A 144,179-nucleotide genomic window follows, 5' to 3' on the forward strand; every position below is an offset into this window, starting at 1 on the left:
ACGTAGGCCACGACAAAATTGCTCCATCAATGCTTGATAATCCCAGGGAATATCGGTTGCGAGAAGACGGAAATCTGCATCATAAGCTGAGGTCGGCCGATCACCTTGACACATTCTTCGGATTTTGTTGATTGCCGTCTTGACGTTATCGGTGTCTCCAAAACATGCCTTAAACTCGCTAATAAACTCCTCAAAATTATTCAACAAAGGAGAGAATTTTTCTAACAAAGGGGCGAACCATGCCAAAGGTGTGTCACTACGTAGCGTGCCTACTAGTCCCATTCATGATGCATCGGTGGGATATCGAGAAGGATGCACTTGAATTAGCAAACATACCTGATTAAGAAATCCTCTTAACTGTGATCGCGTTTCATCAAACATCATAGGCTGTTAACTCTTAGGGCCAGACAATGGCCTAACATAGGGTGTCTACGGAAGACACTTCACCAAAGAGGTGTTACGACAAGCGGATTAGGCTCAACGATTAATCCGACTTAATTAGGTTACTTAGCAAGATCGTCCTTAATAATCACACGCGTAAGATATAACAATGAATGCAGAACGGCAATTAACACAAAGAGATAAAAACACTAAGCTTCATTAATTATCCACTCCTCATTACATTGTATCCGGGCCTTTAAATAGGTTTCCGGTTTGTAGTACAAAACGGTGCCATCCGCACCTGTTCGGGATCGGTCCGGATTCGGAACGGCATACCGATTCCGGTCCGTCCGTCCACACTAATAGCTTACTTACAACCATTCCTTAATAATTAAATAACTCCTTCGTTTCCCACTCTGGACTCCTATGCCGGCCGGTAACACATGGCACGCCCGTGGGACAGTACCTTGTACGTCGAATCCACCATCCGACCCTTGCTATTCTTCGTCCAAAATATCCAGAATGCTTTGTTCGAGAGTGTCCAATGATTCATCTGGAATTGGTTGTTGTTGTTGTTGTTGTGGTTGCTGCTCAGTTGATGGCTGCTGCGACTGGTCCGTTGGTGGCTGTTGCGGCTGCTCCTTCGTTTGTTGCTCTGACACCGGCATTACCGTCGTTGCTCCCTCCGTCGTAGTGGTCTCCGGTTGACTGGTTCCGGCCTGGCCCTCGTCCGGCGACGGTTCCTCATCACTAAGGTTAGCCGTTGCCGCTTCCCGTGCTTTTTCTTCCCGAACTCGGGACCACTCGTAGCTCTCAAACTGGATTTGAGCGTCCATCCTATCATCGTCTAGCTGAGCTACAAGTTGTCGGACCTACACCAGCTGTTCATCCGCCAGGACTTGGAAGTCTTCAGCCAGCTCGTCCCGTCTGGCGGTGAAGTCCTCGAAAGTCAATGTGTAACAATCATCTCCTTCCTTCCGCCGGTTTTCCACGTCTGCCCGTAGCAATTGGAGTTCCGCCGTATTTGTGCCCACTTTGTCCACCATCTTACGGAGCTTTCGTCAATCAAGCGTTTAGTCTGATTCAACCATGCCCGGAGGATGCACTGAATCCGGCCCGTTCGCATCTGTGATTTGATCTCCACAGCTTGTCGTTCCTCCTTCAATTGCTTGATGATTTTGACGTTGTCTTCCGCCTGCTCCTTGTAATGCGTCAATTTCCCTTGATATGTGCTTTGTAATTTTTGCAATACCGTTGTCGCTCTCTCCCTTTCTTCCTGCTGCTGCCTCTGGAGCTCCATCCGGACCTTCTCCGCCTCATCCAACCGTCTTGTATTTTCCACTCGTTCGTCGGCAAGCGCCGTCGCGGCCTGATCAACTTCCTACCGGAGCTCAACCATCCGTTCCTTATGCTCCGTTTCCAGCCGTTTGTAGTCCCGGTGCAGGTGCTCAAAATCATCTGTCTTTTGCTTGAGCCGTACGTTGATCTGTCGACGGGCCCGGTCCTCGCGGTCCTTCTGCTGGCGGAGCTCCTCCTTTAGCCGTTCAATTTCCGTTTCCGCCGTCTTCCGCAGCTTGTCCTTTTCCTGCAACACTTTGTCTTTTTCCTCCCTTAGTCGGTCGTAAGCTTGATGGCCTTTCCGGAGGCTCTCCTCTACCCGGCGGAGGTTCTCAGCAATCTTCTTTAATTCTGCTTCGGCCGTTGTCTTCAATTCCCGTTCACGGCTCCTTAGCGCTTCTTGTGCGGCAAGTTCATCTCTCAATTCCGCAAGCTCCTGGGCTTGCGCCGCATCTCTCTCTGGAACGGTTTCCGTTGTCGGGGTCTTATTAGTATGTACAGGTTGGTCTGTTTCTTTATTCTGTACACTTACCGGCGTCTCCGGTGCTTGGATCTCTGTTGTCATTAAGGCCATTTTGGCCATTTCTACCGTGACCTGATCCAAGTCTTTTTCAAGGCACCGGATTCCGGACCGGGTCGTCTCTAGTTGTTTGGTTGTGACGAGCACCCGTTCGCTTTGCGCTCTTTCTTCCGCCTCAATATACCCCACTGCTCCGGCAATCTGTTCACCTATCCACCGGAGCCACAGGAGGTTTGACGGATGGCTCGCTTGTGGGTGGGTGGTCCCGCCTGATTGCGCCGAGTTGCAATTCCGTTTCTGCCCGTGGACCACCCTGCTCTCCTGGTTCCCCTTGCGCTTCTTCTTGGTTGGCCGAGGGAGGCTGCATTGACCTTTCCGGCTCTGGCGGAACGGGACTTGCCGATGTTGCCGGTGGTGCAGGGGCTTCTGATTCCGGTGCCATCCGCACCGGTTCCGGTTCCTCCCTTGGCGTGGGAGTCTCAGTATGGGGAGCCGGTGTTCCCTCCATCTGAGGGTCCGAACGTTTCCCGGCTGCCTCAACGGTCCTTGACGACGACCGTCGCTGGAGGTGCTCCGTAGGCTCCTCCTCTATTTCCTCTTCCTGAGTCCCGGCATTGAGTTTCGCCGCCAAGGGGTCCACTTCTCTATTCACCGGTCGGCGGAGTGTAATCTTTACGGGCCGTACCGGTGGTTCCTCCTACGCATCCGTTGTCCGCTTCCGGATGGCGCTCTCCTTTCCCGCCTGTTCTGCGTCCGCCGCCTTCCCCTTAGTGGCCTTAGAGGCCAACAACTGTTGTCTTTTGGAAGCGGTCCTTGGGGTGCCGTCCGCCACTCGTCCCCGCTTCTTGGGCTCGACGGGCTCGACGGTTGGCACAAGCAAGGTGAGCCACTGCGTTACTGCGTGCCATATCTTCCATCCGTCTCGGCCTTCTTTGCCGTCTTTTCCTCTGACGATCTCGATCGCCGCACACAAACCGTCTACGATCAATACCGGCCAATCCACCTTGATCCCTTCATAGGTGGCGATGATCATCCCTGCCCGGTTCTGCGGCATGACAGGGGGTCTAGGGTACACATGGCCGTATTCGTGGAGCACACGGGCAATCTTGCGGAACAGCATATCTCCGCCACCCTGTGTCCGCCCTGTGTCCGGTAGCCCTTGCTGGCTAGGGAGTACTCACCAAAATACTTGATGAGTTGCTCCGAGGTCAGATTGTCGATCGTGAATATGCCTCCCTCCGGAAGGCCTATTAACGCACGGATCGCCTCCTCTGTTATGAACTCTATGTCGATTTCTTTGGTCACCTTGTCGGCTTCTTTGTGTGGCGGTGCCTCCATAATCATCAAGAAGCCCTCGAGCCCATGTTGCTTTAGCCATTTCTTGGCGGCTTCCGACAGCGTTTGCGGGTCCATGTCTGTGTCGAGGTCGGATTGTGGTGGCGAGGTTGGATGGTGATGAGAGTGAGAGTGAGAGAGAGAGAGTTCAGAAAGCGGGGGTTCTCTATGCGTAGGTTCTCGTCTGGTGATCTGCCAACGCCTTGGTGCTTCTGTGCTCCTGGGTTCGCGAAATGAGAAGGTCTCCATGCGCTGTGGTTTTTCTCTGTGCATTCTGGCGCCTTTTTTGAGCGTGTGCACGTCGTGTCCTAAAATAGCATTATGTCCTGTGGCGGCGCTTAAATGCCCACTACGTACCTTTTCGCTCCTCGCTCTCTCATCCGTTCATACCTAGCTTTTGCATGATTACTTCGCTTTTTTTTCTTCTTTTTTTTTTTAATGTAGTGTGAGGTTACTTGTCCGTTGGTTCTATCGGACCCTTACCGGCCTCATTACAGTTTGTCGTTGCCTCATTCTCCCCAGTTACCGGCTTGCCGTCTACTCCATCTTGGTGGTTGCCGTTTCCCTCACCGGTTGTCGTTTCCGCACCGGTTCCCGATCCGGTGTCGGTCCTTTGCTCAAATGGGTTCTTGGGCATCGGTCCTCTATATGGCTTCAATCTGAAATCGTTAACCCATTTACCTAGCACTTCCCCGGCAAGTGTCCCTAACTGGTAGGACCCATTATACTCACGTGTCAGCCAACACATGCCGGGCCATCTAAACCGTAGTTTACTCGGCATCTTGCCCATCCGGGTCTGAAATACTAACACCGGCTTGCCGATTTCGAACATTTTTTCATTTCCTTTCTTGTGCCGGTCGACCAATGCTTTCCATCGTCGTTGTTCCAATTCTAAGTGCAGGATGCTTGCCAGTCGTTGTTCCTCGAGTTCACACAGCGTTGTTAACCGTATTGCCTCCGACTCCTTCTCGTTCAGTCGTTCCCGTAGCTGGATCCGTAAGCTTGGTACTTGGAATTCCACTGGCATGACCGCCTCTAGTCCGAACGCTAACCGGAACGGTGTTGTTCGGATGCTCGTTTTGAATGTTGTCCGGTATGCCCAAAGTGCGCTATGTAGCTTGGTATCCCAATCCTTTCGGTTTTCGTTGACGATCTTCCGGAGGATATTCTGGAGCGTTTTGTTCGTCATCTCAGTTAACCCGTTTGCTTGCGGATAGTACGATGTGCTCCGTTTATGGACGACGTCAGGCTTTCAACTACTTGGCCGAGAAAGTGCTCCCCTTGGTCGCTTATTAATTCGATTGGGCATCCGTAACGGCACCAGATGTATTCGTATAGAAATTTTGCCATTGACGCAGCGGTGTTGTCTCTTAAGGCTTTGGCCTCCACCCATTTCGTGCAGTAATCCGTCGCGACAATGACGTACCGATTACCTGTTCTCATTGCCGGTGGTTTGAATGGTCCAACAAAGTCCAGCCCCCACTTCTGGAATGGTTCAAGTGGTAGTACAGGCTGGTGTGGCATCCGAGCTTGCTCCATTCGCTGGCCCATTCGCTGGCATAGGTCACATTCTTTTGCGGACCGTACAACATCTCTTAATGTAGTTGGCCACCATAGGCCACTTTGCCATATTTTCCTGGCCGTCGCATCTCCGGCATAGTGACCTCCGGCAACTCCGCAGTGGGCTTCCCTCAGTATGAGGTCCTTTTCATCGTTGCGCACAGCCCGTCTCCATATGCCGTCCGCGCCCTTGTGGTAAAGTGTGTCTCGCACTAAGCAAAAATGTCGGGTTTGCACCGCCAGGCGTTTCCTTTCATCCCGGTTCATCTCCTCCGGAGGCAGTCCTGTGCTCAGAAACTGGTGCATATTTGTGTGCCACTTGTCTTCCTGTGCCACCGTTTCATCTGCTGCCATTTCCGTAGTGACTTGAAACAACTCCGCATCCGGAAACTCGTCCGCTACTCCGTCGCCCGTCTCTCCGGACTCTAATCGGCTTAAATAATCTGCTACAGCATGCTGTATACCGGGTCGGTGGAATATTTCGAACTCGAAGGTCCACCGGGCCAACTTACCGGTGAGTGACGCCTTGGACACTAGGTAGAGGAGTGCCGAATGATCTACATGGAAGAAAAACTTCCTTCCCAATAAATAATGTCGAAACTTTGTCACACTGTAGATCATCCCTAGAGCTTCCCGTTCCGTAGTAGAGTAGTTCCGTTCCGCTTGGGATAGCTTCCGGCTGGCATAGTACACTGGCCGGTACCACTTTGGCTCCGTAAGCTGCATCAGTGCGCTTCCGATTGTGATGTCGGAGGCATCCACGAACACATGAAATTCTTTACTCCAATCTGGAGGCTGCACTACCGGTGCTTGCGACAATAGTACCTTGAGGGCCCTATACGCCCTATCCTCGGTGTCGGTCCACTGGAATGGTGTTCGATGTACCGCGGCATGCAACGGTGTAGCCAGGTCGGCCAAGTAACGGAGCATCCGGTTGTGCCACCAGATCTGGCCTAAGAACCGGCTCAATGCCTTTGCCGTTGCCGGCGCCGATGCTTCTAATATGGTTTTCACTTTGTCCGGGTCGACTGCAATGCCTTCCTTGCTCACAATATGTCCTAGTAGGGTTCCACTAGACACGCCAAATACACACTTCGCCGGATTCAAGCTTAGCCGGTACGCTCTACACTTTTCTAGACAAAGACGGAGGTGCTGCAAATGATCCTCTTCCCAGATATAGACGGCGAAATCGTCAAGGAAAACCTGCATAAAAGCCGGTATATATTCACCAAAGATTTCCATGATGATTCGTTGGAATGTTGCCGGTGACGTTTTGAGTCCGAACATCATCACCACGGCCACAAACACCCCCCATTCGGTGACGAAAGCCGTTTTCTCTTGGTCGTCGGGGTGCATCCGGATCTGATTATACCTGCTGAATCCATCTAGAAAGCTATAGACCTCATGGCCGGCGACGGCATCCAACACTCCATCTGTGAACGGAAGTGGAAACGCATCCGTTACCGTAGCCGCATTGAGTTTCCGGTAGTCCACAAAAACTCGAATTTTTTCGTTCTTCTTCGGTACGACTACGATCGGGCTCAGCCATGTCGCTTTCTTTACCGGACGGATAAAGCAAACTCTTAGCAGTTTGTCGATTTCCTCCTTCACTTTGGCGGCATAATTGGGATTCATCTGGTACCGTCTCTGTGCCACTGGTTTTGCGTCCTTGCTCAAGTGAATCTAATGCTGGTATAACTAAGGGTCGAGCCCTCGTATGTCTTCGTATGACCAGGCAAACACGTCGCAAAATTCAGTGAGAAGTGTGATCATCGTCGTTTTGTCTTCGGACTTCATCTACTTGGCGATGTGCACCGGTTTTGCTTCGTCCGTGGTCCCTAGGTTCACCTCTTCAAGTTGCGACGCTTTTACGCGTTGTGAAACGGCCATTTCCCGTTCCAACGCTTCCTGCACTTGTCGTAACTCTCGGATTGCGTCCTTATCCGGTTTTGCTTCAGTCTCTTCCGGCTGCAGTAAGTATGGTGCTACTGCTTCGGCAATGTCAATTTCGAAGAGGGGTACGATCTTCGGGTTTTCCTGCAAGTACTGAGCTTCTTCTTCGTCAGCTAACCCTTCTAGCATGTTGACGCACTCTGGATACAACGGTGTACATTCCTTGCCAGTGCTTGTCCTTGGCTGTGTTGGTACACGTACCTTGGCTTTTCCTCGCCGAGAGGGTAATTATATTTTTCCTCCAATTCTGTTTGATATGTGCCGTTTTCAACCATGGTCGCCCCAACAATAGCGGGTACGCGCCTTGTGCCTGTAATTGTAGCACTACTGCCGAGATGTGAAATGTATGACCGCCAACGGTGACTTCTAATTTTTGTATTAATCCTGTCGGCCGCACTGAGCCTGTATCGGCCATCCGTAACCAGAACGGACACGGCTCCCACTCGTGGATTCCCAGGGCATCACACGTCCGGAGGCTTATTACATTCACACCGGAGCCTCCGTCTATTACTGTGCCGGGGAGTTCTTTCCCTTTTACAATGGCAGTAATTACCGGACTGTTGGTGTCCACCACCGTTGGTCCCTTCTCCGGATTCGAGAAGAGTACCGGTGCCGGTGATGATTCTCCTGCCGTCATGGCTGTCTTCAGTCCTTTCGTGAATCTTGGCACGAGCTATAGGAGTCTTCCTAGTGGCAGCGTAATCTAGCATTCTTGCAACGCCTGCCATGTCTCGTTCTCGGAGTGACTGCTGCCGGCAAGCCCTACGGTGTTCTCTTTTTGCCGCTTTAAGTCTGTTACGTTTTGCTAGTTTGCTTTCTTCACCCATTCCGTCGCTTGCTTCCGGATGGTCTCTTGCGTCTCCCATTCCTTGGCCATGCCCTTCGACCTTGTGGTCACCTGCTGCAGATCTACCACTTCAGGGACTACCATATTTACTGCCGGTCGTTTGTCATAGCTCTTCGCCGGGCATTGATTACTATAATGGCCTTCCTGTTGGCAGTAGTAGCAGTAGGCTTTCCGAGTATTGCTGGATTCGGCATTGTTTGTTGTACCCGGGGCAGGTCCTATGGTAAGCGCGGGGTTTTGGGCCGGTTGGCTGCTTGAAGCTCCTTGTTCCGGATCCCGTGGGTGGCCCGCCTTTTTTGAAATGCCGTTTTTTGTTATAGTTCTTATTGCGGTACTCTTGACGAGGTTGGTCGTTATATCTACCGTATTCCTCCCGTTGCTGACGATACTCGGGGGAGTGCTTCCGGTCGTAATGTTCGTATCGTCTATTGTAATCCCAGTACCGATCATATCTATCGTACCGGTCATAGTTATCCCGCCCATCACCGTACCAGACATCATTCTCCCGTCGATCGCCATACCGGACATCCTGTGCCGGTCGGTCGTGGTCCATTCGCCGCCAGCGTTCCTCTTCTTCATCCCGACTGCTACGTGGCTCTATTTGTCGGACGGGCGGTGCTTTCCGGTTCAATAGATTATACTCGCACCTATCCGTTGTATGGCCCTTCGATTGACAGATTACACATTGCGTCCTCATAGTGCATTCTAGTGCCGAGTGTCCGGAATTCAAGCAGGTTGTGCACTGTATTGCTTGCCGAAACCGGAGGTCTTCATCGGACGGTAACGCCCGTTGGAGTGCTCCCAGTGTGAGCCAGGAGCTTGTCTTTTGCATCTCTCTCACCCGATCAATGACCTGGTCGATGGTACTTGTGAGGAAGTCAGTTACTGTGCAAACCGTGCGTAGGGGTTCCCGGAGCGCATTTAGGAATATAGTCCGTAATTCCTCCTCGGGGGGTGCACGGGCAAGCTGACTATGCATCCGTTGAAACCGGATGACAAACTGGGGAATGCTCTCCCCTGCCTCCTGTCGGATGGTATAAAACAAGCCCACCATTACTGTCTGGTCCACCTCCTTGTGGAAAAAATGCAAGAATTTAGCTTTAAAATCTGCGAAGGTGGTGATGGTAGACGGTTCCTGCGTCCGGTGCCATCTTGTTGCCGGTCCCTCCAATGTGACGCCAAATTCCGCTATCTTAGAGTGTTCCTCTTCCTTTGGGGTCAATCGCTGGGACACATGGTTTGCTTCCCATGTCTATTCAAAGGCGTGAACATGAGCTTCCGCGTCCGGATCATCTCTATACTTGGAGTACTGGAACGGCATGTCGTCGTTCAGTATCGGTGCGCGGGCTGGTGGTGTTGGTGGTCGTTCCAGGTTTTTCTCCGGCGTCGGTGGTCGTTCCTCTTCTTTTGGTGACGGAGGCCTCTCCTCCTCGACTTCCGGTGTCGGAGGTCGCTCTTCCTCTGCTTCTGGTTCCGGAGGTTCCAGCCTTAGCACTTCCGGTTCCGGTGTCGGTAAGGTGTCTGATCCTTTGTCCTCCGGTCCGCCCGGGGTTTCGTTGCTGCTACGGTAGTTCGTGTGCACGCTGTATCCCCCTTCGGAATCTGATTCATACGCTGAAAAGGCTTCTGCTTCGCCTTCTCCGCTTGCCAACGCCTAGAGAAGGGATTCGGTTTCCCAGAGGCTGCTTAGGCTGCTTAGGCTATTGTCGTCGTCCGGGTGTGATGTTTGCTGTAACTAGAGGGACTCCTCCGCTACTCTCCGGATTACATTGGAAAACGAGCGATCCACTCTAATTTCCTATGCTGCTTGCTGGAAAGCCTCACATCTCCTTTGCCTTTCGGCAAGGCGTCGAGTTCGATCTATAACCAGGTCGTGCGTTGATCTAGTCATCCATTCATGCTGTCGTTCGCTGCAAAAACAAGAATCGTGGTCGCCAAAAACTGTGTTAACTCTTAGGGCCGGACAATGGCCTAACACAGGGTGTCTACGGAAGACACTTCACCAAAGGAGTGTTACGACAAGAGGATTAGGCTCAACGATTAATCCGACTTAATTAGGTTACTTAGCAAGATCGTCCTTAATAATCACACGCGTAAGATATAACAATGAATGCAGAACGGCAATTAACACATAGAGATAAAAACACTAAGCTTCATTAATTATCCGCTCCTCATTACATTGTATCTGGGCCTTTAAATAGGTTTCCGGTTTGTAGTACAAAATGGTGCCATCCGCACCTGTTCGGGATCGGTCAGGATCCGGAACGGCATACCGATTCCGGTCCGTCCGTCCACACTAATAGCTTACTTACAACCATTCCTTAATAATTAAATAACTCCTTCGTTTCCCACTCTGGACTCCTATGCCGGCCGGTAACAAGTCCGACCTTGGGCTCTTTAGGAGTTCCTTGAGTGCTTGGTGCCTGTTGTTGCAATGACACAATAGTTGCTTCATGTTGTTGCACGCTTAACGTCAGCTCCCCGTGTTGTTTTTCTAGAGCTATTTGTTGAAGATCCCCCAACAAACGTTGATTTTCTTGTTCTAGTGCCTACAAATGTTTCTTTTAAGCGCTGGAGCTCCGAGAAAACGGAATGGTATTGTTGAGCACTAGCAATTGCCATTTAGTATTGAAGGAAGGAAGGATAAGAGGATTGATATGAAGGGAAGGAGGCATAAGAAGATGAGCAATTCGGTTCAAACTGTTAGGGATAGTACTAGAGGCAAGGAGAATTAGTACTAAAGATAGAAGGGAAGAATGAGGATTAGTACTAAGAAGGGAAAGAATGTGTGAGAGTCACGAGAGGAGAAGAGAGAGAGAGAGATAACAACAAGAAGTATATTATATGAAGAAGGATACTAGAACAACCAGGAGGCTTAAGACTAGCGTTGAACCGAATTGGTTCTGAATAATGTCATGTGCCTCTATTTATAGTACTGTCAAGAGTACTCCTGAAGTTTCTAAAATGTTTAAGAGTAATTTGGAATATACATAAATTTCCTATAGTGAAATAATAAATGAAAATAATATTATTTGTATTACAGTGTATAATTTAACGATAAAGGTTCAACCCCTGTAATACAAGGTCATTGGTTCAAATCCTTTTGGAGCCATACGATGCCATATCATGACAATTGGCATAGTAATACTAAGATAGTAGTAGTGGCTACATTTATAAATGGCCCTTATTATGTATAGTATATATAAGTATAAATACAAAGAGTGCGTGTAAGACAGAGAAAGTGCGAGAGGGAATGACGCCATAGCTAGGTGAGCTTAGACATCAAGAGCCTTGTGTGGCTGTTACACTCAGTGTTGAGAGAGTGTTGTAATCTCGTCGTCTAGTATATCCACTATATAGTGAAGATCTGTTTTCCCGTAGTTTTCCCCATTTAGGGTTTCCACGTAAAACTGTGTACCTTGTTCATTTTGTTGCTTTTTGTTTTCCACGGTAGTGTATATTTTTTATTCGGTCTTCGTCTTCATGAATAGGGATCAAAACCTATCACTTTTAGCGGATGGAGCAACAATTCCCAGAGGAGAGTGAGCTTCGGGTAGAAACATCTTGGTAGCTTACATGCCATGGGAGGGGTATACAACGAACATTCGATATACGAAGATATACATCCTTCCACATTGAGAGACACGAGATTGAGGTTCGTGCGACAAACCAAGGTCCTGAAAGGGTTACTAAGGAAATATCTTAGTTGGATAGTTACGCACATCGACATCTAGATAATAATGGGGTGGTAAAATTAGGATCCTGGGTAGAGATGGGGGATATTTTGGTAGGTAAATTGACACCTCATGGGGGATCAAATTTGCCACGCACACTAGAAGGAAGGTTATTACAAGCCATTTCTTTGTGGTTTCCCTGCAAGCAAGTAGTGTCTTATGGGCATGACCATATAATATCCCGTGGTGAGAATGTACCGTAGTATTCGATACACATGGATAAAGTATGAGGGTTAAACTAGAGTGTAAAAAAAGGAAGGATTACTTTTAATACTCGGTATTGAAACAACCCATTAGGCCATGTGTGAACTTGCTTGGGGTCTTGGGTCTGGCTTTAAATATGATGCCTAGCGACCCTCATTTCATCATCTCTTGAATACGTCAAGACTCTTTTCTTGTGGTGGGTCAACGCTTGTAGCGAGCATGCCAATACCAGGTACGACTCGACGCCACAACGGTGGCATGGGACACTGATCAAGGCTCGAGTCCGTCTCGATCCCTTCGTTCGAGGGTGGTTGGGTGGATCGGCACCCTTCTTTTTCTCTCTCCTTTCTTATTAATCTATCTTTGTTATCCTTATCATATGCTTACTTTAGAACATAACTCTAACAGTTGGGAGCAGAGCCATGTTTCTAATATTTCGTTTGTTGATTGTTTTCTTTTGATAGATGGTGATTGATCGGTGTGCAATCGACCTTGATTCAGAAAGGCATTAAAAAGCGAACTTCAGTAACTCTTTCTGATTTTTTTTTTCTATTCTTTCTTCTCCCAATCTAATCATGTATATTCAATATGTAATTTTCTTTATTGATTCAATTATGTTGTAGCGGTAATGGATTGGTTGTATAAAACGTATACATATGTGTATGAGATCAATACCTCATTTGACATATATTTGATATGTGATTCGTGTTGTATGCGTATGAGGTTAATATCTCAATTGCGTATTACGGTCCTATACATATGTTACGTATGCGTATGAGGTGAATACCTCGATTTCTATGTAAATGATATGTGATTGGTGTCATATGCATAAGAGGTCAAAACCTCAATTGCGTATTACTTTCACCCTTATTTTTGGATGTTTTGTGTGCGTAAAGGTTATATGCCTCGATTACGTGTCTTGATTTCATCATTTGTTGGCTATTTTATGTTACGATTTTTTTTAGTATATACATGTGTGGTCACATGTATATACGTATTTGATCGTATATATGTGATAAACATACATATGTGTATATTAGTTATTACGTGATTTTGTATATCGAACGTTGTGCTTTTCGGGGGAAGGATCTTGGTGGCGTCGTCACATTTTTGTGATAATGGCGTCATCACCATCCTTTTTTCAACATTTTTTTGTTGTCATCCCCGTTGGTCACTTCGATTTAGCTACGTGTTAAAACGAAACGATCATAGCCACAATGATATTGAGAGGGTAGGGCTTGACCCACTTCATGTGAGGTCGCTCCTATGACACACGTATCCAACACCCCTCCCTCATTACATGGATACAATGCCACCATGAGATCATCATTATGGAAGGCATTCGTAATGACGTAACAATGTGATGGGTCATGTGTGCCTACTACGAAAAGAGGGCTCATTTGGCTTGACCATTAGGTTGCACTTTGATGTATGCCATCGTAATTATGAGACTTGAGGTTAGGTCACGTACCAACATTGTTTTGTAGTAAACGAGGGGGAAATAAGGACTCTCGACATATATGTTTTCTTTCAAAAAATGTATATGGGAAAATGCCTTTGCATATCTCTTATATGCATAGAATATTAAGCATTGACCACGAGCAACCTATTTGGCTAGCTCAAGTGTTTAATGCATTTGTTCTCGAGGTCTCGTGTTCGAAAATGACCAAGACCATACAACATTGTTGATACATATGACTATACCACATGTTTAGACTTTAGGTCTAACTGCACTTCGAGGTTATCGTAATAGGACTTAAAGAGCCGAAACCACAAGGATGGGCACAGAGACATAGCTTATTGTTAACGTTTTTTTGTGTTTAAACTATTCATGGCACAAACATACATGGTTGAGCTTCAGGGAGCCGCCATGAAAAAATGGATATAGAGATCATGGAAAGACATTCATTTGTCATCCCCATGGTTTTTAAAACACCTTTGTGTTACCATAGTAACCTGATCTGGAACTTCATCTCATACGTCTCCAGGGGTATTGACGTGAGCTCATGATGTTTAATGTTTGCCCATGATATGTTTACATCACGACATGATGTTATGACTATTTTTCTGACCTTATCCTATTTCTTTGCCAGAAATTATCATTTAATGGCTCATAATAATGACCCAATGGCATCCACACAAGCGGAAGGAATTAGAGGAAATCCTCCTAGGCCAATCCCCATTGAGTCGTATTTTTTACAAATACAAAATTTCCGCAATTCTACCTTGCATGAGATGTCCGAACTATGACAATATCATAGTTCTCTTGAGGCATGTGTCATTAGTATGCAACGCGATACTAATAGACCCGATGAGCGTCAAGGTGAAGCATCATTTGTCATAAAGTCATTTACGGGAGAAAAAAAGGAAAGAACTGAAGAAGCAATCTGCATGTGGTTGAGCTGATGGGAATCTCCAGCCGACGCGCCCATTTTCTTCGTCAAGAAAAAAGATGGATCGCTTCGTCTCGTCGTAGATTACCATGGCTTGAATAAGGTTACAATCAAGAATAGGTATGCTCTTCCCCTTATCTCAAATCTTTTAGAACGGATCGATGGTGCCAGGTTCTTCACGAAGATCGACTTACGGGGAGCATATAACCTCGTACGGATCCGACCAGGAGACGAATGGAAGACCGCGTTTCGCACCAGATATGGGCACTTCGAGTATACGGTCATGTCGTTCGGCCTCACTAATGCGCCGACAGTTTTCCAACACATGGCTAATGATATATTCTGAGATCTATTGGATGATTGTTTGATCATCTATTTGGATGATCTACTGGTTTATTCAAAGACCCAAGAAGAACATGATTCTCATGTACTATTAGTACTAAAACGACTTCAAGAACATGGTCTGTATGCAAAGCTAGAAAAATGTAGTTTCAGGTGCAACCAAGTGGAATTTCTCGGCTACATCATTTCATCAGAAGCCATCTCCATGGACCCAGCTAAGGTCAAAACGGTGGTAGAATGGCAGACTCCGCGTTCGGTGCGGGATGTGCAATGCTTCCTAGGCTTTGCCAATTTTTACCGGAAGTTCATACAAGGTTACTCAAAGATTGTTCTACCTCTCACACAACTTACCAGGAAGGGACAACCGTTCATCTGGTCTGAAGAAACGGACATGGCTTTCGAGAGTCTTAAAAAGGCATTTACATCGGCTCCAATTCTAGCTCACGTTGATCTGGAAAAAGCATTCATTATCGAAGCTGACGCATCGGATTTTGCATTGGGGAGCATTATGTCAGAACAGGGGAATGATGAGAAGCTACATCCTGTGGCTTTTCACTCACGCAAGTTTGACGCCGCCGAAATTAACTACGAAATTCATGATAAGGAGCTATTGGCAATAGTGGATTCTTTTATGCAATGGAGGCATTTTCTGGAGGGATCCTCTCATCCAGTCACCATATATAGTGATCACAAGAATCTTGCCTACTTTCAGGATGCTCGTGTGTTGAATCGACGTCAAGCTCGGTGGGCCCACTTCCTCACGCGTTTCGACTTCAAAATTACATATCGTCCGGGGAAGCACCAAGGGAAGGGAGATGCATTATCACGACGTTCGCATCTAGCACCCCGTCCCGGCGAGCCAGCTTTCGATAACCAAAAACAAGTCATCTTGGGACCGGCACGACTACTAGCAACACAGATCTTTGACATGCCCATGGATTCCCGCGTTATCGATACCATACGTGAAGACTTGAAGACTGATGCATTCGCCCAAGCTATACTAGCACAAATTGATCCCTCTCGAGCGTCGTGTTCACAGTCGCAACCACCAAGTACGGACTATCGGCAATTCAAATACCATGATGGATTACTCTTCTTTAAAGAACTTTTGTATGTTCCTAATGGTTCTTTCCGCCTTCGAGTAGTTCAAAACTACCATGACACATATACATCTGAGCATTTTGGTAGTACTAAAACATTAGATTTAGTACAACGATCATTCTGGTGGCCCTGTATGCGACAATTTGTCGAGGATTTTGTTCGGACTTGTGATACATGTTGCAGAGCGAAAATGCCAAGGCATCATCCATATGGTTTATTAGAACCATTACCAATTCCAAGCAAGCCGTGGCAATCCATTGCTCTAGACTTCATCACAGATCTTCCAGTCTCTAAGGGGTTCAATGCGATTCTAACGGTGGTCGATCGATACACGAAGATGGCTCATTTCTTGCCATGTACTAAGGAGATCTCCAGTGAAGACACTGCCGAAATTGTCATGCGTGAAGTATGTCGGCATCATGGACTTCTCGATAGTATCATCACCGATCGTGGACCCCAGTTCAAACCAACGGCTACCACCCACAAACCGACGGCCAAGCTGAACGAACAAATCAAACGTTGGAGCAGTATCTGCGGTGCTTTCTCAGTTATCATCAGGACGACTGGGCAGATATTCTCCACTTCGCCGAATTTGCCTATAACAACTCTATCCACGCATCCACTAAAGTTACGCCATTTTATGCTTATACGGGATGTCACCCCCGGTGGAGTGTACTTGAAACCCCAGAGGTGTCCACAAATCCGTGCGCGGAGGATCGTTTGGAGCGGTTACGCAAGATACAAGCGGATTTATCTACTCATCTCCAGCAAGCTCAACAAACACACAAGGTCTACGCGGATCGTCATCGACTTCCATCGAGTTTTAATATTGGAGATCGGGTGTGGCTGCTACGACGACACATTAAGACTACTCGCCCATGTGAGAAGTTGGATTATCGACGATTAGGTCCTTTCCGTATTATTGGACAGATTAATGATGTCGCTTTTCGTCTTGATCTACCTCCTCAACTTCGGATACATCCGGTGTTTCATAGTTCTCTCCTCGAACCCTACCACGAGAGCACCATCCCAGGACGTCTTATCCAACCTCCACCCCCGATCGAGCTTGAAGATGGGCCGGAGTACGAGGTTGCCGCCATCCTTGATTCCAAGATTATTCGCAACAAGCTCTACTATCTAGTCGATTGGCTAGGCTATAGTCCCAGCGAACGTACTTGGGAACCGATCGAGAATGTGACCAATGCTCGTGCTCTTCTTGAAGACTTCCATCGTCAATATCCACACAAACCGGGTCCTCAATCCAAGACGACTCGTGACACTCGTCGTTTTAAAGGGGGGATAGTGTCATGATATGGCAAGACTCGAACCCATGACCTTAGGTTATATGGGTCGAGCTCTTGACCATTAGACCATCTATTGTAATATGTAGGATATTATTTTCATTTACATTTTATTATAGGAAATTAGTGTATATTCCAGATTTCTCTAGAACATTCTAGAAGCTTCAGGATTACTCCTGAAAACACTATAAAAGAGGGCACTAGGCATTATGTTGAACCAAATTGGTTCAATGCCAGTCTTGAGCCTTTTAGCCACCATTGTATATTCTCTTCATATAATACATATCTTTCTTATCATCTCCCTCTCTCTCTCTCTCTCTCTCTCTCTCTCTCTCTCTCTCTCTCTCTCTCTCTCTCTCTCTCTCTCTCCGTCTCGCTCACTCCTTCCTTCTCTTGAAGAAGTTCTACACCTCTCATAGTACTAATCCTTCGTTTAGTACTAATTCCTTCTCTATCTCAGTACTGTTCCTGACACCGGGTCTTCCGTTGCCAGTTACTCCTCATCCAGTTCTCACCGGGTCTTCCGTTGTCGGGTACTCCTCATCCGGTTCTCACCGGGTCTTCCCATCCGGAGGGACCTGTTTCCTAACAAACTCCCCCTTCACTTCGGCATGGGATGACTTACTAGTCCGACCCGCTTCCGACATGCATCCATCTTGTGAGGTGTCAGTACTTTGGTCAACATATCTGACCCGTTCTCGGCCGTGTGGATCTTCATCAGCGCGAACTCCTAGTCATCTACTCTTTCCCGGATCCAGTGATACCTACGCTGGATATGCTTTGTCCGGGAATGGTAGGCCGCATTCTTAGCAACGTGGATGGCACTTTGATTGTCGCAATAGACCCGGTATTCATCTTGCCGGATACCGAGCTCACCGATAAAGTCCTTCATCCATAATATTTCCTTGGCGACTTCCACAGCCGCCATGTACTCCACCTCCGTGGTTGACAACGCAACCGTCTTCTACAGCCTCGACTGCCACAAAACAGCTCCCCTTGCATATGTCATTACATACCCAGATGTAGACCGGCTAGTATCCACATCAGCCAACATGTCTGAATCGGTAAAACCGTCAAGTTGAGGTTTACTAGAGCCGAATCGGAGACACATATTTGAAGTGCCCTTCAAGTACCAAAGTATCCATTTGACCGTGTTCCAATGCTCCTTGTCGGGATTGCTCATAAACCGGCTCACCACTCTGACTGCGTATCCTATATCCGGTCGGGTATACACCATTGCGTACATTAAGTTCCCGATGGCAGAGGTATATGGAACCTTCATCATATCAGCTTTCTCTGCTTTCATCTTCGGGCTTTGCTTACCGGATAATCTGCAGTTTGCCGGAAGCGTCGATCCAACCGGTTTCGCATCTGACATGTTGAACCGTTGAAGCACCTTTGTCACGTACTTCTCCTGTGACAGCCACAATTGCTTCGTTGGCCGGTTCCGGATGATATGCATCCCCAGCATCTGTCTTGTTGGACCCAAGTCTTTCATTGGGCTTTGATAACCGGCTCCTCCATTTTCTCTTCATCCAATTCCGATTCGGGGTCTTGGCCAGTTCTGGTTTCAGCTTCCTCTACTTCTTCTTCTGCCGGTTCGGTATCCTCACAGTAACCGGTTGGTTCCTCAAGTGCTAACCGGTCTCTTGCCGGTTGGGTCTGCTCATCGTAGAATCGATCCTTACCAGTCGACTCGGAGTTCATTATCTTCTTCTCCGACTCCCAGTCTTGTCCTCCATGAAGATAATATCTCGACTCCGGAATACCTTCATGTCAGCCAGGTCCCACACTCGGTAGCCGAACTCATCGTCGCCGTAACCGAGGAATATGCATGGCCGGGTCTTCGGATCTAGTTTTCCTCTCCGGTCCTTAGCTACATGCACATACGCAAGACACCCGAATACCTTCAGATGCCGGTAGGACACTTCCTTGCCGGTCCAGACTCTCTGTGGCCAGTTCTGGTTTTAGCTTCCTCTACTTCTTCTGCCGGTTCGATATCCTCACCGTAACCGGTTGGTTCCTCGAGTGCTAACCGGTCTCTTGCCGATTGGGTCTGCTCATCGTAGAATCGATCCTTACCGGTCGACTCGGAGTTCATTATCTTCTTCTCCGACTCCCAGTCTTGTCCTCCATGAAGATAATATCTCGACTCCGGAATACCTTCTTGTTAGCTAGGTCCCACACTCGGTAGCCGAACTCATCGTCGCCGTAACCAAGGAATATGCATGGCCGGGTCTTCGGATCTAGTTTTCCTCTCCGGTCCTTAGCTACATGCACATATGCAAGACACCCGACTACCTTCAAATGCCAGTAGGACACTTCCTTACCGGTCCAGACTCTCTGTGGCGTGTCTCCGTCCAAGGGTACTGAGGGTGATCTGTTTATCAGGCTCCCTTTGCTGAACTTCATAACATCGTTCCGGATGCTACCCGTGTAGCCTTCATCCTCTAGTCGACCGACTGATATCAGGTTCAGACAAACCTCCGGAACGTGTCGGACATGCTTCAGCAACAGCTTGCATCCGGTTGGTGTTGTCAACCACACGTCTCCTATGCCGACAATTCGGCATGTACCTTCTTTCCCCATCCGGACACAACCGTGATCACCAGTTGAGTAGGATGAGAAGCATTTCCGGTCCAGGGTAAGGTGGAACGACGCTCCGGAGTCGATCACCCAGGTCATCTCGTCGCCGACAAGGTCTAGCTCACTCTCCTCGGTGATGAGCAGCAACTCTTCTTCACTTGCCGCGATTGTTGTCGTTCCCTTCCGGTCCGGCCCCCTCCGGTATTTACCGTTCCAGTCCGGTCTCCACTTCGAATCGGTACCGTCAGTTTCCTTGTCTTTTCGGAAATGCCGACAATTCTTCTGGAAGTGTCCCGGCTTGCCGCAATCGAAGCAAGTAGGCCTCCCCCTTGACTTTGACTATGTCCCTGACTTCTCCCGGTTCTGGGTACAACGGTTCCTTTGTCTTCCGTATTCCGATTCGGTAAGGAGCACTTTGGAGTCGGAGCTCGTATCCTTATCTTTCCGACACGCCTCCTCATCTAGCAAGCTCGACTTCACTCTTGCTAGGGATAACTGTTTCCCTTCCGGCCCGGCGTTGCCCAAAGTGACAACCAACGTCTCCCAGCTATCCGGGAGGGAACCGAGCAGGAGTAGCGCTAGTACCTCATCAGCGAGAGGTACTTCCAAAGATGTTGCCTGGTGTATCAGCCCCTGGAAGGCATTCAAACACAGAAGACGGGAATGAATGCACAACACAATGGAGAGAAGAGTACAAACAAAAAGAAAAGAGAATACATGATGTTAACGTGGAAAACCCAAACTAGGGAAAAACCACGGCAGCCCACAGACTGCAAACTATCACTATATCACAATGTTTACAACAGTGAGCTCATGGAGGCAACGACCTCGTGCTCACGATCTTCGCCACAGGCGGCGGTTACGACAGAGGCAACGACCTCTTCGTTTATTTCTCTCTCTCTCTCTCTGTACACTGTTGCGCTCTAATCTTGCGCCAACAAGAATGACAACATTATTATACTAAGTTTTCCCTAAGTCATATTTATACTAATATGACTTTTTGGCTATTTACAAATATAGCCCTGATGGACTCTCAGAAAACATATTTACGAATATGTCCCTTCATCCGGTAGCACTCCTCACCGGGCCTGCATCATCCGGTGCTTGCCGGGTACTCCTCATCCGGTTCTCACCAGGTCTTCCGTTTTCGGGTACTCCTCATCCGGTTCTCACCGGGTCTTTCGTTGCCGGGTACTCCTCATCTGGTTCTCACCGGGTCTTCCATTGCCGGGTACTCCTCATCCGGTTCTTACCGGGTCTTCCGTTGTCGGGTACTCCTCATCCGGTTCTCACAAGGTCTTCCCATCCGGAGGGACCTGTTTCCTAACATTTATTTCGGCAGCATCAAACTTGCGTGAGTGAAAAGCCACAGGATGTAGCTTCTCATCATTACCCCGTGTTGACAGAATGCTCCCCAATGCGAAATCTGATACGTCTGCTTCGATAATGAATGGTTTCTCCGGATCGACATGAGCTAGAATTGGAGCCGATGTAAATGCCTTTTTAAGACTCTCGAAAGCCATGTCCGCTTCTTTAGACCAAACGAACGATTGTCCCTTCCTAGTAAGCTGTGTGAGAGACAGAACGAGCTTTGAGTAATCTTGTATGAACTTCTGGTAAAAATTGGCAAAGCCTAAAAAGCATTGCACATCTCGCACTGAACACAAAGTCTGCCACTCTACCACAGTTTTGACCTTAGCTGGGTCCATGGAGATGCCTTCCGAGGAAATGACATAGCCCAGAAATTCCACCTGGTTGCACCCAAAACTACATTTTTCCAGCTTTGTATAAAGACCATGTTCTCAAAGTCGTTTTAGTATTAACAGTACATGAGAATCATGCTCTTCTTGGGTCTTCGAATAAACCAGTAGATCATCCAAATAGAGGAGATCTCAGAATATATCATTTGCCATGTGCTGGAAGACTGTTGGCGTATTAGTGAGGCCGAACGGCATGACCGTATACTCAAAGGGCCCATATCTGGTGCGAAACGCGGTCTTCCATTCATCTCCTGGTCGGATCCATACGAGGTTATAGGCTCCCCGTAAGTTGATCTTCGTGAAGAACCTGACACCATTGATCCGTTCTAAAAGACTTGAGATAAGGGGAAGTGCATACCTATTTCTGATTGTAACCTTATTCAAGCCACAGTAATTTACAACGAGACGAAGTGATCCATCCTTTTTCTTGACGAAGAAAATGGGTGCGCCAGCTGGAGATTTCGAATGCCGAATGAAACCATTTTCCAAATTCTCCTCTATATAGCCTTGCAGGACTTCTAGCTCGGTTGGTGACAAATTGTAGATTGGTCCCCATGGTGGCTCTTTCCCTGGTTGTAAATCGATGGGGCAATCATACGGTCGATGGTGAGGAAGATGTATTGGCTTGTACTTTATCGAACACATCAGCATAATGATGATACTTCTTTGGAAGTTGAACGGTGGACTCCTCTTTAATGGTGTCTGAGGGCTTTACTGATATTGCGAAGAGAAACATTTCTTCCTTGCATCCTTCCCGCAACTGATGTAGCGAAATGGTTGCAATCTCATGAGTAGACCCTCGGGCTTTTCGATACCGAATTTCTCTTGTTCTCCAATCTATGTCTGGGTTATGTAATTCGAACCATGGTAATCCTAAAACAATGGGGTGTTCTGGGATGGATGCTAATTATATTAAATGATACTACACATGCTAGATTATCTAGGACAATATTAATGGGGTCTAACTCTTCTATGATATTTCTGGAAGCAATGGGACGACCATCAATGCCTACTACAGAGGCTGGACACGGAAGTTTTCTGAGTGATATCTAATGAGCTTGGGCAAAGTTCCTATCCATGAAGCAAGAATTAGCTCCAGAATCTAGAAGTGCTAAGACATGTACTAGAGAGGTACTTTTAGTACTAACTGTTACTTGGGCTACGAACACATTTCTAACTTGCTTAGAGGGAATGGAATCTCTAATGGGTTGCACAGATCTAGGGTTGTCCAACCAAACGGCTCCTATTTTGGCTGGACTTAGTCGTTTAACTCTTCTTCTAACTAACTAAGGACATCAAATTTGTTCGCCAGATTTGGGCTATTATTACTATTAGGACTATTAGATATCCCTACTTAAATAGACTCGAGTTTAGTATAATCAGAACTAGCAATTATTTGGTTTACCTGCCTTCTTGGCCTATGGGGACAGTTTACCGCGATATGCCCTGGTCCACCGCAATAAAGACATAGTCGGTTTGCTCGGCTTCGTTGCTTTTCTTCTTCCGATAGCGGTCCACGATGACGTGTGGTGTCAATTTCCATCAGAGTTGGAGTACTTACTAGAGGCACATTATATGACTCCCTTAGAAAAGGTTTTGCTACCACTGAGGCGTAGGTAGGCTCAGATCTTGCCCTTGGCATCTGGAACTGACGTTCCGAACGCCATTCGAAGAGGCGATTGTCGCATCTCACTACGCGATTGATTGCTTCTGTTAATGACTTTGGTTCTTTGGGAAAGGTCAAGAGTAAATCTTTGACATCGTTAAGTAGACCATAACGAAATTGTTCCATTAACGCTTGATCATCCCAGGGGATATCGGAGGCGAGTAGACGAAAATCTGCAACGTATGCAGAGGCTGGACGATCGCCTTGACTTAGTCGTCAAATCTTGTTGATTGTTGTCCTTATGTTGTCAGTATTTCCAAAACAGGCTTTAAACTCACTTATAAATTCTTCAAAAAAATTTAGTAATGGAGATTCTTTTTCTAATAGCAGAGCGAACCATGCCAACGTTGAGCCACTTAACAACGTGCCTACTAAACCCACTCGTGATGCATCGGTGGGATATCGGGAAGGATGCATTTGAATAACTAGTTGTACCTAATTCAGGAACCCTCTAAATTGTGATTGCGTTCCATCGAATTTCATAGGAAGGCCGATCTTGGGTTCTTTATGAATACCTTGTGTTACGGGTCCTTGTTGTTGCATGGCTACGATGGTTGCTTTGAGTTGTTGCATACGTAACATCAGCTCCCCGTGTTGTTGTTGTTTTTCCAACGCTATTTGTTGAAGATCCCCCAACAAACGGTGATTTTCTTGTTCTAGTGCTACAAATTTCTCCTTTAAGCACTAGAGCTCCGAGAAAACAGATTGGTATTCCTGAGCGCTAACAGTTTCCATTTTACTAGGGAGGTTAGTATGAAAGGAAGAAATTGGTAAGAAGATGAGGGAAACCGAAAAGAAGACCGAAAAAAGGGGATATGTAAGAAGATAAAAGGAAGAGGAGGAAAGGAGGAGACGGAAGGAGGACGGAAAATCGGTTCAAACTATCAGGATCAGTACTAAGACAGAGAAGGAATTAGTACTAAAAGATGAGGATTAGTACTAAGAGAGGTGTAGAACTCTCGAGAGAAGGAAAGAGTGAGCGAGAGAGAGAGATAGAGAGAGAGAAAGGGTGAGAGAATGATGATAAAAGATATATATTATGTGAAGAGAGTATACAATAGTAGCTAGGAGGCTTAAGACTAGCATTGAACCGATTTGGTTCGAAATAATGCCTTGTGTCTCCTTTTATAGTGTTCTCGAGAGTACTCTTGAAGTTTCTAGAATGTTCCAGAGAAATCTGGAATATACATCAATTTTCTATAATAAAACATAAATGAAAATAATATTTTACGTATTAGAATGTATGGTCTAATGGTCATGAGCTCGACCCATGTAGCATAAGGTTATGGGTTCGAGTCTTGCCATATCATGACAGACACCGGATGTTTTACGTGGAAACCCCGAAAGGAAAAAAACCACTGGGGTTCACAAACCCCAAGAAAACAAATCACTATGTGTACGATGAGGAGTATAGGGAGACTCGGAGGCAACAATCTCAAGCTCGTCTTCGTCTAACAGACGGCGATAGAGTTACTACTCTCACACTCTCTCTCTGTCACAGTTACAGAGGCAATGACCTCGTCAGTAACTTTTCAACTATCTCAATTGTACTAATGATAGACCACCACATAAAATTTTCCCTAGTTGTATTTATACTTATATGACTTTCTGGCTATTTACAGATATAGCCCACATGGGGCACATTTAGACTATTCACAAATATAGTCTCCTGAATCGGATATATTTTCGATTTTCGATTTTGTCCTTGGCCTATCGGCCTCGGCTAAATTGCCGATTGGTTCCATCTGATTCGGCCCGTACTCTTTCCATCTGGAGGGACCTGTTTCCCCAACAAACTCCCCCTTCACTCTAGCATGGGGTGTTTCTCCAATCTGACTCTTTGTCGGCATGCATTTAGCCTCTCTGCCGATAGCACCTTCGTCAACATGTCTGACCCATTATCATTTGTGTGGATCTTTACTAGAGCAAACTCATATTCTTCTACTTGCTCTCGGAGCCAATGGTATCTTCTTTGGATGTGCTTGGTTATCGCAGTGGAGTTGGAATTCCTCTTGCCAAATCCCCAACACTCCAATGAACTTCTTCATCCAAATTATCTCCTTGTTGGCTTCCATTGCGGCCATGTACTCATCTTCCGTGATCGATAGTGCCACGGCCTTCTGCAACCTCGACTGCCACAAAACAACTCCCCCTACATACATCATTACGTACCAGAACATGGATCGGTTATTATCCACATCAATCGACATGTTCAAATCAGTATAACCTTCCAAGACCGGTTTACCTGAGCCAAATCGAAGACACATTCAAAGTGCCTTTCAGGTACCGAAGTATCCACTTGCCAGCAACCCAATGCTCTCTTTCGAGATTGCACATGAATCGGTTAACCACTCTGATTGCGTATCCAATTTTTGGCCTAGTACATACCATCGCGTACATCAGTCTTCCGATTGTTGAGGCATAAGGTGATGGGAAATTGTGCGGAATATTGCTCAGCTACAACCGAGTCTTCAAGCAATCTATGGAGAATCAAACACAGAAAATAGAAGACGGAGAAGAATGCACGTACACAAACAACAGTAAAGAGTACACAATGTGTTTTACGTGGAAACCCCTAATAGGGAAAAAACCACGGGAGCACACAAACTCCTAACTATCACTATATGAAGATCTTAGAGAGGTTACAAGAATGAAGGTCTCAAAGGCAACGACCTTGAGATCTCCCTTTGCCAACAGGCGGATACAATAGAGTATCTCTCTCTCTCTCTCTCTCTCTCTCTCTCTCTCTCTCTCTCTCTCTCTCTCTCGGTTACACACCCATACAAGAATGATAACAACCTTTCCTCACTCTATGTGGTTGCCCTAAGTCATATTTATACTCATATGACTTTAGGGTTATTTACAAATATAGCCTCAATGGGCTTACTCTAACATATTTACAAATATGTCCTTGGATCCGGTTTGCTCCGGATCCATCCGAATTCCCTCAATCCGGTTTTCGGGTCTCGTCCAGCTCGTCCAGTTCTCATTCGGATCCCATCCGGAGGGACCTAAATTCCCAAGATAAGGGACCTTATTCATCTCAGCCTTCTCCGTTTTTTATTTCAGACATTGTGTTGCGGATAGCTTGTTATTTGTCGGCAGTGTCGAGTCGACCGGTTTGCGCTTTCCATGGAGAATCTCAGGAGCACCTTTGTCACGTACTTCTCCTATGACAACTTCTTTGTTCAGTCCTGGACAATGTTCATCTCCAGGATTTGCTTTGTCGGACCCATATCCTTCATCGAGAATGACATTCTCAAGGCCGTCTTCAAGCTTCCAATTTTCTTTGGGTCTCGTCTAACAATCAACATGTCATCCACGTATAGTAGGAGAATCAGGAAATCTCCTCTATTTAACTTCTTCAAAAGCACGCAATAATCGGCTTGTTTTTGGTGGTACCCTTGATCTGTCATGAAGGATTCGAATTTTCGGTACCATTGCCGAGGAGCTTGCTTCAGTTCATATAAGCTCTTCCTCAATCGGCATACCAGGTTTCTTTACCTTTCTCCACGAATCCTTCTGGCTGCTGCATGTGAAACTCTTCCTCCAAATCTCCATGAAGGCAATCAGTCTTGACGTCTAATTGCTCGACTTCGAGATCCATGTTGGCCGCTATGCTCAGCACTGTTCAAATTCACATTATCTTTACAACCAGGGAAAATATCTCGTCGAAATCTACACCCAATTTCTACTGAAAGCCTTTCACGATGATTTGGGCTTTGTATCTAGGTGGATTCCCTCCATCTCCCGATTTCCACTTGTATACCCACTTATTCTGGAGTGCCCTTTTCCCGTTCGTCAACTCGGTTAATTCGTATGTGTGTTTCTCATGCAAGGAATCCATCTCCTCTTGCATTGCACACAACCACTTTCGGCTGTGAGTATCTTTCTTAGCTTCATCAAAGCTTTCTGGCTCCCCCTCATCCATTAACAGTACACGTTCTTTATTCAGAAATCTCTAAGGGCCCTTCTCTCTCTCAAGGGATATCTTCTGCCTCCATTCAGCATAGTCAGTTCTTCTTTGTCTTCTTCAGTCGACTCGAATTTCGTTCCTTGTTCGTTTGGTTCCCCTTCTTCCTCAGTCGATTCTCAATTTTGTTGATTATCGATTTGGCCAACCAGTTCGTATCTAATTTCGGTTTGTTCAACCGACATTCGATTCGGTCGATCATCAACTCGACTCGAATCGGTGTACCTGAAGATCTATTTTCGATCTCCCAATCAGCGTTCGGTAGTACTCTTCGAATTGCCCTCAGTATTCACTGCCATTGTTCGTTCATACCACTTTTAGTTTTCAGCCGGTTTCTCTCTCAACTCTCGCTGGGAACTCCTTGAAAAGACTTAGTACTTGGTCCTTCGTCTTTAGCATGTAAGCCCACAACTTACAATTGTGGTCATCAATGAAGGTAACAAAGTATTGTCAACCGGAATGAGACTTTGCATCTACATAGCATACATCAGTGTGTACGAGTTCCATGGCGGTATTCCTTCGAATCGGAGGCCTCAGTCGGATTGCGGCTTTGTTCTGTTTGTTGGCCAGGCAATCAACACATTTATCTCTACTTTCTTCACTTCTAGCAAGAGTTCCTTTTTGGCATTCCCTTCTAGCTCATGTGGCATAGCCTCTTGTGCCACAACTCACCCGTTGTGTCCGCTACCTCATTTCGGCATAATTGAGCATGCATCAAATATAGTGTGTTGGTTTTCCCTTGAGCCACGATTAGGCTCCTCTTGCAGAACTTCATGACGCCATTCCAAATGCTACCCATGTGGCCTTCATCATCCAGCCGACCGGTTGATATCAGATTTAATCTAACTTCTAGAACGTGTCGAACATCTTTCAGCACTAGTCGACATTACCAGACACACATCTCCAATGTTGACGATTCAACATGCTCCTTCATTTCCCATCTTTACAGATCTGAGACCTCCAACTCTATAAGACGAGAAGCACTTCTAGTCGAGGGTTAGGTGAAATGACGCACCCGAGTCGACCACCCATGTCGATTCATCACCGATCAGGTTCACTTCGTTTTTCTCACTTATGAGCAAAAACACCTCACTTGTCGCGATTGTCAACGTGTTCCTACTGTCCAAAATCTTCTTCGGCTACACATTGTCGGTTCCCACCTTTTCCTTTTGGAAGTGACCCAACTTCCCACAATAGAAGCATGTGGGCCTTCCGCTCGACTTTGACCTTGTCCCCAACTTCCCTCGATTCTAGGGACTTTGATTGAATCAGCCTCTTCCTCGATTCCTGTCACTTTCCGTGACTAATGCCTCCGGTTCGGCACTGGACTCTCTATCCTTCAGGCGAGCTTCCTCATTTAGTAAGCTCGACTTCACCTGTTGTAGGGATAGGTTCTTCCTTTCCGGTTCGACTTTGCCCAATGTGACAATGAGAGTTTTGTTGGGAGACAGGTCCCTCCGGATGGGAAGGGAGAAGAACAGTGCCGAGGTATGAGGAGTACCTGGCTACGGAGAGCCGGATGATAAAGGCCCGGTGTGAACCAGATGAGTAGTACTCGGCTACGGAGAGCCGGATGATACAGGCCTGGTGTGAACCGGATGAGTAGTACCCGGCTACGGAGAGCCAGATGATACAGGCCCGGTGTGAACCGGATGAGGAGTACCCAGCTACGGAGAGCCGGATGGTGCAGAACCGGTATGAACCGGAGGAAGAGACATATTCGTAAATATGTTTCTGAGAGCCCATTGTGGCTACATTTGTAGATAGCCGAAAATTCATATTAGTATAAATATGACTTAGGGCAAACTTTTAGAAAGGGTTGTTGTAGTTGTTACTTTTCTTGTTGGTGCAAGAAGAAGAGAGAGCACGTAATAGTGTACAGAGAGAGAGAGAGAGAAAGAGGTCGTTGCCTCTGTTGTAACCGCCGCCTGTGGCGAAGAGCGTGAGTCCCAGGTCGTTGCCTCCGAGAACTCACTGTTTTATACATTCATATATAGTGACAGTTTGCAGCCTGTGGGCTGCCGTGGTTTTTCCCCTAGTTTGGGGTTTTCCACGTAAACCTCCTATGTAGTGTGTGCGTATCTTCCTCTCCTTTGTATCGTGTTTTATTTCCCGTTTTTCTGTGTATGAAAAGAATCTCGGTTGTGGCCGAGTGTTAGACATAAGGAACGTCCAGTTCCCGTCAAGTGGTATCAAAGCGAATTCGACATAGAAAAATGGACGAATCATTTGGAGGCATGTTCAAGCTCACCGGCTCCAACTATTCAGTATGGAAGTCGAAGATGAGGGACATGCTCATTGTTAAAGACCTCTGGCTACCGGTTCAGTTTGGGGACAAGAGACCGGACAAAATTGACGCCGCGATATGGGAGGTGATGCACATGAAGACAACGGCGTACATACGGTGCTTCATCGACATGAGCCTGTACAACAACTTCAATGAGGAGAGCAAGGCTCATGAGCTCTGGGAGAAGATCGGCATAATGTTTCAAAACAAAAATGTTGTCAATCAGGTGTCGGTATTCCGGAAGCTAGTAAGACTCCGGTACCAAGATGGCTCCAGCATGGCGGAGCACATGAATGCCTTCTAGGGGCTGATACACCAGGCAACGTCATTGGAAGTACCTCTCGCCGATGAGGTACTAGCGCTACTCCTACTCGGTTCCCTCCTGAATAGCTGGGAGACGTTGGTTGTCACTTTGGGCAACGCCGGGCCGGAAGGAAAACGGTTATCCCTAGCAAGAGTAAAGTCGAGCTTGCTAGATGAGGAGGAGCGTCGGAAAGACAAAGATACCAGCTCCAACTCCAAAGCGCTTCTTACCGAATCGGAACGCGGAAGACATAGAAACCGTAGTCCCCAGAACCGGGAGAAGTCGGGGACACGGTCAAAATCAAGGGGGAGGCCTACTTGCTTCTATTGCGGCAAGCCGGGACACTTCCAAAAGAACTGTCGGCATTTCCGTAAAGACAAGGAAACCGACGGTACCGATTTGAAGCAAATCCCGGACCGGAACGGTAAAGACCGAAACGTTAAAGACCTGAGGGGGCCGGACCGGAAGGGAACGATGGCAATCGCGGCAAGTGAAGAAGAGTTGATGCTCATCACCGAGGAGAGTGAAATAAACCTTGCCGGCGACGAGATGACCTGGGTGATAGACTCTGGAGCGTCGTTCCACCTTACCCCGGACCGGAAATGCTTCTCATCCTACTCAGCCGGTGATCACGGTTGTGTCCGGATGGGGAATGAAGGTACATGCTGAATTGTCGGCATAGGAAACGTGTGGCTGTCAACACCAACCGGATGCAAGTTGCTGCTGAAGGATGTCCGACATGTTCCGGAGGTTCGTCTGAACCTGATATCAGCCGGTCGGCTAGATGATGAAGGCTACACGGGTAGCATCCGGAATGGTGTCATGAAGTTCAGCAAAGGGAGCCTGATTGTGGCTCGGGCTCGGAAGGTAAACACACTGTACCTGATGAATGCTCGGTTATGTCCGGTAAAAGTGAACGTGGCATCCGACACTGCCGGTGAGCTGTGGCACAAGAGGCTATGTCATATGAGCGAGAAGGGGATGAAGAGGCTTGCAGACGACAACCTCATTCCAGTGAAGAACGTGCAATTAGAGAAGTGCACTGACTGTCTGGCCGGTAAACAGAACCGGACCTCCTTCCGACCAAGGCCACCGATGAGACGTAATGCACCACTGGAGTTGGTGCATACGGATGTGTGTCAAGTAGACACGAAGTCACATGCCAGAGCGCAGTACTTCGTGACGTTCATAGATGACCACAGCCAGAAGCTGTGGGCCACACCGTTGAAGACAAAGGATCAGGTGTTATCCGTCTTCAAAGAGCTCCACGCGAGAGTGGAAAGAGAAACCGGCCGGAAGCTGAAGGCGGTTCGAGCAGATAACGGAGGAGAGTACCGGGGGCAGTTCGAGGTGTACTGCCGCTCGAAGGGAATCCGGCTCGAATTTACCGTGCCGAAGACGCCGGAACTAAACGGACTGGCCGAGAGGATGAACCGGACCATAATGGAGAGGGTCCGGAGTATGCTAGCGCATGCAAAACTACCCAAGAAGTTTTGGGCTGAGGCACTGTCGACGGCGACATATGTGATAAACAGATCACCCTCAATACCCTTGGACGGAGACACGCCACAGAGAGTATGGACCGGTAAGGAAGTGTCCTACCGGCATCTGAGGGTGTTCGGGTGTCTTGCGTACGTGCATGTAGCAAAGGACCGGAGAGGAAAGTTAGATCCAAAGACCCGGCCATGCATATTCCTCGGTTACGGTGACGATGAGTTCGGCTACCGAGTGTGGGACCCGGTCGACAAGAAGGTATTCCGGAGTCTAGATATTATCTTCATGGAGGACAAGACGCTCGCCGACTGGGAGTCGGAGAAGAAGATAATGAACTCCGAGTCGACCGGTAAGGATAGACTCTACAATGAGCAGACCCAACCGGAAGAGACCGGTTAGCACTCGAGGAACCAGTCGGTTATGGTGAGGATACCGAACCGGCAGAAGAAGAAGTAGAGGAAGCTGAGACCGGAACCGGCCAAGACCCCGAATCGGATTCGGATGAAGAGCAAATGGAGGAGCCGGTTACCGAAGCCCGAAGACATAGATATCCTCTCAGAGAGAGAAGGGCGCCCCGGAGATTTCCGGATGCAGAGCATGTTCTGCTAACCGATGAGGGGGAGCCGGAAAGCTTCGAAGAAGCGAAGGAAGACACCCACAGCCGAAAATGGTTAAGTGCCATGCAGGATGAGATGGATTCCCTGCATGAGAACCATACGTACGAATTGGTGGAGTTGCCGAAAGGAAAGCGGGCACTCCGAAACAAGTGGGTGTACATGTTGAAACCGGGAGATGCCGGCAACCCCCCGAGATACAAAGCCAGGATCGTGGTGAAGGGGTTCCAGCAGAAGAAGGGCGTGGACTTCGACGAGATATTTTCCCCGGTAGTAAAGATGACCTCCATCCGGACTGTGCTGAGTATAGCAGCAAGCATGGACCTTGAGGTAGAGCAGCTGGACGTGAAGATGGCATTCCTTCACGGCGACCTCGAAGAGGAGATCTACATGCAGCAACCGGAAGGATTTGTGGAGAAAGGGAAGGAGCACCTGGTATGCCGGTTGAAGAAGAGCCTGTACGGACTGAAGTAGGCTCCCCGGCAATGGTACCGGAAGTTCGACTCCTTCATGACCGATCAAGGGTACCACAAGACGCAGGCCGATCACTGTGTGTTTGTGAAGAAGTTCAAAGGATGGGACTTCCTGATACTCCTCCTGTACGTGGATGACATGTTGATCGTCGGACGAGACCAAGGCAAAATACGGATGCTAAAGAAGGCTCTGAACCAGACCTTCTCAATGAAAGACTTGGGTCCGGCAAGACAGATGTTGGGGATGCACATCATTCGGGACCAGTCAGTGAAGCAATTATGGTTGTCACAAGAGAAGTATGTGACAAAGGTGCTTCACCGGTTCAACATGTCAGAAGCAAAACCGGTCGGATCGACACTTCCGGCAAACTGCAAGTTGTCCGGCAAGCAAAGCCCGAAGACGAGAGGAGAGAAGGCAGATATGATGAAGATTCCATATGCCTCTGCCGTCGGGAGCTTGATGTACGCAATGGTTTGTACCCGACCGGACATTGGATACGCAGTCGGAGTGGTGAGCCGGTTCATGAGTAATCCCGGCAAGGAGCACTGGAACGCGGTCAAGTGGATACTCCGGTATTTCAAGGGCACTTCAAATATGTTACTTTTCTTGTTGGTGTAAGAAGAAGAGAGAGCACGTAATAGTGTACAGAGAGAGAGAGAGAGAGAGAAAGAGGTCGTTGCCTCTGTTGTAACCGCCGCCTGTGGCGAAGAGCGTGAGTCCCAGGTCGTTGCCTCCGAGAACTCACTGTTTTGTACATTCATATATAGTGACAGTTTGCAGCTTGTGGGTTGCCATGGTTTTTCCCCTAGTTTGGGGTTTTCCACGTAAACCTCCTAAGTAGTGTGTGTGTATCTTCCTCTCCTTTGTATCGTGTTTTATTTCCTGTTTTTCTGTGTATGAAAAGAATCTCGGTTGTGGCCGAGTGTTGGACATAAGGAACGTCCAGTTCCCGTCAAGTTTCCTAGTTGTCCAAAAGGGATCCTAGCAACAATAATGCCAATACCTCGCCGGTGTTGGTTAATGTTCGATGGTTATGCAGAACTGTGTGCTCGGATCTTATGGCTATGAACAGCAAACAACGTAAACAGAAAGTAGAAAGGGCAGATTGAGACTTACACAGTTACGAGCTTTAATGGAAAGCTTCTTATTTCTGCACAACCCGTTTTTCTTTCTCAGAGATAACAATCGTCTCTCTTCATCATCCATTACAATGTTAGGTATTCGCTTATATACTAAGCCCTAACTTATTGTCGAGTTCACACTCGGATGGATACAAGGTGGAAGGACTTGGCCTTTTATGCAAAAAAACTCCCCCGTAAAAGGACTACTCTTTCTTGCATGTACAAGTGTTTGGGGTTAGAGTTCAAATTTAACTAGATCTTGTAAAAGGTTATGTGCGGAAGCGTCAGACAAACCGGCCTTGCCGGATAACAACAGAGAGAGTGAGAGAGATTAACATGCAGAGTGTACGCGGGAGAGATAGAGAAAATGCAGAATGTTCCGAAAATTCTATTACAAAACAATAATAGTTCATTGTACATGAAACGTGCTCAATAGCACTATTTATACAAGTCCTAAGAGGACTGACAGAAGTACCGCATACTTCAATGCTCACTCAAGCGTTTGACACTAACTACGAAACTATTAACTACCTAATAGTCTAGGCTACTGCTAGGCTTCCGATCACTGTTTGATCTAGCTAAGCGGCTCCCCAGCTCACCGGCTCAATTGCTCGCCGGCTCACTGATCCGTCTCACCGATCCAGCTTCATCCTTCCGGATGTTGATCCGGCTCAAGCTTATTTAGCCGATCCGGATCCGGTTGAGCTTGCTGCGAAACACTCCCCCTCAAGCTCAACTTGAGGTCGGATCGTAGTGTCAGTCTCCATGGCCGTCGGTCCTTCCACCCGGCTCTTTCGGGCGTCACTCCGCCTCGATCGCGCTCCTCATCCGGTCCGGTCCCGTTTGCCGCAAGCCTTCTAATTCTGCGCACCTCGACCTCCTCGGTCGGCTTTTTTGCTCAAAAGGCCCAATTCAGCTCCCTCGCTGCTGTGACTTCAGCTCTTCCTGATTCGCCGATTCCTTCGTGTTGGCGTCGACTGTCGCTACCTTCTCGTCCTCTTGGCCTTGAATTGGTCCAGTTCTTCCAAATATGTCTATTGAACCAAATCGGCTGTCTCCGATTCATTCCAACTCTTGTCCGACTCGGTTGCTCCTTATTCGTTTTCTTGTTCCAGGCCCTTCACCTCATTGGACCATGTCCAGGTCTTGGCCTTCTTCTTCTTGTCTCTCCCTTTGTCGGTTCATCCCTTACCGGCCCAATCGAAAGTCTCTTTGCCTTTGCCCATTCCGATGTCTTTGCCCGTTCTCCCCCTCAAGTGTGGCACGTTGAGATGCTGAACACTAAGCATTTCGGTGAAGTGTTGCAACTTGTCCGACCCGAGCGGTTTGGTGAAGATCTCGGCAACTTGTCGATCCGTATGAACATACCAAAGCTCTACTTCACCGCTCAGGACACTCTCACGCAAGAAGTGGTAGTGCACTTCTATGTGCTTTGTACAAGCATGGAATACAGGGTGCTTTACGAGCTGCATGCTGCTTATCTTGTCACAGTAGAGTAGGATCGGGGTTGGTACCTCGATCCGTAGGTCTTGCAGTAGACGCCGGAGCCAAATGGCTTCACAGGTGGAAACGGTAGTGCCCCGATATTCATCCTCAGTGCTCAAAAGGGCCACTGTTGGCTGCTTTTTGCTACTCCACGCAACAGCCTCGTTACCAAGGGAAAACATGTAGTCGGAGGTGGATCAGCGATCCGATGCATCACCAGCCCAATTGGCATCGGTGTAGCCGACTAGCTCTTCGGTTATACCATGTCGGTATAACAGTCCCTGTTCCTTCGTGACGCTCACATATCGCAAAATTCGATGCACGCACAGAAGGTGCTCCACGGTCGGCTTTTGCATACATTCGTTGATCACGTTGACCGGATAACTGATGTTGGGTCAGATGATTGTCAAATATATAAGGCTTCCGATGATTTGTCGAAACCGTTTCTCATCACAGGCTGGTCCAGAGTCGGGACAGAGCTTCTGGTTCCGGTCCAAGGGTGTAGAGATAGGTTGGCATTCCTTCATGCCGAATTTGTATAGCATATTCAACACATAGTGTCTCTGTGAGAGCAATATGCCGTCAGGGGTTCGGATCACCTCGATCCCAAGGAAGTAGTGAAGGTCCCCTAGGTCCTTCATTTCAAATGCGTCCGACAGCTCGGACTTGCCTTGGCCGATTTCATCGAGTCTAGGTCCGGTGATGACTAGATCATCAACATACAGAAAGATGCAAACTGGACCGTCTGGACCTTGCCAGATGAACAACGAAGAGTCGGACTTGGAGGCCGCAAACCCCATCTTACGCAACCGGTGCATGATCACCTCGATCCCAAGGAAGTAGTGAAGGTCCCCTAGGTCCTTCATTTCAAATGCGTCCAACAGCTGGGACTTGCCTTGGCCGATTTCATCGAGTCCAAGTCCGGTGATGACTAGATCATCAACATACAGCAAGATGCAAACTAGACCGTCTGGACCTTGCCGGATGAACAACGAAGAGTCGGACTTGGAGGCCGCAAACCCCATCTTACGCAACCGGTGCATGATCTTCGCATTCCAAGCTCGGAGGTCTTGCTTCAGGCCATAACGTGACTTCTTCAGTCGGCATACCACCGACTTGTTCATCTCCGACTGGAATCCGGGGGGTTGGGTCATAAAGACCGCCTTGAAGAAATGCATTCTTCACGTCCATCTGGTGAAGATGCCACCCCCTTGCCGCAGCAACCACCAGTACCACACGAACCGTCGTCATCTTCGCTACCGGAGCGAAGGTCTCGTCGTAGTCGATTCCGTGGGTCTGCGCGTATCCCTTCGCCACTAACCGGGCCTTGTACCAGTTAACCAAACCGTCGGCATTGTACTTTACCTTGTACACCCACTTACGTCCGATCGGTTTATAGTGTCGGGGAGGGTCAACTAGGTCCCATGTGTCGTTGGCATCGAGTGCCCGCATTTCATCCTTCATAGCAGCATACCAATTTGCGTTCTTTGCCGCTTCTGCGTAGCTCTTCTGCCACCTTGGTCATGTACGCATAGTGATGCGCCATGTACTCATTGTACCCGTACTGCTTCACGGGGTTATTCTGGCGGGAAGACCGGCGTAACTTATCGTTACTCGGTTAGGGGCCCTTCTTGGCTGGTTCGAACTTCGTTCCCGAAGATCCACCTTCATCCTTTCCGGAGTCGGCTTCACTCCGATCTGACTCAACGTTGCCAGTTTCGTATTCCGGCATCTTCTTCATCCCTTTCTCCTTGCGCGGGGAGACCATGGCAGAGTCTCCTGTACTCGCCAGTTCCTCATCCGATTGGTCATCCCGATTCAGCCGCTCATTCGGTCCATTCAACCAAAACGATTCCGGACTCTCATCTAGAGTCTCGAACCCTTCGTCTTCTAACTGTATTGGTTCAGGCTCACTAGCCTCATCCTCCGGTATCGGGTTGGGGTCGGAAGTCGGAGCCGGTAAGGCATACCATGATGTCGTCTCATCAAACTCAGCATCCCGGCTAACTCAAACCTGCTTCGTCTGGGGGTTATAACACTTATACCCCTTTTGCTCATGCGATTAACCGACCAGGATGCATTTCTCTGACTTTGCATCCAACTTCCTACTCTTCACATCCGGCACATGCACATATGCCACGCCACCGAATATCCGAAGGTGTCACAAATTCGGCTTGCGCCCGAAATATAGCTCATGCGCGGACACCTTGTCACCGATCCGGTTTTGGATATAGACGACAGTCTGGACCGCCTCAGCCCAGTAGAACTTGGACATGCTCTTCTCCTCCAGCATCGCCCTTGCCGCGTCAATAAGCGACCGATTCTTCCTCTCGGCCACACCGTTCTGTTCCGGTGTGTATCTGTAGCTAAACTCTCATTGAATTCCCTTTTGCTGTAGATAACTGTTGAATTGGCCGGAAAAATATTATTTTCCGCCATCCGACCACAGGCACTTGATCTTCCTCTCCGTTTCCCGTTCAACCAAGTTTTGGAGGTTCCGGAAACACTCAAAGACTTCGCTCTTTCGCTCAATGAGGTAGATCCATGTGTATCGGCTATAGTCGTCAATGAAGGAGACGAAATATCGACTCCCGCCAAGATTCACGTTCTGTGCCGGTCCCCATACATCCGAATGAATAAGGTTGAGCTTGTTACGGCTATGGTTTTGTTCGGTGGGGAATGGAAGCCGGTGTTGCTTCCCGAGTTAGCAAGCTTCACATACTTGGGCCTTCCTGCCACTAAACTTCGGCAAACCGAAAACAATGTGTTTCGTTTGCAAGTCTTGAAGCCTCCAGTAATTGACGTGGCCAATCTGCTTGTGCTAGAGATCGATATCTGATTCAATCTTTTGTCCTTTGGCGAACAAAGCGGTGCCGACGTCATTGGTGTCGAGGATAAACATCCTCCCGTCTCTGCGCCCTTGCGCAATAATTTGGCCCTCTTCCTCGATGAAGCACCCGAGGTGAGTAAACCACACCTGCATCCCCTGGTCGACAATCTATCCAACTGACACCAGGTTCTTCGTGATGGTCCGAACGTGTAATACGTTCGTCAGCTTCCCCCTTTGTCCAACGTGGCTCAAAAGGACTTCTTCGACATGCACGATTGGATGTGGAGTGTCGTCTTTGGTTTTGACGACTCCTAGTTGTTCCGGTTTCTCCAAGAAGGAGAACCACTCTCTATGGCTCGTGATGTGATTCGACGCACCGGAATCAACGTACCACACTTCCTCCAATTTGGAAGTGGTCTTCTTCATCGAGTTAGCCTAGTGTTTCATCACCAAGGTCGGCCCTTTACCGGCTTTTCTGGTTTTGGATCCTCCCAATCCTTCTGCGTAGTGCGAGTATTGTCGGTTCTCTCTGTCGGCCTTGCCAGATCTGGATTTGTCCGAATCGGCATGCTTCTTCCAGCACTCGCTTTCTCTCTGGCCTTTTTTACCACAGTACCAGCATTTTGTGTCGGCCTTTGCTTGCCAACCTCCGCCGCCGCCTTGACTCCCCCTCCTTGTGGAGGGTTTGGAACTGTTGTCGGCACTTTCTCTGTGCCTTCGTTCATGCTCTTGCCGGCCGCTACCATTGTGAGCCGACCCGCCTCGTCCACCACGCCCACGGGGCCGATCCGCCTCTGTGTATAACATCCGGTTGTCGGTGGGTGCACTTGTTGACGCACCGGCGTGGTTCTCCTCTACAAGGAGCATCGACTGTAAGTCGAAAAATGATGGCGTATTCTCCCTTGTACATACCGCCATTCGGAACGCTCTAAACTTAGACTCTAGGCACCCGAGACATATCTGCACCATCTCATCTTCCTCTACAGTGACATTGATAGAGGCAAGTGAGTCATAAATTTCTTTGATTCAGGCCGTGTAATCGGCTACTGACATGTCCTTCTGTTGGACATTGCTCAACTCCTATCGGAGTTGCAGCTTCCAGGCCGTAGTGCTTGCCGCGAAAACCTTCTTCAGGTTTCCCCAAGCTTCTTTTGGCGTCTTGATACTTGACGCAAAGCAGTACATCACTTTGATTGCCGCTTGTTCCCACGCTGGGAAGTCCTTCTGTGCCGCATCAGGTGTTGTGTCGTTAGCTCCATCGATATAGTTCCAGTAACCATGCCCAAGCAGGTACTGGTGCATCTTGTATGACCAAGATACGTAGTTGCATTTGTCGAGCTTCTCCACCGGGAGTGAGCTAGCCATTCCTCTGTCCATTACTTCTCTTCCTGTTCTTACCGGGTCTTAGGGTTTCTCTTCAGATGCTAATGTCGGCTATAGAGGTTCTCAACCCTCGCGCTTTGATACCATGTAAAAGATTATGTGCGGAACCGTCAGAAAAACCGGCCTTGCCGGATAACAACAAAGAGAGTGAGAGAGATTAACACACAGAGTGTACGTGGGAGAGACAAAGAAAATGTTGAACATTCCGAAAATTCTATTACAAAACAATAATAGTTCATTGTACATGAAACGTGCTCAACAACACTATTTATACAAGTCCTAAGAGGAATGACAGAAGTACCACGTACTTCAATGCTCACTCGAACATCTAACACTAACTACGAGACTATTAACTACCTAGTAGTCTAGGCTACTACTAGGCTTCCGGTTACTGTTTGATCTAGCTAACCGACTCCCCAACTCACCGGCTCGATTGCTCGCTGCCTCGCCGATCCGTCTCACCAATCCGGCTTCATCCTTTCGGATGTCAATCCGGCTCAAGCTTATTTAGCCGATCCGGATCCAGTTGAGCTTGTCGCGCAACAGATCTTATGTTACAAGTCTGTCGGCAAGTAGCCGACTCGGCAGAGGTATAGTATGAGTGTCGGTTAGCTCTTACCTTTTGCTCCTCGTTTAGCTTTCTTCTGCTTGGTCGCTTGTCGTAGCCCCATCTTCCTCCTTAGCATTCGGAAGCATTGATCTGGGAGTGGCTTCGTCAGGCAATCGGTGATGTTCATCTCGGTGTCGATCTTCTGAACTTCGAGCTTCTTCTTGGTTACGAGCTCCCGAATATGATGATACGGCACCTCAATATGCTTCCTCTTCGCATGCTAGATGGGATTGTTGATGATGTGTATTATGCTCTGTGAGTCGCAATAGATGGTCGGCGTTGGTCGGTCTATTCGGTTTGCACTACCGAAATTGGCAGACAGTCAGTGCAGCTAGATCGCTTCCTTCGCTGCTTCCGACGCTGCTATGTACTCGGCTTCTGTGGTAAACGGTGTCGTGCACTCCTAAAGTTTTGACCTCCATGATATTGCACCGCCACCATAGGTGAAGATGTAGCCTGATGTCGATTTCCGATTATCTGTGTTTCCAACGTAGTCGGAATCGGTGTAGCCTTCGACTTTGGTTAATGTTGTCGAACCGAATATCAGCTGTGCATCCGGGGTTCCTTTCAGATACCTAAGGATGTGCTTGATGGCCTCCCAATGATTCTTTCTTGGGTTTGACATGTACCAGCTGACCACCCCTACAGCATAGGCTAGGTCGGGTCGGGTCGCCACCATTGCGTACATGATACTTCCTACTGCCGATGCGTAGGGTATCTTTCCATTAAGCTCTCTCTCCTTGTCGTTTGCAGGAGAGTCTCTGTCCGATAGTCTTATTGACATCGGAAGCGATGTTGGTGTTGGCTTCGCATTCTCCATGTTGAAGCGCTTCAACACTTTGTAGATGTAGTTGGACTAGGAGAGTCGGAGAGTCCTGGTCGTCCGATTTTGCTCTATCCTCATGCCCAATATGTGTCGGCCTTGTCCTAGTTCCTTCATCGTGAATTTTGTGTGAAGGCTCCACTTGAGCTTTCCGATCTCTGCTTGATTGCTCCCTGCAATCAACATGTCGTCAACATAAAGGATCAGATAGATCCTAAACTCATCGGCCAGTTGCCGAACATACATGCATGGGTCCGAGTCTGATCTATTGTATCCAAGCTGCCTTATGTGGGAGTCAAACTTTTGGTACCACATCCTCGGTGCTTGTTTTAAGCCATAGAGACTTTTCTTCAATCGACATACGAGTTGACTGTTCTCCCCCGTCACTGTGAAGCCTGCCGGTTGAGACATGTATATGTCTTCTTCCAGATCTCCGTGTAGGATACTAGGAACGTTGTCTTTACATCCATCTGCTCTAGCTCTAGCTCCTTTGTCGCCACAACTCCTAGTAGGAGTCGGAGGGTGATCATCTTGACTACTAATGAAAATATCTCGTCGTAGTCGACCCCATGTTCTTGTTTGAACCCTTTCGCGACAAGTCGAGCTTTATACTTGGGTTTCTCTGAATTAGATACATATTTGTATCGGAATACCCACTTGCAAGGTAGCGGCTTTCGTCTTGTTGGTAGGTCGACCAGCTCCCATGTCTGATTCTGATGAATCGAGTCCATTTCGGATTTCATGGCTTGCAGCCATGTTTCGGTGTCCGGTGCGGTCATACCTTCGTCATACGTGCTTGGTTCGCCTGCATCCGTGTAATTGACGTAGTCGAGACCCGGTTGATAAAACTCTGTCTGTCGTAATATCCTGGGTGTTGTAATATTCGGTTAATGTTCGATGGTTATGCGGAAGTGTGTGTTTGGATCTTATGGCTATGAACAACAAACAACGTAAACAGAAAGTAGAAAGGGCAAATTGAGACTAACACAGTTACAAGTTTTAATGGAAAGCTTCTTATTTCTGCACAACGTGTTTTTCTCTCTCAGAGATTACAATCGTCTTTTTTCGTCATCCATTACAATGTTAGGTATTCTCTTATATACTAAGCCCTAACTTATTGTCGAGTTCACACTCGGATGTATATAAGGTGGAAGGAGTCGGCCTTTTATGCCAACAACCGGCAAGAGGTACTTCTAGAGAGGTGGTTTGATTCATCAGTCCTTGGAAGGCATTAATATGCTCCGCCATGCTGGAGCCGTCTTGATATTGGCGTCTCACAATTTTTCTGAAAACTGAGACTCTATTCATGACGTTCTTGTTCTCAAGCATTATGACAATCTTCTTCCAGAGGACGTTGACACTCCTCTCTTAATCAAAGTTGTTTTATAGACTCATTTCTATAAAACACATTATATATGCAGCCGACTTCAGATGCATGACTTCCCAAGTCGATGCATCGATTTTGTTTGGCTTCGTCTTGTCGTATTGCAACAACAACCACAAGTCTTTGCACACGAGCATATACTGCATCTTCGACTTCCACACTAAATAGTTGGAGTTGATTAACTTGAACATTCCACCGAGATGTCCATCCATTGCTCTGATACCAATTTGTTAGGATCGGAACTGGCCACAACCGATTACTCGTACGTATATTCAGGTGCATCGAATCGACAATGACAATACACGAAGAAACACAAAATCTTGAAAGTACACGAAACAAGTGAACACAGAGACACCAGATGTTTTACGTGGAAAACCCAAAAGGGGAAAAACCACAGGGGTCCACAAACCCCAAGAAAATAAATCACTATGTGTACAAAGAGGAGTACAGGGAGACTCGGAGGCAACAACCTTGAGCTCGTCTTCGTCTAACATACGGCGGTAGAGTTACTACTCTCACACTCTCTCTCTATCACATTTTTAGAGGCAACAACCTCGTCGGTAATTTTTCAACTATCTCAACTATACTAACGATACACCACCACATAAAGTTTTCCCTAGTTGTATTTAGACTTATACAACTTTCTGGCTATTTACATATATAGCCTAGATGGGGCACATTTAGACTATTTACAAATAGTCTCCCGAATCAGATATATAATCAATTTTCGATTTTGCCCTCGGCCGAATTGCCCATTGGTTCCATCTGATTCAGCTCGTACTCTTCCCATCTAGAGGGACCTGTTTTCCCAACATAGAATCGTGGCGAAAGAGGTAAGCCTAGAATAAATGGTCACAGAGTTCAACAAGTAAGCCTAGTACTTTTGTTTTGAATGCATGTTTTGTCTTCTTTGAGTTCATATTAAGTGCTAATGGTTGTTTATTCTTTTCTAGTCACACGGTGTATATGAAAATTCAGGAGGTGATGATGAAGCAACTTGGTTACTTAATATGGGCACAAGTGACAAAAGAGTATCCGATTACGCCTTAATACAAGATGCTATCGAAATATTTTATTCATACAAGGCACTATCCAATGATGGAACATTCAAGAATTTTAGCCACAAAAAGGATATCACCCAAGAATTGTATTATAATGTGTATTGCGGTGATGTCGTGGAGATGATCCAAAAGTTGTCGAAGAAGGAGTACACATTACTCATTGCAGATATTACATATGGCTTCTGTATGGTTGGATCTTCTTACAATGATAGACCATTTAGGTTCAAACAATTGGAGAAAATGGTGAAGGATTCCGTGGAGTTGACCACATCGAGTTTGTGGAGAATAATGGTCTTTCATAGTATGCACCAAGAATATTTTGTTGCTCAAGCTTTGAGATCTCGTTGTCATGGTGTAGAGAACCTTGCTTGGTAAGGCTTATACAAAGACTAATTCAATTTTGGTTGCATTTCAATTATTGTTAGTTTATGTAACTACTATTGGAATCTGTGTCTTTTGGTTTCTTTTTGTAATTTATAGGATCAAAACCAACATTAATAGAGGACTGACCTTTCGGTTTGTCAATTCTATTGAATATATAATTGTTGGTTATTATGATGAAATAAAGAAGCAAAGGATTAAGGAACATTCAAATCAGGTTAGAGGTTCAAATTTGTTAGTGTACACAACATTTACGCGAAAATCGCAACGACTGAATGTGGCCTAATCAATCCTTACCAAAAGCTCCAATGACTTATGATGCACCTTACCGAAATGTTCTTTAATGAAGGAGATTGGATTTTAGATTTGTTTTCTAGCACCGGTATTTTCTTAGACTAATTGAAGCTATGATCTTATTATTTTTGTGATAGGTACAACATATGCATGCACCTTGAAACTATTTTAGAATACACTTGCATTAGAGAAGGACGAGGCACAAGTGTGGTTCATTAATATGCAGAGATGGGAGTGCCCAAATCAAGATGAGGAGTTAGGGTCAAAGCATATCGCGAATACGGAATGGTTTCACGTTGCCTCTCGCAATGTAATGAATTTTGTATTTTATAAAAAACATTGTAAAGTTTGATTCCATGTTTACATTGTTTCTTTAAATATGTCTACCGATGTTTATATTGTTACATTTGTGTTGTTGCTATCGACGTTATAACATTACTAAGCTCTACCAAGCTATATGTTTTAATCGATGTATTTGTTATAATCATTTTAATCTAAGATTCACTTTTGATCATCGAATATGTTCTACAATTTGGACCCACCTTACTTTTGGGTGTGTGACCATACTGAGTGTCCAAATGTATCCTATATGTGATACGTGTGTATGGATGTCCTCTCTCATAGGTGTGTATTGGGGAAACTCTCTCATGGGTGTGTATTGGGGAAACTCTCTCATGGGTGTGTATGTCGGGCAACATTCAGTAAGTATTAGAGTGCATAACACATAATCACTAACTATAGCTATCAATTCCATTTCTTCTCCCTACACCTCTGCACGATGGTTAAACCTGGAGATCAATTGTTGTATAGACCATGTTCATAGTTTGTAATTTAACTACGTTATATGTCCAAAGATCATGATTTTCTCAACATTTTAACCAACTTTGCAAATTGCATCATACAATCTGAAAGTTTAACTATTGTCAATTGAATAAAGAATTGTCATATGATATAATTTTAAATCAGTTTCGTATTTGGAGATCATCAACTTTAACAATGTTAAAAGAAATACATGTTTTTTACTTTGGAACTTGTTAAATATTAATAATTTAGCAAATTCTATATGGGTTGACGCACATGTGACACTGGTGTAACAAGTTTCTATATATTCCATAAATTTGCACACTTGTGAAAGGAATCTAAAAGTGGAATGCGTGATCCTTCCACTTCGGAACGAGAACAGGTTTTTGGCACAACTGAATGTTTCGGCTCTAGACCATCCGACCCAGACACCCGATCAGGTTGGCCTAGTCATACGAAGAAGAATATTCTTCATGCACGATGGTGAACCGACATCATACAAAGAAACATCAACATCAACCGATTGAGCAAGATGGCATCTGGGCATGAAGTCAAAGATGAACTCCATTGGGCACAATAAGACTTGGGACCTGGTTAACCTTCCGAAAAATCAATGTGCTCTTCCGTGCAAGTGGTCTATAGACTAAAAGAGACATCTGATTTGGCCACCCCAAAATTCAAGGCTATATAGCGATTGATTTCGACGAAATCTTTTCACAAGTGGTGAAAATGACCGACCCTTCACTTCTTGCTCAACGCCGTGGCAATCGAAGATTTGGAGCTGATGCGGCTAGATGTCAAAATGACATTCCTCCATGGTGACCTAGAGGAGGAGATTTATATCCATATTACACTAACCCCCCCTCCCCCCCTTTCTTCCTAACACAAAAACCCCCAAATTTTATTCTAACACTCCCTCACATAAAAACTATAAACACTATAAAAATACATCAAAACCTTGTCCTCCCCCAAAACCATTAGGAGACCCACAACCTAGTAGACCAAAAAACGGTTAGCCAAGTGTGCTAAACGCGTTAACAAACGATTTAGACATGTCATACACCCTAGCCAACGTTTACTCTACCTACTTAATAGCTCCCCCTCCACCCAAGACACATATATGTGGTTTGGTGGAAAACAGAAACTATTTCCCTTCCTTCCACACCCCAAATCCTGAAATAGAAAACCTAGAACCAACTTCTGGAAACCTCTTACTAGTACACAAGTAATTGATAGTAAAATCCATAACCTCACTAAAAATGAAACACGATTGCTGAACCTAGGCCTTAAGTATATCCAACCATCCCCAACTCCCTCCCCCAACAATATCCTAAAAGAATTCACCCATCTCTCTAGATCCCTCAAGCTAAAACATTTTTTTAGAAATACACCTTCACTTCCTCTCAACCCCTTCAAACTACCTAACCGTAGTTGGATGCCACCCATAGAATATCCACCCCTAGTCTCCATAATAGAAAAACACCAACACATCCTTAACCAAATAGCACACAACACTAAGCCCATAAACACTAGAATCCCATACCACCTCTCTAGAGCCTTTAAAAGCCTCCAACACAACAAACACATTATCATCCTCCCAACCGATAAAAATATGGGAGTATGTGTTCTAGATAAAGACACATATTACACCAAAGCCATAGAACACCTCTCAAATTCTACCAAAGCCATAGAACACCTATGGGTTTTTGACCCATTTGTTCATATAATAACTCCTTATTTGAACAAACATTGAAGTGGTTACACCACCAACTTCTACCAATCCTCCTTCTCCAACCACAGTATCTAAAAGACTCTCACACACTAATCTAATCACTAGAAAACCTACACCCACCATCTAATAGTTTCTTATTCACGTTTGACATTGAATCTCTCTATCCTAGTATCCCCCCTAAGCTAGGACTCCAAGCCCTATGTAGTCTAATCACCCCCGGGCCCCCACTTTTCCCCTTCGAAAACTAATCTCATCTATACCCTTAGTGCCCTTGTTTTTTAATATCACTCTCACTTTCGATGGCGTAGTTTACCAACAAATAAAAGGTACGGCCGTGCATGGGTAGCAACTTTTCAGTAGTATATGCATGCCTCTTTTTAGTATATCTCAAAAACTTACAACCATCGCCCCTCCATCTCTTCTACTTCACCCGTTATATTGATGATGCATTTGAGGTCTGGACAGGCACCAAATCTCAACTTTTAGAATATCTTAACTTTTACCCTTTACACACAAATAACTCCATCAAGCTTACTATTCAAACTTCCCCCTTTAGGCTACCTTTTTTAGACATATGGATCAACCTCGAAAACTCATCTTTTTCATTCAATTGTTTTCAAAAACCTTTCAATTCATACCAATACTTGCCTTTTTCATCGGATCATCCTTCCCATACAAAACAACACTTTATCACTAATGAAGTGAGGAGATATCTCATTAGGGAAAGCACCCCATTAGGTTTCTACCAAATGAAAAAACTTTTTTTCAATAGACTAGTTAACCGTGGTTACCCTCCGTCCTTTATACTAAAATGCTATAAGCAAATACCTTTTAATCTTAGAAAAACACTCCTATATCAACCCAAAACTACTACTTCCCTTAACCCCACAATCTTTAAACTTAGATACACCAAACATACCCCAAAACTAGGCATTCATAGTTTTCTAAAAAATCTCTATAATGGCTTAATGTTAGATCCCGAGCTTACTGTTAGGAAACAGGTCCCTCCGAATGGGAAGTGAGAAGAACAGTGTTGATGAGCAACTCAGTCGAGGCCGAAACCGGATGACGAGTACCCGGCAACGGAAGACCTGATGAGAACCGGATGACGAGTACTCGGCAACGAAAGACCCGGTGAGAACCGGATGACGAGTACCCGGCAAGGTAGACCCGGTGAGAACCGGATGTTGTAGGCCCGGTGAGAACCTCTCATCGGATGGAAGGGACATATATGTAAATATGTTCCAGAGAGCCCACTAGGGCTATATTTGTAAATAGCCCGAAAGTCATATTAGTATAAATATGACCTAGGGCAAACTTAATAATGATGATGATAGAGTTATTGGTGTAACTCCTGTATAGTGCGTAAAGAGAGAGAGAGAGAGAGAGAGAGAGAGAGAGAGCGACATACAGTGATCGTGTCTCTGTTGTAACCGTCGCGAGGCGAAGATTGTGAGCAAGAGGTCGTTTCCTCAGTGCTCCCTGTTGTATTACTTTACATAGTGATAGTTTGGAGTCTGTGGACTCCTGTGGTTTTTCCCTCTCAGGGTTTTCCACGTTAATATCCTGTGTATTCTCTTTTTCTTGTTCGTGCACTTACCTCCATTCCCATTTCTTCTGTGTTCGATTGTTATCAAGTGATTTACCCTTCGGTTGTCACCGGAGATTATTCCGCGTTTTCCACGTCAAATTGGTATCAGACCAAAACCAACACAGAAAAATGGACGATTCGTTGGGAGGCATGTTCAAACTCACCGGCTCCAACTATTCCGTGTGGAAGTCGAAGATGAGGGACATGCTCGTGGTTAAAGATCTTTGGTTGCCGATTCAGTTCGAGAACAAGAGACCGGACAAAATTGATGCCACGATATGGGAGGTGATGCACATGAAGACAACGGCGTACATATGGTGCTTCATTGACATGAGTCTATACAACAACTTCAATGAAGAGAGCAAGGTTCATGAGCTCTGGGAGAAGATCAGCATTATGTTTCAGAACAAAAATGTTGTTCATCAAGTTTCGGTATTTCGGAAGCTAGTAAGACTCCGGTACCAAGATGGCTCCAGCATGGCGGAGCACATGAATGCCTTCCAGGGGCTGATCCACCAGGCAACATCATTGGAAGTACCTCTCACCGATGAGGTACTAGCACTACTCCTACTTGGTTCCCTCCCAGATAGCTGGGAGACGTTGGTTGTCACTTTGGGCAACGCCGGGCCGGAAGGGAAACGGTTATCCCTAGCAAGAGTGAAGTCGAGCTTGCTAGATGAGGAGGTGCGTCGGAAAGATAAGGATACGAGCTCTGACTCCAAAGCGCTCCTTACCGAATCGGAACGCGGAAGACAAAGGAACCGTAGTCCCCAGAACAGGGAGAAGTTGGGGACACGATCAAAGTCAATGGGGAGGGCTACCTGCTTCTATTGCGGCAAGCCGAGACACTTCCAAAAGAACTCTCGGCACTTCCGAAAAGACAAGGAAACCGACGATACTGATTCGAAGTGGACACCGGACCGGAATGGTAAAGACCGGAGGGGAACGGACCAGAAGGGAACGACGGCAATCGTGGCAAGTGAGGAAGAGTTTATGCTCATCACCGAGGAGAGTGAGTTGAACCTTGCCGGCGACGAGACAACGTGGGTTGTTGATTCCGGAGCGTCGTTCCACCTTACCCCGGACCGTAAATACTTCTCATCCTACACAGTCGGTGATCACGGTTGTGTCCGGATGGGGAATGAAGGTACATGCCGAATTGTTGGCATAGGAGACGTGTGGTTGACAACACCAACCGGATGCAAGCTGCTGCTGAAGGATGGCCGACACGTTCCAGAGGTTCGACTAAACCTGATATCAGCCGGTTGGCTAGATGATGAAGGCTACACGGGTAGCATCTGGAATGGAGTCATGAAATTCAGCAAAGGGAGCCTGATAGTGGCTCAGGCCCGAAAGGTCAACACGTTGTACCTGATGAATGCTCGGTTATGCCCAGAAGAAGTGAATGTGGCTTCCGACACTACCGGTGAGTTGTGGCACAAGAGGTTGTGTCACATGAGTGAGAAGGGGATGAAGAGCAGACGACAACCTCATTCCAATAAAGAATGTGCACTTGGAGAAGTGCACTTATTGTCTAGCCAGTAAGCAAAACCGGACCTCCTTCCGACCAAGGCCACCGATGAGACGTAATGCACCACCGGAGTTGGTGCATACTGATGTGTGTCAAGTGGACATGAAGTCACATGCCGAATCGCAGTACTTCGTGACGTTCATAGATGACCACAGCCGGAAGCTGTGGGCCACACCGTTGAAGACGAAGGATCAGGTGTTATCCATCTTCAACGAACTCCACGCGAGAGTGGAAAGAGAAACCGGTCGGAAGCTGAAGGCGGTTCGAGTAGATAACGGAGGAGAATACCGGGGGCAGTTCGAGGTGTACTGCCGCTTGAAGGGAATCCGGCTCGAATTTACCATGCCGAAGACGCCGGAACTAAATGGTCTGGCCGAGAGGATGAACCAGACCATAATGGAGAGGGTCCGGAGTATGTTGGCACATGCAAATCTACCCAAGAAGTTTTGGGTTGAGGCACTGTCGAAGGCGACATATGTGATAAACAGATCACCCTCAGTACCCTTGGATAGAGACACGCCACAGAGAGTCTGGACCAGTAAGGAAGTGTCCTACCGGCATCTGAAGGTATTCGGGTGTCTTGTGTATGTGCATGTAGCTAAGGACCGGAGATGAGAATTAGATCCGAAGACCCGGCCATGCATATTCCTCAGTTACGGTTACGATGAGTTCGGCTACCGAGTGTGGGACCTGGCTGACAAGAAGGTATTCCGGAGTCGAGATATTATCTTCATGGAGGACAAGACGCGCGCCGACTGGGAGTCGGAGAAGAAGATAATGAACTCTGAGTCGACCAGTAAGGATCGATTCTACGATGAGCAGACCCAACCGGCAAGAGACCAGTTAGCACTCGATGAACCAGCCGGTGACGGTAAGGAGACAAGACAGGTCGAAGAAGAAGGAATAGGTGAAACCGGAACCGGCCAAGACCTTGAATCGGATTCGGATGAAGAACAAATAGAGGAGCCGGTTGTCGAAAGTCAAAGACGGAGATATCCTCTCAGAGAGAGAAGGGCCCCCCAGAGATTTCCAAATGCAGAGCATGTGCTGCTAACCGATGAGGGGGAGCTAGAAAGCTTCGAGGAAGCTAAAAGTGACGCCCATAGCCGCAAATGGTTAAGTGCCATGTAGGATGAGATGGATTCCCTGCATGAGAACCATACGTACGTATTGGTGGAGTTGCCGAAAGGAAAGCGGGCACTCCGAAACAAGTGGGTGTACAAGTTGAAACCAAGAGATGCTGACAACCCCCCGAGATACAAAGCCAGGATCGTGATGAAGGGGTTCTAGCAGAAGAAGGGCGTGGACTTCGACGAGATATTTGCCCCAGTAGTAAAGATGACCTCCATCCGGACGGTGCTGAGTATAGCGGCAAGCATGGACCTCGAGGTAGAGCAACTAGACGTGAAGACGACATTCCTTCACGGTGACCTCGAAGAGGAGTTCTACATGCAGCAACCGGAAGGATTCGTGGAGAAAGGGAAGGAGCACCTGGTTTGCCGGTTGAAGAAGAGCCTGTACGGAGTGAAGCAGGCTCCCCGACAATGGTACCGGAAGTTCGACTCCTTCATGACCGATTAAGGGTACCACAAGACGCAGGCCGATCACTGTGTGTTTGTGAAGAAGTTCGAAGGAGGCGACTTCCTGATACTCCTTCTATACGTGGACGACATGTTGATCATTGGACGGGACCAAGCCAAAATACGGATGCTGAAGAAAGCTCTCAACCGAACTTTCGCAATGAAAGACTTGGGTCCGGCAAGACAGATGTTGGGGATGCATATCATCCGGGACCGGCCAACGAAGCAATTGTGGCTGTCACAAGAGAAATACGTGACAAAGGTGCTTCAGTGGTTCAACATGTTAGAAGCAAAACCGATCAGATCGACACTCCCAGCAAACTGCAGACTATCCGATAAGCAAAGTCCGAAGACGAAAGCAGAGAAGACGGATATGATAAAGGTGCCATATGCCTCTACCGTTGGGAGCTTAATGTACGCAATGGTGTGTACTCGACCGGATATTGGATACGCAGTCGGAGTGGTGAGCCGGTTTATGAGCAATCCCGGCAACGAGCGCTAGAACGCGGTCAAATGGATACTCTGGCACTTGAAGGGCACTTCGAATTTGTGTCTCCGATTCGGCTCCGATAAACCTCAACTTGACAGTTTTACCGATTCGGACATGTCAGCTGATGTGGATACCAGCCGGTCTACATCCGGGTATATAATGACATATGCAGGGGGAGCTGTTTCGTGGCAGTCGAAGCTGCAGAAGACGGTTGCGTTGTCAACCACGGAGGCGGAGTACATGGCGGTTGTGGAAGCCGGCAAGGAAATATTATGGATGAAGGACTTCATCGGTGAGCTCGGTATCCAGCAAGATGAATACCGGCTCTATTGCGATAGTCAAAGTGCCATCCACCTTGCTAAGAACTTAGTGTACCATTCCAAGACGAAGCACATCCAGCGTAGGTATCACTGGATCCGGGAGCGAGTAGAAGATCGAGAGTTCGCGCTAACGAAGATCCACACGACCGAGAACGGGTCAAATATGTTGACCAAAGTACTGATACCCGACAAGTTGGATGCATGCCGGAAGCGGATCGGACTAGTAAGACATCCCATGCCGGAGTGAAGGGGGAGTTTGTTAGGAAACAAGTCCCTCCGAATGGGAAGTGAGAAGAACAATGTTGATGAGCAACACGGCCGAATACCCGGCAACGGAAGACCCGATGAGAACCGGATGACGAGTACTCGACAACGGAAGACCCGATGAGAACCGAATGTTGCAGGCCCGGTGAGAACCTCTAATCGGATGGAAGGGACATATATGTAAATATGTTCCAGAGAACCCACCAGGGCTATATTTGTAAATAACCCGAAAGTTATATTAGTATAAATATGACCTAGGGCAAACTTAATAATGATGATGATAGAGTTATTGGTGTAACTCCTGTACAGTGCGTAAAGAGAGAGAGAGAGAGAGAGAGAGAGAGAGAGAGAGAGAGCGACATACAGTGATCGTGTCTCTGTTGTAACCGTCGCGAGGCGAAGATTGTGAGCAAGAGGTCGTTTCCTCAGTGCTCCCTGTTGTATTACTTTACATAGTGATAGTTTGGAGTCTGTGGACTCCTGTGGTTTTTCCCTCTCAGGGTTTTCCACGTTAATATCCTGTGTATTCTCTTTTTCTTGTTCGTGCACTTACCTCCATTCCCATTTCTTCTGTGTTCGATTGTTATCAAGTGATTTACCCTTCGGTTGTCACCGGAGATTATTCCGCGTTTTCCACGTCACTTACTAGCATCTCACACCCCTTCATATGTTGGACAAAATCGAAGTCCATACATGCCCTCCTAGTTAAGACTAAGTTTTCAAAAAATTCATTGAAATCCCCCACTTAAAACTAAGTTTTCAAACAATCCACCCAAATCCCCCACTTACGCCTAAATTTTCAAACAATCCACCCAAATCCCCCACTTAAGACTAATTTTCAAACAATCCACCCAAATCCCCCATTTAACACTAAGTTTTCAAATAATTCACCCACATCCCCCACTTAATATTATACCGCCATCCTAAATCCCCCTTTTTCATCACATTAAGAACTCCCCCCTCACCATCATTATACTCATTCCTCTCTCACTGCCTATCACTTTCATACACACATTTCTCTCTCTCTCTCTCTCTCATCACCACATCCTATTATATCTCATCTACTACACAAATCAAATCCTCCCCACTCCTTTTCTCTCACTCCCTCTTCCTTCCCACCCCTTTATTAATCACATTCTCTTGTTGTAATGGTCTTTGCACTGAAGTGCTCCACTATGGAGTGAAACTAGTTTGCCTAAGACCACCACCCTCTTTGAATCAAAACATCTCTCTCTCTCTCTCTCATTAGTGTTTGTTGCCTACTTTCTATTGTTTAGCTTAAGCACCCTCTAATTGTTGTATGCCTACCCCTACGCACTCCTTGTTCCGACCATTTGGTCCTAGTAAGCTCCCCTTTCTCCTCTACTCCCTAGTCCAAGACCCCCGCGGTCCCGCCTAAGATCCTACACGTACCCGCGGAATACCGCGACAGCATGGATTTGGTTCTCGATCCAATTTGGGCCTAGTCGATCGGTCTTCACCCGATCCGGCTCATGTTGAGCTTGCTTCTCAACACTCCCCCTCAAGCTCAACTTGAGGTTCCATGTCTTCTGTCGGTTCCTTGCCTCGGCTTCTCCTGGCATCTTCACGCCTTGCTCCCACTCCTCGACCTCTACAATCAACGTGTCTGCTCGTAAGGCCCTTCACTTCATTTGGATCGTCCGAGTCGAACCACTCAACCGAATCAGTTGTCTCTGATTCATCATCCGTCTTCAGACCCTTGACCACATCCAACCATGTCTTGGTCCTGGCCTCTTTCTTTTGGTCGGCTCTGTCCTTCTTGACTTTGCCTCCTTTGACACTTGTTTTTTCTCTATCGGATGTATTGACTTCTTCCGTCAATTCGGCATCTTGTTCGGTTTCGGTTTTCTCCTATTTCTCTACCAGTTCTCCTCTTCAAGTGTGGCACATCGAGATGTTGTAAGCCAAGCATCTCCAAAAAGTGTTGCAACTTGTCCAATCTAAGCACTTTGGTGAAGATGTCCGCCACCTGCCGATCAGTTCGAATATATCGAAGTTCGACTTCTCCGCTCAGGGCCCCCTCGCGCACAAAGTGATAATGCACTTCTATGTGCTTTGTGCGAGCATGGAACACAGGGTTCTTGACTAGTTGCATGCTACTGATATTGTCACTATAAATTGGGATCGGAGTCGAAACTTCGATCCGTAAGTCTTGCAACAACCGCCGAAGCCATATAGTTTCACATGTAGCGACGGCGGCGCCTTGATACTTAGCTTCGGTGCTCGACAAAGCCACAGTCTATCAGTTGCTTCTTGCTGCTCCATGCAATAGCCGCGCTTTTGAGAGAAAACATGAACCCTGATGTTGATCGACGATCGGACGCATCATCGGCCCAGTTGGCATCAGTATAGCTGACTAACTATTCAGCTATACCATTGTTGTGAAAATTCGCCAACTAGTGCGGATCGTGAGGTGGAACCGCCGGGGTTCTGGACCAGAAGGATTTAGGGCTAAATGATTTATGCATTTTAAGTTTTAAGATGAGATATTTCCCTCAAATAAGAGTAAGATAGTATGAGAAATTGAATAATACTTAATTATATTAATGCATAAACAAATCTTCGAGTAAGAGAGTATGCAAGATCGAATAATGATTAATTATGCTTATGAGTAAGAGAGTATGAATAGCACTAAATTATATCTATCCATAAGCAAAACTTAAATTAAGAGAGTATGAGAGAGGAAACATAAAGAGTTTTTATTACTAAATCATCCATATAATGGACTTATTTTGATACATGATTTTTTTATATCCCCCTTTAGGATTAAGAGTATGAGAGAGGAAACATAAATCTTTTCTTCTTCAAATCCCTATCCATCTCCCCCTCTTCTTCTTAAGAATAGCTCTTATTTATAGGGTTTCTATGGCTTGATTTATTTTTCTCCTAAACAAAAGTTTGTCTATATGAGTCGCATTTTATTTCTATCATTATTTTATTTTTGTATGTCCAATTAGACATACAAGTTATTTTTGGAAAGCCCTTTGAGTTAGCTTTCTTATGGATCTTTTCTTGTCTAATTTGGACATCGAATGAGGAAATTATGAGCTTTTTTCTCTACCTTGCTCCTCAATTCCACGTCTTGCGTTTTTGTTTTTTTCTCTTACTTTTTCTATTTTTATCTACTTTTGAAAAACCGCTTCTACTTTACTATCTTTTCATCATTTATTACAAAAGTTGACTTTGCAATATTAGTTTATTTGGACCACTACTTTATTCCCTTTTGAGGGTGGTTTCGCACTATGTGTCGAAAACATCATGACCCCGTGTCAGTACAAGAGTCCCCAATCCTTAGTGTCGCTCATATATCGCAATAGTCAATGCGTGCATTGAAGATGTTCAACAGTTGGTCGTTGCATGAATTGACTAATCACCTCGACCGGATAGTTGAGGTCGGGTCGGGTGATAGTTCAATATATAAGGCTTCCGACAATTTGTCGGAACCGGGTCACATTGCAGACCGCTCCCGAGTCGAGACATAGCTTCAAGTTCCTGTCAAGGGGTGTCGAGACAGGTCGGCAACCCTTCATGCCTAATATGAACAACATATTCAAAACATAGTGTCGTTGAGACAACAATATGCCGACGGGGTTGTGGATCACTTCGATCCCGAGGAAGTAGTGAAGGTCCCCTAGGTCCTTCATCTCAAATGCATTTGACAACTAGGACTTGACTCGGCTGATTTCAGCGAGGTCGGGTCCGGTGATGACCAAGTCGTCGACATATAGTAGGATGTAAACCGGACCCTCCAGACCTTTCCAGATGAACAAGGACGAGTCTGGATTGGAGGTCGCAAATCCCATCTTATGCAACCGGTGTGTGATCTTCGAGATCCCGGGTGGTTGGACCATGTATACTTGTTCTTCAAGATCTCCTTGAAGAATCGTGTTCTTCACGTCCATAAAGATGCCACCCTCTTGTTGCTACTACCGCCAACACCACATGAACTGTCGTCATCTTCTCCACTAGTGCGAAGGTCTCATCGTAGTTGATTCTGTGTGTCTTCGGGTATTCCTTGGCTACCAGTCGGGCCTTGTATTGGTTGACCAAACCGTCGACATTGTACTTCACCTTATATTCCCATTTACAACTAATTGTTTTGCAATCTGGGGGTGTTCAACCAAGTCCCATGTGTCGTTGGTGATGAAGAGAGAGAGAAAAAAGATAGAGAAGAGAAGAGGAAGAAAAAAGAATACTTCAAAATACTATTAAGAAAAGAATACAATCCTCTTAGACACCAAGAGGAACAACCCCAAATAACTACTTCAATATACTATTACTAAAATAGTCTTTTTGCCTTCTCTCTTTCTTCTACTAATCGTCTTCCCACTTCTTCTAATCTTCTTCTTCTTCCTCACTTCTTCTTCTTCACTTCTTCTTGTAGATATTTTATCCTTCCTTGTAGATATTCTATTCTTCCTCCATCCCCCATATTGCTAAGAATACCGCATATTTATAGGTTTTTAGTTGCGTTATTCTTGCTTTTTTCTTTTCTTTTCTTTTACATATCCTCGAGTTTGTGTGGTGCGTTTTTCATATAATTATTTATGGGTTTTCATCCAATTTTTTCATACAAGAAATCTCTCTTTGTCAGCTTTCTTACGAATCTTTTCTTTTGAAATTTGGATAAGAGATGAAGAAGTTATGAGCTTTTTTCTCTACCTTGCTTTTTCTGCTTAATTTCCTGCGTTTTTCTTCTTTTTCTTTTTTTCTGCTTTTTCTACTTTTGAAAAACGCCTCTAACTTTATTTCTCTTCAATTTCATTTATCTTTTAACTCTTGGACCTTTCATATTGTGCTTTATCCTTCCATACCTTTGCATCCAATGTGTTTGTCACGGTCTTTTCCTATGAGCAAAAATCGACTTCACAGTTGGCATCAAGTGCCAACATTTCTTCCTCCATGACCGAAAACCATTTGGGATCCTGTGATGCCTCCGCATAGCTCTCTGACTCGCAGACTTCGGCCATCTTCATCATGTACTCATAATGGTGCGCCATGTACTCATTATATCCATACCGGATCACCAACTTCTTGTGGCGTGTCGATCGGCAAAGCTTCTTGTTTGCTGATTTTAGGACCCTCTTGGCCACATCTGACCTCAACTCTTGAGGTCCGTCTTCACTCCGAATGGTGTCGGATTCTCCTAGATCCAACTCTGCTTTATTGGTGTTGTACTCTGGCATCTTCATCTTTCCCTTTTCTTTGAGCATGAACCGTCTCCTCGGTTCCTTGTGCAGGGAATGCACGACTGAGTCTTCCACTGCTTGTCGGCTCTTCATTGTTCTGGTCTTCCCGACTCAGCTCGTCATTTAGGCCACTCAGCCGGAATGAAATCGAACTCTCTTCTAGAATGGCGATATCTTCTTTTTCTTCTTCTCGGATCATCTTGGCCTCACTGGCCTCCTCCTCAGTGATTGGGAGGTCGGAGTTATCGGGGGTTAGAATCGAAAGAGCATACCATGATGTCGACTCGTCGAACACAACGTCTCGGCTTACTCGTACTTGTTTGGTCCGGGGGTTGTAGCACTTATACCCCTTCTACTCATGCGAGTAGTTGACCAATATGCAGTTTTACGACTTCATGTCTAGATTCTTCCGCTTCTCATCCGGCACATGCACATAGGCAATGCTATTGAATACCCTCAGGTGTCTCAAGTTTGGCTTTCGCTCGAAATACAACTCGTGTGCCGACACCTTATCTCCGATCTGATTTTGGATGTAGACCGCAGTCTGAACCGCTTCGGCCCAATAAAACTTGGGCATGCTCTTCTCCTCCAGCATTGCCCTTGCCACTTCCACAACCGACCGATTTTTTCTTTCAGCAACGCCGTTCTGTTCTGGCATATTTCTACAACTGAACTCCTGCCGAATTCCCATCTGTTGTAGATAACAGTTGAACTGGCTGGAAAAGTATTCTTTTCTACCATCCGACCATAGGCACTTGATCTTCTGGTCTAATTCCCTTTCGACAAGGCATTTTAGGTTCCAGAAACAATCGAAGACTTCATTCTTCTTTTCAATCAGATAGATCCATGTGTGTTGACTATAGTCATTGATGAAGGAGACAAAATATTGACTCTCACCTAAGCTCACATTTTGTGTCGGTCCCCATACATCTGAATGTATTAAGTCAAGCTTGTTCTTGCTCCGGTTTCGCTCATTGGGGAATGGAAGTCGGTGTTGCTTCCTTAGCTAGCAGGCTTCGCAGATTTGGGCCTTCCATCCACTGAACTTCGGCAAGACGAATACTACTTGTTTCGATTGCAACTCTTGAAGCCTCTGATAGTTGATGTGGCTAATCTGCTTGTGCCATAAGTCGATGTTTGACTCGACTTTTTGTCCTTTTGCGAACAGAGCAAGGCCGACGTCATTAGTGTCGAGGATGAACATCCTCCCTTCTCTACGCCCTTGCGCGATAATCTGACCCTCATCTTCGATGAAGCAGCCAAGGTAGGTGAACCGGACCTGCATCCCTTAGTCCACGATCCGACCGACCGACACCAAGTTCTTTGTGATCATCGGGACATGCAATACATTCATGAGTCTCCCCTTTTGTCTGATATGACTCAGGCGGACATCACCAACATGTTCGATTGGATGCGAGGTGTCGTCTCCGGTTTCGACGACCCCCGATTGCTTCGGTTTCTTTAAATATGAGAACCACTCTTCATGGCTCGTCATGTGGTTTGATGCTCCGGAGTCGACGTACCACACCTCGTTCGGTTCTGTGGTGCTCTTCTTCATCGAATTAGCCTTGTGCTTCATCACAAAAGGTTGGGAACTTTTTGGTTTTGGATCCTTCTGACCCTTCGGCATAGTGCGATCGTTGTTGACTCCCTTGTTAGGCCTTGCCGGATCCGGATTTGTCCGAATCGGCATTTTTCTTCCCGCACGATGACCCTTCCGGCCACAATACCAGCACTCCATGTCGGCTTTCCCTTGCCGGTTTCCGGCACCGCCTTGTCTCCCCCTACTTGTGGAGGGTTTAGAGTTGTTGTTGACACCACCTTTGTGCCTTCTTTCCTGTTCTTATCGGCCGCCACTATTGTGTGCCGATCCACCTTGTCCTCCACGACCACGGGGCCGATCCGCCTCTGTGTACAGCATTCGGTTATCGGATTGCGTGCTCCTTAACGCACCCGCGTGGTTTTCTTCAACTAGAATTATCAATTGTAGGTCGAAGAATGATGGTGGTTTCTCCCGTGTGCAAATAGCCATCTGGATTGGTCCATACCTTTGCGCTAGACCACCGAGACAGATATGTACCATCTTGTCCTCATCCACAGTCACGTTGATGGTGTTAGGATCGTGACCGGCAACAACCGGTTTCTCATATGTATATTCGAGTGCAAAGAATCGAGAAAGATAGTGCACAAACAAAAATAGAAAACAAAAACTCAAAGTACAGAGACACAGGTAATTTTAACGTGGAAAACCCGAATGGGAAAAACCACGTGGAGTCCACAAACTCCAAAACGAATCACTATAAGGGGAGGAATACAACACGAGGATTCAAGGCAAAGACCTTGAACTCTTCTTCATCGATTGACGGCTGCTGAGTTACACACACACTCTCTCTCTCTCTCTCTCTCGCTCTCTCTCTCTCTCTCTCTCTCTTGTCTAGTTATAGAGGCAACTACCTTCTCAAAACTATACAACAATAATGATCAACTACAACTCCCATACTTAATGGTTGCACTAGATGTATATATACACATACAAACATTTATGGCTATTTACAAATATAACCTCCGAATTGGCTTCAACCGATTCGGCTATTAGCCGAATCGATTATCATTCAATTTTCGGCCAGTTGATTTTCGGCCTCGGCTTGTCAGCCGCGGTCAAGTTTCCCTATTGATTCCATCCCATTCGGTTCATTCTCTTCTTCCCATCCGTAGGGACATGTTTTCCCAACAGATGGATCCCAGGGCATCACATATCTCATTTATTTTGGTGGTGTAGTAGGTCACTGTCATATCCTTCTGTCAGATATTGTTAGGCTCTTTCCGGAGCTGCAACTTCCGGGCCATGGTACTCGTAGCGAAAATCTTTTTTAGATTTTCCCAAGCCTCCTTCAGCGTCTTTGCATCTTGGATGTAGCCCAATATTTGATCGTGCACACAGGACGCAAGACAGTATAGGACTCTGCTTGTTGTTTGCTCCCACACCGGGAAGTCCTTGTGTGTCGGTTCTTGCGCTACCTCATTCATTCCTTCCACATAACTCTAGTAACCATGCCCCAACAGGTACTGGTGCATCTTGTAAGACCAAGATGCATAGTTGTTCCAATCAAGTTTCTCGGTTGGAAGTGAGCTTGCCATGCTTTTGTCCATTTCTTCTTCTTTTTCTGTTCTTAATCGGATGTTAGGTTTTGGTTTGTCTGAACGCTTGTCAGCAGCAAAGGATTCTCAACCCTCACACTCTGATACCATGTAAAGAATAGTGTATGGAAGTTGTGACAGACACAACCGGCTGAACCAGATAGCAATAGAGAACAATAAACACTGAGAACAATGGAGAGAGAGAGAGAGAGAGAGTACGCATGCGAGAGACAGAGGGAGCAAAAGACAAAAAAACTCAAATTCAAAATACCACTCTGTACATACAATGTGCTCTGTGAGCACTTTTATACAAGTCCTTAAAAGGACGATGAGAAGTATTAACAAGTACTTCAATGTTCATAATTGAGCTACTGACACAAACTCCCATAAATATGCCTAACTAGTAGACTTGGATTGTAGGCCTCTAACGGCCTACTGGCTCATACGTGGATCCGGCTCTTGATCCAATCCGAACCTAGCCGATCGGTCTTCACCCGATCTTGCTCATGTTGAGCTTGCTTCGAAAAAATAGCATTTCGTACGCGCTATGGCCATGATGAGTTTTTAGTCATGCCTTTTGGTTTGACCAATGCTCCAGCCACATTTCAACAAGAAATGAATGACATCTTCTAAGAACAACTTGGAAAATTTGTCATTATTTTCTTGGATGATATTCTAGTTTATAATTGTACATTAACATGGTAAACATGCCTGCTTTGTTTTACAAACATTGTATTACAAATAGTTCTATGCAAAGATCTCGAAATGCGAGTTCTTCAAGAAATCAATTACTTATCTCGGACATCTCATAACCGAATGAGGAGTTGAAATTGATCCTTCTCACATTGAGAAAGTCAAACTTTGGCCCAGTCTTCGGAATATTCGAGAAGTTTGATCATTCCTTGGTTTTTGTCGGCTTTTTGCGAAAATCTCTTCGTAATTACTCCCAATTGACGACACTATTTACTGATCTTCTAAAAGGTCAAACACGTAAGTCTACAAAACTTATAGTATGGAATGCTACACTGGAGCTCGCCTTTAAGGAACTCAAGGACCAAGTGTGCAAGGTGTGAAAGTGTTTTTAGAACTCAAGCTATTAAACACTAAAAGAATGTAAGGCATGGAGCATTCACATTTGGAGGGCAAGAACATGAATGAAGATCTTAAGGAGAAGTCAAACTAAAAGCAAAAGACATGGAGAAAAAGTGGGCAACCTAAAAATAGTATGAAAAGAATGGTCATAACTCTTTAATTTGAAACCCAAATATCATATTCAAATATGGGTTGGAAAGCCCGTGAAGAGAGTTATCTTTAAAATTTTATATCTCTAAATTTGAACTCTGGTGAGGAAGATAACATGATGAGAAGGTTGTTGTGTCATAGCTAAAATAGGAGATGAAAAACTTCCAAAAAAAGCGTGAAAATGAGAGGAAAGAGGAAGAACAAGAAGATTATAAGAAGTGAGATGGAAGAGGCTAAGAGGGGAGGCTAAAGGCTATAAGTGTTTTATTGTATTAGATCTCATTCTAATCAAGGTTAGTGATTTATATACTTATGTTGCATTTGTTTGTAGACTCTATTGACATTAAAATCGTTGTTGAAGGTGAAGGATTTGAAGAGAATTGAGTTGTTTTGTAGAAGTTTATCAATCACATTAATTACTTAATTACTCTTTATATGTTTTTCGTCTCTCTAATTATTTTAGTATAGTATATCCTTATTAAAAGGCACTTCCAATAAGTCCTTACACGCTTAACTTGGAGATCGAAAGTGGAAGAACGTGTGGAATAGAGCAGAAACTTCAAACAACTCTACGGAGGTCATACAAACTCCAATTTGGATGTATAACACGTCAAAATCTTCCCCTTTATGAGAAGCATCAATGGTCTAAATTTCGAGGCAAACAAAGCCACTATCTTGGAGTAATTATTGTTTGAAGGAAGGTTGTTGTGTCACAACGTTTGTGGAGAAAATCACTCCAAATTATACTTAAGGAAAGACTTCTATATTTCTAAATTATCCTTTTCTTTCTCTACTTGTTTGTAACCATCTTCTTTAAAGTTTCTTCTTGATTTATAAGTCATAAGCTACACTACATATACGTTTGTATGATCCTTAATCTCTTGATCCCTTTTAATTTCTTGAGTTTCTCTCCCTAACTCGTAGCCACCTTGGTCTCTATAATTGATTATAATTCAGAACTCTCTCTAATCAGTTTGGTCAAGCCCTCATATTGTGTACGAATATCATTTGTCTTATACACTCTATCACAAGGCTCTGTCGCTTCTTTTACCAGATCCGTCAAAACCTTTTCAGGTTGAAACCGATGCCAATGATTATGCTATAGTTGTTGTCCTTTATGAAGATGGTAAACCAATCATATTTGAGAGTAAGAAACTTGATTCTATTCAATGTCAGTATACCATTCAAGAAAATGACATATTTGCAATTATCCATGCACTACAACATAATTGAATGAATAAGATTATTACATATCGACTTAAACAAAAGGAAGTACCAAAGTCCATTTGTTGATGCATTTCTAGATCAAGCTCGATTGCACATCAATCGATCACCATCCAACCAAGAAAAAAAACCAATCAACAAAAAGAACATTAGAAAAAATGCTCTGATGGCAATTGTTAGAGCTTAATCCTAATGTAAGCATATGATAAAGAAATAATAGATAGATAGATGAGAGAGGAGAGAAAAAGAAGGGTGTTGATCCACCCGACCACCCCTGAGCGAAGGGATCGAGACAGATTCGAGCCTCAATCGACTTCCCATAACACCGTCGTGGCATCAAGTCATACTTGGTGTTGGCTCTCGCTACAAGAGTTAATCACCACAAGATCAGAGTCTCGTTGTAGTCAATAATGTATCAAATGAGTGTAGTTAAGCCTTATATTTATAGCCAAACCTAAGGCCCCCAAGCAAGTTCACACTTGGCCTTAATGGGTTGTCTCAATCCCTAGGATTAAAGTAATCCTCCCTTCTTTACACTCTCGGTTAACCCTCACACTTTATCCATGTGTATAGAATACTACAGTACAATCTTACCACATGATATTATATGGTTATGCCGTAATAGGCAAACTACAGAGGGGTGCTCGTCAGAGGGGTGCTCATCGTGCTAAGAGGTGGTTGCCAATATGTGAGGCTAAGAAGGTTTGGTGCTTGCATTGTGATGGTTTGAAATTGACTTCAAGAGACTATAATGCAAATTGCTGCAAAAATTGTGGGTGTATCTTTGTCATCCTCAGAAGAAGAGCCTTGATCTTCTCCTCATGGAACAATCGGTTTCGTGACCTATGGCTAAAGTTGATTTAGCTAAAGGCACACATACGTAGATACATTACATATATCCATCCATCCATATGTTACTAGATGTATGTATGTATGTATGTATAGATCAAACAAAATTGGCCTCCTATTCTATTTCTATTCCTTCCCCTCCTCATGGAACATCAAACACACACCATTGAATAATAAACATGTTTTAATACATATGTATATGTATGTATGTACATATATACTAACATTGCTATAGACATACATAGATATTCTCTTCTCTTCTGCTCTGCTCTTTCTCTTTCTCTGTTCTACTTACTAACTACATACACAGTGCACACACTACACACACACACACACTCTCTCTCTCTCTCTGTCTCTGCGGCGTCATCCGTCATCCGTCAGAGCAGCATGAGGCCTTTCTCAGATCCACCGCCACCGCCTCCGCCGCTTCTTCTGTGGTTTTCCCTTCTTCACAGCCTCCTCCTTCTGGGTGGCTATCACACTGGTTGGTACTTTTGTTGTTTCGATTTCTCTGTGTCACCCAACGTTTCCTGTTTTTGTTTCTGCTTCTTCTGTATTTCATGATCAGAGTTTCGGCTCATGCCCTCTCCAGATCCCCTCTTCCATTCACTATTTAAATGTCTGCATTGGAAGAAAGTATGAGGAAATAAATAAGACATATGCAAAGCTTCTGGAATTCTTCCCTACTTAGCACCTTTCTTAACTATTAAAGTAGAGTAACCAATCTCATAAGTTCTAAATGGATCAATTTTCTCTAACGCATTTCGTGACCTCTTACAATTTCAGTTTTCTTTTGATTCTTCTGAAAAATATGTATCCTGATAATTGCGTGGTATGGAATCTTCACTTTTAATACATTCATCAAGATATGTATTTCAGAAATTAAAAAAACTGAAAATTCTCTGGTGTCTTTTTCCGGCTAGTATAGTATGTGACGTCCACCACCCCTAGGTGGTGTACTATTAAACTGCGCTATATCCTGTGACCTTCATACGATTCCAATGAGGGTTTAGATTCTGTATTGTGCAGATGGATAATTTCCTTATCAAGTTTCTCATAGGAGACAAATCATCTATTTGTATCATTCCTAAGAACAAAGACTTCTGTAAAAACTTTATTATACCTTATATTTGAAGAAATCAATTTTCTCATCCACAAATAAGTAAATGGCTGAATTTAGTATTATGCCAAAGCTAACTTACCAAGTTATTTGGATGTGCCATGAAAGCAAAATTAAATCCATGGGCCAAAAAGAACACTTAGAGGGCTTACAAACAAGCTACTATTTCAAAACACCATAACCCCAACAATGATCTTGTCACTGTTCAAGTGCTAATAGAAAAAGGTTAGCTGAAAGGTGAAGGATCATATCTTTGCTTAATAGACTTCAACAAAGCTTTTGACACGATGCCCCACAAGTATCATCGGAGCCTTATGGAAAAACTTAAAAGCACCAAATAAATAAATGCTTTCAATTTCTCCAATATACGAAAAGATGACATGTTGTGTTGTAGGCCTAAAGAAGATAGAATTTCGGATTGCTGGGTGTCGACAGTGATATGTTGTATTGTGTGCATATACGAGATAGAATTTCAGATTTCAGATAGAATTTCAGATATGTTGAAGGGTGACAGCCCCAAAACTAATCTCTACTTTCAACCCTAAACCCTCACTACACGTTTTTCTCTCTCTAGATATACTTAATCCAACATTTATTTCATATGACTTTCTAAACCTGCTACTGCTTCATTACAACATTTATTACATTATTTTTTCTCCCCTCTACTCTACTACTTCAATTTATTATGCTCCTGGGCATAATTTATATCCTTTCATAAATGCATTTGTTAAAAAAATCCAAATAATTTATATTTGATGATTGAAAAACAAGATGTTTGTGAACGGTCTTGGCACAAGAAGGTGTCGAAGAAGTTCCATTGGGAATGCCATTATCATGCTTTTGCTATATGCAAATGTTTTATTCTTTTTGCAAATCCCTTAGAAGATGCCCAAAAGTTATGAAAGTTGGGTTATAAATGTGCAAGAACTCCCTATTTGTACATTTATAAAGGTCTTTTCACCCGGCAGCTCTCTTAAGAACTTTGAAGACATATTTGGGTCACTTGGCCAGTGTAACCTAGTTGTGTCTTAGAATACAATATAATAAGACAAGATACTTTTGCCCCTAAGATATATTATTTGGGGCTTCAAACAGCAAAGTGTATCTCAACCATTTTCTCTCCATCACTCCAACGCCAAGGGCACCATTACACATAACGGGTACCGAAACAAACCTCATGCTCTCTTCCTTCCAATTATGATCAGATCCAGGTTCTCTCTTATGACAGAAGCGTTGCATGTAGAAGAGTTTTGCAAATTCAATTTTGGAGATTCATTGAGAATTTCCATGATGAGAACAAGTCCAAGAAAGGAGGAATACCATAAATACCTGTTGTCTGCAGGTATTCTAGCGAAAAAAAGAAATACTTTGTTTCTGTAGCATATTCAGATACATTCAGAAACTCTTATATGATTATTTTTACATAGTAACATTATTTTAATTGCTGTTATTAAATTTCAGTAATTTAACTTCAGAAATTAATTGATTTAATTTGGTGTTTTGTTTTGGGTGAATGGATTTGACGATATAAGCATTTAATTGGGGAAGGTTAGGATATGAGACAACCTATTTCTTATTGAGTGTTACCATGATTTGGAAAATAAGGAGCCAACCACTTCAACAGACCTTGCATGGTCTAAGTTAAATAAGAAAGACATTACAATATTCAAATGGTTGTATCAGATTAGTCAAGAACTGTAACACTACTTACAAAGTTTTGGAAAAGCTAAGAACAACATATGAAAACACTACCCATGTAAACCAAGTGTATTTGATGAGAAAGCAAGTGAGTGTCTATGCAATTGGATGAGTTGAAGAAAGAAAGAAGAAAGATATATTAACGTCTTTTAAGAGGCCAAAATGGCCTATAAGACCAAACACGAGATTACATCTTACGTGTTGTCTCGTCTTTGAAAACAACAAATCAAAATAGAATAAGTAGTACTTAGTAAATATAAAAGTAAATAAGATAAAAACAGATGAGGGAATCTAGTTTTCGGCAAATGTGAGATTCTCAAGTTAGACATATTGTAACTTTTGTCTTCGAAAGATCTCTACCATAGGTCAATCCAGAATGGAGAGGTCTCTGAAGCGAGGGAAGCACCTGCGATGGCCGGAGATAATGGCCTTTATTTGTCGATGGCAAGGGTGCGACGGTCGTGGTCCATGGGGCCGGGGCCTACGTGCACGACAAATTGCTATTGCCCAATCTATTGTAGTAACCCCTTTGTTTTGTCTTGGGCGGGAGAGTAAAAAATCATCACAATATCATCAACATATAGTATTATTTGTATAGCTATACCTGCTAGGCATGCTCCCGAACCCCCAAATCTCTCTATGTAATGTGATACCTCATCTATATAGAGACTGACGAGAGTGGGTGATAGTGGGCACCCTTGCTCCACTCCGATTGTGCTGGCCACCACCTTTGACATACCCTTGGGAGACCGCACTTTTCCTGACATAGATTCATAGAGTGCATAAATTCCCCATTGCATATCTGTAGGAACACCAAGGGCTTCTAACTGCTGCATAAGCCGAGCACGTGGCACAATGTCAAATGCTTTTCGGAAATCCACAAAGCAGTAATAGATCCTCTTATTATGGGCTCTTCCCTCCTTGATAAGGGCTCGGAGGGTCAATATGTGATCCAAAGTTGTCAAACCCTTTTGAAACCGTGCCTTGATGATCCAATGTGCGTGCGGAAATGTATGTGAGGACCTTTCGTATGTGCTTAGCAAACAACACAGAAGGACGACAATAGAATAGACAGAAGATATACGCGGTTTAAGCTTTAATGGAAGCTTGGTTATTACGTTCTCTCTCTCTCTCTCTCTCTCTCTCTCAGAGACTCTGTACAAGAATGATCAAGGGTCTTCTTTTACAACGTTAGGTTATCGCCTATATACTAAGCCCTAACTATATGGACGAGTTCACACTAGGATACAAAGTAGAAGGAGTCGGCCTTTTATGCCAACAAACTCCCCCGTAAAAGAACTACTCTTTCCTACATGTACATGTGTTTGGGGTTGTCTCCCCCATAAACCTAGATTACAACACTAATCTAAATTTATGTTACAAGTCGGTCGGCATATAGTCGAGTCGGCAAAGGTGAGGTTCGTGTCGAGCCTAGCATGGCTCATTATCATGATTGGTTTGGTCGACTCTTACCTTCTGCTCCTCGTTTGGCTTTCTTCTGCTCGGTCGCTTGTTGTAATCCCATCTTTGTCCTTAGTGCTCTGAAGCGTTGATCGGGGAGTGGGTTCGTTAGGCAATTGGCGATGTTCACCTTGGTGTTGATCTTCTGGACGTCGAGCTTCTTCTCGGTTATGAGCTCTCGGATGTGATGATACCGCACCTCAATGTGCTTCGTCGTTGCGTGATAGACGAGATTGTTAATGAGGTGAATTGAGTTCTGTGAGTCGCAATAGATGGTTGGTGCTGGTCGGTCGATTCGTCTTGTAGATGAGAAGTCGGCAGACAGTCGGTGCAGCCAGATCGCTTCCTTCACTACCTCCAATGCTGCTATGTACTCGGCCTTTGTGGTTGACAAGGCTGTACACTCTTGAAGCTTTGACCTCCATGATATCGCACCGCCACCATAGGTGAAAATATAGCTTGATGTTGACTTTCGATTGTCCGTATTTCCGGCATAGTCGGAGTCAGTGTAGCCTTCGACTTTGGTTGAGGTTGTCAAACCGAAAGCCAACTGTGTATCTTTGGTCCCTCTCAGGTACCTGAAGATGTGCTTGACGGCCTCCCAATGCTTCCATCCTGGATTTGACATGTACCGGCTGACCACCCCTACGACATAGGCTAGGTCGGGTCGGGTCGCCACCATTGCGCACATGATACTTCCTACAGCCAATGCGTAGGGCATCTCTCTATTAAGCTCTCTCTCCTTGTCCGTTGAAGGAGAGTCTTTGTCCGATAGTCGAATCGACGTTGGAAGCGGTGTTGGTGCTGGCTTCGCATTCTCCATGTTGAAGCGCTTCAGCACCTTTCAGAGATAGTGAGACTGGGGAGTCAGAGAGTCTTGGTCATCTGATTTCGTTCAATCCTCATGCCTAGTATGTGACGGGCTTGTTCGAGTTCCTTAATCGCAAACTTGTCATGAAGGCTCCGCTTGAGCTTTCCGATCTCTGCTTGATTGCTTCCTGCAATCAGCATGTCATCAACGTATAGGATCAGGTAAATCCTGGACTCGTCGGCCAGTTGCCGAATGTACATACATGGGTCGGATCCGGTCTGATCGGCGGTATCCAAGCTGCCTGATGTAGGAGTCGAACTTTTGGTACCACATCCTCGACGCTTGTTTCAAGCCATAGAGGCGTTTCTTCAGTCGACATACGAGGTGACTTTCCACCCCTGTCGTCGTGAAGCCTGCCGGTTGAGACATGTAAATGTCTTCTTCCGGATCTCCCTGTAGGAATGCCGTCTTTACGTCCATTTGGTCGAGCTCCAGGTCTTCTGTCGCTACAACTCCTGGTAGGAGTCGGGTGGTGGTCATCTTGACTACTGGTGAGAATATCTCGTCGTAGTCGACCCCATATTCTTGTTTGAATCCTTTTGCGACGAGCCGAGCTTTGTACTTGGGTTTGTTTGAGTTAGATACATACTTGTATCGAAAAGCCCATTTGCAAGGTAGCAGCTTTCTTCCAGTTGGTAGTTCAACCAGCTCCCATGTTTGATTCTTGTAGCCATGTATCGGCGTCCGTTGCGGCCATAGCTTCTTCATAAGTGCTTGGTTCGCCTGCATCGGTGTAGTTGACATAGTCGAGGCCCGGTTGATAAAACTCTGTTGGCCGTCGAGCTCGTCCGGATCTCCTGGGTGCCAAAATAAGTGGTTCGGATCCTTCGATCGTCTCTGTTGGTTGATCGGCATTGGTTGAGCCACTTGTGTCAGGAGTCTTGTTGGTTGATCCGCCCCCATGCTGGGATTTCGGCAGTGTCATGGCCTTCTCCCCTGTGAACTTTGTCAACTCAATTCTGTTTCCAACTTGCATCTTGTTGACTTTGCCTTGTTCGACTCTTGTCGAATCAGCTTTATCTTTGATGGCTTTGTCTTCGAGTTCGACGAGTGGACCTCCTACCGATTCGGAGTCGGTAGGTATGTTGTCGGCTTGGTCTAGTTTGACTGTTTGTTGAATCTCTGATTTAGCTTGGTGGGACAGTCCATCTACGATATCTTTGTCGGCTTCGAAGGATACCTTTTTACCAACTTTTTTCTGCTGGTTCCGCTGAGAGAAGATAGAATCTTCATTGAAGACTACATCACTGCTCCGGATCAGTTTCCGGTTCTCAGGGTCCCATAGCCTGTAGCCGAAGTCCCCATCGGTTCCATAACCGAGAAATATGCACTTCGTTGCATGGGGTGCTAACTTGGTCCTTTTCTCCCTGGGGATAAACGCGTAGGCTTCGCATCCGAATATACGGAGCCTATCATAGGTCAGTTTTTTGCCTGACCATAGTGCCTATGGCACATTGAGCCTTATTGCTCTCGATGGTGATAGATTTACCAAGTATACTGCTGTCTGCAATGCCTCATCCCAGAATTCCAGCTTTAGTCCAGCTTGCTGGAGCATTGCCATCACCCTCTCCTGGATCGTTCGGTTGATCCATTCTGCCACTCCATTCTGCATGGGTGTGTAAGGAATGGTCCTTTTATGCCGAATCCCTTTGTCAGATGTCCATCGAGTGAAGACCTCGAGTGCTTTGTCTTTGGATATCATTGAGTAGGCCCAAACCTTCTGTGTGCTCCGTCTTTGGACCTAATTAATTGACCAGCAGTCGAAAATATTGTGGCCAACTTTTTTGCAATGTGTGCAGAATTCACTTGATTGGCCCATTCTCGACTTCGACCGCTGTTGGTCTCCCCTCGTTTTCGATCGACTATGGTGTCGACTGACTCTGTTGGCTTGTTCTGTAGATCAACTCAATTGGTCGACCGATTTGGTCGAGTGGTGGGCTTCTGCCGACTTGCGAGGGTGAGTCCCATCGATTTTCGCCGAATGTCCTCGGTGAGGACTTGGTCGATCGTCTCATCCAAGTTTAGGATCGGTCTGCTATTGGCGTATGTCATGCAGAATACCTCCCAGCTCACCGGCAAGCTCGATAGGAGGGCAAGGGTTTTCACTTCTTCTTCGAAGTTGATCCCTTGTGAGGAGAGTTTTGATAACACCCAACTGAAGGTGTTGATGTGGGAGGTAGCCGGATCGGTCTCTCATCTTCATGTTGAACAGTTGTTTCATCAAAATCAGTTTTGAAGATGAGGACTTTTTTTCGTACATGGCTTGTAGCTTCTCCCACAATGAGAACACTGTTGTCTCTTTTGCCATGCTGAAGTAGACATTTTCGGCCAGATTTATTTGGATGGTGGAGCGTGCGATTTCGTCTGTAGATCTCCACCCTTCGGCTGTCATCGAGGAAGGTTTTTCACTGTGTCGAATGGCTTCGACTTGTCTTCTGATGATCAACACGTGTTGCATCATCTCCTTCCATAGGGCAAAGTTTTTGCCATCGAATTTTCTGATTTCAACTCCTGTTCCGGATGTTGAAGCCATGTTCTTCTTTGAAAGTGAGATTTTACTGACCTAGTCTTTTTCCTTTCAGCTTTTTCTACTTTTTGTTGCCGCCGAGCTGTGGATCACTCTTATACCAGTTGATGGTTCAACGTGCGTGCGGAAACGTATGTAAGAACCTTTCGTATGTGCTTATCAAACAACATAGAAGGAAGACAAGAGAATAGACAAAAGATATACGCAGTTTAAGCTTTAATGGAAGCTTTGTTATTACAATATACCTAACTTGAGAATCTCACATGTGCCAAAAACCAGATTCCCTCGTTTCTTCTCTTTTTATCTTATTTACTTTTATATTTACTGTGTAATATTTATTTTATTTTGATTTGTTCTCAAAGACGAGAAAACACTCAAAATGTAATCTCTTATTTGGTCTTATAGGCCATTTTGGCCTCTTAAAAGACGTTAATATATCTTAATAGATCTCTAGCATAGGTCGATCCAGAATGGAAATGTCTCCGAAGCGAGGGAAGCACCTACGATGGCGGGAGATAATGGCTTTTATATGTCGATGACAAGGGTGTCGAGGTCGTGGTCCATGGGGCCGAGCCCTACGTGCACGGCAAATTGCCATTGCCCGATCAATTGTAACCCCTTTGTTATGTCTTGGTTTGAAGCCCATTTGTGTATCCCGGGGTTGACTTCTAGCATTAGGAGTGATGGGGCTAAAGAAAGTTGTGATTGTTCTTTGTGGATGAGCTTGTGTGGTTGTATTCTTCAGCAACATTTCTTGATGTCTCTTGAGCTCTAGCAAGAAAAGTTCTAGGCATCGTTGGTTCTCATATTCCATTACCTTGCGTAGTGAGCCAAAGCCTTGTTTAAAGAGGCAATGATATCTCCCTCTAATTTCATAAAAGACAGTACAATGACAAACATAGTGTTCTTCAGATTCCACTCCTTGATGACACAATTGGCAAATTCTCTCTTCAAGAGGTAGTCGTGTATATTTGCCTACCTCAATTTGTAGTTGATATGATGAAGTTCGCAGCTGACCTATCACACTATGCAATGCATAGGATAGATGGATTGGTGGGTGAGCACTTTATCTATGCCCGTGACACCTTGTTCCCATTGCTAGCACACATCTTTAATAGAGCCATGTGTGAAGGTTTTCCTACTAGATGGACTCAACATACCATTGTGCCAATCCTCAAGAGTGGAGACCCCATGATGCCAAGCAACTATAGGACAATCATGATTGGCCATTACTTGGCTAAACTATATGGCTCAATTCTAGAATCAGAATTGAGTATATGGGCAGAGCAAAATGGCTGCCGTTCAATTGGACAAGCAGGCTTTCGAAAGGGGTTCACAACTTTGGATCACATATTCACCCTCCGGGCCCTTATTGAGGAGGGCAGAGCCCACAATAAGAGGATTTTCTGCTGCTTTGTGGATTTCCGAAAAGCCTTTGACACTGTGCCACGTGCTCAGCTTATGCAGCGGCTAAAAGCACTTGGTGTTCCTATAGATATGCAATGGGGAAGCTATGCACTCTATGAATCTGTGTCAGGAAAAGTGCGGTTTTCTAAGGGCTTGTCAGAGGCGGTGGCTAGCACAATTGGTGTGAAGCAAGGATGCCCACTATCCCCCACACTCTTCGGTCTCTATATAGATGAGGTATCACAGTACATAGAGAGATTTGGGGGTTCCGGAGCAGATGTAGCAGGTATAGCTATACAAATATTACTATATGCTGATGATATTGCGCTGATTTCTAACTCTCCGGAGGGACTACAAAGACATCTAAATGCCTTAAAACTATTTTGTACGGACAAAGGTTTGTCAATCAACATGAATAAAATTAAAGTGATGGTGTTTAACACCCCAAGCATGGGTAACAAGATCAAAACCAGAATTCTTCTTGGGAGAGGAAAAGGTGGAATACACATGCTCCTACACATACCTAGGAGTAACCTTTACAGGACCTAGGTTCTCCTTACAGGAGACTGCTTGTGCCCGATTTTCTCGTGCATATGTAGCCCTTGGTGCTCTCGAGAGACAAGGTGCAGATTTGCAGTTCCAAGAGCCACGGACTAAGCTATGGTTATTTGATACACTTGTCACACCAACTCTTCTCTATGGAGTAGAGACATGGGGACCGAGTCTTAACAAGGCAAATCATTGGAAAGATTTAGAGAGACCTTGTGTCAATGATTGCTCGCATGATAAGGAGCAAAGCATCGGTGCCCCACGATATAATCCGGGCAGAGATGGGAGCAACACCTATAATAACCAAGGCGTTGTTCCGATTAGTGACATTTATCCAACGTATTTGGGAGCTCCCTAAACGAAGGTACCGAAGGTTGGCACTTATGTCATCAAAACAACTGGCTGAAAATGGAGACACTCATTGTTGGTATGCTGAAATGCAGCAATGGTTCGAGTCACATGGCATGAGTATAAATGCACTACCCCCGTTCTAATATAGCTTGGACTGTCCCCATCTAAATATGACCAAAGTGGAAAAGAATAGAATGATCCGAACTGATATTATTGACTTGGAAAACAAGATAACATGGATCAGCCCCAAAATACCACTTGGTACAAAGATGGCCCACTATAAGACACTTCTTACATACATCGAAGGATGGATTCGTTATCAGGCCACCATACATCTATCCTATGCATTGCGTAGTGTGATAGGTCAGCTGCGAACTTCATCATATCAACTACAAATTGAGGTAGGCAAATATACACGACTACCTCTTGAAGAGAGAATTTGCCAATTGTGTCATCAAGGAATGGAATCTGAAGAACACTATGTTTGTCATTGTACTGTCTTTTATGAAATTAGAGGGAGATATCATTGCCTCTTTAAACAAGGCTTTGGCCCACTACGCAAGGTAATGGAATATGAGAACCAACGATGCCTAGAACTTTTCTTGCTAGAGCTCAAGAGACATCAGGAAATGTTGCTGAAGAATACAGCCACACAAGCTCATCCACAAAGAACAATTACAACTTTCTTTAGCCCCATCACCCCTAATGCTAGAAGTTAACCCCTGGATACAGAAATGGGCTTCAGACTAGGACATAATAAAGGGGTTACAATTGATCAGGCAATGACAATTTGGCGTGCATGTAGGCCTCGGCCCCATGGTCCACGACCTCGACACCCTTGTCATCGACATATAAAAGCCATTATCTCCCGCCATCGTAGGTGCTTCCCTCGCTTCGGAGACATTTCCATTCTGGATCAACCTATGCTAGAGATCTTTCGAAGACAAAAGCTACAATATACCTAACTTGAGAATCTCACATGTACCAAAAACCAGATTCCCTCATTTCTTTTCTTTTCATGTTATTTACTTTTATATTTACTATGTAATATTTATTTTATTTTGATTTGTTCTCAAAGATGAGACAACACTTAAGATGTAATCTCTTATTTGGTCTTATAGGCCATTTTGGCCTCTTAAAAGACGTTAATATATCTTTCTTTCTTTCTTTCTTCCACTTTTTCCAAGATATTCCCTTTTTATTCCTAGTTTATTGTACCTGTTTGGTTGTACAAGAGTTTCTTAGCTACCAAACAACCATTCCCAATTTTGTATAAATAGGCTTATACAAGCCTCTTTTGTAATGAGATTATTTTCTGCTGCTACTTACAAACAAGCACAACTCTTTGGCTGTGTCTCTACTCTTTGCAACCAGTTTTTCTACTACTGTCTAACAGCCTTCTCACAGCTTGGCTATGTCTATTTTGTTCTAACTCTTCCGCTGCTGCTATTAACAGCTTTTCTCACAATTTATACAAAATTGGGGAAAGTGGGTGAAATAGTTGTTTGGTAGTTAAGTGACTCTTGTACTACCAAACGGGTACAATAAACTAGGAATAAGAGGGAGTATCTTGGAAAAAGTGGAGAGAAAAGACATTTAAAGCGGTGCAGATTCTAGAGAGAGGACATTTAAAGAGTTGTAGATTCTAGAGAGAGAAGAATCTAGGAAGAGAGAGAATGTACAATAGAGATAATAAAGATGAAAGAGAGTGCAGCTCTAGAGCTGCCACCCTCGAACAAAGGGCTCGATCTTGAAGGAAAATATAAGAGGAAGGTTAGTGGTGAGAGTAGTTGCTCAACTGATATTGCTCATGGAGGAAGCAACACAAAATCTAATATAGACGAAAGAAATAGGAGCAAGAGCAAAGCTAAGTTTGATATTACTTACTGCGATTGTGTTAGGAAATGCCCCAGGAAGCCTAATTGCATTTACTTTAGGAAAGAACTTGAATGTAGGGAGAGTGCAAATGACAAAAAGGATGCAAAAGAGACAAATTTTGATAATACAAATAGCTCTAAGGGCAAAGAGAAAGCCAATTTGTCTCTAATGTGGACATTGAAGAGTTATTTGATGCAAATTGAATTCTTTGTGCCACATTGTCTCTACATTATGCTTCCACACTCCATGTTCATGATATGTGGATAAATCAATCTGACATCATTGATGCATTGCTTAACGTTGATGATTCATTGCATGAAACTTGGATTGCAGACTCAGGTGCTTTATGTTAGATATATCCAATAATCACCCCCAATTTGTCAGTTTATCCCCACAATTATTCTTAGAGTGCACATTTTGTGGTAGCACCCCAAATGAGTAGCTATTGTGCAACCCCAACCATATGGGTCAATGAGGTGTCAATGTGCGCATTTTGTGATAGCATTTCAGTTTTATTCCTTGGAGTTCTATTTATGGGGAAGCTAGGTCAGATATTTATTAAATCATATTGGTCTTGGAATATGTTTTTTAGTTTCATAGACCATTTTTATCTTTTAACAAGGACCAAACTGTGATCTTTTCTACCTTAACGTAAACATGTTTTGCTTCCTCTTGTTTGGCATACTTTTCTTAAAGTACTGCATGAACACACATTTTTCAGAAATTACAAAGGCATCCTTACAGTCTGTTCCAGAACTTGAAGCAGCCATGTATAAATCAGTGGATGGCACTGCCTGTGTACGTCTGCTCACACTCTCAGGAGAGATTGGATGTGGCAGTAAGTTTTACTAACTGCAAATTCTGCATTTCTCATGTTGCCTTGTTTTGTTCATCTTCTAACCTAGCGTTAATAAACAAAAGATCCAGGGCGTGATAAAGTGGCTGCACCTATAGTAAGATTTCCAAATGATGATTATTCTCTTGAACAAAAGTCAGCTGTCCTCGTTCCATTATCTGAACTTAATAATTTCGTAAAGAGGTAGTATCTCAAATTCAAATCCACAAATTATGGACTTCTACAACATGGGAGTGTGTCAAATAATAACTTTTTTTTTTCTTGTTTTGAACTTATAGGACATTGAAAGAATCCGGATTCAGAGAGAAAGTGGCTGGTGTGCTCGTGAAACCCTCTCATGGTGCCATAAATGGTACTCTTTAGTGTTCTTACTTTGGAATTGTACTTTGGTTTCCAGGGAGCAATAAGACAGTTTTATAGCTGTTTTCATTTAGCATATCCATGATCATGAAGAGCTTCTGTTGTTTAATAAAACAGGTATCTCTGATGATACAAGTTTCCCAGGAGCCCTCTTTGCACCATATAAAAATCAAAGCTATATTTGGAACCCCTTTGTGAGTTTTGAATATCAAGGATTAACTACAATTTCTCATCCTGATTCTTGATTTCATATTCTGAGAGGATGTCTTGCAGAAACTTTAGCTTTAAAAAATATGCTATTTTGGTTACTCAACTACCTTTGAGATCCAAAGTGTATGCCTGATTCTTATGGTCTTGAAGCACATCTATAAACGTTTTTCATTCTGATAGTTTAGGGAGATGAATATTTCCTGACAAACATTATACAAACGTAATTGTTTCTTTTGAATTATATTTCATCTCACAAAAAATCTTATATTCCTAAATTTTATCATAGGTTTTGCCTTAACAGCATTTCTAATTTATTTAATCACTTTGAAAAAATCAGGGGTCTGGAATAATAGAACAACACATTGATTTTCCAGTCTATCTCCTGTCTGAAGATGATTCTAGATTGGTGGAAGAGGTACATCAGTACCTGAAGTATTACAAAGTTAAAATTATTGCAACATAAGGGTATGTTTCTTGATGTTTATTTTTATATCAATATTAATCTCACTTGTTTGTGAAGTTTGCGCTGGGAAATGAAAAGAGAAAATTGAAGTACCCTGTCAAAGTAGCAGAATTTGATGTTGTGATGCAGGTCGGATTCATTGTATTTCTAAACTGTGACATAGTATTTTTTATTTTCCTTTGTATATTGCCCGTAAATAGAAGTTGGAGACACTAGATTTGGGATTTAATGGTTTATGGATCATACACTTTTAAAGTTTGTTTTGCCAATGTATACCCGTATATCAGACAACCAAAGCTGGAACTACAACGTCTGACACATGCCTTCAGGGATATTCCTGTCTACCCTTGGGGGGCTATAGGTCAGAACTCAAAGAAATTTTTAAATATTGGCTCCAAGATGATTTTTTTGTATATTTTTTATGGTGAATTCTATACTGATTATATCTGCCATTTTCATGGGTTTTCAGCGTGTGGTCATCATTGCCACCAATTAAGACATCAAGTGCTCTTGAGAAACAGATTGTACTTGCAATTACATCAATGGATTCCTCTTCCCTTTTCAGAGACAAATCAATTGGAGCAGATTCCCCGCTTTCAGTCTGTGACTTGTGAATACCAAGGCTTCTATCAAATTTCCATGTTATTTATTCCTTGAACTGCTGTTATGCAGGGGCTGATATCATTGTTGGCAGCTGTTGAAGCCTTGTCAAAAGTTTCTGATCCTGATAACTGGGAAAAACAAGTAAGTCTGATTTCCGAACTATATATTTAGGCTGCTTTTTGTTACAATAAGAAAAGGAAATAAAAAACTATATATTTCCCTACCTCCTTCCACTCTCAAATACTTTCCCATTTTGAGCTCTACTATCTTTTTCCTGCTGATATTTGTGGTGCTGCATTAGTTGGTCTATCTCATTTATCTGTTTCTAACTTTCTGTTGTCCAGTTTGATAACTGCTTCAGAGAGGTTGTATAAAGAACTCGAGTTCAATTTACCAGAAACATAGACTGTGCTATCGAGCAGATTTCTTACTCTTTACCCAAGAACCACGTTTGTCATTATTTTACAGAGGAAAACTAATAGACTATGATTATGATAGTGAAATGTTGTTCCTCAAGTTTGAAAACATATTTGTGATGCTTGAAGTGCAATATAAATGAAATTGTAGCAACATCAGCTCTGGCAAAAAAAATGCAGATTATTTATGTACCTAGGTGTTTATATAACCTTTAGAGCCTCAGGAAATATTTTATGGTGATCCAATAGTATTTTGACTAAGTCTCATCAATCTCTTGTATATCAGGCACATCAATATTGATGATGTTGGGATGTGTCTATATTCACTCATTTCAGAGTGTGTATTCACACATATTGATGATGTTTGGATATTTTTATTCACTTATTTTCAGAGTGTTTATTCGCACATATTGATGATGTTGATATGTCTTGGATATATTTCTCTTAGTAGCTTCCCCAATCCATGGAATTCATGTTACAGCTCCCGTTTTGGCATGCCTGCATGAACGATCTCATGAGGTAACATTTACTCAGCATCTTGAAAGCATTCATTGAAACTAGAGGTTTCTTTAAATCTCTGTTTGTGAAGGCCAAGCTCCCCAATTTTACATCCCCCATAAACAACCATAATTTAGGCTGTATTTCTTGAAACTCAAAATACACACTGTCATGAAGAGCTATAGAGACTCAAGAGAGTAGTAGTTTTGTGAATGTGACCCTGTGTACAGGTAAGATGTTGTATTCCACTTCCACCCTTTAAATTTCATATTCCACTTCTTGGTATCAAGATCTCATGATACATACTTTGTTGAAATTAGTACATCATCAGCATCTGCATATGTTTAGTGTATGGGTATGAGAATACCTATAGAAGGTGCTCTAGATCCATTCAATCTGTCTATGTGGTTATGTAATCCATAATGTAAATGCTGAAGAGAGTCTAGAATGGGTATCCTTGCTTCAACCCATTAGTACTGTCCATTATGTCAGGGAGACCATTGGATGTACTGAGCAAAATCTCAACCTGACACTAGAATAACCTATAAATTCCTGGTAGAAACATTTCGGTGGAAACTGAAATTTTCTGATTTTTTTCATCATTCAAGCTTGGTAACTTCTGGTACGTGTGTCTGTGTCAAGGTTATGATTGGATGCACTGATCAAGGGCAACCTGGCACTGACTTGATAATCCATAAGTTCCCCTGTAGTAACATTTCAGTCACGAATGAAACTAAGCTATATCTGTATATATATATATATATCCTACATACGCATGTTGTTACGTATATTTATATATTGGTGTTTCCACCCTGATAGTCATACATATATACTTCTAGAACAACTGAATCAGGGCATTTCGAGGGTGATATTGCAATCTGCCAGCGCATTACAACCAGTGATTTCCTCCAGACTGGGGGTAAATTACTGCCCCTTCTGCCACCCTGATGCATTCTTCTGTTCATTGTTCAAGATTTGATGGGGACTGACAACAATGATTAGATGTCATTGTCATCAGTGGGTGCCTTCTAGCTCCGTCTTTACCACATGATTCTGGTGGCATTATTATGAGCATCTTTCTCCGTTCACTCCAGATGATGTGTGTATAACAGTAGCCTCTTCTTCTTGATGGTTGCATCTATATCTGATAGTATTTTCTATTAGAAATATTGAGAATCGAGTAGATAGGTATATAGAGTTACAACTGCAGAGATGGATATATGAAAACAGAATTTCTATTACATATGAGAGTAGTTCAAAATGGTAGTTTTCCCATGCGCTCACACCTTAGAGCTTAGATAGGATATGGACCGGCTCACTACAAAATTAGTGGGGACAAATGATCAATCTCACCACTGTGTGAGAAAAGTGACTTATAATCTATGTTTGGTCTTAGTATAAATGTGCAAGTCAGTTGACAGTAGTGGAGATATTCCTTTTCTGTCAACTGACTTGTCATTTAATATGACCCAACTCCCTAGGTACAGGCTAGTGCTAGATAATACTTATCTTGAAGTCAATGACGCATACTTCAAGACTAAGTACATCGTAACTTGCCCACAAAATATTCTAGCTGACTTGATTAGCCAATCCTTTTATCTATTTCTCTCTTTCCTAAATATTTTGTGTCCTACGCATCTACGGTTTCCTAGATTAACACCTTATCGACCCATATGGTCGAGTTGCACACTAGCCGCTCCTCATTTGGGGCGCTATCACAAAATGTGCACTCTAAGAGCACATATGGGGATAGATTTACAACTTGGGGCTGATCATTGATTATATCTAACATTTCTAGATTGATAGTAGTTTCTAGCCCAATGGTGAATATCATCTTTTGGCCATAGTCTGCATATTCTTCTTCATCTCACCTTCCTGACCCCCTGTTCCAGCTTCTTTTGAATGCTTCCACATGTAAAGCACTTTTTATCTCATCTGCTGCTCCACCTCTTCTTTCACCTTCTCCTCCAGCTTTAATGCCCAGTTGAGTGTTATGTCCTGTTATGGCAGTTTAATAGAGGTGAGGGTGCTGATGGTCTTTGTCCTGTAGAGGTTTGAGCATACTGTACAACTATCTCTCAGGGTCACCACATAGCATGTGTATCCTTACCTATTTTTTGACTTATAGACCCACCTTTACAGAGTATACTAATTCATTAGAGGAAAGTCTACTTAATTTCATTTGTGAGTAGTGAATGCATTGTTTTCTTGCATTCTGTATAGCTGTAATGTTTCCCTATGCATGTGTGTATTTTCATGGCTTGACAGTGCTTCAAAGATGGCGAGGAAGGAAACAGTACCCGACATCCAGGGATTGCTTCATTTTCTTTCTTGCATTGACTTTCTGAATTCTATCTTTACTCCTTTTAGTACGTGAATTGTAAGTAAAAGAAATATGTTGCATGAGTTCCTCCTCTGTGCAGACCATGAAATCTTTGACCATATGATATTAGCCTGTGTAAGGAGATAATTTTTCCACCAAAAATAGGGCTGAATGAGCTTGTTTGAACACATGCCCACTGACTTCTAACTAAATGATTCTGAGAAACCTTATCAAGGTAAAAAGGTAAGAAGCGTATTGTGCCAATTCCAAATTTGCTTTACCAGTAAATAATATTGCAGTTTAGTCATTACATTGTCATAATCCAGATTCACTTAGTGTTCAGAACCCTTTTGGATGTTTCTAATATTCATATGATTCAGGATTTGTAATTTGTATGTAACAATCATCTATAACCGAACCAAGGGAAGTTACAAACTTAAAGCCAACTTCACTAGCTACATGTCGTATTTATGCTGCAGTGTATAGTCTTTAAATATACAATGCGATCTTTGTATTATTTGTTCCTTATCTTTATTTTTTTATGGAAAAATGTCCATTTCAGTTGGTAATAGCTGTATTTACTGGTGAATCATGGGGATACTTGGGCAGTCGAAGATTTCTTACAGAGCTCTCAGAAGGGGGATCTTCTGTACAAGGTCTGAAGGGATCACTTATATATCAGGTCAGATTAAGTAAATCATTCCATCTTCATTCTGATATTTTATCAACTTTAAAAGAGATTATGGAATCGCCACTCAACAGATATTGGAGGTTGGTTCTGTTGGTTTGGCCGAGGGTGATGTTTTTTATGCACACTCTGAGGAATCTCAGGTATTTTTTAAGTTGTAGTAATGAGAAAAGATGGAAGATCAAAAAGATGTTGGATTGTAGATTATTCCTTTAGTGGTGGATTTGTACAGGTGTCTGATGCCACCCAAGAGCTCTTAGATGCATTGCAACAAGCGGCATCCTCTTTAATAGAGGACAATGTGTCTTTGGTTAAACTAGGTAGCAAGACCAATCCAGGTGTACCCCCATCATCATTCATGTCATTCTTAAACGAGGTAATATTGCAACTAAAGTATATTACTTGTTGATTTATATGGAATCAGATTGATAGTTATAAAATGTTCTTGATAGCAGAATGATTCAATACCAGGAGTAGTGTTGACAGAATTTGATTCAGTTTTCTTGAACAAGTTCTACCACAATGAATTGGATGTTGCAAGTATGATACAAAATTAGATTTCCTTCGAAACATTTCCCTAAACATGCTAACAGCCAGTGTATCAAAAACCATTTCATTGTTTTTGCAGGTCAAATAAACATTTCTTCAATTGTGGCAGCAGCTTCGCTTGTAGCTAGAACCCTGCACATTTTAGTCACAGGGAATTCTACAACAGAATCTTCTTTCATATCTATCAATGAATCACTAGTTCAGCAGCTCACAGACTGCTTATTGAATTGTGATCCTGGAATGACATGCAGTTTAGTGAGAAGCTTCATCACCCCTACACAAAAATGCCCTAATCATTATGTTGGTGTTTTCCTCGGAAACCCATTGGAGCAGGAGGCTCTTGAAAACATCGATGATACTGCTAGATTTGTTTGGAATTATCTTGCCTACCACACTGCTTCATCTGTCAATGCTACAGCAGTCTCAGAGTGTTCAACTAGTTGTGAAGATGCTAACAATGTTTGCGTTGGATCAACTGTGGAACATAAAGGAATATGTGTTCTGTCTACAACAAGGTATAACCTGCCACAGCCCAAGTTGTTTAGCTTCGTAACTTTATATGAATTTATTCTTCTTTTTGCAGGTATGTGCCAGCATACTCAACACGGTTGCAATATGGAATATCTGGTTGGCAAGTTATTGCACCAAAATCTGGTGATAAAATGGGAGAAGTGGACCCTGTCTTTACAGAGAGTTACTGGAAAGTGCTGGGTGTAAGAGTATATACAAAAGAAAGTTCCATATTTGATGGGGTGGTTCTGTTCTTGGGCATGTTAGTTACAGTTATGTCGTTCTTTATAATTTTGGGCTCCAAAGCTGCCTTCAGGAAAAGACTTAAGCATGCATAAGAAGACAGAATGCACATCCTTTGTGGAAACATTATGCAAGTGGAGATGATAATATCAGATAATCAGCACCCAATGTTTTGATTGTGGTGATCAATACCCTTTATTATAATCGGGCAATCTGTATATGATACTTTCGGACTATTACAAACTCAAGGCCCAGCATGTTGTAAAATTTATGGTCTGCTGATAGACAACTAGCTGGGAATATTATTATGGGAATTCTTCTGAAACTCTATTTGGACAGCTCTGGTTTTTGTTATTGAATTCACCACAAATTTCCTGGTTCTCCATGCAACTCAGAATTGAGAAAAAGGATGAACTGGATTATTGTATGCTTTAACCATTACAAATAATAGTTACTAATTAAATCATTTTTGTTTCAGTTCTCATAATATAGTTGTGATTTCTCTATTGAATGTCCCAAAATTCAAGAATTTCTTACTTGGGATTGTTCAAGGCTGCCCATATTGATGTTATATAATCCTAAGCAAATTTTAAGTTTTTAATTATCAAATTAATCCACTAGCTGAGATATATTGGTAACTAAAATTTATTATTACCCAATTAAATCAGTTGTCAAATCAGTGACAATGTATGGTTCCTGGGAAAATAGTTATTTGGTAGTGCTGGTTTGTCATGCTGGAAATTGCAGGTTTGAGCCCTATTTTCCCCATTAGCATGTCAAGTTTGTTTTCTCCAATTGGAGTTGATGATATTGTTGGAAAAGAAGCCCAACCATCTCTGCCCTCTCAGTAGAGAATTTTATGTAAAATTGTCCCTCCTTACGGGGGAATCGGCTGAACAGCTGAAACGAGACACTGCACGGCTGGAAAGCCGAACCGTGCAGAACAGCCAACCTGTGACACGGCTGGTTGAAGAGCTGAAGGTAGGCTGAAAGGTATTCAGTAAAAATAGTGAGGGTAGCTATATATATATATATATATTATATATGTATATAGCAGACAAAAGTGATAAGACATACATATTAGGGAAAAGTACCAGGATACCCCTGGAAGTTCGTCTATTTACCAGAATGCCCCTGAAAGTTCAAACTACCCCTATGTCCAAAAAAATATACTGTATAAAATAATTATACACTCAAATCTACAAGCCCTACTTAAAGTTACGAGAATACCCTTCAAACACAAATTTCTTTTTACCACTAGATATGGCTTCGACCAAACTTACTCATCTCTCCATGGCCATTAGCTAAGGAGTGTGTAAAGAAATCGTCAGAAAACAGAAATGATTCATCAGTAGATGATTCCTACATAATCGAAAGAGGCAAATGACACCATGGATTCATGGCCCAAAAGGCAGGACCTGATTGAAAGCTGAAGCCGGATAAGAGGCAGGCAGGAAATGGAAGCTATAACTGAGAGGGGATTTAGGGTTTAGGGTTTGAATCTAATGCAGAGCAGAGCGCTGGGGGCAGTGGAAGGACAAGAAGCAGAAGAAAGCGAAGAAGAGAAGGAAATCGGTATAATTAGTACTGCTAATCCTGCATATAATCAAGGAAACGCAAGAGCTACCATAGCCATGACTCTTCTTGCGAAACGCCGCCAAGCTTGAGCTTCCGCCATCGCCGATCTCCCACCATATCCACGAAGAATCAAGCGGGCTCTTCTTGTCCAGCCATAGAAGCAACCTGACAGTCTGATCGATGAACGCCAAGGGTATTCTGGTAAATAGGGTTTGTAGATTTTAGTGTATAATTACTTCATAAAGTGTATTTTTTTGGATATAGGGGTAATTTGGTAAATTTGAAACTTCTAGGGGCATTCTGGTAAATAGACAAACTTCTAGGGATATCCTAGTACTTTTCCCTATATATTATCAGTGAGAGTGCATAAGAGTGTAAAAACGTGTTGCGAGACCGTGACACATAGAATAATATATAGCGAGCTATTACAGTAGTGGTTGTGATAGTGACATAACTTGAAAGCTAAGAGAGGAAGAACGAAGAGTGCAACAGAAAAGAAGAGTGACAAAAACAAAGAAACTTTGGAAGCTTCAAAAGGGATAGATACCTACGAGTTAGGGTTTGGTGTGCTCCGCTGAAACCGTGGTTTCAGAGTACACTCAGACGAGATCAGGTTCTAGCATTCCGTGATTGAAATTTTTTCTTACCTCATAGTGGAAATTTCTATTCTCGTGGTTTTTCCTTGAAATCAAGGTCTTCCACTAAAATCGTGTGCTACTCGTTTTATTTCTGTGTGTGTCTAAGTTTACTTGTAACTTCCGTCTAAGTGAAATCATATTAGAGAATATAGCAGAAAAAAACTAACCTTGTTAGTCTCTATCCTTATTACACAGGTTATGCCTTTTCTCTTTTAGCGTAGTATTTAAACATTAACATTATTTTAGGTCATTTAGAGCCCATTCTAATTTGCTCATACTTCACCCCTCCGTGCTAGCTTGTTTGTTGTTGGGCAAATCTTATTATTATCCAATTGGTCAATTCATAATGCTATGAATATATATATGGAGTTATGGTCAATATATATTGGTAAACAAGTGTATCCCTTTAATCAAACGTCAAAGTATTAAAAAATGAGAAAAACACCCTTATTCTCAAGAATATAGATATATGTCACAACAAGAGAGAGGAAACCTAGAGATCACTTTTTACATGACAAGGTTCCTCTTAAAGGCCAAGATCTGGCCGTTGGGATAACTAGCCGCTTGGCTATAACTTTAATCATTCTCAACACTCCCCCTCAAGATGGGCGAAAGATATCCACGAAACCCATCTTGTCACATAATCTAGAAAGACTTACTGCCCAAGTCCCTTCAAAAGACAATCTACTACTTAATCTTCAGTAGAAACATGACTCAATTTAATATTCCACTATCAAGCTTCTCCTTGATAAAGAATCTGTCGATTTCAATGTGCTTGGCCCTATCATGTTGTACCGGATTGTTGGCAATGTTGATTGTCACATCACAGCTTCATTTGATTTTCTTCATTCATGTTTGGTTCTACTAGGAACATTCTTAGCTACAACATCTCTACTAGTCTTACATCAATAGCTATATATTCTGCTTCTACTATTGACCTTGCTACTACCGACTATTTCTTACTCTTCCAAGAGACCAAATTGCCCCCAACATACATGCAGTATCCTGATGTGGATTTCCTATCATCAACACAACTAGCCCAATCAGAATCACAATAGCTCTCAATGTTAAAATGACCATGTGTTCTAAAGATCAATCCCTTCCTTGGGGTACCTTTGAGATATCTCAGAATCTGGTACACTACATCCATATGATCTTTCCTCGGATCATGCATGTAACGACTTACCACACTTACTGCAAATGAAATATCTGGATAAGTGTGAGTGAAATAAATCAGCTGACCTACCAATCTTTGACACCTTTCACGATCAACTTTCTCTTCTGCAAGTTCAGTTATCTTAATCTTTGGGTCAATTGGAGAAGCTACAGGCCTACAATCGAACATTCTAGTTTCTGTGAGAAGATCTAATACATATTTTTGCTGAGATAGAACAACTCCTTTTGCCCCACGAGCTACCTCAATTCCAAGAAAGTATCGTAGCAACCCTAGATCCTTCACCTCAAACTCTTTACCTAGTTGCACCTTCAGTTGGGCATGTCTCCTTCATTATTACCCGTGATAATTATATCATTCACATGCACAACAAGTAATGTAGTATGCTCTATTTGTTGTCGGAAAAACATAGTATGGTTCGCATTGATCTACTATTATCCCATACCCACCATAGCCTTTCTTAACCTATCAAACCAAGCTCGAGGGGGATTGCTTCAGTCCATAAAGCGACGTCCTTAGTTTGCATACCTGGGGAGAGATGATGGAGGAAGTGTACATGGATAACCCCCCAGGTTTTGGTACAATTATAACAGTCCATTATGCCATGTGCCAGTCCCAAGTCTCCTGGCGCTCCAATCTCAGCCTGCTTCATGTATTTCACCAATGTTTTTAGCTAATCCTCGTTCAATTTTGACAACACCTCATCCATCTTCTCAACCTAGACTATCTCTTCTCTCATCTTTTGACTTCCTATCTGAAGTCACCTCTCATTCACATAGCACTGTCATCCTAGAAGGAGAAGCCTCCCTTTCGTCTCTTGGATGTTAGGACAATGTTGTTCCGTTCACTGTTACACCAACAGACGGGCGGATCTAGGGTTTGGCAAGAGGGGAAGATCTAGGCTTTGATACCATATTGAAAAATAAGAACACCTATATTCACAACAAGAAAGAGGAAACACAGGGATCACTCTTTACATGAGGAGAAGGTTCCTCTTAAAGGCCAAGATCTGGCCATTGGGGTTGGCTAGCTATTTGGCTATAACTTTGATCATTCTCAACACGAAGTGTATCCAGTTAATCAAATGTCAAAACAGACATGTTGGTAGGTGAAGTTTATTGCTATTTGATCAATTCTCAAAGTAGTGAATATATATGGAGTTATAGTCGAGAAATGTTGGTAAACAAATGTTATCTAGTTAATCAAATGTCAGAACAAACATGTTGGTTGGCGAATTTTATTGATATTTATTGTTATTGAATGGTGAGGATGTGGCTAGAGCTCATAGTTAAACTAGGAGCCAATGCATGATTATTTTGCACCCACTGGGCAAATATAGGTTGTAGTTGAATAGCAATATCTGAAAACATATCTAGGGGCCACCCCAAAGCTCTCATGGTACTTCGATTGACCTTGGAAAAGGATATCGCCCAAAATGGACTACCCTCTGTTACTTCTTTTGTTACACTATTATTAATTTCCTGATTACGAGATGAGCTACTTCACACCACAAAATATGAATGCATTCCCATAAAATCCACGAACAGCTTAAGCAATTTCACATCTTCTATAACATAGTTTAGTTTCTAAACAAAATTCCACTTATATGATGGAAGGGAAGATTACACATTTTACTAGGGATCCAAAATCCCATCTATATAAAAGGATACACTACATTTTACTATAGATATTGTTGTTCCTGTAGTTTACAAAGCTAAACCTAGGTTGATGTTGAAGAATATAAGGTACCATTGTTCCTGTAGTTTACAAAGCTAAACACAGGTTGATGCTGAGGAATATAAGATACTGTTGTTCCTGTAGTTTAAAAAGCTAAACACAGGTTGATGCTGAAGAATATATCATCTCATTGAGAGGAGAGAGCGAAGAAGTGACCTTCTTGTAGCTACATTAACAAAGCTTCTCCAATAAACCTAACCTTCAATCAATATCCTATATCATTTCACAAACAGGTCCAAATGCCTGTGCTCAACATTATCCTTTTAAATCTATGAGCTCCTGTAACTACCAAAACCGTTACCTCCAAGAGATGCAAACTCATAGAAAACGAACATGAAAATGGGTGGGATGAAAGAACTTCAAAACAGATCACGAGCCCTCTTCTGCATATCTTGCTTCCATTTTGGCAACTCATAGAACTCGGTGGAATCCATTCCAAATACCTTCCTGAAATCTTCTGGGGAGAGATAGGACTGAACATATATATAAGAAGAAAACTCTAAATTAGATTTACTTTCATTGCTACAAAATGCTATCTAGTAACCTACCATTGACTCTATAAATTATATTATGTTCTTGCTAGCAAACGCTATTAAGAAATCATGCATTAACTCTAATATTTATTTACCTCTCTCCGCGTTGGATCAATTCCTGGAGCAGGATCATTAGATCTGGCTTTTAATTTTTCATAGCTCAAGAATCCAGAAGGCTCTGTCATGCTGTGTCCATTCTGCTTCTCTTGAAAACTTTCAAGATTATTCTTTGTTGAATTATCTTCAGTCTTTGCATAACTTTCTGCTTCAGATACTATGGATTCTATATTACAATCTTGAAAACTTTCAAGATTATTCTTTGTTGAATTATCTTCAGTCTTTGCATAACTTTCTGCTTCAGATACTATGGATTCAATATTACAAAGAAATCATTAACCTAATAAGAAACTGCAAATATTTTTCTTAGGAGAAATACCAAAATTGTATTTACTAAAAAGTTACCATTATACCCCTATTTTAGTCACAATTTACTCTACAGTTCAGAGTATTCTGTCCAAAAATTGATCATTTGGGTCACCATTCTCAAAAGTTTGTTAATATATTACCTCCAAAACTCCGTTCTTTTAATTGGTCTTTCCTTATAGGACTGTCCAGAATATCCATGGATGGGAGTCTCACTCTGATTGGTTTAATGGAAGGTTTTGACGCATCTGTGATGCTAGTAGTGTTAATGGAAGACGATAATTTTGCAAGTGCTGCTGCCCATTGTGTGCCCCCACTCGAGTCTAGACTTCTTCTCCTTGAGGGAGGAGGGGTCATCTTTGCAAGAGATCCAGTAGGTTGTGCCTGATGAAAATTTAACACATGTAAACTGTTTACCTGCCCCCAAAGCTTAAATCTCCGCGGTTTCACTATGAAATATGTAACTCATGAGGGAAACTTTTTAAAAGGTTATCTATTTATTTAATATACATAAAAAGATATCATATACAGGAGTATGGGTATGTTTAATTCATGGAAAATTTCGAGAAAGAGGGTTTTTTAATAAGCGATTGAATGCATGTTATATACAGGGTTTACATATAGTGAACCTATGAGGCATAAAGTTGATCCCTCCTGTGAGGTTTTAATTAATGATCTCACCTCTACTTTCTCCGAACATTGACCAAATAGAATAGAGAGTTTTTTCTGAAAAGAGTCCCCTTGTGCCTGTGACATGCCAAAGCTATTTACTATGAGAAAAAATTATTGTCAACTTATATTGCAACAAAATTATAAGTCAACTCAAGTCAATCTCATCAATGCAATTAGACTTCAAGATTTTAATAGGACAGCATTCTTACAAGATAACTTTTTACTCAGGCACTTACTTCTGCTTTGACTGGATCCCAACTATTAAAATTTTTCCTGAAAATGAAAGCTTCGTTCCCCTCTGTGACTTTATACACTGGCACAGTTGTGGAGATACCTTCAAGTGCTGCAGCTTGGTCCAAGTATTTCTGCAATTTTTTATTTGCTTAAGACACTAACAACCACAAGTATCCTGAATTGAATATTTAAAACAAGAGGTACACACGTGAGCAATGTCAAAAGCGTGTTCTTTCTCTTTAGTATCTGCATTTTGACCAACCCATATAAAAATCTCTGTGTATGTATCAAGCACCAGTATTTCCTCACTAAGAAGATCATCTTGTCCAAAATTGTGTATCTCTGTCACCTAGACATTTCACCACTGGTTCTTAATCCTAGTTTTCCTGAATAAGCAACAAAACAATAGTGTTGTTGACATAGCACTCTTACCTCTAGCTTCCCTGTACTTGTGAATCGTAAATTTGACCATGGAACACACAAGTACTCTCATCAAATTCCATTTTTATATATTTAGTAATAATTTAAATTGTACAATGAAAAATAGATGTCTATGTTTTTTGTTCTTATTAAAGAGGATTGATGTTCAAGAGGATGACATACCATTAACTAGTGAGCAAGTAAACAAACGAGGATCTTTGGCAATATCCTTGGGTTCTCGATAATTTGGATAAGGCTTCTTTCCACCAAGAGGGCTCCAGAATGTAGCTGGTTCAGAGCCTTCTTTCAATATTTTAGCAGTAGTACGAGACTGAATTATTTGAAAGAAAAAATAGTAAAAATAGTAAGTTGTGTGTTCTCCTAACGACGTTCTTTCAACACTCCTGATTGCACATCATTTCGAAGGAATATTGGAAGAACCACAATGCTTAAATATGTACCGTTAGATTTTCAGCCATAGTTACTGTTACTTGTTGCTCTTCAGGAGTGGTTGAATTCCCATTCCATACAAAAATTGCAGCATTATCTTTCAATATGAAACAATAAGATGAATTCAAGTTTCCAGCATCCTAGCACAGATCAATTCACATGTAAGAAAAGAAGAAAGAAAAGCATATGATCGCTTTTTAATAAGCCAAAATGACCTATGAGAATGAACAAGACATTACATCTGAAAAAGTTGTCTCGTCTTGAGAAACAAATAAAACTAGATTAGTAAAACTGTCAAAGGTATTTACTTTATGTAAGCATGTAATGTTGTGCGCTTAGATGCACTGGAACTTCACATTCCAAAGATTTTCAACATAGGCTGATCCAAGGTGGAGCGATCTCCAAAGTTGACAAGGTCCAGATGGATAATAAATTGTTATTGTCCAATTTATAAGGACCGCTTTCAAATGTTATCGTCAAGACCATAACTGCGTACCTCTAGTTTGACCAATAGTGAAGGTGACGGGCTGCTAGATAAGGTTTTGGTGACTCTTTGCTAATGAGATTGTGTCATTAAATAACATCTAGCATGGTTATCCCCAAGCATTATCAGTCTCCGTATTTCAATGCCTTGTAGAGCAGGCCAATGCCTTATTCAAGAGAAAACTGCACAAAGGAAAACATATTGTTCATCTGATTCAAAACCCAATGGCAGAATTAGCAGATTTGTTCCTACATAGCTGTGCATAACTGATGTGTAGTAGTGATCATGAGCTTCCCATTACACTACAAAGGCAATTGAGAGAGGTGTTGTTGAGAATCAAGTTCAACTCATGTGAAGATGTGATTATGGAGAGAAGTACAATGTGCAGAAAAGTGCGTGAGCACAATTTATTGTAATCCGTGTAATAGTTACAGGAAGAACTAGATTGTCATATGTAGTTATTTGTCAAGTGTAAATGTGGTCAAAGAATATTAGATATTCTTATGACAGAATTGTACTCGAGTGGATGTCAATGAGTAGACTCCCCACCACATTTAATGTGGCAGCCCCTTGAGGACTTGTATATAAAACCCATTTGGCCCCTACACTCTAAACCCCGAAACCCCACTATGGGGGACATAATACTATAATGTGACTTTAATGCACAAACTATGCATGAAGAAACAACTATGTTTAACACCAACCAGGCTGTTTATGAATAAGTTATGGCAGAAGAGGTTAATCTAAAGTGACAAGCTCAAGATATGAGTGCTATAACTGAATGTGGCAAACACTTTCTAGCCTTGGGATGTGAGCATGTTGTGATATACAATGGATTGTCACAATGGCCTGGATTAGATGCTTTGACATGTTGGAACCCAAAAGTAGGAGCAATCACAGTCGATTATCTAATGGGATCTCTGTCTCTTATACTTGAAATAAAAGACCTATCGGCTTGGCAGCGGATCATGCATATCTACGCATTGAGGAAAGGGATGGATGCACAAGGGATGTATATGCTAAGGAGGGAGGGTTGGTTCTGTGCAGCGGAAATAGTATGTGTGTGTATAAGAGAGGAGAAAGAAGAAAGAAGAAGAAAGATATATTAACGTCTTTTAAGAGGCCAAAATGGCCTATAAGACCAAATAAGAGATTACAGCTTGAGTATAGTCTCGTCTTTGAGAACAAATCAAAATAAATTAAATATTACACAGTAAATATAAAAGTAAATAAGATGAAAAGAGAAGAAACGAGGGATTCTTGTTTTTGGCACATGTGAGATTCTCAAGTTAGGTATATTGTAGCTTTTGTCTTCGAAAGATCTCTAGCAAAGGTTGATCTAGAATGGAAATGTCTCCGAAGCGAGGGAAAAACCTATGATGGCTTTTATCTGTCGATGACAAGGGTGTCGAGGTCGTGGTCCATGGGGCCGGGGCCTACGTGCACAGCAAATTGCTATTGCCCGATCAATTGTAACCCCTTTGTTATGTCCTGCTCTGGAGCCCATTTGTGTATCCCGTGATTGACTTGTAGCATTAGGAGTGAAGGGGCTAAAGAAAGTTGTAATTGTTCTTTGTGGATGAGCTTGGGTGGTTGTATTCTTCAACAACTTTTCCCGATGTCTCTTGAGCTCTAGCAAGAAAAGTCTTAGGCATTGTTGGTCCTCATATTCCATTACCTTGCGTAGTGGGCCAAAGCCTTGTTTAAAGAGGCAATGATATCTCCCTCTAATTTCATAAAAGACAGTACAATGACAAACATAGTGTTCTTCAGATTCCACTCCTTGATGACACAATTGGCAAATTCTCTCTTCAAGAGGTAGTCGTGTATATCTGCCTACCTCAATCTGTAGCTGATGTGATGAAGTTTGCGACTGCCCTATCACACTATGCAGCGCATAGGATAGATGTATGTCCATATAAGGTGCCCTGGTGACAAATCCATCCTCCAATGTATGTAAGAAGTGCATCTTATAGTGGGCCATCTTTGTACCAAGTGGTATTTTGGGGCTGATCCATGTTATCTTGTTTTCCAAGTTAATAATATCAGTTTAAATCACTCTATTCATTTCCACTTTGGTCACATTTAGGTGGGGACAGTCCATGACATGTGACTCGAACCATGTGACATGTGACTCGAACCATTGTTGCATTTCAGCATACCAACAATGAGTGTCTCCATTTTCAGCCAGTTGTCTGGATGACATAAGTGCCAACCTTGGGTACCTTCGTTTAGGGAGCTCCCAAAGAAGTTGGATAAGACGTTGGAGAGAGAGAGAGAGAGGGATAAGTCGGGTATATAAAAAACTAGAAAATTGTATTAACCAAAATGACCAACCAACAGTTACAAAGAAGAGAAGGTGCTTATATAGTCACCTTCTCTCTATACTCTCTTACTATAACCACCGTTTCCTGTGCTCGTTCTACTCCGTCGGACTCCGTGTCAAGCCACGGCTCCTTACTCCCCCTCAAGCTCGGCTGGTTGGCGGTCGAGAGTCAGAGGTTCGTCATGAACTGTCGTAGCTTGTCAGCTCCCAAGGCCTTCATGAAGCTGTCAGCCGTCTACAGGTTTGTGTTGATGTGTTGCAAGTCTACATCGTCACCCACAACACATTCTCGGTTGAAATGATAGTGCACCTCGATGTGCTTAGTCCTAGTGTGGAAAACAGGGTTGTGAGCCAGGTGGATATTGCTCATGTTGTTGCCATATAGGAGGATTGGATCTTTGATGGAGACGTTCAGATCCATAAGAATCCTCTTGAGCCATACAACTTCACACGCGGCCACGGCTGTGCCCTTGTATTCAGCTTCTATGCTCAACAGTGCAACTGTCGACTGCTTGTTGCTGCTCCATTATCCAGTTGTACCCGACAAGCACCATCTTTACAACTCCCACTGCATAGGCAATATCAGATCTAGTAGCAACCATAATACATAAGTGAACCACAAGCTGAAGCATAAGGTACACCTTGCATGTCATTGATTGCTTCTTGTGTCTTTGGATAATCTTCCTTAGAGATTTTATCATATGGCTGTAATGGCACTCCAAGAGGCATTGCGTCAGCCATACAAAATCTGTCCAGCACCTTGTCAATGTTATAGGCAATTTTGGCCTCTTAAAAGACGTTAATCTATCTTTCTTTCTTGTCAATCTATTTTTCTTGAGATAAATACAATGTGTGCTGCTCCCTTTGTCTCCTAATTCTTACTCCAAGTACATGTTCAGCTTCCCCAAGGTCTTTCATTGAAAATGCAGATTCAGCTGCTTTTTAAGGACATCAACAGTGCTCCTTTTCTTGGCAGCAATGAGCATATCATGTACATATAGCACAAGAATGCCACTTTCATCTCTTTTAGTATACAAACAGTGATCAGCATGGCTTCTTTTGTACCCATGTTTGAGCATAAATGCATCAAATTTTCTGTACCATTGTCTAGAAGCTTGTTTCAGCCCATACAAGCTTCTATTGAGCTTACATACTAAATGTTTCTTTCCAGGAATAACAAATCCCTCGGGCTGTTTCATGTAAAGCTCTTCATCAATGTCACCATGCAAAAACTTGTATGTACATCCATTTGGTCTAATTCCAAATCAAGTGCAGCCACTATAGCAAATAGCACTCGCAAAGTGGTCATTTTTACCACAAGAGAAAACACTTCCTGAAAAGTTATGCCCTTAGTTTGAGCATATCCTTTTGCAACCAGCCTTGCTTTATACTTGGGTTTGTTATCAAGGGTCTTCATTTTATATACCCATTTATTAGGAATAGTTTTCCTTCCATTGGGCGGTTCAACCAAGTCCCACATATTATTTGAACGCAAAACCTTAATCTTGTCCTACATAGCAAGCTCCCACTTATTGTTCTCACATGCCTTTGTTGTATTCTTCAACAACTTTTCCCGATGTCTCTTGAGCTCTAGCAAGAAAAGTCCTAGGCATCGTTGGTCCTCATATTCCATTACGTTGCGTAGTGGGCCAAAGCCTTGTTTAAAGAGGCAATGGTATCTCCATGTTATCTTGTTTTCCAAGTTAATAATATCAGTTCGGATCACTCTATTCTTTTCCACTTTAGTCATATTTAGATGGGGACAGTCCAAGCTATATTGGAACGGGGGTAGTGCATTTATACTCATGCCATGTGACTCGAACCATTGCTTCATTTCAGCATACCAACAATGAGTGTCTCCACTTTCAGCCAGTTGTCTTGATGACATAAGTGCCAACCTTCGGTACCTTTGTTTAGGGAGCTCCCAAAGACGTTAGATAAATGTCACTGATTCGAACAATGCCTTGGGTACCTTCATTTAGGGAGATCCCAAAGACGTTGGATAAATGTCACTGATCAAAACAATGCCTCGGTTATTATTGGTGTTCCTACCATCTCTGCCCGGATTATATCGTGGGGCACCAATGCTTTGCTCCTTATCATGCGAGCAATCATTGACACTAAAGGTTTCTCTAAATCTTTCCAATCATTTGCCTTGTTAAGACTCGGTCCCCATGTTTCTACTCCATAGAGAAGAATTGGTGTGACAAGTGTATCAAATAACCACAGCTTAGTTCGTGGGTCTTGAAACTGCAAATGAGCACATTGTCTCTTGAGAGCACCAAGGGCTGCCTATCCACGAGAAAGTCGGGCACAAGCAGCCTCCTCTAAGGAGAACCTAGGCCCTATAAATTTTACTCCTAGGTATGTGTAGGAGCGTGTGTATTCCACCTTCTCCTCTCCCAAGAAGAATTCTGGTTTTGATCTTGTTACCCATGCTTGAGTGGTGTTTTATCCATGTTGATTGACAAACCTTTGTCCTTACAAAATAGTTGTAAGGCATTTAGATGTCTTTGTAGTCCCTCCAGAGAGTCAGAAATCGGCACAATATCATCAGCATATAGTAATATTTGTGTAGCTATACCTGCTAGGCGTGCTCCCGAACCCCCAAATCTCTCTATGTAATGTGATACCTCATCTATATAGAGACCGGAGAGAGTGGGTGATAGTGGGCATCCTTGCTTCACTCCAATTGTGCTAGCCACCGCCTCTGACAATCCCTTGGAAGACCGCATTTTCCTGACACAGATTCATAGAATGCATAGATTCCCCATTGCATATATGTAGGAACACCAAGGGCTTCTAGCTGCTGCATAAGCCAAGCGTGTGGCACGGTGTCAAAGGCTTTTCGGAAATCCACAAAGCAGCAATAAATCCTCTTATTATGGGCTTTGCCCTCCTCAATAAGGCCCCGGAGTGTGAATATGTGATCCAAAGTTGTGAACCCCTTCTGAAAGCCTGCCTGTCCAACTGAACGGCAGCCATTCCGCTCTGCCCATATACTCGATTCTGATTCTAGAATCGACCCATATAGTTTAGCCAAGTAATGGCCAATCATGATTGTCCTATAGTTGCTTGGATCATGGGATCTCCACTCTTGAGGATTGGCACAATGGTATGATGAGTCCATCTAGTGGGGAAACCTTCACACATGGCTCTATTAAATATGTGTGCTAGCAATGGGAGCAAGGTCTCACGAGCATAGATAAAGTGCTCACCCACCAATCCATCATGATCTTGGGCCTTCCCAAATTGTAGCCGATCAATAGCATTTCTTACATTTTGTGGTGTAAAGAAGGTTGATTTATGTGGGCGTGAGGCATTTGGGTGGGGAAGAGGAGGTTGCCCCGGGATATCATATAGAACCTTTGCATATTCATGCCACATATGTGGTGAGGTTAATTGTGTGGTGGGTTGCCTCTCATTAAACATTTTCCATGCTCTTTTAATTTCTTGTCTTAGAAACAAGCGATACAAATTATCTTCAAATTTAGCCAAATACAATCTCTTCTTCTTCCTTACAAGGCGTTGGAACGTTGCTCTCACTTGTTTGTGTATAAATGCCCCGACTTACATCACTCTGCAAGCATCTCCTTGTATCACGACATTCCTCATCATACCAACTATTTTGTATTACTCTACCAAGTTTGGGGGGATTGGCCGTTGTGTGAGGAAAGGCATTTGTGGTTGCTTTATGCAATGATTTTGATAATCCTTGGATAAGTTCTTCAAGGGGTGTGGAAGGATCCAGCAAGCATGCCATTGTATACACCACCATTATACACATCAATTGTCTCACAAGTAAATAGATACTTAGCCAGCCCACTCTCCTTAGCATATACATCCTTTGTGCATCCATCCTTTACCTCAAAGCATAGATATGCATGATCTGTTGCCAAGCCAATAGGTCTACCCAATATAGTGAAGTCTTTTATTTCAGGTATAAGAGATGGAGATCCCATTAGATAATCGACTGTGCTTGCACCTCCTTTTGGGTTCCAACATGTCAAAGCATCTGATCCAAGCCATTGTGACAAACCATTATATATCACGAATCCATGCACGCTTCCCAAGGCTAGAAAGTGTTTTCCATATTCAGTTATAGCACTAATATCTTGAGCTTGTCGCTTTAGACCAACCTCTTCTGCCGGTGTTAAAAATAGTTGTTTGTCCATGCTTTGTTTGTGCATTAAAATCTCCTAATAGTATTATGTCCCCCATAGTAGCAAATCTTATGCTATCATCATATAATGGTAGATATGGTGATTCACCTAGAGGTACAAACATTGAGTAGGCTGGTGGAAAGTGGCAAATTGCAATATATAACTCCCTAAGATCCCCTCTTTTGATTCGTATCCACATGTAGCGTGCATCTACATCCTTATGGACAAAATGCACTCTATCATGGAGCTCCTTTTTGTATAGCACAGCCACTCCTCCCAAACCTCTAGTGCTTCCTGGTGTCCGAGGTTGGGGGTGACATATTGACTCCCATCTTCATTATCTTCTATCTTCTACGGACTGAAGCAAGCCCAAAGAGCATGGCATTCAAAGATCGCGTTGTGCCTTGACAACATCAGCTTCAGGATGTCAAAATTTGATAACTTGTTTATCCAGACCAATCCCAAAAGCCCCGACTTCATTATCTTCTATGTCAATGACCTTGTATCGGTGGAGAAATCCCCGCAAAGACACGAAAGATTAAAAAGTGAGGAGCCTGAATGAGTTACATTATTTTCTTGGCATCGAGGATATTCAAACGCCAGACGGATTCCTATTCTCACAACAACATTGTGTGTTGAACCTGTTATACAAGTTTGGAATGATCAAGTGTACATCCATCTCGACACAGTATCGACGAACAATCGGGAATCTTATCTACTAAGCTATCACCCGGCCAGACCTTAGCTACCTTGACGCACTCCTTAGTCAGTCCATGCAAACCCCCCGCGACACTCATATGGATTGTGCTAAGCAAGTGTTACGAGGTCCATGGAACACTAGATAATGGTATCTTCTAAAAGCACGGAGTACCACTTCAATTCAAAAGGTTCACGGAGTACTTTCTGCATCTTAGGGCTTTCTTCATGTTGCACTTTTAGGGTTTCTTTCATGTACACTTTATAATTTTCTTTTTCTTGCATTTTTAGGATTTTAGGATTTGTTGCATCTCTCTCTCACACACACAACCTCAAATAACACATATCTTATCTTCCACTGCATTGAACTATATTCTCATAGTTCTTTACACCCCATGGAGAAAACTATCAATATCTGCAAACAAGATGCTAATCAAAGTTTAGTGATATTCTATATGAGGAAGAAAATACAGACCAGATCCACTTGAACCGCTTTAGTACTATGAGAACCGGTTCCTTGCACTCGAAAAAGTGCTACTCCGTCATCTTTATAAGTATCATCCGTTACGCCCTGATCAATAACTTTTCTCTGATATCCTGAATTCTGGCTCCCCTATAGAAGGTATACGTTTTAACTTCGGTCACAAAAATAAAGTCTAAATCGACGGAGGTGGATAATATGCTTTACCTTCAATAGGAAGAAGGCCTGGAATAATGCAAGGAACTCAGCAGGTTCGTTTCCTTCAAGAATACGCCCCTAAAGGAAAGAGAATTAATTAATTTCTAATCAGCCATAACGAGAAGTAAAGAAATAATTATATAGAAGCTAACCTGTACAGGCCGCCCTTTATAATTATTGGAAATTTGTGTCACAAGACGATAGGTTACAGCTCGGTCTTCCTGCATCATAGGAATGATAGAAAGGTAACTGAGATTAAAGCACGACACAAGAAACAAAACATGAGTAAGAAGAAGAGGCAAGGTGGCACCAATCCTAAGAGCATTTAAGGAACTTTAATCTGACATGCAGATAAGAAGGAAAATGGGACAATATTTTATTCAAGAATAATTTGGTGTGTATCCACCTCTGTGCTTCGGTTTCCAATCCAGTGACAAAGAAAATATTCATCTTTACGATTGCCAGGGTAAGTGTAAAGCACTAAATAACAATCCCCACTGTAGAACTTGCCAATATCTGCAGCAGCAACGGATGTTTTACTAGACCCATTGATTCTCCACACCTAAAACATCAAGAAATCAGCCAAATAGCCCAGAGGAAGTAAATATTGTAACACTGGACTTGTCAAGGAAGACCTTACCTCAAGTTTTCCGCTTTTATCAAAAAGAGGTGGCATTTCGTCTTTCGTTGGAGCTCCTTTCAAAAGCCCTTTGACATTTACTCCTTGCTGTTTCAGCATAGCTGTCAGGATACACATGAATATTTGAGAGACTACACGTGATCCATTCATATATTTAAAAATCTTTAGAGCATGTGAAAAGAATAGCAGCTCCAATAGAAACATTTTAGTAATGAACAAAGAGCAAACACAGACTGTCTCAAATTATGAGCTTCGAAAACACTCTAGAAATTAAATAAGACTAAAATGAAAATCAGATGAAAACAAATGTAATTATATACTTATACACACAAAGCAATACAATTTCAAAAAACCAAGTTTAATCTTTGAGAAAGATATTTCAAGAAACTTCCTCAAGTACAGTATGATTCTGTCGCATTGCCAGTAAGATTATCATTAACTTTCTCGACTACACCATGGCAGATGCCGTAGCATAAAGAGAAAGTGTGACTTCACTTGGGGAATGCATTACAAAGAATCAATGATAAACATAAAAAAACAATGTACACCATCTATAGCTCAAAGATAACTTGATAATAATCCACCTGCAACTTTGCCTCTGCCATCCTCAGAAACAGTAGCCCCACCTCCCAGAGGCCAAACATCAAAATTTGAACGAAATGACAATGTCTCAAACCCTTGTATGATCCTTGTTACAAGTGTATGCTTTGGCCTTCTTTGAGATGAAATAAATTCCTGCAAAGCCCAACAACTTTATGAAAGAAAAGGAAAACACAATGAAGACCAGAAAATCATTTGTTCTTACCTCTGCAGTTACACTTGCTCCTTTTCTTTCTTCCAAAGTAGTAATACGACCGAGCCAAACAAAAACCTCTGCTCCACAGTCAAGTACATAGCATTTGTTCGACTCAAGCATTCCTTTTGTTAGGGGTGAATCGTTTATAGGGTTCAGTTGTCCATCTTCCACACTGTTCGAACAAGAAACATAATAGTAAATATATGCCAGGAGGCTACCTGATATATATTAGCAGGCTATCCACTCTCATAATTTGTCTATGCAAAGGGACAAAATATGGGCAATTCTATTAAATATTTAAGATGTCATCACCATACCCAAAAAACGATTGTGATACTCAAATAATTTTAAGCAACAAGTATGACAAACCAGATCAATATAGCAGAGGGTGTTTGTGTATGTGACATTCCTTTAACTAAACAAGAGCAATATACATATTATGACGTACTTCTTCGTCTGACAATGTACTTTGTTTTTACATCAAGAAATTGGTAAAGAGAACAAGATGATCATATCATATACACATCTAATTGGTTTCATCTGTAGTAAAGCTTACATGTAAAGGTTTCCAGCACAGCTACCATAAGGAATATCATCCTCTGATGGTGCTCTTTTTCCAATTGGTGCAAAGCCTCCAAAGAGACTCCAAAATTCTCCGGTGTCAGCTTCTGCAACAAGCTTTCCATCATCTAATAAAGAGATCAGGTCACAAGCTTCTTACAATCAAAATGACAAAGGTATTGGATAAGGTCACAAGCTTCTTACCAACTATTGCAACCTCGCATTTCCCGTTGTGATATGTGTCTTTTACATACTGTACAACCTCTAACGCCCTGGCTCGTTCCTGAATACTGGAGGTTGCACCATTGAATTGATATATCTTGGATTCAGTATCCAAAATAAAAACATCATCATGATTAAGTGATGCACGAGAATATGGAACCTGCAAATACAACAGTTGGTGAGAAACTGAGAAGCATGATATTGATATTATTCAAATTGCACATTATAAGATTTGGTGACAACTTACCTCTTTCACTCTTACAGCACGTCTTCCCTTGCAAATATAAAGCCGAGATTCAAACTTCTCCAGTTCGACCTTTTTAAAACCAGATGCAACCCGTCCATGCATAGGTATAATGCAAGGTTTAAAATATGAAAGAAACTTATCGGTTTCATGACCCTGTACTTCTCTGTACTGCACAGCACGGCCTCCTAAAGCAGCATCCAATTCAACTGTTTTAATTGCTGCTACACCAACTCCGTCCTTCAGAGAAAGAAAACAAAACATCTCTGTTCAAACAGAAACTGAGAAACAATTTACGGATAAGAAAGCTTCAAAGACCATAAAACAAAAGAAATGGAAAACGCAGCTGAAAGAAAGAAAGAAAAGAATGAGCTGAGGATAAAAACAATGGAAAGAGTTCAAGTAAACACAAGAAGTATCCGTAGAGCAAGAAATTAAGATTTCTTAAGAGTACCTGACTTGTATCTTTTCCCAACCAAAAGTGGGCATCATAATGATATGCTCCATTCTTCAATGCAGTTGTCTGGCACATTTTCCAAACCCATATATCAAAACTGCATGACCCTTCTTTATGCATGTGAAACGTGAGAATTTGGCATTTATTCATTTCACTAAGTACACTCAGATTATATGGTGTAGTTGTGCATGAATGAGGACCACTAACAAACGTTTTCAAATTGTAACAAAGGCAGATGATATTAAATATAGACAACTATAATTACAAGGGTGATGCAAATAGGAACCAGAACAAACCAATTGGGTTTCTATATATTTACTAATTGCCCAAAATCAGAGAGAATTTTTCTCCCCTTATTTTTCAAGCCTATATGTCAGAATTGCATGATACTCTATGCATGTGAAACTAGAAGAATTTGGCATTTATTCATTTCACTTAAGGACACTCAGATTTTATAATGAAGTTATGCGTGAATGAGGACAAATAATATAATGTTTTCAAATAATTGCCAAGCATTATAATCTTGAATATATACAACTATACTTCTCTATGATTACAATTTTAATGAAAAGGAAGACGCAAATAGGAAATAGAACAAACCAACTGGGTTGCTACTTCTTAACTCATTCCCCATCTTCAAGGAGAATTTTCATTAATATGCCTAAGGTTCCAAGCCACCAGTCTACTTTTGAATTTCATTTTAATAGAGCCTTCAAAACTGATTAATGATGAACCAAAAAGGTTGCTTAAAAATAATGAGATTTATTTTTACCTTCAGGATAATGTAAGAATCTCCTGTATAGAACTTTCCATAATCAGATTTGGGTAAAGGAACAGGTTGAAAATCTTCAATTCTCCAAATATCCATTCCGCTAGAAAGTAATGTAAGATGCAAAAAAACAAACCAAATGTTTCTAGTTTGAGACTTTATTACCAAGCCTAAAAACGAGTATGAATATTGGCGCTGCTTTATAGGATACATTTTCTGACCAACTCCTTGGAATGCAGGATCAACGTTTTTCATTGACACAGCCATTTCACAACGGTTCACTCCAAGAAAACCTAGAAAAAGAAAAAGACATCAAATTTTCATACACTTGACCTGTACAAATACCAGAAGCAGGAAGCACAGGAGCACAATGAAACTTACCCAGCTACATACTGCATAATGAAGTGGTAAATTTGTCATGTTCTAGATATTCAACTATTAAGTTAAAGATACATATAAAGTTGGTTTTTCAAAGCTGTAGGAATATCGAGGTGGTGACAAGGAACATAAAAAATCAATCGCAATTAGCTTGACCACCTTCAGCTAGATAGTTTGACCAAAGCTAGTCATATAATAGTATGCATTTGTCACATTTGTTTGCAGCAAAGATGAGAAATCATATCAAAGCATACACAGTGAATTCAGTATCACAAATTCTTTTTCATTAGTTTAGAAGAAACTTGATTTTAATGGCAATTACTTATATGCTAAGTTTAGAAGCCTACAGCTTTGTACAATATGTTCTTTCATGTTTCACAGCTTTTCAATGTGCTAATGATTGTTGACTATGAGCTGATGCGAATGTTCATTCATAATAAGCATTCATCATATGTGAACACTTAAGTTCATGAAATTTTCACAAAAAACAAAAATACAACCAACAGATGTACTGACCTGGTGTTGTATGCCTATATAGCTGTCTACTTAGTTACAATACCAGTAGATTGAGTCAATTTCAGAATTATTTTTATTAGCCTTTTTTTCCCAACTGCATGTTTTGCAACATTTATAAATTTCAACGTTCAATTATAAACATGAAACTCATGTACATATAAACCTGTGTTACCAGGTTACCTTTTGTAATGTGAACACACCTCTTTCTTTGTAGGGTTAACTAATATAATAACCTTTTTTCTGGTGTACCAATCAAGGCAGTTGGGTACACCCAAAAACCTGTGTCTCCACTCTCTGTTTGCTAAACATTATCCCTCAATAGCTGCTCCCTGAAAATCATCCCTCTTTTCCTTTTAACTGGTATCAGAGCCAAATCTTTTTCCTCTGCTTTGCTGTTTTTTTTAGATTCAGAATCAGCAGAAAACACACTTTTTTTTTCAATTCTTTCAGACCATTTCCTATTGGTATTCTGCTCAATTTCTGAAGAAATCTGTCATAAATATTGGGAGCAATGGCCTCAACTTCAATTGAAGTGAAAAACTTCTTTGAAATCAAGAGATTTGATTTCGAATTGTGGAAAGAGCGTATGCTGGGCATCCTCTTTCTGAGAGATTGTGATGATGCTCTCGTGGAAAAGAAACCAGAGAGCATGGAAAATGATGCGTGGAACACTCTGAATAAGAAAGCCATTACATATATTAAAATGGCTGTTTCTGATGAGATTCTTGTAGATATAAAGGGCTTAACTACTTCCCATCAAGTTTGGGAGAAACTTAAGACAACTTACGGGAATACTACTCCTGTGAATCAGGTGCATTTGATGAGAAAACTTGTCAGTATGAGGCTTGATGAGTCGAAAGGTGCAACAGAGCATCTATCGTTATTCACAAGTACTCTCTCCCAACTACAAGATTCAGGATTACCAGCTTTTGATGACAAGCTCAAAGCTATCTTCCTACTTATGACTTTACCCAATTCTTGGGAAACATTAGTTGTTTCGCCATCTAATAGCCCCAACTTGACCTTCGATGGTGTGCGGGGCTCTATTCTCAATGAAGAGATTAGAAGACAATCTAGCGGAGAAGGTAGTGGTTCAGCATACAATATTAGGGGGAGATATGATAACAGGAACCCAAATGTAGGACAAAGAAATAGAAGTAAGAATAGAGGGAAAGGAAAGCAACAAGATATCACATGCTATCAGTGTGGCCGTAAAGGTCATAAGAAACCCGATTGTAGATATTGGAAGATGGAACTAGAAAAAAAGAAGAATGTAGGAGAGAAGAAAAATAAAGATGATAAATTTAATACAACAGAGAAAGCTAATATGCCTTCAAATGTTATCATCAAAGACCTTTTTGTTAAAGATGGTGATGTACTTTGTATTACAAGTGATGCCTTCATAGCTCATGTTCAAGACATGCAAATAACCAAAACAAATGTTATTGATGCTTTATTGTCAATCAATGATGGATTGACACAGACATGGATAGTGACTCTGGGGCTTCTTTTCATGTTACTCGTTTCGGAGTACTTTACCACATTTGATGCAGGCAGTTATGGAAAAGTTTATCTTGGTAACAATAGTGACTGCAATATTGATGGTATTGGAACCATACACTTGTCTTTGGATAATGGTCAAGAGCTCGTGCTCAAAGATGTTAGGTATGTACCTGGCATTAAGAAAAGTTTGCTACCTGTAGGACAGATGGATTTGCATGGTTACACCACATTATTCGGTGGTGGATTGTGGAAACTAAAGAAAGGATCTATGGTTATTGTGAAAGGTTGCAAAAAAAGCACTCTCTGTTGTTTGCAATGTAAAGCTTTACCTGGAAGGTTTCTTGCTTTTGCTGAATTTGACTCTCCTTTAGAGCTTTGGCATAAGAGATTAGGACATATGAGCCAAAACGGACTTGAAGTCCTTTCTGCTCTAAAAAGATTTGATGTTAAAGGATCAAAGCTGGTTTTTTGTAATGATTGTCTATTTGGCAAACAAGTGAGAATTTCTTATTATTCTGTTGTCTCTCGTAAACCAAATGGGCTAGATTTAGTGCATTCTGATGTATGTAGCATGCCTGTAAAATCTTTGGGTGGTGCTGCATATTTTATTTCCTTTATCGATGATTATTCTAGGCAGATTTGGGTGTACTTGATGAAAAAAAAGAGTGATGCATTTAAATCTTTTCATGCATTTGTGACTACCCAAAAAGGGACAAAACAGAAATGTCTTAGAACATATAATGGGGGTGAGTCCTTTTGTGACTTACATGGTATTAAAAGAGAGCTTACAGCTCCATATAACCCTTCATCAAATGGCGTGGCAGAAAGGTATAATAAGACCTTGTGTGAGCGAGTACGGTGCATGCTGTCCACAGCTAATCTCCCTCATGAATTTTGGGTAGAAGCATTAAAAACCGCGGTTCATATATGTAATCGTTCTCCCAACAACTCCTTAAAGTATGGAATCCCTGAGGAGGTTTGGTCTGGCAAACCAGCCTCATATGACCATTTACGAATTTTCAGTTGTGATGCATTTGTACACATTAGAAGTGAGCTGAGAAACAAGCTCGATGCTAAGTCCACCATGGGCAATTTTATGGGCTATGGTGATGAAGGTGAAATGGGCTATAGGATTTGGTTACCTCAGTCCAGAAAAATCGTACGCAACCGGGATGTTGTTTTTAATGAAGAAAAATTGCTGAAAAATGCTTGTTCCTCTGTTGGGAACTCTAAGAGCGTTACATTTCAGCAATTACAGCCATCCACAAAATCTGAAAATAAACCTCATGATGCTATACCAAAGGTTGAATATGATGATCGACCGGTTATCTTTGAGCCAGAAGAAGTTGGACAGCAAAGAGATGATCATGAAGGTGTTGGCCAACGAGATGAAGGTACTGAAGAACAAAATATAGATGATGAACAACATGATAGACATGGTTTGCAACAGCCAGAAAGTGCTGAAACTGATTTTCCTCCAAATTTAGAACCAATCCCAGAAAATATTGATCATTGGGTACGTAGGCCTAATCGTTTAAGGAGGCAGGTATATAGATATGACCCCTCTTTGCATTATGTCATGCTGTTAGATGAGGGTGAACCTCTTACTTATAAGGAGGCAATGTCATGTGAACTTCGCAGTAAGTGGGAGCTTGCAATGCAAGAAAAAATAAAATCTTTGTATGCAAATGATACTTGGGATCTTGTGTCCTTACCTAAAGGAAGGAAAGCTCTTCCAAATAAGTGGGTTTATAAGGTAAAGGAAATTGAAGGGAAACCAAAATACAAGGCAAGATTAGTTGCCACGGGTTATGCACAGAAGGAAGGTATTGACTTCCAAGAGGTCTTCTCTCCTGTTGTGAAGATGACCACACTTCGTGTGCTATTTGCTCTCACTGCAATGCTTAATTTGGAGTTGTACCAAATGGATGTAAAGACCGCTTTATTGCATGGTGATATTGATGAAGAGATCTACATGAAACAACTTGAGGGTTTTGTAGTCCCTAACAAGGAGCATTTGGTATGCAAACTAAAACGTAGCTTGTATGGCCTAAAACAAGCACCACGACAATGGTATAAGAAGTTTGATACTTTTATGCTTTCTCAAGGCTTTGATCGTAGCTATACAGATCATTGTTTATACACAAAAAAAGATATCAATGACAATCGCATCATACTTGTTCTATATGTGGATGATATGTTGTTAGCTAGGAAAAGAAATACTAGTCTTGATGCTCTAAAAGATCAACTGAAATCGGTCTTCTTTATGAAAAATTTGGGAAATGCAAAGCATATTTTGGGCATGAGAATTAGTAGAAACAAAAAGGACAAATTGTTGTTTTTGTCACAAGAAAAGTACATTGAAAAAGTGCTTAACAGATTTAATATGGCAGAAGCAAAATCCCTTGGAGTTCCTTTGCCATCATATCTTAAACTTAGCAAGGTTGATTGTCCAAAGGATGAGATGGAAGTCAATGCTATGAAGGGAATTCCTTATGCATCAACATGTGGTTCTCTAATGTATGCTATGGTAGCTACTCGTTCAGATATTGCTTATGCAGTGGGAGTTGTCAGTCGCTATATGTCTAATCCCGGCAAAGCACATTGGGAGGCTATCCAAGTGTGTTTTCAGGTATTTTAAAGGTACATAGAGAAAATGTTTATGCTATGGGATATTGTGATGCATTAAAGGTGCATTAAGTTTGCAGGGATATTGTGATGCTGACATGGCAGGTGACTTGGATACACGTAAATCTACTAGCGGGTATATATTTACAGTTGCTGGTGGAGCAGTGTCTTGGTGCTCCAAATAGCAAAAGATTGTAGCACTGAGTACTACTGAAGCTGAATATATTTCAGCTACAGAAGCTTCAAAGGAAGCTATGGCTCAGCAGACTTGCTGAAGATCTTGGCATGTCTATTAGTACTCCTGTGTTGGGATGCGATAGCCAGAGTGCTATGTATCTGGCTAAGAATGCCATGTTTCATTCACGCACCAAACACATTGATGTGCGACATCACTTTATCAGACAAGTTTTGGAGGATGGTCTAGTCACATTGACCAAGATCAAAACACAGGATAATCCTGCAGATATTCTCACTAAAAATCTTGGCAAAGCTCAACATGAGCATTGCATACAGTTAGTGGGAGTTACTTGAATGTTCACATCGAACCTTTAAGTGGGAGGTTGTTAGGTGTAAAGGCCCGTAGTTCACAAATTAGGTAATTATTCGTATATGTGAACACATTGTTCACCTGGACAGGACACCTCCTTTTGTAATGTGAACACACCTCTTTCTTTGTAGGGTTAACTAATATAATAACCTTTTTGTCTTGTGTACCAATCAAGGCAGTTGGGTACACCCAAAAACCTGTGTCTCTACTCTCTGTTTGCTAAACGTCATCCCTCAATAGCTGCTCCCTGAAAATCATCCCTCTTTTCCTTTTATCCTCCTCTTATTTTGAATCTAATCGGGACAAGTTTGGCCTTTCCTTATATATGAGCACCTCCAACAACTACTAATTTCAACAGATTCTAACATAATTTAGTTTCATAGAGACAATGTTAACAAAATTAGTACGCAGTGCAGATCACTAGTTAAGACTGCTAATTTATATCCATTGCGATAGGGTGACCACAATGTACGATGCAATCACAATTGTATCCCAAAGACATATGTTTCAGAAAACACACAGTTGTTTTTTCAAATATTTTCAAACTGACCTCATACATTTATGAACTCTTAAGTTTTACTAACTATCAAATCTGAAACCAAAACTTGAAGAAAAAATGCTAGTTTGTTTCTTAAATCAGACATTTTTCCCAGCACTTTTTTCCTGCAGCAGCTAGAGCCAAGCCATTCATTTTCTCCTTTACCCACATTATTTGCCTCAATGTTCACAATTCGCCTCTTCCCACACTTCAATTTAATGTTCAACATCAAAGGAATTTGGGATATTCAATTAGGATTTTTGGACATTTTAAATTCCCATCTACTTCCTAAATTCTAGAACTCGGTTGTTAATCTAGTCTACGGGATCTTAGCGTCCTTTGGAGTATTTTTATGCTTACAGTTGGTGACCCAAACGTTTTTTCACTGTAGTTATCATGTGGTACCATAAACGTTTTAAAATACTAAAAAATATCCTGTCTATTGCACGCCATACATGTATCTCACAGAATAAGAAACCCTAATATTATAAATGAGAATTGAATAGCTGATACCAATTTAATGTTGTCATTAGCTCCATAATTTTTATAACTACAATCTTTGGAAGGTTGAGAAATTATGCTCAGATTTTGGATTTTGATAGACGAAAAAGCGTGAATGCACCGGTCCTGGATTGTTCTCTTTATTTAGTCTAGGGAGATAAGATTCATTGAATGCGCCGGTTGTGGATTGTTCTCTTTATTCAGTCTAGCGAGATAAGATTCATTGCTCGTAAAGAAATAGACCCCAAATCATCTCGACTATAATTAAGAAAATCATTTATTGCATGTATGCCAGCCTCTTTAAGACAATTAAAAGCCCTAGCAGGTGATTTCAGTTCTTCAACAAATATATTTGTGAGAACTTCTCTTGATGTAGCAAGCACAGGGACATCCGCAAATTTGAGTTGAATACACCCTAATCTAAATCGTGAGTTTCTAGCAGTCAATTCTTTCTGCAATTTGAGCCGCATTGAAGATTATTATTGTATAATAATCAAGCCTGTTGTGAAAGGAAAGAAAGAGTGAGGCCACTTTCAGCCCTCAATATTTTTCTCCACAAAATATTGTCAGGCGCTACCTTGAATCCTACACCTAGCATTGAATCACATCTTCAAAGGATGGATAGAGGGTAACTCTTTAGCGCTGTATCTCTTGTATACAGAGAATGAAAAGAGAGGAAGAGAAAACACCAGGCAGAATGAAAAAGGAAGACACAAGACAGAATAATGTTTTCCCGTTGGCAGCATACGCACCACCACAACACGACTGTATATTCAGTATATCCTCTGGAGTATATGTTATGACCTTGTACTGTACTACGTGTTCCTATGGCTCTGATCGTGTCTAATGCATGCATGCATGCATGCATGGTTCTCCAAGGGAGACGAACACCTTTGGTTACCTTCATCTTTTAAAGGAAGGAAGAGTCTGGAGCCAAATACATTTCTTCTTCTTCTTCTTCTGCTGCTGCTGCTGCAATTATATATATATAGAGAGAGAGAGAGCGAGAGAGAGAGAGAGAGTGTGTGTGTGTGTGTGGTACCTGGATCCAGAGCCTAGTTGGTGTTGCGAATGACTCAGAATTAAATCCAGAAAGGGACGAGTTTTAGTGCCACATTTTTACTTCTGTTGTTGTTGTTGTTCTTCTTCTTCTTCTTCTTCTTCTTCTTCTTCTTCTTGCTGTTGCTCCAGGAGGAAGGATGGAGGAGGTGTGTAATCTTTTGATACCATTCAAGCCGAACGGAAGATCGACCAAAAAGGAAAAGGTTTTATGTATGTATGTGTACGTCTAAATACATATATATGTAATAATGTATGTATGTATGTATGTATGTATGTATAGATTGATAGATCGGCGTGCACAGACTTTTTTTATTAGCAGAAAATGGTTGGCGTAATGGAGAAGCTACGAACGAGAGAGAGAGAGAGAGAGAGAGAGAGAGAGAGAGAGAGAGGGAGGGAAAAAATGATGAAGGAACGAACGAATAAACGGTACCGCAAGGAAAAAGAAAAAATATAAAAGGTGGGTAGTGGTGTGGTCAGAAAAAGGAAGGAAGAAATGTGAACAGCAGCTTATTATGATAATCGATCAAATTTCATTGGAAACGAGGGAGGGAGGGAGGGAAGTTGTGGAGAGACAGACACACACAGATAGAGAGAGAAAGAGAGAGAAAGTATTTATACATATATAACCCATGCATGCACAGCCCCCCCAAAATCCTTCATCATATGTGTGTGTATGTATTGTAATTTGTATGTATGTTACGTACATATGTATACATGTATTGTATGTATGTTATGGAGAGACACGCAATACTACTACTACGACTACGTTTGTTGCTTGCGTGCAGCACGAACATCACTTGTTTGATTAATACATGTGCCATCTTGTTCGGCCCATGTTTCTCCAACTCAATCGAAAATCGCTTGCGAGCAACAAGCCATCATGGATTGATGCGCTTAGATGTTACGATTTGATGTTGATAGGTGTACGGACTTTCGAATTGTTCATCGTGATGAAACCCTTAACCTTGTCCAATAAGGTCAATATAGCTCCCCTACTTACACCCAATGTAGCTACTTGAGGTTTCATGGGTCAAATCAAAGTTTGTAATTATTTAGTGAGCTTCAACTAGTTATAACAAACCCATATTGCTCACACACGTTGGTGAATGTAACCAACCGATACCATAGCCAAATCCATGAGTTGGGCGGGCAACTTCCCTTGGCTGAATGTTAATCCCTTTATCCTTAGCAAATGTTGAAATGCCATGTGAGGGTTTATTTCTCATCACCAACATGTTGAGGTTTCCCACTAGCATTGTAAGTTATTGACAATATTTTTCATGATTGGCGCCATACTGAACCCAACAAAACAACATGTGTGTCACCTTCTTCTTATGTCCATGTGCTCACATCTAAACCATCTTAATCCACCTTAAAATCACGTAAGGCTATGCTTTGTTGAAACTCACTACTATTTGTTTTGCAATCAAACATAAGTTGTGACCACCCATTGGCATTGGGTGCTAGCATTATGAACAAAGAATGAAATATGGATATTCATTGTGTAAAGCTCATTCCTCTCCTCAAAATGGCTTGCTCACATAAACTTTCGAAGATAAATATGTAACATTTGGATTAGAAGGGGGGGTGTAATTATAGGTTCAGAAAAATGAACAACCTTAAGGAATACATAGAATATTACACACGAATCACATTTGAAAATGTTTATTTATTATAAAACTATTATCAAGACAAAAGCAATATTCTTTCTTCCAATATTAAATTGTTAGCAATGAAAGGATGGCAGATATAAGTAATAATTGTTTATAGCAAGAGGAGTTATTTAACATAAAGTATCACTCCTTATAAAGTACACACGTCAAGGAGATGTTCTTAATGTATTAATCATGAAAAGGTAAATTAACATTTCTAAACTAAAAAAACAAAGAGCATCAAGGCAATTATAAACATAAAAAGTCATCAAAATTACCAACAAAAGAGAATTGTCTTTGCATGAGTGACCCAATAAACAAATGTTGGCATATTCATGGTTTGTGGTGAATGATGAAGTAAACAAACAAGCGTTACTCCTTTTATAACTCCATACCTTCAGTAAAAAGAAATCAAAGACGCCATCAAAGAAAATAGTGTTTAGAAAGAATGATCGGGAAACTTTCTCCCTCAAGTTAGATAACCTTCTTAACCATCACTAGCAAAGCTTAATGAAGTAGCCTCCTTGTTTCTAATATGTGTCATTATTTATACAAGTAAAATAACCGTGTATAATAAGACATTACACATCCTTCTCATGAATGAACGAGATCTATCATCTCAAGGATATTGGTTGTTAAGGTCACTAAAGGAACAACCTAGTATAATCTTGGTAAACTAGGATAACCACTAAACAAAGTATTCCTCAAAGGCTTCTTGACAATCATGGCAATGATTATGCTGTAATGTGACGAGGTATGTGGATTTGCGTAAATTCGCATGTGCATGTGAATGTCGAGTGAAACCACTGGGAAATTGAACCAAGGAAGATGGAGTTGTCAATGAAGGGTCGCGGGAGATTATATTTGTTATGAGCATGGCCATATAATATTCCGTGGTAAGTTTTAACGTTGTATTCTATACACGTGGATAAAGTGTGAGGGTTAAACGACAGTGTAAAGAAGGGAAGGATTAGTTTTAATCCTTGGGATTGAGACAACCCATTAGGCCAAGTGTGAATATGAGGCCTAACTACCCTCATTTGATATCTCTTGACTACGTCGAGACTCTGTCCTTGTGGTGGATCAAACTCTTGTAGTGACCGTGCCAACACCAGGTACGACTCGACGCCATGACGATGGTATGGGATGTTGATCAAGGCTCGAGACCGTCTCAATCCCTTCACCCGGGGGTGTCATGGACACACCAAGCGCGGACTAGGATGGAGCACAGATGATAGGGCTATGAGCGACGGATGAACTTGGAGCTAGATGTGACAGAAGAGTATGAAGATAGAAATGAAGATTAATGAGACAAGGATGAGGCGAAATGAGAATACTAGATTGATGTGTCAATGACTGACATTGAACCCCTTGAAAGGGACCAAGGAGCTACAAGTATTTATACTACGAGTTGAAGTACATGCATTAGAATAGTTTGGAGAAGATTTGAGAACCCTCTAGAACCTTCTAGTTCTAGAACTTTCTAAAAACTCTTGCAACTTCAAATAGATAATCTAGTAATAATATACTAAAATAGACATAACATGACTATGTATTTGGATGTGTTGGTTAGAACATAACACTTGACTACATACAAGAGGTGAAGAGTTCAAATCTTGACATGACTGTTGTCATGTCCGTGACATTATCCTCCCCTTTACGACCGCCTTTTCGGAAGCGTGGTGTAGGGGTGAGCTGAAAGAGAAAACCGGAGTAGGTTGAGGAGTGGCTAACCATGTGCGGTCATCACCGGAGAATGGAACACGAGTGAACGTGAGCGACCATGTGTGGTCCTCATCGGGAATTGAAGTAGCAACGGGTGCGAGTGACCATGTATGGTCCTCACCGGAGACACGAACACGAACGGGCGTGAGCGACCATGTGAGGTCCTAACCGGAGACACGAACACCAATGAGCGTGAGCGACCATGTGAGGTCCTCACCGGGAGCCAGAACACCAACAGACTTGAGCAACCATGTACATTCCTCACTGGGAACTAGAACACCAATGGGCATGAGCGACCATGTGCAGTCCACACCGGAGACTAGAACACCAACAGACGTGAGCGACCATGTGCGGTCCTCACCGGAGACACGAACACCAACGGGCGTGAGAGATCATGTACGGTTCTCACTGGGAACTGGAACACCAACGGAAGTGAGTGACAATGTGCGGTCCTCACCGGGAACTGGAACACCAACGGAAGTGAGCAACCATGTGTGGTCCTCACCGGGAACTGGAACACCAACGAGCGTGAGAGACCATGTACAATCCTCACCGAAGACATGAACACCATCGTGCGTGAGCGACCATGTGTGGTCCTCACAGGAGACAGGAACACCAAAGGGCGTGAGCGACCTTGTGCGGTCCTCACTAGGGACTGGAAAACTTGATGTCGATGAAGGCTAGGCAAAGAAGTGTTGATGAAGATCGCAAGAGGTGTTGAAGATGATGATGTCGAAGAAGAAGCAATGAAGACAAATGATGTTTAGGAAGTGTCTCTGGAAGCAATGACTGTGACTATGGCAATGATGGAAACAGAGAAATAGATGAAGAGGATAAGAAACACAGAGATCAAGGCGTTGAGGATAAAAAGAAACACAAAGACAGAGATATAGAGGATGATAGAATACACAATGACAGGGACGAAGATGATAAGAAACACCTAGATAGGGATGATGATGATAAGAAACACTGACATAGATATGTGGAGGATGAGAAGAAACGCAAAGATAGGGATGATGGAAGATGATAAGACGCACAAAGATAGGGATGTGGAAGATGATAAGAAACTAAAATATTGAGACAATGATGAGAATAAACTAGGAGATAGAGATGGCGAGGAAGATAGGAAACGAAGGGATGTTGATGACGGTAACTCTGGAAGCAAGGATGGTGACGATGGTAACTCTAAAAGCAAGGGCGATGACGAAGATGAGTGATGCTTCTAGTTGGTAGGGATTCAAACTATCACGGACACACCAACCGCAGACTATGACAGAGCACGGATGACAAGGCTATGATCCATAAGGCTACAAATGTGGAATAGGAAGTGACAAGGCTAGGAACTCTAGAAGTTGTGCATGATGAGAACATGAACTCAGGAACCTATGGAGAGCATGAAGACAAAAGAAGGAGACAATATGGCATGAAACAAGAATACCAGATTGATATGTCAATGACTGGCGTTGAATCCCTTGAAAGGGACCAAGGAGGCTACAAGTATTTATACTACAAGTTGAAGTACATGCATTAGAGTAGTCTGGAGAATATTCAAGAACCCTTTAGAACCTTCTAGTTCTAGAACTTTCTAAAAACTCCTACAACTTCAAATAGATAATCTAGTAATAATATACTAAAATAGACATAACATGACTATGTATTTGGACGTGTTGGTTAGAACATAACACCTGATTACATACGAGAGGTGAAGAGTTCGAATCTTGACATGACCGTTGTCGTAGTGTAGGTTGCACACTATGTGGAAATTATATTTTTGTCCCTCCGGATAGAGAATGGAGTGCTCGGTGAGAACCGGAAGAAAACAGCATACCGGCAAGGAGGAAAACGGCATACCGGCAAGGAAGAAAACGGCATACCGGCAAGGAAGAGCCGGATAAAGAGACATAAATGTAAAAAAAAGGAAATACTCACTACTACGCAGGGCGTGATTCAAACTCTGCACCTCCACGTTGACAAACCCCAACCTTACCATTACATTAACTTATCTTAAGTGTTTTAAATATAGATTTAATACGTATAAGACCTTTATTTATGCATACCTTTATTAAAAGGTAAATCGTGTATTTTTTTAATATATGAAAAAGAAAAAACACGAGACACTAAAAATAACTCATGCACATCTAGCGTGCATGAGCCCTATACTTAGGAAATAAAAAAGCATCACATGCACATTTAGTGGACATGAACACTTTTTGTAAAAAAAAAGAAGCATGAAGCCATGCTTAGCTCTTCCTTCCTTATATAAGGAGGAGAGAAATATATAAAGGGTTGTTGATTATTTGGATTAAGTATTAATCAATACAAAAATTATTCGTGGGATTCACGATTTATACATCTACTTCTCTCTTAACACCCTAAGTACCAATTAATATAGTATACTCGTGTGATTCACGAGTTTCTTATCTTTCTCTTCGCTATTTATTCATAATTAATCTCTATCTCACGAACTTCTTTCTCCTAGTCCAAGACCTCTGTGGTTCCCACCCGACTCACGCAACGATCCGGAGCCGAAAGGCACGACACAGTTGGTGAACCCGACGTGAAAGCGGGTGGCAAGGAGATGGAGGCTCAACAAGCTAACAATATGATGGCGATGTTCGAACGGATGCTTCAAGAACAACGCACGATGTCGGAGATTTCGGCATCAGTAGAGCGGCTCGTGCAACGCAACGGGCAATTTAATGGTAAGGATGTGTCGCGATATTTGCAGGACTACAAGGCGGAGATGCTCCGGTGTCGGGCTTCGGAAGGATTGCAAGTGACATCCTTTAACCGGGTGGCGACCGACGGGCTTCAAGGGAGTATCCACGGGTTGCAACAACAAAATCCGACGTGGGAAGCATTCGAAGAGGCGTTAAAGACCACGTTTGCCATCGAGGACTCCTCCAAGGCAACGCGGAGGGGATTCGAGGATTGGGTGGAAACGTCAGGTAAGGGGCTGAAGGTCCTCGAAGTGTTTTCGACATTCGAAAGTCGGTTCGGGAGGTTGTCCGCGAGAGATCAAACTATTCTTGCACCGGACAAAGTCATCATGTTTTTGCGAGCTGTGGACGTCCGAGACCGGAAAGATCTCGGAGTGCTTCTTGAGGACACGACCACCGAAAGCGGCCTCACCGAAACATGGGAAAGCGTGCGGGATATCGTCGCGCGGTACACGAAGAGGGGGCAATGGCTTGCCAACGAAGAAAAGAGGGTTTCGGAACCGATTCCGAAACCGAGAACGGGACTGGAAGACCATCAACCGAGGGCTCGGGAGATTACGGCCGAGAAGGGAGTCGACGCGTCTACGGTGGAGCAGCTGCTGAAGGAGATGGAGAATCTAAAGATCGCGATGGTGAAGAAGTCGGATGACCGCCCCACAAGCTCCAAATATACGGATCGACGGTGCATATGGTGCGATAGCGCCGAACACGATCGGAGGGATTGCGACGACCATAAGGAGGCGCTACGACGGGATCTCATCTACTACGAGGGAAACCGGATTCATTCGATGGACTCTCGGAAGCCACTCCGACCGAACTTCCGGAAAGGCGGCATGAAGAAGGTGCTCGAGGAGGAGTTAGCGGCAAGAAGCAACTATGCGACAACCGCGGGAATATGTGTCGGGGAGTCAACGGGAGCGAAGGCGTCTTTCTGGCCGGAGGTGCTAGGAAACATCGAGAAAACCGACTCCAACGATATCCGAAACACCGCGGAAGGCGTCCGGGAAGCTACGGGATGGGAGTGCCCTGTCGACAAGAATAGCATATACGCCCTGTGTCAATTACATGAGGTGTATGTGGACGAGAAACGACGGCGCACGGAGGATGCGGCCGGACCATCGAAGATACCGGAAAGCTGGAACTCCGGAGGTAAGGGAAAAGAAAAGGCGACTCCGGCATTCAAGCTCGCCTCGGACATAGAACAACAAACCGACTTGAAAAGAGTGTTCGAGGAAAGAATCTTGGATAGCCGGGTAGATTTTTCGCTGCGGGAACTACTCGGAATAGCGAAGAAGGAGTTTCACGATCTTCTCGTGGATCTCGTGAAAAGGAAGAGACAAAGTACGGAGGAAAATGCTCCAAGGGTGAATGCAAATACCGTTTCAATGAACGACACCGAAGTGGAAGGCGAAATCCGAACTCCCACTATACAAGGCCACACTGGGCACGTGCGACTACGGAGACTCCGGTCCGAATCGGCAACATCAAAGAACCCGTGCTAGCATTGATTGATCACGGATCGGAGATCAACTTGATGTCCAAGGAGTTCTACCGAAAGGGGAAGTGGCCTATAAACACCAACCATGGATGGAAGATTCGGGCAGCCACGAAAACGACAGAAGACCTATTTGCGGCTTGTCCGGATGTGACGGTAAAGATCGGGGATGTCGAAATTGACCAAAATTTCTTTGTGCAGGATGAGGTTTCACATTCTGTCATCCTCGGCCAACCCTTTATCACGGCTTCACGGATGGAGACGAAGGTGCTCGATAGTGGTGCGGCTTTTGCGCGAATTCGGAGCCAAAACGGAGGGAAATCCGTCCAATTCTTAACGGTGCCGGCAAATCACGAAAGGAACAAGAGGGAACTCTTGTCCCAAGTGAGAATGGATTTTTAAAGCGGACTGTTGCGGAGTGGGGAAGTGATAGTCCGAGAAGCCCTGATACCCCACACAGGAAGAAAACTCTCGGAGCAAAACAAGTACGAATCGGCCCGGATGGGGCATCTACGTACACGACCGTAACCGGAGGAATGAAGAAACAATACCGACAAGTGGAGGATAAGTTACGGTCGGCATCAATAATAAAAGAAGACGAAGAAATCGTGGGAGTGATCGAGGAAGTGTTCTATGGGAATACACTACAACGGCTTGAAGAGCTTGCGGAAGATAAAAGCCAAGGGAACCGGGTAGTCCCGGTGGAATCGGTCGAGATGTACGAGATCGTTGCGAAAATGGGGCCGGATGCGCTCCGCAAAGAAGAAGCAATGGTAAGTACGAAATACAAGACCGTGGAGAAGAAGGTGAAACCGGCCGCGGGACCACTACCCGCCGATAGCGAACAAAAGAAGAAAGAAGTCTCGGGAGATCCGACACTTCGGAAGTCCGTGGATATCGGACATGCCTTCACAGATGAGACCCGGAAGAAACTTCGGATCGGTGGAGGTGGGTTCCTCTTACAAGAAGAAGAAAAACGGTTTCGAGAGATGTTGGAGCAACATGGCAAAGCATTCGCGTTCACATCGAGGGAGATCGGATGCATTGATCCAAAGATAGTGGAGCCGATGGTGATTTTCACGATTGATCATGTACCGTGGAACCTGAAGCCGATTCCGGTGCCACGGGCGCATATTCCGAAAGTCATCGACTTGCTCAAGGAGAAGGTGGCGATGGGGATTCTAGAGCCATCAAGTGCTCCGTACTCAAATCGATGGTTTACGGTTCCGAAGAAGAATGGGTCACTCCGATTCATCCAAGACTTGCAACCGGTGAACAAGGTCACGATCCGGAACTCGGGAGTCGGTCCGATAGTGGACGAATTCGCGGAAGCTTTTGCCGGACGTGCGATATACTCCATCGGGGACCTATACTCGGGGTATGACCAATTCCAACTAGCCGTGGAGAGCCGAGACATCACTACCATGCGGACACCGATAGGACTAGTTCGAATGTGCACACTACCACAAGGAGCGACAAACTCGGTTGCACATATGATGAACGCGATGAACAAGGTGCTTCGAGATTGCATCCCGGAGATAACGATGCCGTTTCTAGATGACATTCCGATGAAAGGATGCGCGGTGGAAGAAAAAGATGAGACTATGGATGATCGGGGATGCCGAAAGTTCGTGGTCGACCATATTCATGATTGCGAGAAAGTGTTGCGAAAGCTAGAAGATGTGCACCTAACACTTTCCGGGGAGAAATCGGCATTCGGGCAAGAAGAAATATTGGTGGTCGGACATCTATGTGGACCCTACGGCCGAAGACCGTCACCAACAAAGATCGATGCGATTCAAGCTATGAAGGAAGTATGTGAGTCAACATCGGAAGTCCGAAGGTTTCTGGGTGCGTGTGCATTCTATCACATATGGATTCCGCACTATGCACATATAGCGGACCCGCTCTATCACTTGTTGCGGAAAGGTAAGAAATTCGAGTGGAAACCGGAACACACTAAAGCCATGAGGAAGCTCAAGAAGACACTATGGAGGGCGGAATCACTTAAGAAGCCAAGCTACCAGCGGCCAATCATAGTAACGGTTGATACAAGTCCAACCGGTATCGGGTGGGTCATCAATCAAGCCGACTCGGATGGTTCGCGGTATCCGATCCGATTTGGAGCAAAGGTCCTCAACGAAAGGCAACGCGGATATGCACAAGTCAAAAGAGAATTGTGGGGAGTTGTGTCGGCGATAAAATCGGATCGGGATTATTTGATCGGAGCTGAAGTGGTGATCGAGACGGATTGTCTTCCGATACTCGGGATGATGCGGTGTTGTACGATAGCGGATGTGGCTATGCTAAGGTGGATTGCATATGTCAAGTCACTTAATCCGGAGGTTCGACACATCTCGGGGAAGGACAACGCGGTAGCGGACATGTTATCGAGGGCGCGGTTTGAAGACGACATAACCGAATCAGATAATGAAGAAGTTTCCGAAGACTACTTCACGTCAGAACACATATGCCGAGTTCCACGAATCTGATTGGGCTGGACATCGAGGAACATGGGCAACTTTTGTGAAAATCAAGCAAAGATATTGGTGGAAGAACATGTATAAAGATGTCGCGGAGTTCACAGAAAGCTGCGAGAAATGTCAAGTCTACTCCGGGGTCCGACACCGAGATGAGCTGCATCCGACATTCTCACCGACAATCAACTTCAAGTGGATGGTCGACATTGTAGCTATGCCGACCGGGATTGGACAAAAGAAATACTTGGTGTTAGCTCGAGAAGATCTCACAAACCAAGTTGAAGGTCGAGCGCTTCGGAGGAAAACGTGTGCCGCGGTGTGCCAATTTCTTTTGGAAGAAGTGTTTTGTAGGTACGGCTGCGTAGGACAAGTGATTGCGGACCGGGGAGAACTCGACTCGGACAAAGCTAGGGGATTCTTCGCCAAACATGGAGTTCGGTTAACGTTGACAACGGCCTACAATCCGGAGGCCAACGGGAAGATCGAACGAGGACATAGTCCGATCGTGAAAGCACTTGCGAAGGCATGCGACGGAAGGGTGAAGGATTGGCCACAAATGCTTCCGTATGCACTATGGGCGGATCGGACGACGCATAGCTCCATGACCGGTTACATGCCGGCAGAACTCATGACCGGACAAGCAACGGTAATGCCAACGGAAACCGCAATCGCGACATGGACAATACTACCGTGGAAGGAAGAGATGAGCCGGGAAGAACTACTAGTGGTCCGGATACGACAACTGGAGGGAAGACCGAAAGATGTAGCGGAAGCGTCACGCCGACAACAAGAAGCACGGTTCCGGAACAAAAGCCGGTTCGACACAAAGCACCGACTACGACCGAGGAGGATTGAAGAAGGAGATTGGGTGATCGTCTATGATAGTAGCTTGGACCATCAACATACAACGATGCGGAAATTCGCGAAAAGGTGGTTCGGGCCGTACGAGGTTCGGAAGGTCTTCGACAACGGGTCGTACCGACTGTCCGAGTTGGATGGAACAATACTACGAGTGCCTATAGCCGGGAAGCGGGTGAAGATTTTCAAGAAGCGGACCGACGACAAACCTTATGTGATCCAAGTCGAGGCCGACAACGAGGAGCAATCGGACGAAGACCACAATGATGCGGGAAGCGAAGAAAGTGGATTACAACTCATAGTCGACATAAGGGGAGAATCGGAGGAAGCTTCGGATGAAGACGGATACGAAGAATCAAGAACTTCGGCACATACCGGAGGATGTGCGGGTTTGGAGGGGGCGAGTGTCGTAGTGTAGGTTGCACACTATGTGGAAATTATATTTTTGTCCCTCCGGATAGAGAATGGAGTGCTCGGTGAGAACCGGAAGAAAACGGCATACCGGCAAGGAGGAAAACGGCATACCGGCAAGGAGGAAAAACGGCATACCGGCAAGGAAGAAAACGGCATACCGGCAAGGAAGAGCCGGATAAAGAGACATAAATGTAAAAAAAAGGAAATACTCACTACTATGCAGGACGTGATTCGAACTCTGCACCTCCACGTTGACAAACCCCAACCTTACCATTACATTAACTTATCTTAAGTGTTTTAAATATAGATTTAATACGTATAAGACCTTTATTTATGCATACCTTTATTAAAAGGTAAATCGTGTATTTTTTTAATATATGAAAAAGAAAAAACACGAGACACTAAAAATAACTCATGCATATCTAGCGTGCATGAGCCCTATACTTCGGAAATAAAAAAGCATCACATGCACATTTAGTGGACATGAACACTTTTTGTAAAAAAAAAAGCATGAAGCCATGCTTAGCTCTTCCTTCCTTATATAAGGAGGAGAGAAATATATAAAGGGTTGTTGATTATTTGGATTAAGTATTAATCAATACAAAAATTATTCGTGGGATTCACGATTTATACATCTACTTCTCTCTTAACACCCTAAGTACCAATTAATATAGTATACTCGTGTGATTCACGAGTTTCTTATCTTTCTCTTTGCTATTTACTCATAATTAATCTCTATCTCACGAACTTCTTTCTCCTAGTCCAAGACCTCTGTGGTTCCCACCCGACTCACGCAACGATCCGGAGCCGAAAGGCACGACACAGTTGGTGAACCCGACGTGAAATATTTGGAAATTGGATATATTTCCGAAAACACCAACCGATTAATATAATCGTGGGATTCACGAAAATAATATAATCTATACTTGTGGGATTCACGAAATTTCTATCTCTCTTTCTAATAATCTATTTATTACTAGCCTCATCTCATATTCTTCTTTCTCCTAGTCCAAAACCCCAGTGGTTCCCACCCGACTCACGCAACGATCCGGAGCCGAAAGGCACGACACCGTTGTCATGTCTGTGACAGGGGGTGGTCGGGTGGATTAACACCCTTCTTTCTCTCTCCTCTCTTATTTTTCTATCATTAAATCCTTATCTCATGCTTACATTAGGATCTAGCTCTAACAATTGTAATATTGGGTTATCCCTGATTTTTTAATAAAAACTCTTCTTTATCTATTGATTGGGTTCACCATTCAATTACTTTTGTACTGAATTATTGTACTCATTTTATTCAATGTATAAAAAAACAATCTCTTTCAATTATTTCCTCTCCATCAATATCCAAGTTGTCTTGTTCTTCTTTATTTTATTGTGTACTTGATCCAAACATTCATGTTTATAATATCGATAGTGTCTCGGGTCATTTATCATATTTGGAACAACAACTCGATGAAATCTTAAATGATTTTCGTGATGTTTTTCTGACTGAAGTCCCACATGGGTTACCTCCTAAATGTAATATAGACCATTGTATAGATATTGTACATGGTGTTGCAGCAATAAATATACCTCTGTATCGCGTAAGTCAATCCGAAGAGGATTATGTATCTAAGCAACTCAAGGGCTATTTACGAATGAGTTATATACATTATAGTAAATCTCCATGGGGTGCATATGCTCTCTTGGTAAAAAGAAAAAGGGCACATGGCGTATGTGTATTAATTACCGACGCGTGAATAAAGTGACGATCAAGAATTCATATACATTGCCTCGGGCTTATGATCTAATTGACCATCTCTAGGTGTCATGGTATGGCATGGTATGGTCCAAAAGGATTTGAACCCATGACCTTTGTTGAGTAACAAGGTCAACATTGGGTGCGTAATACGACGCGTAACCTAATGCGTAGACTGGACGTGCAAGTTAGTACGCATAACTTGGTCGTATCGGTGTGTAAACCGAAAGGCCGTTAGAGAGATATTCCTCGTAAGGATTAATTTTGGGAGTGAGTGTCGTGGCTCATTTATGACCGGTCAAGTATTGTCAGTACTTGTGTCAACCCAATTGTCAAGGCTTGTATAAAAGTGCTCACTGGGCACGATGTATACATACATAGAGTGTCATTATTTTGAAATAGAACTAACTTGTCTGCTCTGTCTCTATCTCTCCATCTCCATCTCCATCTCTGTGTTTTCTGTTTTATTTCCGAACTGTGTACTCTGCGTTTACGCACATGCTTCCGCACATGTATTCTTTTACATGGTATCAGAGCACGAGGGTTGAAGTCCTTTGCAGCTGACAAGAAAAGCTTGCGACAAAACAACGTTGAAGTTGTTCTTCGTGCCTTTTGGAAAAGAAAAAGACAACAATATGGACAGAGGTATGGGAAGCTCGCTACCAACTGAAAAGCTCGACAGGAGCAACTACACATCTTGGTCGTACAAGATGCACCAGTACCTGCGGCTATTGGAGTTATGTCGAAGGAGCTAATGATGTAGCACCCGATTCAACACACAGAGATTTCTCGGCTTGGGAACAAGCGCCAAGCAGAGTTCTCTACTGCTTTGCATCCTGTGTGAGCGACCAACTATTGAGCTATATTTGGGATGCTAAGACGCCAAAGGATGCGTGGGTGAATCTCAAAATGATTTTCGCCGCAAGCACAATGGCCAGGAAGCTGCAGCTCATGCAGGAGCTCAACAATGTTTGATAGAAAGATCTGTCTGTGGCTGATTACACGACCCGAATCAAGGAAATCTGTGATTCTTTCGCCTCCGTCAACGTGAACGTTGAGGAAGATGAAATGGTGCAGGTTTGCTTTGGTGGGCTTGCGTCCAGGTTCGGAGCCTTTTGAATGGTGGTCTGTACGAGGGAGAATACGACTTCGTTCTTTGAGCTTCAGTCAATGTTGCTCATGGAGGAAAATGACGCAGGTGCGTTGACAAGTACGCACACCGACGACACGATGTTGTACACGGAGGAAGATAGGCCCCGTGGTCGTGGTGGATGAGGTGGATCGACGCGCAATGGAGGCGGCCAACAAGAGTAGAACAAGCGGCATAATCGATATGCCGATAACAATTCCGGACCCTCCACAAGCAGGGGGAGTCTTGGCGGCGCCGGAAGCCGGGAAGAGAAGGCCGCGTTAGAATGCTGGTAGTGTGGCAAGAAAGGCCACAAGGAGAGCGAGTGCTGGAAAAAGAGAGCCAATTCGGACAAAACTGGATCGAGCTGAAGAGACGCAGAGAGGAGTCAGAGATTGCACTACGCAGAAGGCTCTAAACGAGCCAAAAACAAATCGGGCCTAGCCTTCGTAATGAAGCATAAGGCCAATTCTATGCCCGTGAACACCTCGAAATCGAGCGAGGTGTGGTATGTTGATTCCGGAGCGTCAAATCATATGACGAGTCACTAGGAATGGTTCTCGTACTTGGAGAAACCGGAATCGCAAGGAGTGGTCGAAACGGGAGACGACACTCCGCATACCATCGAACATGTCGGAGAAGTTCACCTCAGCCACGTTGGGTAGAAAGGGAAACTCATGAACGTGCTGCACGTCCCGACAAATAACGAAGAACCTGGTGTCGGTCGGTCAGATCGTCGACCAGGGAATGCAGGTTCGATTCAATCATCTTGACTGCTTCATAGAAGAGGAAGGCAAAGTAATCGCGCAAGGGCGCCGTGAAGGGAGGATGTTCATCCTTGACACTAATCAAGCCGGAACCGCGTTGTGCACGAAAGGACAAAAGGTCAAATCAGATATCGACCTGTGGCACAAGTGATTCGACCATGTAAATTTCCCACGGCTTCGTGAGATGCAGACGAAGAACATTGTTTTCGGCTTGCCGAAATTCTGGGGCCGTAATGGCCAACTCTTCGAAGCCTGTCAAATGGGAAAACAACACTGACTTCCATTCCCCAATGAGTATAATCATAGTCGAAGTCCGCTGGATTTGATCCATTCGGATGTGTGGGGACCGGCACAGAACATAAGTCTCGGTGGAAGCCGTTACTTTGTAACCTTCATCGACAACTTCACTCGGCACACGTGGGTATGCACAATCGCGAAGAAGAGCGAAGTCTTCGCATGTTTCCTGAAGGTGAAGAGCCTTGCGGAAAGGGAAACAGGGCGTAAGATCAAATGCCTACGGTCCTATGGCGGGAAGAAGTACTTCTCCGACCAGTTCACAAGTTATCTAAAGAAGGAGGGAATTTGATGCGAATTCTCATGTAGATACACGCCACAACAGAACGGCGTGGCTGAGCGGAAGAATCAGACAATTGAAGAAGCAGCCAGGGCAATGCTTGAAGAGAAGCATATGCCGAAATTCTATTGGGCTGAAGCCGTGAAGACGGTTGTCTACCTGCAGAATTGGACTTTTGCTAATGGAGGAGTGTCGCCACATGAGCTGTATTTCGGGATGAAGCCGAACTTGGCACACTTGAGGATTTTCGGTAGCATTGCATATGTGCATGTGCCGAAGGAAAAGAGGAGGAAGTTGGATGCGAAAGCCGAAAAGTGCATCTTAGTCGGCTATCCAGACGAGCAGAAGGGGTATAAATGTTATAACCCCCAAACAAAGGAAGTACGCGCAAGTCGAGATGTCATGTTCAACGAATCCGCTTCGTGGTACTTGCCTTCACCCCCAACTCCTCATAACTCCATTCCGAATTCTGAGGACGAAGTTAGCGAGGCCGAAATGCCCCCGCATGATGAAGAAGTCGGAGCTCTGAGAGAGAGTCCGATCTCATTTAGGCTAAATTGGCCGAATGAGGAGTTGGGACGAAATGGCCAACATATTGAAGAGACAGCGAGTAGTGGAGACTTAGCTGTGATGTCCCCGCGTAAAGAACCGAGGAGATGATTTACGTGCAAGGAGAAAGGCAAGAAGAAAACGTAGGAGTACGATTTCGGCAGCGCCGAGTTAATTCGGAGCGAATTTGACATCAAGCCAATCGTAAAGGAACCTTCGTAGAAGAGGTCAAAATCGGCCAAAAAGGTCGTGAAATCAGGTAATCACGAATTACGCTGATCTACCCGCCTGAAGAACCTCATGAAGAGATACGGGTACAATGAATACATGGCACACCATTATGTGTACATGACGCGAGTGGCGGAAGTGCGTGAGCCGGGGAGCTATGCAGAAGCGGCGAGAGACGCAAATTGGCGTGCCGCGATGGAGGAAGAGATGCACGCTTTCATTGATAATGAGACTTGGGACCTAGTTGACACATCGAAGGGTGTAAAGCCGATCGGATGTAGGTGGGTGTACAAGGTCAAATACAACACGGACAACTCTGTCAACCGATATAAGGCCCGATTAGTTGCGAAAGGCTATGCGCAAAAGCACGGTGTGGATTACGATGAGACCTTCGCGCCAGTCGCGAAGATGACTACTGTGCGTGTCTTGCTAGCTGTAGCAGCGACAAAGGGGTGGCACTTACATCAAATGGATGTAAAGAATGTGTTCTTGCAAGGTGATCATGAGAAACATGTTAGGAAACAGGTCCCTCCGAATGGGAAGTGAGAAGAACAACGTCGATGAGCAAACTCGGCCGAGGCCGATAGGGAAGAGGAGATCTACATGCAGCAACCGGAGGGATTCGTCGAGAAAGGGAAGGAGCACCTGGTATGCCAGTTGAAGAAGAGCCTCTACGGGTTGAAGTAGGCCCCCCGGCAATGGTACCGGACGTTCGACTCCTTCATGACCGATCAAGGGTACCACAAGACGTAGGCCGATCACTGCGTGTTTGTGAAGAAGTTCGAAGGAGGCGACTTCCTGATACTCCTTCTGTACGTGGATGACATGTTGATCGTCGGACGAGACCAAGTCAAAATACGGATGTTGAAGAAGGCTCTCAACCGGACCTTCTCAATGAAAGACTTGGGTCCGGCAAGACAGATGCTGGGGATGCATATCATTTGGGACCGGTCAAAGAAGCAATCATGGTTGTCACAGGAGAAGTACGTAACAAAGGTGCTCCACTGGTTCAACATGTCAGAAGCAAAACCGGTCGGATCGACACTTCGGGAAAACTGCAAGCTATCCGGTAAGCAAAGCCCGAAGACGAAAGCAGAGAAGGCGGATATGATGAAGATTCCATATGCCTCTGCCGTCGGGAGCTTGATGTACGCAATGGTTTGTACCCGACCGGACATAGGATACGCAGTCGGAGTGGTGAGCTGGTTTATGAGCAATCCCGGCAAGGAGCACTGGAACGCGGTTAAATGGATACTCCGGTATTTGAAGGGCACTTCAAATATGTGTCTCCGATTCGGCTCCGGAAAACCTCAATTGGACGGTTTCACCGATTCGGACATGTCGGCTGATGTGGATACCAGCCGGTCTACATCCGGGTATGTAATGACATGGACGGTGCTGAGTATAGCGGCAAGCATGGACCTCAAGGTAGAGCAGCTAGACGTGAAGACGACATTCCTTCACGGTGACCTTGAAGAGGAGATCTACATGCAGCAACTAGAAGGATTCGTGGAGAAAGGGAAGGAGCACCTGGTTTGCCGGTTGAAGAAGAGCATGTACGGACTGAAGCAAGCTCCCCGACAATGGTACCGGAAGTTCGACTCCTTCATGACCGATCAAGGGTACCACAAGACGTAGGCCGATCACTACGTGTTTGTGAAGAAGTTCGAAGGAGGCAACTTCCTGATACTCCTTCTGTACGTGGACGACATGTTGATCGTCGGACGGGACCAAGCCAGAATACGGATGCTGAAGAAGGCTCTCAATCGAACTTTCGCAATGAAAGACTTGGGTTCGGCAAGACAGATGCTGGGGATGCATATCATCCGGGACCGGCCAACAAAGCAATTGTGGCTGTCACAGGACAAATACGTGACAAAGGTGCTTCAGCGGTTCAACATGTTAGAAGCAAAACCGATCAGATCGACACTCTCGACAAACTGCAGACTATCCGGTAAGCAAAGTCCGAAGACAAAAGCAGAGAAGACGGATATGATAAAGGTGCCATATGCCTCTAACCGTCGGGAGCTTAATGTACGCAATGGTGTGTACTCGACCGGATATTGGATACGCAGTCGGAGTGGTGAGCCGGTTTATGAGCAATCCCGGCAAGGAGCACTTCGAATTTGTGTCTCCGATTCGGCTCCAATAAACCTCAACTTGACGGTTTTATCGATTCGGACATGTTAGCTGATGTGGATACCAACTGGTCTACATCCGGGTATGTAATGACATATGCAGGGGGAGCTGTTTCATGGCAGTCGAGGTTGCAGAAGACGGTTGCGTTGTCAACCACGGAGGCGGAGTACATGGCAGTTGTGGAAGCCGGCAAGGAAATATTATGGATGAAGGACTTCATCGGAGAGCTCGGTATCCGGCAAGATGAATACCAGATCTATTGTGACAGTCAAAGTGCCATCCACCTTGCGAAGAACGCAGCGTACCATTCTAGGATGAAGCACATCCAACATAGGTATCATTGGATCCGGGAGTAGAAGATCGAGAGTTCGTGCTGACGAAGATCCACATGGCCGAGAACGGGTCAGATATGCTGACCAAAGTACTGATACTTGACAAGTTGGATTCATGTCGGAAGCGGATCGGACTAGTAAGACATCCCATGCCGGAGTGAAGGGGGAGTTTGGTAGGAAATAGGTCCGTCCGGATGGGAAGTGAGAAGAACAACGTCGATGAGCAAACTCGGCCGAGGCCTATCGTGGAGTACCCGGCAACCTGATGTGGAGTACCCGGCAACGGAAGACCCGGTGAGAACCGAATGTGGAGTACCCGGCAACGGAAGACCCGGTGAGAACCGGATGACGAGTACCCGGCAACGGAAGACCCGGTGAGAACCGGATGTGGAGTACCCGGCAAGAGCCGGATGGTGAAGGCCCGGTGAGAAGTGCTCACCGGATGAAGGGACATATTCGTAAATATGTTTTCTGAGAGTCCATCGGGGCTATATTTGTAAATAGCCGAAAAGTCATATTAGTATAAATATGACTTAGGGCAAGCTTAGTGATATAGTTGTTGTCAATCTTGTTGGTGCAAGATTTGAGTGCGTAACTGTGTACAAAGAGAGGGAGAGAGAGAGAGGAAGAGGTCGTTGCCTCTGTTGTAACCGCCGCATGTGGCGAAGATAGCAAGCTCAAGGTCGTTGCCTCGGTGCTTTACTATTGTACATTGTGATATAGTGATAGTTTGCAGTCTGTGGGCTGCCGTGGTTTTTCCCTAGTTTGGGTTTTCCACGTTAACATCCTGTGTACTCTTCTCTTTACTGTGTCGTGTGTTCATTACTCGTTTTCTGTGTTTGATCCTAGCCTCGATTGTGGCCGAGCGTTGTGCTTACGGAGCGTGTATTCTTGTCAGAACAGGTGTACATGGTAAAGCCCCCCGGATTTCTATCCGAACAAAACACCTCGGCAATTTGCCGACTAAAGAAGTCACTCTACGGACTTAAGCAATCCCTGCGAGCCTAGAATGTGAAGATTACACAACAATTGCGTAGGATGGGGTTTACGACGTCGAAATCAGACTCTTCACTATTTGTTCGGCAAGGTCCATATGGACCGGTAAGTCTTCTACTTTATGTTGATGATTTAGTCATCGCCGGTGCCAACCTGGATGAAATCCACCACATAAAGTCTTAGCTTGCGGCATCATTCGACATGAAGGATCTTGGAGACCTTCATTACTTCCTTTGGATCGAAGTGATCCCTACCCCTGAAGGCATATTGATCAACCAATGTCATTACGTGCTGAATATGCTCTTCAAGTTCGGGATGGCAACTTGTAAGCCCATCTCGACCCCTTTGGACAGAAACGTAAAGCTTCGCCGAGATTCGGGAAAGGCGTGCGACCTGACATGGTTTCGACAAATTGTCGGAAGCCTCATCTATTTGACGATTACTCGGCCGGATCTCAGCTACCCGATCGACTTAATCAGTCAATTTATGTTGCAGCCTATGGCCGAACACTTTCAGTGCTTGCAAAGGATATTGGGATATATTAGCAACACAAAGGACATGGCATTGTTGTATCAGGCAGGTGTAGCCGAATAATTGGTTGGCTACACGGATGCCGATTGGGCCGGAAACGCTAGTGATCGTAGATCCACATCCGGATACGCCTTCTCATTAGGAAGTGCAACGATTGCGTGGAGTAGCAAAAAGCATCCGATAGTGGCACTGTCGAACATGGAGGCCGAATATCGAGAGGTGACTGTCGCTACATGCGAAGTCATTTGGCTGAAACGGCTATTATAGAATCTCCATGTAGAGGTGTCTGATCCAAAGACGATCTATTGCGACAACCTCAACAGTATCCACTATGCGAAAAACCCGTGTTCCACGCCCGGACCAAGCACATTGAGGTGCATTAACATTTTGTCCACGTGTGGGTCCTTTTAGGTGAAGTCAAACTAGCGTATGTTTCGACTAATCGGCAGGTTGCCGACATCTTCACCAAGCCTCTTGGTCTCGACAAGTTACGACATTTCTTAGGTGAGCTAGGGTTGTGTCACCTCGACACGCTGAATTTGAGGGGGAGAAAGGAAGAACAGGAACAAGAGCATGAAAGGAGCAGAGGTGTTCATCGCAGTGGAAGTGACCGTGACGCTGAATCGGATGAAGAATTCGATTTTGGGCCGGCTGAAGAAGCCGAAGAAAAGAGCAAGGGCGATAACGATAGGGAAGAGCCAAGGATAGCTGAATCAGGGGGAGATACAACCAAGAAGGGCGTAGAGGCCAAGACCAAGACGTGGTCTGGCATAGTCAAAGGCCTAAAGACTGAAGAGGAATTGGAGACAACCAATTCAGATGAAAGCGGAATTGAATCGGAAACGTTCAATTCAATCCAAATGTTTGATTCGGTTATTACGAATCGACTAAGGGCCAAGCGGAGAAAAGGGCAGCGAAGGATGCGCCAACACTGTGACAGCAAGGGAGCTGAGAAGGGCCGAACAAGCAGACAACCCGACTGGAAGGGTCGAAGCGCGCGGAATCGAATGTGTCGACGAGCACGAGCACGAGCGAGGCGTGAAGCCAAAAGGAACCGGAGCATAGATCCGGAAGAGCGGACGGAACCTCAAGTTGAGCTTGAGGGGGAGTGTTGAGTAACAAGCTCAACATTGGGTGCCTAATACGGCGTGTAACCTAGTGCGTAGACTGGACGCGCAAGTTAGTACGCATAACTTGGCCGTATCGGTGCGTAAACCGAAAGGCCGTTAGAGAGATATTCCTTGTAAGGAATAATTTTGGGAGTGAGTGTCGTGACTTATTTATGAGCGGTCAAGTACTGTCAGTACTTGTGTCAGCCCAATTGTCAGGGCTTGTATAAAAGGTGCTCACTAAGCACGATGTATACATAGAGCGTCATTATTTTGAAATAGAACTGAGTTGTCTGCTCTCTCTCTATGTCTCCATCTCCATCTCCATCTCTGTGTTTTCTATTTTATTTCCGAATTGTGTACTCTTCGTTTACGCACACGCTTTCGCACACGTATTCTTTTACAACCTTGTGTTACATGGTTGAACCCTAACCATTAAACTATGCATTGTAATACAAAAGATATTATTTTTATTTATTATTTCAATATAGGAAATTCATATATATTCTAGATTACTCTAGAACATTCTAGAAACTTCAGGAGTACTCTTGACATCACTATAAATAGAGACACAAGGCATTATTCCGAACCAATTCGGTTCAATGCCAGTCTTAAGCATCCTAGTTATTCTTGTATCTTTCTTCATATAATATACTTCTTGTTATCATCATTCTCTCTCTCTCTCTCTTCCCCTCTCATGACTCACACACTCTTTCCCTTCTTACTACTAATCCTCATTCTTCCCCTCTATCTTTAGTACTAATTCTCCCTGCCTCTAGTACTATCCCTGACAGTTTGAACCGAATTTCACATCTTCTCATCCCTCATTCCCTTCATACTAATCCTCTTATCCTTCCTTCCTCCAATACTTAATGGCAACTGTTAGCGCTCAAGAATACCAATCTGTTTTCTCAAAGCTCTAGTGCTTCAAGAAAAGTTTGTAGCACTAGAACAAGAAAATCAACATTTGTTAGGGGATCTTCAACAAATAGCTCTAGAAAAACAACAGCATGGGGAGTTGATGTTACACGTGCAACAACTTGAAGCAACTATTGTGTCATTGCAACAACAGGGACCAAGCACTCAAGGGACTCCCAAAAAACCCAAGATCGGTCTTCCTATGAAGTTCGATGGAACACGATCTCAGTTTAGAGGATTTCTTAATTAGGTATGGTGATTCAAATGCATCCTTCTCGATATCCTACCAACGCATCACGAGTGGGACTAGTAGGCACGTTGATTAATGACACAAATTTGGCATGGTTTGCTCCTTTGTTAGAAAAAGGATCTCCATTGTTAAATAATTTTGAGGAATTTATTAGCGATTTAAAAGCTTGTTTCGGAGACACCGATAGCATTAGGATGACAATCAATAAAATCCAAAGATTGCGTCAAGGTGATCGTCTAGCCTCATCTTATGTTGCAGATTTCCGTCTACTCGCCACCGGTATTCCCTTGGATGATCTAGCATTGATGGAGCAATTTCAATATGGCATGCGAAATGATGCCAAAGACTTACTCCTGACTGTCCCCGAAGAACCAAAGTCGCTCACAGAGGCAATCAGTCGAGTGGTACATTGCGATAACAGGCTTTTCGAACGACGTTCAGAACGCCAGTTACAAATGCCAAGAACAAGGTCGAACCCCACATATGCCTTAGTCATAGCAAAACCATTTGCAAGGGAGTCATATAATGCCTCTCCAGCAAATACTCCAACACCGATGGAAATCGACACCACACGTCGTTATGGACCATTATCAGAAGAGGAAAAGCAACAACGCCAAGCAAATCGACTATGTCTTTATTGCGGTGGATCGGGGCATATTGCAATGAGCCATCTCCATAGGCCAAGAAGATAAGTAAATCAAATAGTCGCTAGTACTAAAGCCGATTCTATTTCATTAGGAGTGTCTTATAGTCCTAATAGCCCAAGCCTATCAAACAAATTTGAAGTCCTTTGTTAAGTAGAAGAAGAGTTAAATAGCTAAGTCAAGCCAAAATAGGAGTTGTTTGGTTGGACAACTCTAGATCTGTGCAACCCATTTGTGGTTCCATTCCGTCTAAGAAAGTTAGCAAGGTCTTCCTAGATCAAGTAATAATTAGTACTAAAAGTAACCCTCCAATACATGTCTTAGCACTCTTAGATTCTAGAGCCAAATCTTGCTTCATGGATAAGAATTTTGCCCAAGCTCATCAGATATCCCTAAGAAAACTCCCTTGCCTAGCTTTTGTAGTAGTTATTGATGGTCCCCCTATTGCTTCCGGAAATATTGTAGAAGAGTCAGAGCCAATTAGTGTTGTCCTAAATAATTTGGCGTGTGTAGTATCATTTAATATAATTAGTAGTCCAGAGCATCCAATTGTTTTGGGGTTACCATGGTTTGAATTACACAATCCAGACATTGATTGGAGAACAAGAGAAATCAAGTATCGACAACCTCAAGGATCTACTCATAAGATTTCAACCATTGCGCTACATCAATTGCATGAGGAAGGACACAAGGAATCAATGTTTGTATTCACAATATCAGTGAAACCTTCCAACACCACCAAGGAGGAGTCAACAATTCAACTTCCAAAGAAGTATCATCATTACACCAACGTTTTTGATAAGTTAAAAGCTAGTACTCTTCCTCACCATTGACTGTATGATTGTACCATTGACTTACAACCAGGAAAAGAGCCACCGTGGGGACCGATCTACAACTTGTCACTGACCGAGCTTGAAGTTCTTCGAGCTTACATAGAGGAAAATTTGGCAAATGGGTTCATTCGACATTCGAAATCTCCAGTCGGCGCACCTATTTTCTTTGTCAAAAAAACAAAGATGAATCACTTCGTCTAGTCGTGGATTACCGTGGCTTGAATAAGCTCACCACCAGGAATAGGTATGCACTTCCCCTGATCTCGAGTCTTTTAGAGAGGATTAATGGAGCAAAGTTTTTCACAAAAATCAACTTACGAGGAGCATATAACCTTGTCCGGATTCGATTGGGAGAAGAATGGAAGACAACTTTCTACACCCGATATGGGCACTTCGAGTATACGGTTATGCCATTCGGCCTCACCAATGTGTCAACAGTCTTCCAACACATGGAAATGATATATTCCGAGATCTTTTGGACATCTGCTTGATCATGTACTTCGATGATCTGCTAGTTTATTCAAAGACACAAGAGGAGCATGATTCTCATGTACCATTAGTACTAAGAAGACTACGAGAACATGGTCTTTATGCAAAGCTGGAAAAGTGTAGTTTTGACTGTAACTAGGTGGAATTTCTAGGCTATGTCATCTCCTCAGAAGGCATCTCTATGGATCCAGCTAAAGTCCAAACTGTGTTAGAGTGGCAGACTCCACGTTTGTTGTGAGATGTGCAATGTTTTTTAGGATTCGCAAATTTCTATCGTAAGTTTATACAGAACTACTCAAAAGCTTATTTTGCCGCTCACACAACTTACAAAGAAGGGGTAATCGTTTGTTTGGACAAAGGAAGTAGACACGGCTTTTGAGGGTCTCAAGAAAGCATTTACATCGGCTCTTGTTCTAGCTCATGTTGATCCACAAAAACCATTTATCATTGAGGCAGATGCATCAGATGTCGCCCTCGGTAATATTTTGTCACATCAAGGCGACAATGAGAAGCTACATCCCATGTCTTTCCACTCGCGCAAATTTGACGCCGTCGAAATAAACTACGAGATACATGACAAGGAGCTATTAGCAATAATGGACTCTTTTGCACAATGGAGACATTTTTTAGAAGGATCTCCTCATCAAATCACTATATTCAGTGATCACAAGAATCTTGCCTACTTCTAGAACTCACGTATTAAATAGACGACAAGCTCGGTGGGTGCAGTTCCTCACTCATTTCGACTTCAAGATTACATATCATTCGGGCAAGAAACAGAGGAAGGAAGATGCATTATCACGATGCTCGTATCTAGCTCCTCGTCCTGGTGATCCGGCCTTCGACAATCAAAAGCAAGTAATCCTGGGTCTGACACGACTTCAAGCAGCGTGGGTTTTGACACTCCATTGGATTCTCGCATTATCGATACCATACGTGAAGATTTGAAGTCAGATTTTTTTCGCTCAAGCTATTCTAGATCAAATCAATCCCTCTCGAGCATCTTGTTCATAGTCACAACAACCATGTACGGATTATTGACAATTCCAATGTCACGATGGATTACCCTTCTTTAAGAAACTTTTGTATGTTCCCAATGGTTCCTGTCACCTTCGAATAGTACAAAATTGTCATGACACATACACAACCGGACATTTTGGTAGTACTAAAATGTTGGATTTAGTACAATGATCATTTTGGTGACCTCTGTCAGCTGGTTCTTATTGCTCCACGGTATGGCTCCGCTACTAAGGGAGAAGACGAATCCTTAGTTTGACCGTTTGTCGTATTTGTAGCTGGCCCAATCGACATTGGTGTACACTTTGAGTCGAATCTGTGTGGCCTATTTATAGTGGATGTTGAAATCAATCGTCCCACTTACATAGCGTAACACTCGTTTAGCATAGTCTAGGTGAATGTTCCGTGGTTTCTACATAAACTAGCTAAGGAGGCCGCCTGTGTAGTTGAGGTCGGGCTGAGTAATGGTGAGATAGATCAGGCTTACGTGTTAGGATCTCGGTCCCTCCGAATGGGATGATGAAGGCCCGGTGAGAACTGGATAAGGAAGACCCGGTGAGAACCGGATGACGCAGACCCGGTGAGAACCTCTGTTACTGCTAAGGGCCGGACAATAGCCTAACATAGGGTGTCTACGGAAGACACTTCACCAAAGGGTGTTATGGTGAGATAGAGTTAGACCGACGATTAATTAGACCTTAATCAGTTACTTAAGCAACATATCATGAATCTTAATACACGCGTAAGATAGAAAGTAATTAGCACAGAACGGTAATCAATACACAGAGATAAGACAATAGAGCTTTATTAATTATCCGTCCCCATTTACAATGTAACTGGGCCTTTCTATAGATCACCGGCTCTGCATACAAAACGGTGCCAACCGGCACACTAATATGAACCGGTCCGGATTCGGATCGGCATACCGATTCCGGTCCGTCCGTTCACTTCTCAAAATCTACTTAATTACTTAATATCCTAATAACTGCTTCCGATTATTCCTGCCCTTTCACATTCTGGACTATCCTCCACTCCTTGCCGACTGGCTAACACATGGCACGCCCGTGGGACAATACCTTGTACGTCGAATCCCACTATCCGGCCTTCAATCCTCGTCCAAAATGTCCAGAATGCTCTGATCGAGGGGCTCTAAGGGTTCTTCGGAAGGCTGATCGGACCGTTGCTGCTACTGCACTTGCTATTGCTGCTCTTGTTGTTGCTGCTCCTCTTGCGGCTACTCCGTTGGCTGTGACCGTTGCTCCGGCTGTTGCTCTGTTGGCTGTTGCTGTGATCCCTGCTGCTGCGCGGTCTTCGGCTCTTCTAGGCGTTGCTCCTCTGATGACTGTTGCGCAGCTCTTGGTGCCGGTGGTTGTTGCGGATCTTCCTCCCTTGGTTGCTCCTCCTGAGTTACATTCGATTGGCTTGTCCCGGCCTTGTCTCTGTCTGTCCCTTGCTCCGACGATGGCTCTTCATCACTGAGATTTATTGTTGCCGTGCTCTTCATCGCCTCTTGCGTAGCCTCTCCTTTTCGTAACTTTCAAACTGGATTTGGTTATCCAACCGATCATCGTCTAGTTGTGCCACTAGTTGCCGGACCACCGTTATCTATTCATCAACCAACGCTATGAAGTCCTCTGCCAATTCATCTTTTACGGCAGCAAAGTCTTCCTTTTCCAGTTTATAGAACTCATCGCCTTCTTTATGCCGGTTTTCCACGTCCGCCCTCAGCAACTGTAGCTCGGCAGCATGCTTCGCCCATTTTGACCACCATAATACTAAGTTGTCTTCAATCAAGCGCTTTGTTCAATTCTTCCATGCATGTACAATGCACCGGATCCGCTCCAGCCCCATCTTTGATTTGTCTTCAGCGGCTTGCCGGTCATCTTTCAACTATTTGATCAGGTTCGCTGTCACCACCTCCTGGTCCTTGTAGCGCACCAATTGATTCTGATACGTTGTTTGCACTCATTGTAAGACCATGGTAGCGCGTTCCGTTTCTGCATGATGTTGCATATGGAGTTCCATGCGTTCCTGCGCCGCTTCAGCTCGTATGGTTTCCTTCTCAACCCGTTCGTCCGCTAGTGCCGTCTCCGCCCGTTGCACTTCATTCTGTAGCTTGAACATGTTAGGAACAGTACTAAGACAGAGAAGGAATTAGTACTAAAAGAAGTATTAGTACTAAAAGAGGTGAAGAACTCTCGAGAGAAGGAAAGAGTGAGTGGAAGGGAGGGAGAGAGAGATCGAGAGAGAGAGAGAGAGAGAGTGATGATAAGAGAAGATATATATTATGTGAAGAGAATGTACAGTAATAGCTAGGAGGCTTAAGACTGGCGTTGAACCGATTTGGTTCGAAATAATGCCTTGTGCCTCCTTTTATAGTGTTCTAAGGAATACTCCTGAAGTTTCTAGAATGTTCTAGAGAAATCTGGAATATACATCAATTTTCTATAATAAAACATAAATGAAAATAATATTCTACGTATTACAATGTATGGTCTAATAGTCAAGAGCTCGACCCATGTAGCATAAGGTCATGGGTTTGAGTCTTGCCATATCATGACACTATCCCCCTTTTAAAACGACGAGTGTAACGAGTCGTTTTGGATTGAGGAACCGGTTTGTCTGGATATTGACGATGGAAGTCTTCAAGAAGAGCATGAGCATTGGTGACATTCTCTATAGGTTCCCAAGTACGCTCATTGGGACTATATCCTAGCCAATCGACTAGATAGTAGAGCTTGTTGCGAACAATCTTGGAATCAAGGATGGCGGCAACCTCGTACTCAGGTCCATCTTCAAGCTCGATCGGCGGTGGAGGCTGTGTAATACGTCCTGGGATGGTGCTCTCTTGATAGGGTTCAAGGAGAGAACTATGAAACACCGGATGTATCCGAAGTTGCGGAGGTAGATTGAGACGAAAAGCGACATAATTAATCTTTCCTATAATATGGAAAGGACCTAATCGCTGATAATCCAACTTCTCGCATGGGCGAGTAGTCTTGATGTGTCGTCGTAGTAGCCATACCCGATCTCCAATGTTAAAACTGGATGGGAGTCGATGACGATCCACATAAACCTTGTATGTTTGTTGAGCTTATTGGAGATGAGTAGATAAATCCGCTTGTATCTTGTGTAACTGCTCCAAACGATCCTCCGCGCAAGGATTTGTGGACAACTCGAGGGTTTCAAGTACACACCACCGGGGGTGACATCCCGTATAAGCATAAAATGGTGTAACTTTAGTCGATGCGTCGATAGAGTTATTATAGGCAAATTTGGCGAAGTGGAGAATATCTGCCCAGTCATCCTAATGATAGCTGAGAAAGCACCGCAGATATTGCTCCAGCGTTTGATTGGTTCGTTCGGCTTGGCCGTCGGTTTGTGGGTGGTAGCCGGAGGAGAGGTTACAAGTGACCTTGAGCATTTTGAAAAGGTGCTTCTAGAATTTTGACACGAACTGGGGTCCACGGTCGTTGATGATACTATCGGGAAGTCCATGATGCCGACATACTTCACGCATGACAATTTCGACAGTGTCTTCACTGGAGATTTCCTTAGTACATGGCAAGAAATGAGCCATCTTCGTATATCGATCTACCACTGTTAGAATCGCATTGAACCCCTTAGAGACTGGAAGATCTGTGATGAAGTCTAGAGCAATGGATTGCCAAGGCTTGCTTGGAATTGGTAATGGTTCTAATAAACCATATGGATGATGCCTTGGCATTTTCGCTATGCAACATATATCACAAGTACGAACAAAATCTTCGACAAATTGTCGCATACGGGGCCACCAAAATGATCGTTGTACTAAATCGAATGTTTTAGTACTACCAAAATGCCCAACTGTATATGTGTCATGACAGTTTTGTACTACTTGAAGGTGGCAAGAACCATTAGGAACATACAAAAGTTCTTTAAAGAAGAGTAATCCATCATGGTATTTGAATTGCCAATAGTCCGTACTTGGTGGTTGTGATTGTGAACATGACGCTCGAGAGGGATCAATTTGTGCTAGTATAGCTTGGGCGAAAGCATCTGTCTTCAGGTCCGCACATATGATATTGATAACGTGGGAATCCATGGGCATGCCAAAGACCTGTGTTGCTTGCAGTCGTGCCGGTCCCAAGATTACTTGCTTTTGGTTATCGAAAGCTGGCTCGCCGGGACGCGGTGCTAGGTATGAACGCCGTGATAATGCATCTACTTTCCCTTGATGCTTCCCAGGTCGATATGTAATCTTGAAGTCGAAATGCGTGAGAAAATGGGCCCACCGAGCTTGACGTCGATTTAACACACGACCGTCTTGAAAATAGGCAAGGTTTTTGTGGTCACTGAATACAGTGACTTGATGAGAAGATCCCTCTAGAAAATGCCTCCATTGCATAAAAGAGTCCGTTATAGCCAATAGCTCTTTATCATGAATTTCGTAGTTGATTTCAGCGGCGTCAAACTTGCGTGAGTGAAAAGCCACAGGATGTAGCTTTTCATCATTACCTCGTTGTGATAGAATGCTCCCCAATGCAACATCCGATGCGTCCGCTTCGATGATGAATGGTTTTTCTGGATCAACGTTGTTGTGCCCTTCGGCTCTGGATCGTTGCGTGAGTCGGGTGGGAACCGCTGAGGTTTTTGACTAGGAGGAAGAGGAATACAACTTAAGGCTAGTTATGAATAGTGGAAAGAGAAGTAAGATAGCAATCTCGTGAATCCCACAAGTTTAGTGTAATTAAAACAATATTTAGATTATAAGAGCAATTAGATGGCAAAATTCGTGAATCCCACGAATGTATTTGATTGATCAATCCTTGAATATTAATCAACAACCTTATACATATTTCTCTCCTCCTTATATAAAGATGGAGGAGGCTAAGCATGGCTTCATGCTTTTTCACCTAAAGTGTCCATGCACACTAAATGTGCATGTGATGCTTTGTCATTTCCTAAATATAGGGCTCATGCACGCTAGATGTGCATGAGTCACTTTTAATGTCACGTGTAAATAAAATATTCACACTCTAAAGAATACATGATTTTTACCTTTTAATAAAGGTATGTGTAAATAAAGGTCTTATATGTATTAAATCTATATTTATAACACTAAAGATAAGTTATTACAATGATAAAGTTGGGGTTTATCTACGTGGAGGTGCATGGTTCGAATCCTGCCCTATGCACGTGATAAATTCTTTTGATATATTATTTATTTATTTATATGTATCTAAAATCGGATATATTATTTTATGGTTTTCACGTAGTGTGTGGAATACACTACGACACTCGCCCCCTCCGAACCCGCACATCCTCCGGTATGTGCCGAAGTTCTCGATTCCCCATATCCGTCTTCACCCAAAGCTTCCTCCGATTCTCCCCTTATGTCGACTATGAGTTGTAATTCACTTTCTTCGCTTCCCGCATCACCGTGGTCTTCATCCGATTGCTCCTCGTTGTCGGCCTTGGCTTGGATCACATAGGGTTTGTCGTCGGTCCGCTTCTTGAAAATCTTCACCCGCTTCCCGGCTATAGGCACTCGTAGTATTGTTCCATCCAACTCGGACAGTCGGTACGTTCCGTTGTCGAAGACTTTCCGAACCTCGTATGGCCCAAACCATCTTTTCGCGAATTTCCGCATCGTTGTATGTTGATGTTCCAAACTACTGTCATAGACGATCACCCAATCTCCTTCTTCAATCCTCCTCGGTCGTAGTCGGTGCTTTGTGTCGAACCGGCTTTTGTTCCTTAATCGTGCTTCTTGTTGTCGGCGTATTGCTTCCGCTATGTCTGCCGGTCTTCCCTCTAGTTGTCGTATCTGGACCGCTAGTAGTTCTTCCCGGCTCATCTCTTCCTTCCACGGTAGCACTGTCCATGTTGCGATCGCGGTTTCCGTCGGCATTACCGGTGCTTGTCCGGTCATGAGTTCTGCTGGCATGTAACCGGTTATGGAGCTATGCGTCGTCCGATCCGCCCATAGCGCATACGGAAGCATCTGCGGCCAATCCTTCACCTTTCCATTGCATGCCTTCGCAAGTGCTTTCACGATCGGACTATGTCCTCGTTCGATTTTCCCGTTGGCCTCCGGATTGTATGTCGTTGTCAGCGATAACCGAACTCCGTGTTTGGCGAAGAATCCCCTAGCTTTGTCCGAGTCGAGTTCTCCCCGGTCCGCAATCACTTGTCCTACGCACCCGTACTTGCAAAATACTTCCTCCAAAAGAAATTGGCATACCGCGGAACACGTTTTCCTCTGAAGCGCTCGACCTTCTACTTGATTCGTGAGATCTTCCCGAGCTAATGCCAAGTATTTCTTTTGTCCGATCCCGGTCAGCATGGCCACTATGTCAACCATCCACTTGAAGTTGATTGTCGGTGAGAATGTCGGATGTAACTCATCTCGATGTCGAACCCCGGAGTAGACTTGACATTTCTCGCAGCTTTCCGTGAACTCCGCGACATCTTTGTACATTTTCTTCCACCAATATTTTTGCTTGATCTTCACAAATGTTGCCCATGTTCCTCAGTGTCCAGCCCAATCGGATTCGTGAAACTCAGACATTATCCGGTTTCGTTGCTCTTTTGTCCCGACTACTCGAAGTGGTATACCATCCGGTCTTTTCGGCGCCCTCCATATTAATCCGTTTTCCAAGAAGAACTTTTGGACTTGTCTCTTCTTCCTTCGGATCTCGGCTCTTCTTCCTTTATCGTTTGTTGAATCCTCGGCCTCTTGTAACATCTTTCCGATCATCAAGCTTTCTCCCTCGTATTCTTCTTCCCGGAATTCTCGGATTACGTTTACTCGGCATATGTGCTCCGACGCGAAGTAGTCTTCGGAAACTTCTTCATTATCCGATTCGGTTATGTCATCTCCGAACCGAGCCCTTGATAACATATCCGCTACCGCGTTGTCCTTCCCGAGATGTGTCGAACCTCCGGATTAAGCGACTTGACATATGCAACCCACCTTAGCATAGCTACATCCGGTATCGTACAACACCGCATCATCCCGAGTATCGGACGACAATCCGTCTCGATCACCACTTCGGCTCCGATCAAATAATCCCGATCCGATTTTATCGCCGACACGACTCCCCACAGTTCTCTTTTGACTTGTGCATATCCACGTTGCCTTTTGTTGAGAACCTTTGCTCCGAATCGGATCGGATACCGCGAACCATCCGAGTCGGCTTGATTGATGACCCACCCGATACCGGTTGGACTTGTATCAACCGTTACTATGATCGGTCGGTCGTAGCTCGGCTTCTTAAGTGCTTCCGCCCTCCGAAGTGTCTTCTTCAATTTCTTCATGGCTTTGGTGTGTTCCGGTTTCCATTCGAATTTCTTACCTTTCCACAACAAGTGGTAGAGCGGGTCCGCTATATGTGCATAGTGCGGAATCCATATGTGATAGAATGCACATGCACTGAGAAACCTTCGGACTTCGGATGTTGACTCGCATACTTCCTTCATAGCTTGAATCGCATCGATCTTTGTTGGTGACGGTCTTCGGCCGTAGGGCCCACATAGATGTCCGACCACCAATATTTCTTCTTGCCCGAATGCCGATTTCTCCCCGGAAAGTGTTAGGTGCACATCTTCTAGCTTTCGCAACACTTTCTCGCAATCACGAATATGGTCGACCACGAACTTTCGGCATCCCCGATCATCCATAGTCTCATCTTTTTCTTCTACCACGCATCCTTTCATCGGAATGTCATCGAGGAACGGCATCGTTATCTCCGGAATGCAGTCTCGAAGCACCTTGTTCATCGCATTCATCATATGAGCAACCGAGTTTGTCGCTCCTTGTGGTAGTGTGCACATTCGGACTAATCCTATCGGTGTTCGCATGGTTGTGATGTCTCGGCTCTCCACGGCTAGTTGGAATTGGTCATACCCCGAGTATAGGTCTCCGATGGAGTATATCGCAC

The 144,179-nt window shown here is 43.6% G+C and overlaps 2 protein-coding genes and 1 pseudogene across 5 annotated transcripts; 1 reads left to right on the forward strand and 2 right to left on the reverse strand.

Annotated features, from left to right (window-relative positions):
• The first annotated feature begins 63,872 nt into the window (after nucleotides 1–63,872).
• LOC147865105 (Zn-dependent exopeptidases superfamily protein) lies at nucleotides 63,873–83,569 on the forward strand. Its single transcript, XM_087317850.1, has 16 exons — nucleotides 63,873–63,995; nucleotides 76,095–76,211; nucleotides 76,295–76,412; nucleotides 76,508–76,581; nucleotides 76,707–76,783; nucleotides 77,137–77,214; nucleotides 77,320–77,391; nucleotides 77,550–77,623; nucleotides 77,732–77,861; nucleotides 77,935–78,006; nucleotides 81,665–81,784; nucleotides 81,865–81,933; nucleotides 82,023–82,166; nucleotides 82,246–82,330; nucleotides 82,419–82,854; nucleotides 82,923–83,569. Exons 1-16 carry the CDS (start codon nucleotides 63,899–63,901, stop codon nucleotides 83,185–83,187), a joined length of 2,028 nt encoding a protein of 675 aa, XP_087173976.1. The 5' UTR covers nucleotides 63,873–63,898; the 3' UTR covers nucleotides 83,188–83,569.
• A 4,526-nt stretch (nucleotides 83,570–88,095) lies between these two features.
• Nucleotides 88,096–110,735, reverse strand: LOC147865106 (villin-2-like). Of its 4 annotated transcripts, XR_015529612.1 has the most exons (24): nucleotides 110,642–110,734; nucleotides 103,200–103,281; nucleotides 102,992–103,091; nucleotides 102,217–102,285; nucleotides 101,766–102,002; nucleotides 101,501–101,678; nucleotides 101,292–101,424; nucleotides 100,745–100,907; nucleotides 100,524–100,674; nucleotides 99,940–100,040; nucleotides 99,706–99,861; nucleotides 99,452–99,520; nucleotides 99,309–99,377; nucleotides 99,096–99,233; nucleotides 90,963–91,091; nucleotides 90,685–90,832; nucleotides 90,514–90,524; nucleotides 90,290–90,430; nucleotides 90,084–90,212; nucleotides 89,857–89,922; nucleotides 89,319–89,559; nucleotides 88,848–89,035; nucleotides 88,261–88,692; nucleotides 88,096–88,202 (listed from the first exon to the last, which is right to left on the reverse strand). XR_015529612.1 is itself a non-coding variant. In XM_087317849.1 (23 exons), the coding sequence occupies exons 2-23, from the start codon at nucleotides 103,253–103,255 to the stop codon at nucleotides 88,579–88,581; spliced, it is 2,766 nt and encodes a 921-aa protein (XP_087173975.1). In that variant the 5' UTR covers nucleotides 103,256–103,281; nucleotides 110,642–110,735; the 3' UTR covers nucleotides 88,096–88,578. The 4 variants fall into 4 exon arrangements, 3 of the variants coding, with proteins under 3 accessions (XP_087173975.1, XP_087173973.1, XP_087173974.1); XM_087317849.1 differs by having other exon boundaries at nucleotides 88,096–88,692; nucleotides 88,848–89,014; nucleotides 110,642–110,735; XM_087317847.1 differs by having other exon boundaries at nucleotides 88,096–88,692.
• LOC147865107 (uncharacterized) lies at nucleotides 92,718–97,530 on the reverse strand (annotated as a pseudogene).
• Nucleotides 110,736–144,179: the final 33,444 nt, after the last annotated feature.

This window comes from Azolla caroliniana, unplaced genomic scaffold, assembly GCF_043228905.1.
Source record: "Azolla caroliniana isolate FFs.n. ecotype wild unplaced genomic scaffold, voAzoCaro1.0.p SCAF_4, whole genome shotgun sequence".
Classification (NCBI taxonomy): domain Eukaryota; kingdom Viridiplantae; phylum Streptophyta; class Polypodiopsida; order Salviniales; family Salviniaceae; genus Azolla; species Azolla caroliniana.

Coding starts and splice junctions, on each gene's coding strand:
- LOC147865105 (XM_087317850.1), top strand. CDS start 63,899: ATGAGGCCTTTCTCAGATCCACCGCCACCGCCTCCGCCGCTTCTTCTG. Junction 76,582..76,706: donor CTCTCATGGTGCCATAAATG/GTACTCTTTAGT, acceptor TTAATAAAACAG/GTATCTCTGATGATACAAGT. Junction 78,007..81,664: donor CTGATAACTGGGAAAAACAA/GTAAGTCTGATT, acceptor TGTCCATTTCAG/TTGGTAATAGCTGTATTTAC.
- LOC147865106 (XM_087317847.1), bottom strand. CDS start 103,255: ATGGCTGTGTCAATGAAAAACGTTGATCCTGCATTCCAAGGAGTTGGT. Junction 102,003..102,216: donor TGGGAAAAGATACAAGTCAG/GTACTCTTAAGA, acceptor CTTTCTCTGAAG/GACGGAGTTGGTGTAGCAGC. Junction 89,036..89,318: donor AAAAGAACGGAGTTTTGGAG/GTAATATATTAA, acceptor ATTGTAATATAG/AATCCATAGTATCTGAAGCA.